The sequence below is a fragment of the Buteo buteo genome, chromosome Z (assembly GCF_964188355.1).
Source record: "Buteo buteo chromosome Z, bButBut1.hap1.1, whole genome shotgun sequence".
NCBI classification, from domain to species: domain Eukaryota; kingdom Metazoa; phylum Chordata; class Aves; order Accipitriformes; family Accipitridae; genus Buteo; species Buteo buteo.
The window spans coordinates 29,555,094-29,698,643 of NC_134204.1; the positions used below are offsets into that span (position 1 = coordinate 29,555,094).

At 43.9% G+C, this 143,550-nt stretch overlaps 2 protein-coding genes across 5 annotated transcripts in view; both read left to right on the forward strand.

Moving 5' to 3' along the window:
• Window positions 1-19,412: 19,412 nt before the first annotated feature.
• KANK1 (KN motif and ankyrin repeat domains 1) lies at window positions 19,413-115,886 on the forward strand. Of its 3 annotated transcripts, XM_075019651.1 has the most exons (12): window positions 19,413-19,442; window positions 64,124-64,240; window positions 87,854-90,508; window positions 100,401-100,619; window positions 101,452-101,560; window positions 102,750-102,962; window positions 104,979-105,066; window positions 107,814-108,033; window positions 110,749-110,891; window positions 111,435-111,635; window positions 114,157-114,255; window positions 114,903-115,886. In XM_075019651.1, the coding sequence occupies exons 2-12, from the start codon at window positions 64,204-64,206 to the stop codon at window positions 114,963-114,965; spliced, it is 4,047 nt and encodes a 1,348-aa protein (XP_074875752.1). In that variant the 5' UTR covers window positions 19,413-19,442; window positions 64,124-64,203; the 3' UTR covers window positions 114,966-115,886. The 3 variants fall into 3 exon arrangements, with proteins under 3 accessions (XP_074875752.1, XP_074875751.1, XP_074875753.1); XM_075019650.1 differs by lacking the exons at window positions 19,413-19,442; window positions 64,124-64,240 and adding an exon at window positions 86,554-86,901; XM_075019652.1 differs by lacking the exons at window positions 19,413-19,442; window positions 64,124-64,240; window positions 100,401-100,619 and adding an exon at window positions 86,554-86,901.
• A 17,354-nt stretch (window positions 115,887-133,240) lies between these two features.
• The window catches only part of DMRT1 (doublesex and mab-3 related transcription factor 1), a 62,044-nt gene continuing 51,734 nt past the window's right edge, over window positions 133,241-143,550 (forward strand). Inside the window, exons 1-2 of one of the 2 annotated variants that reach the window (XM_075019667.1) lie at window positions 133,241-133,525; window positions 136,394-136,582. In XM_075019667.1, the coding sequence (XP_074875768.1) occupies window positions 133,241-133,525; window positions 136,394-136,582 (474 nt within the window). The remainder of the gene's footprint in view (window positions 133,526-136,393; window positions 136,583-143,550) is intronic. The other variant, XM_075019666.1, reaches the window with a different exon arrangement.

Genomic DNA, 143,550 nt, shown 5'->3' on the forward strand with positions numbered 1-143,550 from the left:
TGTCTTTGCCCTGCCAAAATCCAGCGAGGTTTTCTTTGCCAAAACTGAGGTAAGCTCCAGATAAAACTTCACATGTGGTGAGTTACCTTTCCAATTCCTTTAAGAATTGTGTTCTCTTGCAATGAATTACTTGCATAAAAGCACTTGATAAACCATGTCTAGACTGCAAAGACCTGGATTTGACTGAATCTAATTAAAGCAAGGGTGGCTTGCAGGTTAGGACTTAACTGCAGTATATTATCCTAGCTTTTGCTAGAAAGAGATTGGCCTTAGCTGAGATGGTTTTGACTTGCATGCAGAGGTGAATTGAAGTCAGGTAGTTAAAATGGTACTTCCCCCCACCTGCTTAGCCTGCCACATGGTGAAAGTCATCTGCCCAGAGTGGGATGGCTGAACAGCTCGTGGAGGTGCAGGTTTCAGTGAAGTGTCCAGAGAAAAAATAAAATCCGTTTCCTCCTGGTTTTGGAGAATTAGGAGGATAATTTTGGAGAGTTATCAGGAAGCTTCTGACTGTAATGCTGAGATAGGAGGCTTCTTAAAATATCCCTGTTAGAAATACTGGTTTTGATGCTGGTGGTTAAACAAGCTCAATGCGCAGCTCTGACCGGTCCATGCCGTCCGACCACCTGACTAAGCTTGTGAGTTCATCAGCCCATCTGTGCCCATTGCCTCATCTTGACCACTTAAGCCAGGTTGATTACTGTCCGCCTATTGATTAAGAGGGATTAGGGGAGGCCTGGATGTCTAACACAACTGGTTTCTCCCAGCTCTGAACAAGTTGGAGTTGTGGCGTTGCCTCTGGGTCCCTCTTGGGAGCTGTTCAGGGTAGTTTTTTGTTGCAGTATGAAGAAGCACAATGTAACTCCTGGCTTCTGGTAGTTTTACCTCGTGGCCTTGAATGTTTGCCCAGACATGTCTGTGAAGCATCTCACATCTTGGCTGTTCTCATGCTTTTGCTATTCCTCTGTCTCGGCTCTCCAGACTCCTTTTATTTCCTGTAACTTTTCTATCTAGCGCATGCTTTGTTCACTGCCTGTCAAGTTGTGCCTGCTCCTCCTCTTTCACCCTGCCCCTGAATGCTCGCTCTGTTTATTCAAAGTCTCTAAGACAATACAGAAAAGGGGGGTAACGAGAAGAAAATGGAAGAAATAAGAGAGAAGTGAAAGAACCGTCCCTGACAGAATTCAGGCTCCTCTGTTCAATCTGACAAGTAAAACTTTTTCTTGAGAGGCTGTCCTTCCTTTCCCATTTTCAGCCTGTTGTCAGATTTCTGCTAGTTTTGAACTTTGTCTCAAGGGGCTATTGCAGGAGCAGAAGTGATGAGCCAGCCATGCAATTCCTTTTCTCCTCATTGCAAGTTGGGTGGGGTGGGGGGAAGACATAGCTGCCCCTCACTGTAACACAGCAGCAACTACCATGACTTTTCAGGCTGCTGCAGTCTTACAAGATGTTCTACTTTGGAAATGGAAAAAGACAACATACTGGGCTATTCTTGGTACCAAGCTCAAGCTTCAGCATTGCAAAGAAAATTTATGTGTATCTAATAAAAGATACACATACTACTTCATGACAGTTTGCAGAGAGGGAACATTTCCTGGCAAGGAACATTGGCCTGAATCTTGTCTTGTCCGTGCGTGTCTGAGAACTTGCATTTTTGCTGTCTTCTCAGAAACAGAGCAGAATCCAACCTGGGATAAATCACATGGGGGCCAGGGGTCACAGCAAGCAAATGCTTTGAGGTGCCACAGGTGCTTTTGTGAGTACTCTCTAGCCTCGGTTGTTTGCAGCTGGGTAGTGCAGGCTGTGGATGAGCCCTCTTGCTGCCTTCTGCTCTGGCCACAGCTGTGACCAGCTGGGTTGGTGGCACAAGGCATGCGCTTGCTCTGCCAGCTGCTCTCTTAAGCTCTTCCTGCTTTCTGCAGGAATCTGGTATTTTCTTAGCTGTGAACACTCTTCTAGCCTGATTTATGCACGGCTTTTTTGAACTGATCTTTTGATTTCCTTTCACAGTTAACCTGTTATTTGAGAACTGGTTGTTACAGGACTGCTTACATTCTGGGTGAAGAATAGACACAAATTGTGTTGTACGTTTCTGTATGAATTATGTTTTGTTACTGTGGAAAAAAGCTGTTGTGCCCCATGATTGGTTTATAATTCATCTCGGATGGCCTGAGAGGGACTGAAGTTGGGCAAGGTGAATGATGGTCAGTGCTGATATTGAAAGTGAAGATGGAGTTACAGGCAAAGGTGGCTCTTGGTTATCTTTCTTATCATGAAAAAGAGATAATATTCATCTTGCTAGACTGAGCTGCTGAGCTGCTCTGTGATCTAGGAAGTCTCCACTAACTCCATCCATTTCCTCAGTTGTTTCTTGAAAACTTCATTTTAAGTCATGGTTTAATTTCTGTCTGAAGGGAGGAGACCCTTACTTTCACCTTGCTGGCTATCTGGAGTGATAGAAATTGCATCAGAAGCTGGATGGGGTTTTTTGTAGATAAGTTTCTCTTCTGTGTGGCTCTGGCAATTCATCAGTCCTGTTCATGATAGAAGTTGCAGGTCATTGAGATATTTTAACTCCTGACCTAATACCATGTGACTGTTTCCTGCTCTTGCCCAGTTTGCTCAATTCTCTGTTTGGTCAGCAGCTGGGGAGCTGCTGGGAGCTTGGCTGGCGACGGGCTGGCCTTGGCTCCAGGTTGCACACAGAGCTGGCTTGTTGCTGGTATTAGCCTTGTCTGCCAACCGATGCGACTGGCAGGCTGAGCAGGAGGCTGCAAAGTTAAAATGCTGTCGGTGCTCTCAGCCCAGGGGCAGGGCTGGATGGCAAAGTCCGTCATGTCATGCTTATGGGGGGACAAGGGTGACGGGGGTGCACACCCTGCACTTGGGAAGGAAAGCAGGCTGAGCCTGTGCCGTGGGGGCTGCCTGCTGCGGAGCTGCACTGTCCTTGTACCTGTGTTTCCTTAGGTTTGCTGAAGTGTAATTGTAAACAGCCATTTCCTACTTTCTTCTTTGTACATCTTTCTTCGGTGTTCCTTTTAACCCTGATTTTTTCCTTCAGGTTGCCTGTTACTTATAACTCCTAATTCCAGTTTAATGACTTTTTTTGTGTCTGGGGATTGTACGTTATTTGCATCACAACAGAGCCGCGTGAGACACTTGGAGTAATGTCAGCTCTGGATCTGGCGGTAGGCAGTTCAAAGCGCCAGGCATGAGTTTTATCAAGTTGATACCTTTGTGCTGCTAAGTTCGAAGACACTGATCCAGTTTGAACTAGGCAGGTGGCAGGTCAAGCAGCACATCTGAGAATTGCCTGGCCAGCTAAACTTGTTTTAATGAGAAATAATAGTAGAGTAACAAGTCTGTCACAAGGAGAAGTTTCAGGAGTTCAGTTTTATGCCACCCGTAGTAAAAATAAGTTCATAAACATCAAGAGCATCTCAAGAGTTAGTCAGTGACTTCTTTTTGGCTTGTGTATTATGGCCTGTTCGTTCAAGGAGATTGTAAAATCAATTTCTGAAAGCCTGCTAATAAAACACATCAGTTAAAATGAGGATGGAGACTGGAAGAAACTACTTAGTTCTGTAGACTGTTTCTTTCAACACCTTGAATTAATAATGTTTTTTTAATTAAGGGTTCATCATACCAGAACTATGTAGCAAGTTATGCTTCTAATCCGCTTCCCCCCAAGCTGCATTTCTTTTTAATTGCCAAGTGCTATATTTGCTAGTAGAAACACAGGAAAATATGAATATATCTGTCCTGAGAGAATATTTGAGGGAGGATGTTGAAAGCAGTCTGCTAGCATGTGGGGGTTTTTTTTAGGTTGGAAGTAAGTGTGTGTATGCTTCATTTTAAACAGGACAAAAGGAGATGGCTATTAAACCTCAGCTCTGCCTTCACTTTTCCCAGCTGCTCTCTCAGATCTTTAAGCTCACTTCTTACTTCTCTCGCTCAGCTCAGGCCCAAAGGTTGCAAAGGGGTCATTGCATTTGGAGATCTGTCAGTGTCTAAGTATCCTTTGGAGAGCAAAGCAAAGAAAAACCATCTCCTGTCACCCCCTTATTTGTAGTGCATCCAACAAGTTCTGCTCTGGTGCTGTTGAAGTGTCCTGCAGCTCCTTTCCTGTTTGTGAGTTTTGATGGATCCCTGTTCTGTCAGCTTGCATCAGATAGGTAGCAAGAGAAGGAATCGCTTCTCCAGAAGGAACTTCTCACATGCTGTGAATGCAAATGGGCCATTTGCTCCCCTCCCACCACCTAAATCTTTCCTCTCTGGCTGTGTGGGATTTAGTGCCAGCTCACAACACGAGGGTGACAGCTGGTTGGTGTCCAAAGTCCTTTGTGTTGTTTCAACTTGAATCAGGAAATGATTTGTCAGAGGATCAAAGCACTCTTGGGTGAATTAACTTTTTTTGCCAAACTGCGGGTTTGATGCAGATGTAAATATTGTCTGATGTTTATAAGGACTACCAGTGCTCCTGATGTGGGAGTGATTTCTGGCTATCGCCCAAATCATATTGGAGTTGGCATGACTAGTTTCATAGAGCAGCCTGCATGGACTCTTAGAGATTGCATTTGGAAATAGGACCAGGTGTGCCAGTAGTTGCATGCAGATGGGCAGGAGAAGGTCTTTCAGCTTATCTCGTGATACAACTCTTACACCAGCAAACAAACTTCCAGTGTTGGCAGTGACTTGTCTCTTTGCTGCCTCTTCTGCCTCCACTTCTGAAAGACAGTTGCATGTCAGTTGGCATTGCCCTGGCCTTTGGAGGCTTTCTGAGGCTATGAAGATGTGACTTCACCCCTGCACTGCTCTCGGGGCTTGTGCCAACAGCAGGACTGAGAAGCACTCATTGCACAATGCAAATATGCGGTAGGGTAAGACCCCTGGGCAAGACTTTGCTGTGTACATAGCTTGTGTGTGTGTGTTTGTAAATACTTTATTGGAAATACCACACTGGAAGAAGAGTAAAAGAAGGGGTGAGGTCCTGTGCTTGGGATTCCCTCTTTCCCTGGGAGGCAGGTGGGGTGTTGATATAGGGCAGGTGTGTGCATGCCCGTGCGGACGGGCAGCGCTGGTGGAAGAAGTGTGAGCTGCAGGCACAGATGGAGGTCGTCTTTGGTTAAAGGCTGTGTGCTGAAAGCAAATAAGGCTGAATGAGGTTGCTGGTGCCTGGGGGGAAGGGCGGGGGGTGTGGGTCAGTGGGGAAGGCAGTAAGGTACGGTACGGGCTGGATAACATCACCTTTCAGCAGCTGTTACAGCAAAGCTTGCTGGGCGTGCTGCCTTTCGTCCATGCCAGGACATAGTTCTGCATGACTATTCAAGATGGCAGTCCCAGTATTTGTGAAGGACTGATGCCTTGCCTTCAATATGTAGGAAAAGGGTGATTTGTTTTCTTTAAAAAGTACATTTTATCTGGGTGAAATACACCCAAACCCGAAGTACCTTGCTTTCCCCTGGTCTCAGATTTGAAGCACTATGTTTGTCTGTGGCCCTAAAGTAACCCCTCCCCATACATGCGCACACACCCTTTCTGGGCAGGAGGGCTAGGTCCTGCTCTCCAGAAGTGAATAAATGATAACACTGCATGGTGGTCCAGCTATCTACCATCTGCTGGTATCTATCAGGTATCCACAGGCACCTGAGAAGGCAGAGCCTTCCCTTGACAGGACACCTCTCCTTGACTCGCAGCTTAGTCTCTTCGTGCATGGAAATCTGGGATGACAGCAAGACCACAGTCCTGCTCTGCTGCCTGCAGAGCCTTTGGGGATGCGGAAGCTTGTGCTGCAGGACTAAGTAGTTGCAAGCAGGTGGGGTTTGTGCTCTGGAGTGGGGGGAAGAAGACTGTTGATACAAGGTGAACTCTGGGCTATTGAGTTAGTATTTGTCTGGTACACCTGAGGGCAAAGTCGTAAGAAACAGATGGTGTCAGGATGCTTGACTGATAGGAGCAGAGATGGATTGAGGCACACAGAAAAGACTTGAAGTGAGCTGTTAATCAGTAACAAACTGAGTTATCCTGCAACAGCTTGCTATGCCAAGTAGAGATGTACACAGTATAAAAGGAAGGAATGTGCACAACTGTGTTTATTCCAAGTGGGGAAGGACTTGCCTTCACTTTTGCACTCAAAAAAAGGGCATTTTACTGCTCTTGAGAAGGAACAACAAGGTTAGTAGGAAATGTGTCCCTATGGATTTTCTTCTCTTCCAGTTCTTCAGATCTGATAGCATTGGTGTAAAATGCTCAGTAATCACCCAGAGGATAGCTGTGTAATTCCTGCTTAGCCAGTCTGGGTTCTGGCCACTGGCATTCCTGATCCAGCCTGTCTGCATCTGCAGGGTCCTCTGGCTGACCTCTTCCAGGTTACCTGTCCAAAGAAGGGCTTGAAGCCAGTCAGTTCATCAGAGAGGAGCTTGTACGTGGGAACTGATTAACCTACAATGGTGTATCCTACAGTCGAGAATTTCTGCTTTAAAAAGAAAAGAAAAAAACCAAAACAGTATTCTCATTGCTTGCCCAGAGCAAAATCTGGTATGTTTAAGAAAGTATCTGGTCCTTGACATTTCCATTTTTTAGCTGTTGGCTTGGAATTGCACACCTGCAATTGAACTGCAGGTGTCTTCAGATTCAAATGAAGTAAAACATTCTTGCTTCTCAGATTTCAATGAATTTTGTGTGCTGTGGTGAGGCCAGAAACTATAATCCTTTTTTTCAGGGGAAAATATGTGGCTGAGATTGCTGGGTGGATAGAAGGAAAAGCAGTTTCAGGATGAGGACACAGGAATGAAAAATTGATGTGAGAAAACACAGCTGACTAAGCTGCACATCTGCTGTGCATTCAACATGCACTCTGTGTGCCCAGGAGGTGATAACACAGTAAAAAAAATATATCCTTTCTCTTGCCTGTTTCTGTCTGGTTGGCCTGTTGCGCAGCAAGGCATTTCTACCCTGTTGCAATTTATTCAGAGAGTTTATATCAGGGAAACTTCTTCACCTAAGAGATGATGCAAGGACTCTTCCTCATGTAAAGTCATCTTTTTGAAAGCATCTGTGACTGTGGCATGCTGACCTGTCATCAAAATCGCTGTGCAACTTAAGTTGGTGCTCTGAAATTTAACCAGGCTTAAAATAATGAAGGCAAGAGTGATACTGCTTTTCTTTTGTCTTTTCTCCTTGCTGATAAGGAGAAATGTTACAAACTGATCTTGTGAGATGATTGTGTCTCTTTTAATGGCATTTTTCAGAACAAATCAAACCTCTTTCTTAAAATGCTGTCAAGTGCCTGTTCCTAGATAAGCAGGTACTTTGCAGCTAGAAGCTTTGCAGTGCCTGGGTGAGGACATTAATTAGCAGCCTTCTTCCTAGCTGGTGTTCTCTTTCACTCTTCTCAGATTGCAGAGGGTAAGAATGAAGAGGAAAAACTCATCTGATGGTCTCTTTTCATGGCTTGATGCTGGCCACCCTGATGCTATTTATGCCAAGCATGCTGAGTGGGGTTCAGTTTAAATTTTCACCGGTGGTTCTGGTGGAGCCCAGGGCCTTTGGCGAGCAGTTGCCATTGCTTCCTTGCCTGTCCAGGTTGCTCCCTTCTCCTGGAGCACTCCTTGTCCGTCACTCTGCTGAGAGATGCTGGGGGAGGAGGGCACGGCCATTTCAGTATGAAGGGCAAGAGCCAGCATTGTCACTGCAGGATGCAGGTTTGCTTGTGCTCATCAGGTTTCACCAAGAATTTACTGTGATGTGGCTCATGGGAAAAAAACCAACACCTTTCCCCCAAACCCTCTCTCACTCTGCCTAGCACTTCACTGTCGGAGCAAGAAGTTGCCTTTCTCTTGGCTTCATTTTGTTCATTAACCCTTGCTCTAAGAAAGCAGTCGCTTATTTGTTACTGTTTTGGTAGGGTATGGGTATTTGAGAATAAAACATGGAAGTAAATCTGTAAACTTTTTTCGAATTGCATAGCAAAAATGAAATTTCTGCAACTACCTTTACGAGAACAACTTTTCACTTATGGTTGTGTAGAAGCTGTTTTGTGGCAGCCTTAGAGTGTATATATAGATCCCCCCATTCCTCCCAAAACTTGTTGGTCCTATTGTTACAGATGGCTTTTGTTGATAGTACAGATATATTAACATTGTAGCACAATACATACAACCTGCTACTCTTGACCCCTGAGGTTTTTGTGGAAGGTCCCAACAGAGAGGCTGGAATTCCTGCGTTAATCACACTGAAGCAGAATATCCGTGCTGGTTTTCCCAAAAGATTAACAGAATGATACCACACTGCTTTGAAATGTGATCTCAGAGCATCTAGCTCATAGGGACAGTTTCTTTTGTGTTTAACATATGCACGGATTTTGTGAATTTTTAAACTATGTAATTATTACTCATTGGAATAAAATGTGAATGATAGTTTATTGCACTGGTTGTCTGCTACTGCTTTTGTCTCACCAGAAGCTTTCAGTGCTCTCCTGTGGAGTATCAGTGAAGAGGAGGACTTTGTTTGCCTGGTTTATGTGAAGGGAATGTTTTGAGGTAACTAAGCTGTACCTATTATGCAGTTGCTGAAATGTGCAGTAAGGTACAGGTTTGAAAAATAAATAAATACATAACAAATTGCCCAGTGGTTAGGCTTGATAGATGGAATTCTGCAGGCATCTTTGCAGTCTAAGCTGAAGGTGCTAATGTTGCTGTTTTAGGACTTCGGGGAAAGCATCCCAGGAACTGTGAGCCTTTCCCTCCTTAGAGCTTTGCTCACATAGCAAGTAGCTCTTTGGCTCCAATCCAGCTATGCTGTGAAATGTGGTATCAAAGTTATCTGCTGCACTGTGAGCAACTGATTTATTAATTATGGGCCCTGGCATGGTCAACACAGGTGGGACCTTTTGTAGATGCCCATGTTTCATACAGTGTTTGTGTTTTTCTCTATGCTCTCAGTCTGCCATGGTGTGAGAGTACTCCAGGATGACTTGGCATTGTCTTGGGTTCCAGATGCTCAGAGCATTTCCAAACTGGACTGCACCACCAGGGAAAAGATGAACATACCTGATTCTCACTGCTCTTTCCCCCCAGAGCAGTCTAGTCTCCAACCCTTCTGGAAAGAGTGTCTTACTATTAATGATACAAGGCACTTACTTTCTCTCAGAAGTTAAGCACTGATAAGGAGAATTGGGAAACTTGTTTAGGCACCTGAATTTCTCCTCCTCCCTGTTCCCCCAAACCCTCATGTATGTATAGACAAGCTGTAGATTACAACATTTTTTTGGATGGAAGCCCTCTATAATATTGGCTTCTTTCTGTCACTGCTGATAAAACAGTGTCATGAAGACAGTGTAATGAAGACAGTCTCTGCAGGGCAGAGGGAGAGGTGTTCATGTTTCTAGCGGGTACTCCAGATGTTTATGTAATGTGCCTAAGCTTGCAGTGGAATACAAAATATTTGTGAAAGGCCCCCAGGTCTATCCATGGATAAGCTATTTGTGTAGGTTTTCTGAACAAAGCAGGAGAAGGAGCTTAACTGACAAGCCCTAATTAGCTCTGTGCCTTAACAACTCTTTCCCAGGAGAATGACTTGGGGAAGGTTGTTATCAAACCACTTCTAAATTGGAATCTTAAAACTATAGTGTTGACTTTTCCCTTCTCTTGTGTTTACTGGAAAAGCAAATACTGAAAAAGACTTGGGAAATTCTTCCTCCTTCATAGTGGCAATTAAGTGATTCCAACCAGGATTTGATGCAAACTCAGATCTTTGCTTGGTAGCAGTTTCTGTGCTGAAATGCACATCAATTTTCCTCCCTTTTCACCACAAACGAGCTGTATGGATGGATTGCTTCTGCTGAAGGTCCTTGGTCTGATGGAGGTATGTGGTTGTGCTGAGGAGCAGGCAGGCATGGCACAGGTGTGTAAGAGAAGTGTCACTGTGCAGGAATGGGTGGATGATTAGTGACAGGATGCGGCTGGTGCCCTGGCAGACATCCTCAGAAGTGGTGCATGAACGGGTGCAGTGGGTGCGTGGGGTCAGAGGAGAACAAAGTGACACTACGTTGTCAGTGGTGGGGAAGAAAGCTGAAAACTCCTGCTGTAGCTCACTGTTGTCTTGGCTTTGAGCTGGCAGCACTGTTGTGTCTTTGTAACGTATCCACAGCTTAGGTCCAAAGTAAATTTCTCCTGCCCTGAAGAGTTTTGTTCTCTCGGGGCCTCATGAAAAATCTTCTTAATTAATGGTTTGCACATAATCTAAGCCTGGAGTGTCAGTGTGACTTTTCCATTCATATTGGTTCACGGATGAAAGAATGTGTGGCAAATACCCAGCGTAATTATGCATGTTTCTAATGTTTCAGCTTGTATAATACCGCCCACCTTCCCAGAGAGGTCAAGTTACTGTTTCAGGCATTGCAGTTCAATGATGTACGGTGTGCTAGAGAGAAACGGTGGACTAACAGCCCTGTAAGTTTAGTCTTTTTTTACTTTTTCATGAAATAGTGAAATCTGATCTGGTTTGTGTCACTGAGTAGGTTTAGGTGTTACAATCTAATGGACTATTTAAAATATATCTAAATGGGAGAGTGCTTGTCGCTTGAAGTGGTGATTTGTTTTTGAATGGCAGTACTTAATGTCGAGGAAGTATTGGGAGGGGTGTGGGGGGGTGTGTGTGTGTACGTGCGTGTGAAATCCCTCGGTCCGTATCTCTTTTTGGTGAGCAAACTGCTGCAACAGCCCAGATAGTCCCACACAAGTCAAAGTCTGGTAGGCAGGAGCCATGGCAGGACGACGATTAAGTTGGCGATTTTTCATCTGCAGTGACCCTGAGCACCCGCAAGCACGCTGAGCCTTCGCACTGACATGATAAAGCAGCATTGCAAAGCTTGTGCTGGCGTTTTCATCTGCTTTTCCACTCTGTCCTCTCCCTCCCCCCCTACCCTCCCTTCTGCTGGCTGTGCTTGCAAAGGAGAGCCTGCGACTTTTCAGACAGAATCGGTCGAGGTCACTTTGCTCTGTGACCTTCATGTTTTATGGACTGTGCGGGTAGAGGGGTTTTTTGCAATTTTATATTACTCTTTTGGCTGTTTGAGGGAAACGTTGAAAATCACACAGTTCACATGTGTGTTTTCCCCTAGTCGAGTTTGAGAGATTAGGTTGTTAGATTACAACCTTAATGTCCATGAGCTTGAGCCTGAAAATGTAGTGTTTAGTGTATATATATTCCACAACCCCCACCCCCCAGTATGGAGAGAGGGAGACAGAGTGCTATTATTGTAATGACAGTCTCCCTGCTTTTTGGCAGAACGAACAGGAGTATTGTTGTTTGTTTATGCCTTCTTTTGTGGAGTTTCTAGTCAGTGCCATTGCTGAATATACTAGCCATAGCCATGATAACAATTTCAACAGAGAAGAACACCCTGACCAGCACCACATGCCTCACACTTGTCCTCCCCTCGTTAGTCTTTCTTGCTTATTCTAGGACACCAGCTATTCTCCTGCTTTGTTTCTGAGGGACACAGACAAATGTCTTAGGGTGGTAGGGCTTGAAATGGAATTGGGGAAAGCAGTTCTCTTAAGACCTAGTGGTGGGACTCTGGAGAATAATCTGCCCTTTCCATTGGAGGCCATGTGCTTATTTGCTTAATTTTCCTTGTCACTGAATCCCTGGAAATGCTTGGTTTTGTCTACCACCCCTCATCCAAAATGAATCACCATGTCTAGAACATGGTGCTCTTGAAGGTGTGAGGACACACAGTGGTTGTTCTGGATTAGTTTGCTTCACAGGAGTTAAACTCAGAATGACTTTATTTTTAGCTTTTCTTGTTTAAATCATTGATTCAGACTATCTGATGAGACAACTGTCATATTTCTTTTTTTTCCTTTTGCACAAAGGAAACACCATTGCCATGACAGTGGCCCTCAGTGGTATGTGACTATGTTTACACTTTGGAGTATCCCTCTCTTTGTAGCCTGCTGTAGTGAGGAGCATACCACCCTGCTGCACTGTGCAGCTTGGGTCATCAATTCATTGCGTTTTCAAAGCTTTAGGCTGAAAATATGACAGAGGCTTATTCTCATTTTGGTTCAGTATTGGAAATTTCTCAGAGCTATTACGGGATTGTGTGGTGGGTGTGAGGGTCATTCCCAAACAATGCTGGGTTTTGGCGACTGGTCTACCATAGCCCGTCCAAAAATCCCATCCCTTAGGAATATAAGCTCTGGAATATTACCAGGGCGATGGTGGTAAGATCCATCTGAAAAGCCCAAGGGCAGCTAGGCAACATGCATATGGAAAGCCCGAGCTGCAAAGCCAAGTGACCTGGTCCAAGGTTTGCTTTGGTGCCAGAGGAGGATGTGAGCCCTGTTGTCTCTTTTCCTGCCAACTTGAAGTCTCAGGACATGGCCTGTCCCAAACTAAGGGGAGCTTCAACCTCCGGGCCTAGATATGGAGACGAATATGTGAGGGATATGGATTCCCTAAGGTGCAGGTTCTTGGCATGGTTCTAGAGCAGATCGACTACCTATTCCATTGTTGTTAGCTATAACTGTGATACACCCATGAAGATATGTAGTGATGCTTGACAGCTGGGGAATGTTTTCATTTTCTATGGGGATGGGGAAATAGCATAACAGAGCAGAATTTTTATGGCAGTTTGCTTTTTCACTTGAAATCTAGCAACTAAGAATTTTTTGGGTCTGCCAAGGTTACTGGTGTTTCTGAGCTGCTGTTTCTGGAGATAATGAGAATCAGCCACATATCTTTAACTTAATTTTGAAGGTTAAGATCACTTAGTGAAGTGTATTCTCCCTTTAAAAAGCTGGTAGGCCCCTTTCTTGCCCTTCTTCTGCTTGCCCAGCTCAGATGGGACCAGAGGAGTAAGCAGGTGGCTCTCATCAGGACCTGCCTGTGTCCCTGTGCCTGTGTCCCACAGGCAGCTGAGAGGCCATCTGACCTAGGAACCAGGCAAGCAAGATAGTGTTTTATGGTCCCTTACAGCTTCATTCTCCACTTTCCCAGTTCCTTTCCATTGCAAGACAAAAGAATGACCTTCACGCCCTTTCCTAATCTCTGCTCTCCTTAAGGAAGCAAACACAGATTTATCATGCATGTTGTTGCTTGTCAGAGGTGTTTCATGATATGGTAATGTGAACAAGCAAAGGATATAACTGGATAAGGGATGTAGTACAGGATATAACTAGCGTATTGGGGAAAGTTAAATGAAGATGATCTGTAGCTGAGGGTCTTCCCAGTTTTCCTTCTTTCTTGAACCACTTTTAGGTAACTTCACACCAGTGCTTCAGTTGTGACACCCCCTTCTCCCTCCATTCCTTGCCTAACATAAAATATCTCAACTAAAGATAAAGATCTCCTTGTAAAACCCATCCTGCTTTAGAGCCCTAGGAAATATATTATGTTTTTAAATCTGGGCTGAGTTTTGGTAGCTTAGTCTTGCAGACAGAGAACAAAGAATTAGATCTGTCTGCAGAAGGGACCATGTGGCAAAGGGAAAAAAATCCTCACAAACAAAACTTGGGTGTGCTAGTGACTTTACCGCCTCCTACTCTCTGGACATGAGTCCCCATATATAGGTGCTGAAGTCCCTGAGCAGTGATTTCCCTGCAGATGGGAGAAAAGAAACACTGCGAATGCTCTAGCACTGTCAGTAAAGCTTCATCTATGGCAGCAGCCTCAGTTGTTAGAGTGGATATTTGTACTGTTTCTTTTCAGAAGTTTGCCCATTTCTGGTTAAAGCTCAGATTGCTGTCTGCCAGCTGGAGATCTCCATTGCAGTGGTGGTTGTGTCACGGCACTGTTTGTCCTACCAAGCAAAGATCTCCATTCAGAAAGCCCATGGTGAACTCCACAGTTTTTATAGGGAAGGTACTGGAGGGAGGGAGTGTGACATGTATCTGGCCTCTGAGGAGGGTATAGTGAATGATGAGTCAATCTCACCTGACTTGACAGCTAAAGGTGTTAAGATTCAGCACATCTGTTTGTATGGCTTGCTGGGTTTTACTGTTTTGTCACAATCTTGACCAGTTTTTGTTGGTTGGAGACTGAAGTGTTTACATAGATTGCCACTTTTACTGCATGCAATTTGCACTCAGCCTTTGGGTCAAAAAAAAAAAAAAAAAAAGAATTTTTGAAGGAGACAGCCTTTTATTAGTCAGTCTCAAACTTACATGTGCACCAGATGGCTGTGAAAGTCTTACTGTTTTTGAAAGGGATTGGGCAGCAAATGTGTCTTTTATGACACCTTTCCATTTTTCATGAGCTGATGTGCTTTGAGTCTAAGTGTGAGAACTGCTACTTTAACACCTACTTACCAAATACAGTTTAATTTCTCATAAATTAATGCTTTTTACAGTGGTGTAGGATTTGTATTCATCTCAGCTGGACCTGGCAGACTTACTTGAGTACTTGTCCACTCTGAGAGCATGAAAGGCTCAAGGAGGGTTTTGATGCTGCTATTCAATGTGGTCTCCCTGTCTCAGTGCAGCAGACTTTATACTAGACTAACAGTTGTCCCTGTGCTTTTGCCACAAGAAACAGCTTACTTGTTGAAACCAGTCATCAGTTTCTGACTGCTGTAATGCAAACTCTGGACCAAGGTGAAGCTGCCCTTTCTCATGCTGTGGCCTCTGCCTGTGCAAATGGACTGAAATGTGAGAAGCCAGCCTTGCCTGCCAGGTTCTAGCTGAGCTGGTGTATCCCATTTACTAGCAATGCGAGTCCCCTTGCTACAGTAACTCATGCATAAATTTATGGAGCTGTGCTTTGCAGGAGATCTGGGTTTCTTGAGAGAGGCCATATGAACAGAATTGTATTGGAAATGCCTCATTTGTAGATGTGGACTAGAGGGGAGGAGGGAGAGAGGACGGGACAGGAGCTGTTCAGACTCTGAAATTGCCTGTTTTGCTTGGCAATAAAACACTTTTCCCTGACTTTGGCTTGTTTGTGCCATAGTGAATGACCCTTCTGCCTCTTTGCATCCTGTGTTGTTGAGCAGGCTACGAGGCTATGTTCTGCTGCAGGTTGTATTGTATGGCAGATGTTCCCCTTCCCTCTTGCTCTCTGGCAGCTCAAAACCCAGTTCCTATTGGGACAAGCACTTCAAGCTACTGCTGAGTATGTTATTCTTTATGGCATGTGTTTTAACAAGTCACAAGAAGTTCAGAGTCCATTTGCAGTACGTGAAGAGCTGGTCTCTGTACCAAGAGGTGGCATCAGGTACAGCAGATAAGGTGTTCTGGTTTTAGCCCAGGACTTACCACCAGAAGGTTGGAAGGAAAGTTGCTTTGGCAACAATTTAACTTTTTTAATGTGCTAACAACCACACCCTGATCTGCTATTTAGACCCTACTAACTCACAAACATTTACACTAGGTCTACAGGGTCTCTTGCTCTGTTTTGAGACCAGCTGAGAAATTAAAACATTGTGGGATGAATTGCTGCAGGTGATTGGCAGACAATCATCGTTATCATTACACATAGCTCCTCTGAGATGCTATCCTGCACCTTCTGCTGGGGCCGAGGAGGCTGGCTGTAGAGACACACTCTCCTCGTAGCAGCCTAGGATCCTTAGTAATACTGAGCGGTTATTTTACTGTTTGTTAAGAATTAGTGCAACGTACAGCTCGGTATTGTCTGCTGTAGGTCACAGGCTTAAATAAAAAAGAGCAGTATGACAACTTCTGAGAGGAAGCACCCCTCCATGGTGGGGGGTTCATTTTTGGTGTAAGACTTTTTTCATGTGAAAGAGACCGCTTGGGGGGTGGGGGGGTGTGATTGAATGGCAGGATACTTCAATACATCGGCATGGGGAGATTCCCCAGGAGCAGAGTAGTCATGTTACCGTGGCGCCCTGCCCAGATTAATTAGTGTCTCTGCAGGGTTAATTAGCATGGTGCTTTGTACCATGCAGACATAGCCTTAGTTATTTCCTTTAGCAATTATGGGAACTTATGGTAGTGAGGTGTACCAAGATTGAATGTTGCTTTTGACTACTTAAAGGCTTTCTGTCCAAAAAATCTAGAACGTATCCACTAGGAAATAGTGTCTTTACCACTGGAATTGTTACCTTCAAATTCAAATTTATTTAAAAATAATTTCTACTTCCCAGCAAGAATGTAACTACCTTTCTGATGCTATGCAATGCATCTTTAACTGACTTTGAAGTGTTTGACACATCTGAGGCATATCTCAATAAGTTATCCAGGCACGTCATTGCATTTGAGGGGCCTGGTGTTTTTTCAGACCAGCATAAATTCCTCTTTAGATAAGTGAATCTGTCTGCTGTCTGCTGGAGGGAGGTGCATGTGTTGGAGGAGTGTGTGGGAGGAGGTGTTGAACAATATTAAAATGGAAAAGGGGACAAGATGAAATATGTGTGTTACCTGCCTGTGGAGAACTTGTCAAGCTAGAGTATTCTGTGAAGTACATAGACTTTCTGTGAAAAATTGGTAAAACCATGTCTTTGGGAATTTAAGAAATACCTGTTGCATAGCAAGCTTTGTTTAAATGTAAAATGTTTTCAAGGTTAAAGCTGACTGTAAAAATGACAGCTTTATCAGCAAATGTGTTCCCTTTGTATATGTTACACCTCTGCTTAACTGTTTTACAATGTTTGTTTTCATTTCTGCTTTTCTTTGCTTCTGCTTAGAACTCTGTGCTAATCACTGAGTCGTTTTCTGCCTAAGAATGAATTTGGATTGCCATTTGCGAGGTAGTTTAGAAGAACAATTACTTTTTGATATGAGATACATAAATCCATTTTATACAGATTCAAATTTTGCTTACAGTACTACATACATTTTTTTTAAATCCCCATTGTATCAGAATGTTTTCTAATGTTTGGTGTTTTTGTCAATACCTGTTAGGTGTGGTTAATTCTCTCCTTAAGGGAAAAAGTGGGTGTGCAGCGTAATGTTTTTTGTTTTGGTTGGGCTTGGATGTGTAGGAGTCAGATGATTGTGTATGCATGTATGCTGTGATTTTTACCCCAAAGGGTAAAAAGCAAAACTTAAGCATTCTTTCCATCTGGTGTGGAAAATGATAAGGTATGTGATAAATCTTAGCTCCCGAAGGATTTCTGACTTTTGTTCAGTCCTCTTTCTCAGAGGAGCAACTCCTGCGAAGTTGTCACTAGTTCATCTTGGAGCTAAAGCCATGTCCTAGTCCTGGCCTTTGGTGTTGCAGTTACTGTGCTTTCAAACTGATCTGGATCACGTGTGGACATAAACACTCCCTTCAGCTGAATTGCACAGAGTACCTGGCATAAAGTTTATGCTAGCTGTGAGACAATGTGCAAAGGTGAAATCTGTTGGAGCAAAATTAACCTATGAGAAATACCTGAACGATCTTGACAACATGTCATGGGGACATGGCATGCTGGGTGTGGTAGCAGAAGTTTGAAAGTCAGTTTTCCTGTGTCCTTGAACAGTGGTCCAGGATGTGTAACTATTGACTGAACAACTTGAAGATAAAGGCTGAAGTCTTGAAATATTCAGAATTTTCATAGGAAACCGCTGTAACACTTTATACAGAAGTGGAGAGCAGGAGTTTATACAGAAGTACAATGATTGTGGTACTTCCTGTTATCTTTGAATATATAGCTCCAAGGATGTAATTTGCTTTCTATTATCTTAAGTTTCCTAATGCTTTACAATTTTTAATATTATATAACTGGAGATACTTGTAATCATCTTGGAATGCACTCCCATTGAAATGTAAGAAAAGCATTTTTGGGGTATCATGAATAGCTAACATGCAGTGTAAACAAGTTCATATTTTATATAAATAGCTGAAAGTATAACTAAATGTATTGGGGAAGTGTTAGACAGAGGAAGGAAGAAATTGACTCCCATTTCCTTGGGGTAACTTAAGAGCACTGAATACTATTTTAAAGCTCACATAAGCTTGGATTTTTTGGATTTCTGGTTTTGTAACAGATGTTACGTTTATGGTTTATGTTTCCAAAGTGTAAGGTCTCCCACTTAATCCCCCTTCCCCTTCTCCCACAGACAGACCCTTTAGTTCACTTTCAAATGCTACATGTTATTTTAGTTTACTAAGACAATTAACCCTTAAGAGGCTGTTTTAGGGATTTGTAAACAGTGTAGGATTAGATGGTATATATATGTAGGGACACTGGTCTGTGACATGCTTTCAGTGCCAGTTTATTAATTCATAATAAAAACTCTTTAATTCTTACCTGGTATGATTCCATTGTATTCCATTCAGTCCATAAGTCTGTAGTTTTACAAACTGGGACAACAATCACTGTGTTTTCATACCAAAGCTTTAGGGAAGTACTTAGTTAAAACATGGATGGTAGAAGTGGTTTTTTCCCTGAAAATAATCTTCAGAAGTCTCTTAAGTAATCATGCTAGAAACAGATAAATTGTTCTGCGGTCCCATCCCTGCATAGCTGTGAAATGTCCTAGCAATGTCGTTATTCAACATCAGCACAACCTCAGGGTGCAGCTGACTTGGACTGTACCTGTGAGTGGCTGTGAGGCAGGATGTCTTGGTGCAAGGAGCGATGTCTCTATATGTTTGTGCCTGTGTTTTGGGGAAGTTTGCTTGTTTGGGGGATTAAACATGCCAAGTGAGTTGGAACTGAAAAATAAGTGTCTAAACCTTGGTGACAGAACATCTTAGCTGAATTGCTGTGGTGGAAAAGGCCTGCCTTATGTGCTATAGTGGTGCAGGCATGAACTTAGCCACAGTTGGTACGCCTTTACTCGGTAAGGGTTAAGAGTATGTGTGAACACTTGCAAGATGAGAATTTTTAAAAAAGCCTGTTGACAGAGTTGAGACAAAGTCTGTAGATGTCTCTCCTTTTACTTACAGTCTATAAAATACTTCTATGGGTCTTTAATGTACACCAACATCCTGGCTTATGTAGTGCTACTACTTAGCTCTCATGGGCTTTTACTGCATTTCCCAGTTCAAACTAGTACCTGATTACCTTTGCTTAAACACTTACTGTTGTGTTTCAGTAACTGGTATGGCTAGTGTATCCTGATATGCCTGGAGCTTTGTTTCTGTGCACTCATACGGACTGTTGTTGGAACAAAGGCGATTTAAATTGGGAAGGCAGTGCAGGGTGACATACCTATTGCAAGGGGCATGCTTCCTTTCCAGGGTGCTGTAACCAAACTATTGCTTGTGCATTTCACGATGGAAGCAAAAAATGACTTAGCCTTTCATATTTCTGATTGGTAATTTCGTTATTGTTTAGCACTATGGCTTTACCAGGCATCAGCCGTTTTAAGCATGTGATATATTGCCCGACATGTAATTTCTCTTCTTGTAGGATGACTCTCAGGTTCCTGAATGTGCTGTCAAATGCTGAAGCATTGAACTAGCTGAAGCCTCTGCATTATTTCTGATGTTTAAAAAGGCCTAAAGGAAAGAGAGGACTGGCACATCTGTTACAATGTTTTAAGGTAAGAAGTGACTTCTTTTTTGCAGGCAGCAAAGGGAAGATGATAGACATGGTCCCACAGACTGTCCCAGCCCCACCTCTTGCTCTGTAATAAACCATACCAACATGAAGTCTCAGGCTGGACCTGACTGTCAGTATTTGATAGTTATGACTAAGTTCACTGACTTCAGTAAGGTAAAAACTGATGCAATGAAGAAAGGACTTGGTTTATTTTCCTAAATCACCAATTCTACACTCTTAAGTGCTTGTATACCTTTCCATTAGAATGCCTTAGTCCTTTATCGATGTATTAATAATGCTTTAGTAATAAAAATATTTAGTCTTCAGTCCCTATGGGATGTCAGGCTGAGACAAATTCTTCACCAGGAAAAAATATGGGCAAGAAGCTAACTGCAACTGTAGCTGGAAAAGTGACCATTCTGCTTTGACTAGAGCTGCTGCTGCCATAATTTTCATTAATTAATTACCCATATTTTGTACTCATCTTCTGGATTCATAGCTAGGTTGTCCACTGCACTGTAGTGCTGCTACTGCTGCTTTTTCTCAGCAGCACAGTAGACCAGCCACAGACTAGAGCAATGGAGAGTATATCTGTGCAATGCCCAGTGCACAGCATGGTCTTCTCTCACTAGAGAGTCATTTCAGTGACCAGGGACGGGGTCTAAGCACCCCAGCGGGACAGGGCTATATGAAAGTGTTGCTGTGCAAAGATACAAATCGGGTTAAGAGCAACACCAAAGGGAAGGCCTGAATTAAATCTGTAATAAAAGAAATCCAGATGGGTAATCCCAGTGTAAAGGCTCTCTTTGTTACTGACTCCTGGATTCCCTCCGGTTTGACAGCTGCTGTTTGAAGTGGCAGCTGACTCCTATTTTTATTTACTTTTGGTGACTGTCACCGCCCTCCTTGTTATGTGCACTGCAATGTACTGCAGGTTCAGATGAGAGATAAGACACACCTAAAACTAAGCTTGTCTCTTGAAGAGCAAAGACTCAGTCTCTTGGCCATTCTGACTGTTTAGGATAGCTCAGTGCAGATTAACTCTTGTCTTGTCCTGCTTTCACTGCTTTAATCAGAGTGAAACCAACCAGTGGAGGATAGCTTGTGTGGCTGTTGACTGTGGAGTAAATCTTGTGCTTACGGATGTGGCCTTGAATTGCTGACAGCTGTTGGGACAGGTAGAGGGCTACTGAATCTAGTGATCCCAAAGATGCAGGGGTACCAGCTGGTTTTCCCAAGCTGTGAAACTCAGTAAGTGTGGAAGAGCAGATCTCCTGTCTTCATTTCTCTCTGAACTTGCCATCTAGAAGGGGTGTGTGCATGTGTGTACGTGCATCCACCCAGATTCACTGACTCTCCCTTTGGCTCTCTTGCGCAAAAGTCGGTTCAGAGAGGGAGCAGAGGGTGCTGCAATGCACCTGTGGCAAGCTGCCGTGAGCGGGAAGCCTGCCTGCACTTCCACTGCAGACCTCATGCCAGCACGTTACAAATAAGCCCTGGGCTCTTGCTCATAGAGCAGTGCCTGTACCTCCTTGCAGGATGCTGTTCTGCACTTCAGCATGCCAGGGCTTTCGCTCTTCTGGAGCTCCCTCTTTTCACCAGGAAGAGCATCTATAGGCGAATTTTGCCTTTTCTGGTGGCAAAGATGTGCTTTGTACAAGAACTGGGGGAAAGCAGCTGCAACTGCTTCTGGTCCCCGAGGCAAGGCTGTAGCTGGCAGGGAGAAGTGCTTAGAAAAGGCTAAATAAGGAAACTTATTATCACTGTGACTAAGCTTGTCCCAGTTCCTGTGTGGCTGGGTGCCACAGCCATGTCCTGGCTGTAGAAGTGTGCACCCTTAGCCAAGCATGGGCTTCTAAGCGAGGAAAATGCGGATATATGCGTAGAGGGACTCTCAGGGTGCCCTTGCAGGTCCCCAGACCTGGCTGCCTGGTGCACTGTAGCAAGTGTCACTAAACTAGTGTAGTCACAGCCTGGATGTGGAGTGCACCGGTGGGGCGCACGGGTGGCTGTGCAAGGTGCAGGGTGGGAGGAGAGGAGAGGAGGCTGTGAGGAAACACGTGCAGACAGAGGGGAAGAGTGTGACTGCAGAAAGGCTGGAGAACCCAGAGCAGGCTTGTATCAGCTTTTGGGGAGCCAAAGTAGTGATGATTGTGGGCTGCCTGGTGGCTTCTCAGAAAGCACAGGACCACCATGTACAGTTGCTAAGAAATGGACAGTAAAGGCAGGTCCTGTGTCAGCTCTTGTCACAAGGCTGTGGCTACAGAGAGGAGCAGGATGAAGAGATGGGCTTCTTGGATGCTCTGAATTTAAGTACACCTCATGTTATATATGTACATATCTTCTTTGCGTATCCTTACACCAAGTGGCATAGCAAGCTATCCCACTGTACATGTGAGTAGTGCTGGGCTGTAACTCGGTGTTACAGAGGAAAGGAAAGTACAGGCATTAATGGCAATAGCCAGTGCGGTAGAGAGGTACTACAAATTAAACCTCAGCACAATGGGACTACTAATTTAGCAAGTATTTGGAAAAGTAAGCTCAATTTCTCTTCATAAAAAACAGTGTTTGAAGATCATGTGTGCCCATGACTGCATGTAACACAATAACACTTTGTTGTGCTCAAGGCATCCCATTTTGCATTTGTACAGATAACTGCTACTTTGAAATACTGATGTGACCACCTCAGTGCTTTTTGCCTGTGAGTTACAAAGCCAGCATCCCACTGGAGTGACACACTCCATGGAGAAAGCCCGAGAGCGTTTTGTGTGTCTCTGAACTTCACTGAATATGATCCCTGTGCAGATCATTAAAGCAATGCGCTTCTAATTGGATCACAGACTTTCACAATGTGAGATGAGCAATGGACTTATTAAAATTAATTTCCACTTCTAAAGCCAAGTTTGCTTCAGTGGGATTGTCTGGGGTTTCTCAAAGCTGTGTCCTGTGGCCTTGATTTAGCCAAGGGTTTTACTGCAATCTCATCAGACTTCAAAACAGCAATTTCACTTTTCATAGCAGAAACTCAACCTATTAAATGGAAAAAGAACCCCAACCAACCCTCTGAAGAAAACCTTGCACTTCTGACAGGTTAAAATACAAATACCCAGCAGTTGCCTTCCTTAGCTAAATCTTCAGCTTCATCTGGGGTAGTTTCTGCCTGTAGGACAAAGCAGACAGATTCTGCTTTCACAGGGGTGAAGTAGCTTCACCAAAGGGTGGAGGTTAGTTGCCCTGGCACAGCAATATAGTGAGAAGATTTAGTTACGTCTGGCTCTTTCTGAATTTTCTGGGCTCACTAGATAAGTTAAATTAGATTTTTACACACTGATTACTTGGCTTCAGAAGTCCATGAGATACTTGCATCTGCAAAGGGGATCTGATTTTTGAGAAAGCATGCTTATTGTAAGTGAAGTTAAACTTTGCTGTACAGTAGTGTACACCTTAACTAGAAAACTCAAAAGTGTCTGCAAATTCAAATACCACTGATCAGGGTTGGTTTTTTTTCTCTCCACACCTGCACAGTACATGCAGTCATGTTTTTTTTTTAATTTGGCCAGCTATTTCCACTTGACCAATTTACTACACATGTGGCTTAAGCCCTGTCTCTTGCATCCTTCCTGCTCTTATTTGTGGTTGTGCTTAAATGGGCCAGAAAGCCATCAAGCTGCCCAACCATGCTGTGCTACATCCTCCACCTTCCCACACTGCAAGAAAGTAGTTTTTCCAGGCAGGGATGTCATTGTGTCATGCCAATTACCAGAGAGACCTGGAAGGTCCCACCAGGAGTGGTGCGCTGGTTATAAAAAGGCTGTCACAAACCTCATACTTCTGCAATACTTTCTTAGAGGGAAGCTAGGCAGCACAATTGTAAAAGATACCACAGTAGAACAGTCTGCAACATGACCAAAACCTACCTCCTGGTGGTGCTGCCATCCAAGTTGTGGCTGGTTACACCTGAGTCCATGGTGGAGGACCCAGGTGGAGGACTCGGGTGGCACGTTGGCCACTGCCGGAGCAGAGCCTGGGTAAAACTGTTGGATTCACAGACCTGGCATCCGCATCCTTTTGCTGCTCATGGCCAGCTCATGTGCTCCAAGTTCTTTGCTGCTTTCTTGTGTTTCAGGCATTCAAGTGCTGGGACTGCTGTGGTAGGAAGAGGTGGGACTGACCGAAAGCAACCAGCTTGTGGCATACCATCTCTTAGTTAATATGGCCTGTGGAGGGACCCCACCTCTTGCTTATTTACTGGTGCCATAAATGTTGCTGAGGTGATTTCAGTATGATAACTAGTTCTTTATCTTGATGAAAGAGCCTTGTGTGTGCTTTTCTGATTTATGTGACTTGTGAAGGATTAAAAAATAAATCTATTAATCTTTGGAGCTACCTAAATGTAAACAAAACCTGTCAAAACCATCTTTGGGTTTTAGCTCTTTTGCTGTCAGAACCTGACTGGTTCAGCACTTCTCAGGATTTTCTAAGATTGACAAGCAGTTTCTAGTATAGAAAAGAAATTCTCTGGCTTCGTGTTTTAATCTTAATAAATTCAGGGGTTTGAGTTGTTGCATGTATTTATTTTTTTTCTTTTTTTGCTATTTCTGTACATGTAAGGCACAGGAGTGACTCATCTCTTCTGCTAAATGTACTTTTACTTTTTCAAAGGAGCTGCTTTGTCCACTAGGAACTGTGGCTCAGCATGCTAATAAAACTCACTTTATGCCTTTAAAATGTTTATTCAAAGTGGCCTGGCTGGCTTACAGTAGCTGTGTGGGTGGACTGTCCTTGAATTTTGTAGACTTAATTTAGTACTACACAATACCCAATGATGGAAAACAGCTATAAATTGTCTGTGCGCAGCCATGCATTATTGATAAAGCTCCACAATTTCTTTATTTGATGTTGTTAGTGCAACAGCTGGCTGATTTGTTAAGACTCGTTTCCCCCTATTGGCAGTAAAATATCTCTTCATTTTGAACTCTGAATTTCCTCCTGAATTTTGATTTGTGTGGGGGTGAAAGCTTGCTTTTTCTCCAGTGCTACTAAATCTAATGGAAATGTTTCCACAGAGTAGAAACAAGCTTTATTTCTGGGACAGCTAAGCAAACAGTGACTTTGAGTGTATAAACAGTAAGTTTGATGGTATGCAGAAGATGGGACTTTTTTGATTGTCACAAATATTTAGAAATGGAAAATGGAGCATAAAGTGTCCTAGTAGATTTAGAAAAAAAAATCCTTTAATATACAGGATTTGGCACATGCTGATAGAAAATGCTTTACAGTGAGTTAGGCATGCTTTGTAATTTCAGTGTTCCTTCAAAGTTTATGAAAAATCTCAACAGTCTTAAATTTGTCATGCTTTTTTTTTCCTGTTGACACTTATGATGAGTAGAGAGTCTACTGAATATAATTTGCATATAAAACTGTGCTGTAAACTAAACAGTTCTTTCCCTGTAGTTGAACAAAGGTACAATGAGCTGCTCAACACACTGGAAATTACTAAATAAATAAGTAAAAAATAAAACTTGCCAGCAAAACTATCAAACGTTTAGTCTTCCCAACAGATGTCCAACACTGAAACTTCTTTTTAAGCTATAATTTCTGGAATGGTAGCTTCCTACAGGTTGTTATTCTAATACAGCTGAGGGAATGTACAATTTGTGGCAAGCAAATATTGTATTTGAGTATGGAATTGTTTATTTCCCTTTTTTATGTGTGTGCATATATTTCCTTTGGTAGAAGCATTCCAAACCTCTACAGATTTTTGGTTGGTTTGGTTTTTTTTTTTCCTTTGTAAAAGTGTTAGGGTAATGAAAAGTATGAACATAGTTGATCTTCACATGCTATACTGATGTTTATAATAATTTCCTCTATTCCATGGAGAATTGCTGTGTATTAGTTCAACTTTCCATACAGTTACAGCCTTTTAAGGTAATAAATCATTAAGTAATGAAGTAATTAAACTGGCTGTGAAGTTTCAATCAGGACACAGGAAAAAAACTAATGGGGAAAGGACTAACATGATTGATAGAGGCTTGCTGGAGGCTTACATTGAGAATAACTCATTCTTCAAAACTTCTTTGTTGTGATGGAAATTGTGGGGTAAATCAAATACAGTGGCTATGAATGATTAAAATGTGAAAGTTATGAATTCTTACTCACTTTGTAAATCTCTAACTGCTTCACTGCTAATATAAAATGATTTATCTTAAGGGGGTCTTGGGGCTGTGAGTATTTAAATGAAACCTTCAATATCCTGAAGACTATTTTGATGTTCAAGATCATGAATTTTGTGGCTTGCTTGATGCATAGAAAGCTGTTGTGGAAGGGGAACGGGAGGTTTTCCATAGGTCATCTGATAGGTCTGCGATAACTCACTTGATTGATCAAAGTGGTGAATTTTCCAATAGTTTAAATGTTTATGCAATTCTGATGTAATACAGGCAACTAAAAATTCTGTGCTGGTTAATGAGGATACCTTTGCTTTGATCTTACAGAAGATACAAACAATTGGACATTGACATGCCTGTGACTGGTTTTGGGTCAAGTGTGCATCTGTTTGTGTTTTCATCCAGAAGGACAGACTTCAGCCATTTTACTACGATTCTGGCTTTGTTACAACTTTCTATTCAAATGATTTTGGACTATGAGAGAGTGTGTGTAATTTTTTTCTGAACCAAGTATACTTTGGTAGTGAAATACAATTTTGAAAATTCCTTGTTCCCGGTGTTTGTCTGAAAGAGCGTCTTTCACTGGCTGTGTTAGTGGCTACTGTAATGAGAAACTGCAAGATAAGGAGACATCACAAAGTACAGTGGGGATGAATTCTCCTTCTCTGCATCTGGGAAATCACTGCAGGCAGTGTGTAGATGAAATTACTCTGACCTCTTCATTTACCCCCCCTAGAAATCAATCAGTAGTCGTCTGACAAACACAAAAGAGCTTTAATGCAATTTCACATTTGTTAATTTCTTCATACTGACAAAATATGCCTTAGTCCAGAAAGGTCAAGTGACTTTCAGAAAGTTATCTAGATTAGAAATCTACTATACAAATGACCTGAGTGTTGCTTGCTACCATCCCAAATTTTTTACCCCTAGGAAAACAATTGTGGAGAAGGCCTTGAGAGTGGGATGGATGAGATGGTAAGAGATCAACTTCATGTGACTGATCTCTGCAGGCCATGCTCAAAATACAGGATCAGCTGCAGCAAAATCTTTTTGCTATTCCCCCTAAGTATGGCTATAAAAAATATGAGGAAAAGAAATGGAATAAAATTAGTGTTTGATTGTAATCCCATACAGCCGGTGCAGGTGTTGCAGGAATGGCATGGTGCAAAAGGACTTGTAAGTAGTTGATTTACCAAAAAAAAATAATAATTTTTCGTTTCCCCAAGGGAAAACACAGGCTTTTCCTAGCAGTCAGTATAAATGCAAAGTGGTAGGGGAGCAGTGAGGCAAGTGGGCTTGGCTTGTGAACAAAAGTTATCTGACAGCCTTCCATTACTTTTCATTTCCTTTCAACTGCATCAAAATACATAATGTTATTTTTTTTTTCTTCCAGTATAGGAATTAAGGTGTGTATGTGGGGGATACCCTTCGATTACTTTTGAAAGGTACTGCCTAAAATACTCTCTTTTTGAAGGCATGGGGCAGGAGGGTAAAATGTGTGTGGTCGCATCCGTCCCCACCCAGGTGTAACGCCAAGTGCTTTGTCTATTACAAGTTGCAACATGCCTTATTATAAGGGAAAAAACACTCCTGTTCTTCCCATTCTCCCTTCTTGGTACGAAAAGATGTATAAAATTTGCTTGGGTGGGACAAACTTCAGCAGCCTCTTCCAGGTTTGACCAGTGCTGCAAAACCTGTCTCGGTTATAATGCAGATGCCTTGTGCTCCAATTACCTCACTGCTGAGATCTGCAGCCCGTTGCCACACACCCAGGCAAAGCCTTGGGTGGGATTAGTTCTTATTGCTGAGCAAACGTTGTCCAGCCTGCCTGCAGTACCAGCACTGGTTCTGCTGGCTAGGCTGCAGGACATACTTATCCTGTGCAACACCCGTACATCGTCATGGACAAAATCTTTTTTTCTTCTCCTTTTTGTTGTTACATGATATTGCCCGCCACTAATTTGAAAGAGATGGGGACCATAATGAATTACATGCTGAGTTTAGCATATTAGTGTTGATAATAATGCCGTTACCTCCTCTGAGGGGTTCTGGAGTGACAGAAGCTGATTCTTAATGAGACCATTTAATGGATTCACTGGATACCCAGTCCAAACTAATTTTCAGCTGTAAAAGTAATGAATTTTCTGCAAAACTTGCTTTAAGTAGAGCTATGTCCTTGCCTAATGTCTGTAACCATGATAACTAATTACGTTTTGTCCTTCTAGAGGCCTCTATTGATTATCTGTCCACAGTGAAGTTGGTAAGGCCTTTCTTTTTTGCAGAGGGCAGAACACTTTTTAACCCTCTTCTCCCAACAACCATTTTGGCTGGCATCTCTCCTGCCTCTTCCATGAAATGTGGTGTGCCAAGGTGCGTTACCCATCTGCTATCTATAGCATGTGTAGTCCCAGGGCACTTTCCTGTTCTCTTCCTCCTCTTCCCCCTTTCCTCCTCCCTTCCATGCTGCTTTTAATGAGGGTGCTCAGGGGTGGCTGCACAGATTTTCCCAGTATGCATCAATGTAAACGTGGCTAAACTGTATGCAGTATAAACAAACATAGTTAGAAATGGCAGAAGAATTGCTGGGTAGGTAGAAACTGAGCTATGTTGTTTAGGAAAATGGTTGTGCCTCCAACTAATTACAAAATAATTGAATAAGCAGTTATGTGTTGCCTCACTGCAAGCTTTAAGCATCTGAAACATGACCTGTTTTTTAGTGCCGAAGTTTGCTTTGAAATGGAAAATGGAGTAAATAAGGTTTGGATCCAGCATAATCCTAAGCTGTTTTTCAAGGTTCCTCACCCTTCCTCTTTCTCATTTAATGCAGGATATTCTTGTGCACCTGGAATACTGTACTATAAAAATGCAGAATTTTGTTTATATTGTTTTTGTTTGTATTGTTTTACTTATTTTGTGCTAGACAAATTGTATTCCTGAAAGCTTTCTCTAGTGTGCCTATAGGAAAGGCAATGTGGGAAGGTGAGGTTAAAAAATACAGAATGGAGAACTTCATTTTAAGGGGGCATCATGAATGATAGGGTTTAATCTGTATGGAACCCAAGGAATCCCCCCCCCCCCCCCCCCCCCAAATAGTTTCGAGATAAGTACAACTTCTAAGGACTCGCCACCTTGAGATGGAGCCTGTGGTTTACTTTAGAGCGAAATCACAAGTGACTAGCAGGTTTTGTTCCAGTTTTCTCTTATTTCTTTGCCTTGGCCTCAAGTGTTCTGACATCTTTTGCTGCCTTGCTTCTTCCACACAGCAGCAGCTGATGAGGGACCACAGCTGCATCAGTAGAGATGCATCAGCAATGATAAGTTATCTTCCCTGAAAAGGAGGATGCAAGGGAAAGATGCACACTGTTGCTTCACAAAGATCAGTGTGAAGGTTCAGATGCTGACAATGTCGTGAATGTGCAAGACAGGTCTAGGCATTCAGGAGTTGTTACAGCTGAATGTAGCTGTCAGTCCTCGGGGTGTAAAAGGAAAATTTGTCATTGACTTTGAAAGGCTAATGCTGCTGTGCTTGAAATATTCCTCAAAAACCTCAAAGTTAATCTTCTGAGAAGTAAACAGGTAGTGTTGCCTGTTTGATTTTCTGAACCAATTTTTAAAATTCAGAATAACTTTAAAAGGGTCGGTGGAAAAAATCCATTTCCACAGTTGCTGATTCCCAAAGGGTAGAAGAGTTCCTGTGCCAAATTCAAAAGTGTGGCAAGACATCTCATTTTAAATCTGTCCTTAGCGAAGGATGGATTATTGCTTGTTCTGGCCAACTTAAAAATTGCAGAAAGAAGGAAAGTGTTTTCTGCCAGGTTACCCCTCATTTGTGACTAATGCTACCCAATCCCAAACTTGTTTCTCTGTCACATCACTTCAAGTTAACTGCTCTTTGTTTTGCTCCAAATTCAACAGTATAAAATTAAGTACCAACTTCCCTCTGCTTTAAAAGGAAAAAAAAAAAGGAAAAAAAAGATGTAGTTCAGCAGGATTCTTGACATTTTAAGAAGAAATAGAGAAGCCAGCAGACTGCCTTTCAAAGTCAGTAATTGATGGGATTTCTATTCAGGGAGGAGTTTGGCTTGTTTAGTGTAACTTTGCAGCAGAAATATGCATCTCATTATTTTATGTGTCTATATTTATTTAACTTTTGGCTGTGTGTTTTAAGGTACCTGTAAAATTCCTTTTAGTCATGGCTGAGATCAGACTAAGCAGGTAAGCATAGGTTTAAACACATAATCGTGTGGCTTGGCTGAGGTTGGTTAACTGGGTGTGTCTTTTAATTGAAAATGCATAGAAATAAGAATCAGTAATATATTTAAACCTGAAATCTTTTGGACAGCACAAGCAATTTTTCTTTGTTAAAAAGAAGGGGGGGTTACTGAGGCATTGTGCCCTTTGCTAGGTATCTGAAACAATTTATGATTTATCAGTGGTCACTGAGTAATTGTTTGAACTGTGTTAGAAATAGGTTTTCTTTTCAGACACCTAGGGAAAAAGTGCTCAGAAGTTTAAGGAATTTTGACGGCAGAGGAGTCTTACAAACACAGAACTTGGGGACATGCACAGGCAATGAACTGTGGTCTGAAGGATTTCAGAGAGGAAAAGGAGCTTTCTTCTGCTGGTTCACTCTGCAGCCTTGAGCATCTATTCTGTATCAGGTTTGCCCCCCAGAAGAAGAGTATCTGCTTAACTCTGGCAAGCCCAGCATTAGCTGTGGTGCTAACCTGCCTATACAGCACTGTTTGAACACGTAAAGTGATATAATATTAATTGTGAAAAGATTTGTGCATGGATGTGCTTTAGAGATGGGTAATTGTTTTTTAATTTTGAGATTGCTAATGTATTGAGCAACAAAAGCTCTAAAGCCCACATTTTGAAAGAAATATCGTAAGCATTATTTCAGCTGTAAAGAGCTTCAGAGGCTGACTTTCATGTTTCCTCTTGTGTAGGTGATTAAGGGTTGCCTAATATAGCACTACAAAGTCTTCTGTTCCTCAGTAGGGCACTTCTGAAAAGGCTCTCTGAGAGTGATGATACAAATAATTCATTTAAGTCAGGTAACTGCTGTTGTCAGGTTGTATCCAGAGAACTCTGCACTCTGAACCCTCATCTCCAAATGCATGTACCCTTCATATAGAAGTAATGAATATACAGGCAAGACCACATAAAAAGACAACGTGAGAGCCTGTAAAAAGAGAAGACAGGTGTGAAAGAATGATATGTAGGAGGTAACAGGACTTCAGGGAGGATAGCAAGCCACAATACTGTTCCACTGTGAAGACTTTTTTGATGCAGTGTAAGGCTCATGATGGTGTATGGATCATAGTGAAAAACCAGTCTTCTGGGAAGCTTGAGGATAGTTTTCTATTTTTGCTTACAGGACTTGAAATAGAAGATTGAATACACTGAAAATCTCAGCAGCAACTAGCTTGTAAAGAGACTGAGAAGAAAGAGATTAAGGATCTGAAAGTTAAAAATCTATGTAGCATTTTAATCCCAATAAACATGGAATAGGTCATAGTCCATTAATCTCCCATTCCAGTAATTTTCAGGGTATAAACAAAGTCAAAAGTAGTTCCCAGTGGTGCAGTATCATTCTGTGCCTAGGGATGACTTCCCCCCAACATTTCTGGTAAGGGTTCATTTAATGGGATTTTTCCCTGCCCCTTGCTCTGTGGAACAATTCACAAAGAGGGAGAGGCAGATTTATTTTTTACTGAGGAGGTATGCAGTTCACTATAAGTTTAAAAAAAAAAGGAAAAGTAAAGTATAGTGAAACAGAGATGACCTTACCTTTTGTATGAGTTACTAGCGGTGGGGAAGATACCTCCTCAGACAGGGAACGGCAGTCCTGACAGGGAGGAATTGAAAAAAAAGAAGTGTTTAAAATTATGAAAGTTATTTGGTTTTTCACTAGTTTGTAAATCCCAAATGTAAGTTATGAGAGTTTCTTTGTAGTAATGATGTGGTTAAAAATAGTTTATAGTAGGGAATGTGTTGATACTCAGTTAATCTGTACAGCCTACAGCTGGTTTTGGCTTTGTAAACCTCAGTAAATACAATGTTTGGACTAGATGAATGAATGACTTTGGAAAAGCAAAAAGCTTCATTGACAACGCGAGAACTTTGCAGTAGGTTTTATTTGTTGTTTACTGTAGATGGCTCCTACTTCCTCATGAGAGAATTTAGGCTTTAAAAAAAAAGAGGGGGGGGGGGAGTAAAAGATTTTCTATGTTCCGTAAATTTTTCTTGTTTTCTCTGTATATTCTATAGTCTCTGTCTTCCTTGTATTTTCTCCAGTGAGTGCTTTAGAAGACCTGATTCAATAATTGTATTTCATCATTAATATTGCAGCAGCATGGTATTTTGCCAGTGTGCCCTGTAGAGCAGTGGGAAGTGGTGGCTGTAAAGTGGATTAACAAACAAGTTAAAGGAGCTGTCGTTCACAGAGCTGTATTAGGACCCTATCTCTCTTAGTACACCGTATCATAAAACAGGTGCAGGAAGGCAGTAGATGCAGATTTTAAGCAATCACCTGGCATTAGCATTTAGTAAAATTTTTGCTACATTGGTTGTGTGTGGAGTTGTCCCCTCAACAGCTTCGTGCTGAGTGTTTACTGAGCGCCTTCAGCCATGCGTGCTGCAGAGGTGGGAGCACTGATCTCCGGGGTCAGCCTTGGTTGTGAGCCTTTCAGTGGGCAGGGGGGTGACTGACCTCGGGTGACAGTACCTTAGCAGATGGCCAGTGATTCATGATTCTTGCAAGGCTGTTTTGTGTTCTTGAACTTACTAATGAGGCCTAACAGTTGTATAAGTGACCCTACTGACAACCTCATAGTTACCAAGGTTATAAAACATACGCCTTTCTTTAGCACTGGATTTAAAAACTAGAATGGCCTTGCTTTCCCTGTAAACTTTTAGCATATGTTTAGAGCCGTGGTTTTGGACAGAGTAGGTATTCCTGTTACCAAGTGCAAGATTTCCATGCAGGAAATGCATGTTTGTATTGCGCTGTGATTTTGGAAGGAGCAGACCTGGGGTGGGGGGGAAGTCACAGGGAGGGGGGAATACTGGAAAAAACTCTTCTTTAGGGAAAACAGAGAAGGCGGGCGTGTGTGTGAGTTCTGCATACAGCAGGCTCTCCTTCAGCAGGTTGTCCTTCAGCCGGAGAAGTTTCTCAGTCTGGGTCAAGGCTGGACAGTTGTGCCCAAGGCACAAGAAGTGCACTGTTCAGAAAGCGAGCAATGCTAATTCAATGTGCTGCTCAGCAGAAAACTAACCTGACAAAAGAAAGATTTCAACTGTTGGTGAAATGAATCAATTGAGTAAGACTCAGAGGGAGAACCTGCATAAGGAATAGGACAGAACTGCATGACAATGGTAATTATTTTAATTGTTTTCTCTTTTGACATTCACTGTTTTGTTCTTCACACAGAGGAATTCAGGAAAATGATGCATTCTGGGTTTCAGTGTGCAAAAGTCAGTTTAATTCTTAGGCAATGGAGAGTGAAATGTAAAATTACTCATTTTAGGAGGCAGAAGTTGTTCATGCTTCAGTCCATAAACATTCTCTCTCTTGGAGAGAAGACCTTCAGGTGTGTCCAAGATCATGGGTACATTCTTCTGTTCATATTTTGTAACCAATAAAGGCTGTTTTCATCTGACTACTGTTAATCTTGGGCACCTGTGACCTTCTTTCCTCCTGTGTGATCAGGAAAAGTTAAAATGCCTGCAGAGGTTTTTTAGGCATTTGTCTGGCATACTAATAGCTATTAATATACCCTAAGTCTGACTGCTTTCCCTCCTTTCTTGGGAAGCAAGGGATTATTTGTTCTTGACTCTAACACTCTGTGCATATAAAAATGTGTGCATTTAGAAAGAAAATAGACTTTTTGCCAGCAAATAATCAGTATGTTTTTGTCACTTAATCTGTGTGAGTCTATTTTCCGAAATGGTAAATTGTTGTGGTATTCAGGAGACTTTGAGATCACAGTTCCCAAAGTCACAAACCCCGTGACAGCTCTACAGGAGCAGGGGGTTATCCTATGTCTACCGTATAAAGACGATGATTATTTTGAGGCTAGACTTGTGCTCAGGGCGGGTATAGCAGGCAGTGTCCATTAGGTGGCTCTCGGTTATGGTACATACATTCTTAACTACATGCAGGCTAACTTTAAAAGGCAGTAACGGTGTTTGTGTCCTGTCACTCAGTTAGAACTAATCAAGAGGCCATCAACTCAGCCTTTCTCAATAGCTGGCAGCTTTTGGTATCCTGAACAGCTCTGCAAATACTGCCTTATCTCTGCATGCTTCTGTTTTTTATAAACTGTTCTCTGTTGCAGGCTCTGCAAGTGAGATTATAAAATGACTGGAGATGGCAGTACTGTCTGTTACAAGGCACCTGAAAATGATTATGCTGTTTCATTTTGAAAAATGTCTTTTCATAAGAAGCTGAAAAGGTAACGAAAGCACTAATGGGGGTTATGACTCCTTCCTAAGTGGAGCAAGGCTGCTGCAAAATTCAAGCTGCTTTCTTGTTTGCTCTTTAAATTAAAATCTGGTACAGAAATGAGGAAGCCCCTGTTCAAAGCAGCAGGTGATATTCATGTCTTTGAATGTGCAGACATGCTGGAGCACCCATTGAGTGGACTGATCTGTCCCTTTCCATTCCTTGGGCAATTAGTCCTGGACAATAATGATTACAATTCAAATATGTGATAATTACCGCATGCACAGTTACATGCTTTGTCCACGATGGTTATGCTGATTTTTAGATGCTGTCCTCCATGCAAAGCAAACACCACTGAAACTGTCTGCCCCAGCGGTGTGGGTGCTGCCACAGGTGCTGCTCTGAAGATCTGTGGGACAGGGGAATTAGTTGAAGGCTGTGTGTGACAGTCCCCCACTCCCTGAGGCTGCAGCAATACGGCACAGCCACAGGCTTTATTTCTATGCCTCACTGATCCCTCCACAGATTGGTTATCTGTAGGAGCCCAGGGAGAAGCCTTGGAAGCATTGCCTTGCCTTGACCGTGCTTTGCAAGCAGGACAAACAAACCTTTTTGGGGGACAGTGGAGGGAGGAAGGACACAAGTTTCCTGTTGGCTCCTCGCTGTCATCTTGAGAGCAGGCACAAGAGCGGGTTGGAGATCTGGCCAGTGAGAATGGGCACCCTGTTTGTGCCTCTCTGATTTAATTTGGATTAAACCCTCCCCAGAGAGTGCAGCTCTGTGATCTCCCCGTGTGCCAGCACACCAGCCTATCTGCCTGCCTGTGTGTGGACCTGGGTTGGGGGACTAAATGGGAACAAATCCAGCACTACAGGGGAAAAAAAAACAAACCAACCGATGTTTTCTAGTTGTTCATCTGCCTGTTCAGCTGACAGCGAGGTACCCAGGGAGCAGCTGGATCTGGGCAGAGTGCTGGGGCTGGAAAGACCTCTCCTTTCGGCAGCTGGTGGTGAGGTTGCCTGAGGTGTGTTGCCAGACTCCTGGTTTAAGGACTGCTGCTGACTCGCTGCAAGGGGACTGACTCCTTGCTGTCTGCTCTGCTATCGTGCTTTGTCCAGGGAGCGGAGATGGTGGTTTTCCTCACAAGTCATGGGCCACACTTCTTGAAGGAGAAAGTCTCAAAGGAAACGGGAACTTTTTTCCTTTTCAGCTGTTTGTATCAAATGTCTTTCTAAAGGAAAGTAGGGCTGCTGGCTTGGGTTTCTGTAGGGGAGGAGATAAGCTTTAGAGAAACAGAGATACTGAGAATCACGTATCGGTGGCAAAGTAGAGACAAACTACAAGGAATAGTGTTATTTATTGTGGGGTTTGGTGCCTTACCAAGAAACAGTATGCGGATAAACTTAACTGATGCTTTTATTTCAGCAAACATACAAATTTTATACTGGATTTGGTATACATGATTCCCCATATGTCTTCTGTAACAGTACATACACATGCACGTTCTATGTAGCACTGCCAAAATGGTTTAATTTCTGAAAAGCCGCTTGTATACTCTGTCTTTATTTGATAGTCTACATAGGATATATGGAAGTACAATAAGAGTTTGCTTTGTTTGTTATGAGAATTTAGTGTTAATCCCTACAGTGTTATAGTTCATGCTTGAGAGCGTTTTCATAAATCTTTGTCACAAGCCTGTCACCAGATGCATATAATGTGTGAAGGAAACAGAAGACCTTAGTGATCACACAGTGATCATGGGAAAATTAGTCTAATGTCTGTCTAAACAGAAAAGGCAATTTGGCAGCTTTAATGTGCTTGGGTGAGTTGAAACTCATGGTTTCTTCTGTGTTTACTGCAGGCTCTGTCCTTAATAAAGTGAATTATTGTGGCAGTGCTGTTCTAGGTTTTAGATGACAACAGTGACAGGTATCAGAGAAATCTCCTTGTACTTTTTTTTTTTATTAGGCTTTGCATATATTTGTGTGTCCAAGTTTTAAGTAGTGAGAAGGTTAAAAGTTGCATCCAAGCACAGTCTGTGTGTGTGTGTATTGGCTTCTTGATGAATTCTGTAACTCTTTCTATTGTCTCCTGGTATTTATGCATAAAAGCACAGCTTGCTTCCAAAATAGTCACAAGTTTTGAAACTTGGCTGTAAGGTTTCAGAAGCAGGGTTCACTTCATGCTGAAAGCATTAAAGGCAGCGATATATGGTGGGATGGTTCCCACTATATATCCCAGGGCTTCTGAGCTGTCCCTATCTACACTGCCAAAAGTGTTCTTGCTAGGGGGAAGAGGGGAGCGGGTGGACCTTGGCATTCATTTATGGACTGTTGAGGCTTACTACTGAGCCTGGAACTCGAAGGAAGTCAGAGGTGTGCTGTGGTACTTCCCCTCAGCCCAGGAGTGCCCACGCGGGCTGGATCCCAGCCTGCTGCTGCAGCCATCCCTGGAGTTACACAAAGCCCTCTCTGGCACAGCCGCTCTGTAGCAGAGCTGGTGCCACCATGCCACTTCAATACCTCTCCTAATTCCTGATGCCTTCAGAGCTCTGGACAAAGGCATGCCTCAAACAAGCATGGTGGTCATTCACTGGTAGGCACTTTGAATGCTGTGTCATCCTTAAGTCCCCTTCTGTGCTTGCCTGCAGAGTAAGTCTGGAAACCCGATGTGAGGAAGTGTGGGGTTTTCTTATCACTGTGCAGTACTTTCTGTTAAGCGCTGTGTCTTTATGAATGTAGCAGTTCACGGTCCCTCTGTAGGCCACGCAGCCTCCTTTGCCTGCAGTGGGGCATAGCCCATGCCATTGTACTCAGCAGCATCCTCTCAATGCAGTGTTACCCCAGGGGTGCTCCACACCCCCTCCTTTCTGTCACCCTAGTGTTTCCCACAGCTCCCAGCAGTGACTCTTTTACAGGGTGGAGCATCCCCTGTCAGTGTTCCCAAAATGTGATGAACAAGCCTAGGGAAGAAGTACAGCCCCCAGGAAAGATACTCCATGTGAACCGATCTATTAGCTGTCGGATTCCCCACAGGACTGCCAGAGTTTTTACCTATGTGGAAATAGGATTGTTCTTAACTTAGTCTGTGTAGGATTTAAAAAAAAAAAGGTGTTAGTATTTTAGTATTGCACAGTGTTAATACTGTACAAATCATTCTTCATTGGCTTCAGTATCATATGCAAGAGAATTAGTCTAAAGGTTTAGATGTCACTCATTACTCAAAGTCTCCTGGTAGCCTCTCCATCTCCGAGCACAGAAACCACAAGGGCCAAGCTGGGTAAAAAGGCGAGTAGTTGGGTTTCATAAGCTTGTGCACTAAGTGCAGTTACTCCAACCCAGGTAAATACCTGGTAATATAAATACCAGATAAATGCCCATGGCATTTGTGGTAAAGACACAACTGATGTCAGGGTGAGCATCCCCCACTGTGCATCAGAGTCTGCTGCCTGATGCCCCTCTGCCTGCAGAATTGAACCATGGATGGAGAGCTGAGCAGCTACCTCTGGAGCTCCTATGGGAAATGAGCAGCCCTGCATCCCCAAAAGGCTTGTGACAAGTCTCCAGGGCTGTCCATGGCAACCTTCATTGGTCAGAGGGCTGCAGTTCCTCCTTAACCCAGCTGAATTTTGCGGTGGGGCCATGGGGGTTTCAGTGGATGGAAGGAGATGCAGTTTGGGACTCCTGCTTTGCTCCTGGTAAACCTGCATGAACAGTCTTTTAAGAAATAGCTAAAGTCTTTGCTTTTAAAATGTTGGAATATTCTGGGCAGAAAACAGCTCAAGAGGCTTGGCTTTCTTTTAGGGCAGTGCCCTTCTCTCAACAAAAGTCCTGGTGTGTGCAGTAGGTAGCTCAAGAGAGAAGGTGCTGCATGGGAATAATCATCAAGATATATGACTTAAAGTGAGGAAGAAAAGCCAAGAATGAACAAAGCAACCTTCAGAGGTTCCCAGGAGTGTCTGTAACAGTCATGAGGGTGAGCAGCTGCAGCAGTTTGGCAGCAAGTGCCTCTTGTTTTTCTCAAGAGCTAGGCTGCTTTAGGACTAAGCTATCAGGTAATATCTGTGTAAATCTGCATGAGTATGCCCTGAAGGATGTTCTTCCTCTCTCTGTTCAACAGGATGGCCTCCTTTGCAAACACTGTTTTTCATAACATGCTGTGTATATAAATAAATAATGCTAATTAGAAAGGTGAGCAGATTTTCTTCTCCATCTGAGAACATATTTTCAGCACAACATGCTGTAGGTGTGAAAAGGACATTTATTTCCTGGTCAGCGATAATCCCTAGATTTGCCAGGCTTCTCAAGAAATGTGTAGTTTATGTTAGGCATTCCTTAGCAAAATGCCCTATTTGTAGACAAACAACACCCCCACAAACAAGTTCTGTCTGTGGGCACTCTTGCACAACCTGACAGAGAACTAGTCAAATATTTCCATGCCTTTGAAATTTAGTTAGCAATTCTGGATAAGTTTTGGCATGTGTCTGTGGAGATAGGATACAGAGCTTGAGCCTCCTTTGAAATGTTGTTCCAAATCACTTGGAAATGCTAAGTGTTGATTTTAAAAAAAGAAAACCAGAAAGCCAGCTGTCTGGAAAGTTCTGAGAGAAGTGCAAGCTCACTACACTATCCTTAGGCTCTTTCTAGAGTTGCAGAGTTTAGCATGCATTTGTCCATAAAAAGATGAGGTTGAATACCTAAAAATAACATAATCACTTCAAACCACTTCTGTTAATGCTGCTACTAGTGGAAGAAACAATCTGAAGTGGTGCTTTCCTTCTGTCACTTTGTTCTGTTTTATTTATGCAGGTGTGGCTATATTGGATCAGGTCAAGGTCCACAGGGTTTAGTCTGTTCTCTGGCAGTGACCAGAGAAAAGTGCACAGGGAATATAACATGAGAACAGGGCAGGCACATAATGCATTCCCAGAATATACGACCAACCTCCAACCATTTGTGGTCCGGAGCTTTCTCAAGCCACAGGTAGTTTCTTTGTTTGTTTCAGTAGCCCCTACTGGATGAATGCATTGTATTTTTCTTCCATCCAGGGTTTTAAATACATGTAGACTTTTAGCACAGGCAACATCCTATGGCTAGGAGTTTCATGGCTTACTTATGTTGTGTGAATGCACCGTACTTTTACTGTCTTTTATCCTGCCTGACATTCCCTAGTTCTTGCAAACTTGGGAAATACTTGTTCCCTGTACATAGTTTTCAAGCCACATGTTTAATATGCCTTCTTATTAATGAAAACTTCCATTTTCTCTCAGATACACCAGTAAAAAACCCCAAATCCTAATTAAAAAAATTACTGAAATGTAAATTTTACAGAATACTGAAAATGGGGGGGGGGGGGTATTGTACAGAATTTCTCCCTCCTTGCCCAGTCTTGTGTTGATAGCTGAATACTGGGAAAAACACCTGGTTTTCCTTGCTGTTGCCAGAGGCTTGTTGTTAAACTGGTAAAATTATGATCATGGAAATTTTAAATGTATTTCTTTTGTCTTCCATTTTGAAGTCTTTTGAGTATTTCTAGCTGTGAACAAGGAGGAGGAGAGCAGGAATCAAGGAGATCCTGTTCTGTTTGTGCATACAGTAGCAATGATGAGGGGTTTTACATATTTAACAAAGACTTGCTTCTTTTTTCATAGCGTTTGGTAGTCATTGTTTTAGTGTGAGAGAAGAGGAAACATTACTCTCTGCCAGTGAAATTCCTCTCCTTCCTTGTGGCTCAGGTTTGGTCTCTTAATTGCCATGATATCATCAGTGTCACTACTCATCAGCTCTGCCTTCAGATGGTCAGACCTGAATTGCCGATGTGGTGAGCTGGCCGAGGAGCTGCCAAGTCCTCCTCCCTCCTGGACCAAAAGACTGTTTCCCTCCCCACCAGCCTTTATGGCTGATCAACTTTTCAGTAGGTCTTGTTGGCAGGGTAAACTCTCACTGAGGAGTCTGCTTGGAACCAAGTGACCAGGTGGCCACTGATGGGCTGTGGCTAGCCTGGACCCAGGTGCAGCAGAGTGGTGCTGCAGGTAAAGGTAATGCCTCCTAAATTCATGGTACAAGCTGACCACTGTGACTTTGAGAGGCTGTAATAGATGACCACCATTGCCCCTGGAGCTGGCACAACATGTAGTGACTGCTTTTAGGAGGCTACCACTGTCATCTTACCTACTGTGGTGTTTTCCAGACCGAGCCATCAGCATCCTCCCCCATTACTTTTTGCTAAGTTGGGAAAGGTGAGTCTTTTTTTTTTTTTTTTTTTTTTTTTTTTTTTTTTTTTAGGTAAAGGCTCAGCTGTAGGTAGTGGGTCTATTCAGTTTTAGACAAAGCTTTTTTGTTGCTGAATGACAGCAGAAGGGTAGACAGAAGTGACTGCTGCCTTGCCCACATGCTCCAAGGCTTGGTCTGCTGGTCACAAAGGTGACTGGATTTACCAGGCAGCTGTCTGTGCTGTGGACTAGTTTACTTTTCTCTGCAGTGCCATCCACTCCCCTGAAGCAAACGCCTTCCTATTACCAAGCAAAAAAGCTATGTCATTCCACCTGAAAGAAAGGTGCCAGTCTGGGGCATGTCCGCTGATTGCTGATCTCACCGACACTGCTAAACAGTCATAAGTGGCACAGAAAGCAACCACTTCCCATGGTGTGCAAATGTACGTGGGCTCCCTGGGATCCTTTCCAAGGATTTTTAGGGCACAACACAGAAAACCTCTATCTCCTTTAAACTGTGCCAGCAGTAAAGTATTTGTTCTTTTAAAAAGCTTTAGACTCCACACCTGTATGTTTTTTGTAAATTGGTGGACCTTGTTTCTTTATAACAAAACCAAAGAACTTTCCATTCTCTTCTGACATGCTGTTGAGAGAGTGAGCATCACTGGATCGCTGCTGTCAAGGTCTCCAGCCCCAAGGTGGAAAGGAAACTCAAGCACAAGACTGTCTCTAAGGAGACCTGTCTTTTCCTAGCAGAAAGACCACTCTGGTTCCTCTCACAGGGGTGCTGAGCAAAGTAACTGTGTGAGCATACTGCCTGAGAGCCATGGGTGGGCAGGCTTGTTTGGACACCTGATCTTCTGATATAATTTTTGGTGACTAATCCAGGGCATAATAAATAATAAAAATGACAGTGAGCAGGCTGCTGCTTGAAGGATTTTTTTTTTTTGTCACTGTTGCAGGCTTTTTTTCAGATGCCATACTGCAGGAGGGTGTTATACTTTGTGCACAAACATTCCTGCATTTCCTCTAGAAAAACTCAAAACGCTAAAACCTGGATGCGTTCAGGAGTCCTGCAGAGGCATCGCTCTACCCCAAGTGAACTGCAGACCTCATGGCATATTAACATCATGTAACTTGGGCAGTTAATCAAAGAGATGGGTTTCATTATTTTCCCTTTATGAGTTGGTGAAGGAAGCAGGCAGACTCCTGCAGTGGATAAGTTACAGCATTTACTGGAAGTTTTGACTCCTGCTCTTGGGAGGAACTGCATCTCCCCCACTTCTGGGCAGAGGCAGGCTTCCACACTTAAGTGCAAAATGCTAGTTAAAGACATGAAAATCCCTTGGTTAGGAAACAGCCTGTACTAAAAAGATGCTCTTTTTTGGGGTACTAGACAGTGACGCTTGAAACCACTAGACTCGATAGCTAGTTGGCAGTATGATTTCCTTACTCATCCTGCTGACCAGAAGGCGGCCAGGTAGCTGGTGTGGACCCCTCAGCCTCCTACGCTGACCCTGCTGGCTGGGCGTGGGGTGCCGAGTGACCAGCGCCTTGTCCCACCGCTCTGCCTTGTCCTTGGCAGGTAGCAGGGGCAGAACCTGGCTCAAGGTCCTACTCACTGCCTTGGCCACTCACTCCTGTCCCTCTGTCCCCTCGGCAGCGGTGACTCACCAGATGCTGCGGGAAGCAGTGTGGCCGAGCCTTGGCATTGAGTATTTCTGTGTAGCAGCTGTGTAACCCTCGTCCTGTGCGGTTTACTTCTGACAGCAACCACAGCCAGAGGTGCTTTGGCTTCAGATGCAGCGTAATGATTAGTGTAACGTGCAAATAGTAATTTTGTCGTAACATCTGCCACCCTCTTGGGGTGAGGCTGCGTGTTTTCCCCGTGGGCTGACACTTGCTGGATGCATTTCATTAGGTTCCCAGACACACCCTGGTTTCTGTATAATTGATGTGCTTATTAAAAAGGGAACAGAAAAACTTCTTCTGTTCCCAATAGCTGATTTAATAATAAACTCTCATCTCTGTCTGTGAAAAAGTCTTTCTTCCCGACCCTCATCTTACATCTTTGGGTATTGTGGTCTGCAGTTACAACAGTAGGAGATATCTGTGTTGGCCATTGAAAAGAAAGGAGAGGAGAGTTTTGCAATTCTTACCTCCATTTGCTGCTATGTATAGGAGAAACACTGACAACCTTCTTTCTTGAAACTAGCAGTTTCATCTTTCTTTTTTTAAAAAAGCAAGTCTTTGCACTAGATGGCAGTGTGGATAGTTCTATGGGAAACTTGTTTTATTTGCAAAAATCGTAAGTGGTAAACACTATTCAGCGTAAAAAGCACTCTTTTGTGATGACAAAAGCACCTTTCACTGCTTGTCTGCCACGCATCCATGTTGAGGAGGAATGCCTATTCCAAGTCTGAAAAGCTTTGGTAGGAGGTGCCCATTCTCAGAGTTGCAAATTATTGCATTTTTCTGCTTTTCATTTCCTCCTCTTACATGTCAGAAGAGCTCAAGTCCTGCAGGGCTGAGTGTTCATCTACTCTACTGACTTTTAAAGACCTGTTGCTGCTGTCCTGCATATATCACCCCTGAGGAGGATTCTACTGAAAGAATAGGGACAATTGCTAAATATTGAGAAGTATGCTAAAATTGTTGTCTATGACTATACATTCTTGGCCAAGGGTTAGCAGTGGATAAATAGGTGTATCAAGTGCAGATACCTTGAAGGAACTATCAAAATTAACCCATAGTTAAAAAAAATCTGGCATCCTTCTTTATATAAAAATATTAAGCATAATAGATAAATAACAAGATGCTTGTCCTGTGCTTTAGAGTCAACATGAGATTAAAATTGTGGTGGACACTGGCAATCTTTTATTGAAATTAAGTAGTGCTACTTTGCATTGAAAGAAGTTGAAGGGCAGACCTGAATTGAGACATGGTATCTGAAGTTCCTTTCTGAGCAGATGGTCATGAACCTGTTGGACAATGGAAAAAGTAAAGGTCCGTGTTGTGGTTCTGAGCCATGCATGCCAAAGCATGTCTGTCTGTGAGATGGTGGAGTTTGTGCTCCTACATTTTCTCCTTAGCAAGACCTGCTACCAGGAGAGAGAAAGGGTTCTCCTGGAAAGGAACCTAAGATGATTAATGACAAATCCGCTTGCATTTTTACTTTGAGTTAGGGAAGAAAGTTGCTATCAAGCATAAGAAATGGTTTCTAATTATGCACAAGAGGTAGCCTGAGTAGAAAAAGTACCATGCAGGCACCTCTGTGGAAAACTTATTTGTCTTAGATATTCAAAAGTGTATTTTTACTAGATATTTCGTCGTATGTCCTTTAGCTCTCATACATACCACAAATAAGAAATTTATTTGAGACTGATTGTCAGAAAGGTTTTAAGGTTAATTATGTTGGTAGGAGAGAGAATTATGAAAATTTTGTTTGGAAATAGGCAGCCAGTATCCAGATGCTCTTGTGCTGAAGTGACAGCATCTTTCCATGACTTGTGCTAGCTGCATGAGGTAAAAGTATAAAAGATAAAATTAAAAAAAGAGACAATCAACAGAAGGAATAAACCTTGGCTTGCAGACTATCAAACCTGACATCTATTAAGCAAAAGCTAATTAATACATGTAATGTTATGTGTGTCTATATAACAAAAGCTTTCAAATAAAAATGCACTTTGTTTTTGTAACAATACTGAGAATAAAGCAAGCAGATTTGGAAAAAATAAAACTATTTAATTGAAGTTCTTGACCTGGGCAAAATGCTTAACTAAACAAGCTTAATTTCCCTATTTGCAGGGTCCATATTGTTTGCTTGTCTTGTTCAGATGTCTGCTAGTTGACACATTGGATTATTCATAAATTTGAATACAAGTGAGAGTTTATCCACAAATGTAAGCTATTGGAATGAGTAGTTATTTCTCTATTGCCCATTGCTCTTTGCCTATGGTTGGTTGTTTTTTTTAGTTTCTTAATATTAAGTTTCTTAATCAGGCAGAAATTGCAGTGTGATACAGGTTGGATTAGATACTCAAATGCAGACAAAAATCACGTTTCTTTCAAGCAAAGAGAGCAAATTGAGTGATACTTACTTGCATTCTCTAAGTGATTGAAAAGGGCACTGCTGTGAAATGGTCTGGATTTCAGTGCATTGAACGAAAATTTACAAAATTCTGATGCTATGTCACGGCTCTGTCTTGGTGGGCTGTGATTTAGAGTAGAGCTGTGGGAGGCACGGCAGGCAAATTAGGAGCACAGACTTTACAAAGGAACTTCTTATGCAATTGCTCTGCTTTGACTGAGTAGCAAAGCTAGAGGAGGATGTAAAACAATTACTGCTTGAACGTGAAACTCTTATCTTGCTACTCCAGGGAATATTTGCGGTTGGAAAAAGGCCCTCTTGTTGTAAGCAGGAGATAACTGAAAACACAGACAAAGATTAGGCTCTCACTGAAGGTGCATGTCACATCTAAGCACAGCTTGTGATTGCAGCCTCAGCTAACATTTCTGGGAGTTCTGCAGGCTGCTGGGCAGAGAGTTGGTACCACTCCGTGGTGCTGCTGGTATCTGCCCGGTTTGTCACCCCCCTGCTTTAGCTCCCCCCTTAAATGTGTCTCTGCCACAATTCACAGCCTTGCTGAAAGTTGCCATCCTTCATGGTACTAATAAAATCGGGTTTCCAACAACTTACAAAACGTCTCTTTTTTCTAAACTGTTGAACTAATTGATGTTGTGGTTTTGTAAAAGGTGCATTCAGCTGTCATCATGAGAAAAGACTGTGTTATTTCTTTCAAATGGTTAGGATTTTGCTTAATTAAATATGGAATAAAACAATCTGTAACCGTACCATCTTGTTTTGAGATAGATAACGAGGTTAGAGCCACAATATAGTGTGGTCAGATTAGCGTACATTTATGTAAGTGTCCACCTGTCCTTCTGAAGTGAATAAGCAGTGACAGATTTAATAGAAAAAGTTAGGAAAAGTATTCTGGGTAAAGAAAATGCAGTTGGGTTTGTCCGCAAACTGCACAGCATGTCCCAGGTTTAAAAAAAAAAAATAAAATTAAGGAGAAGAGATGCCTCAGTTTTCACCTCATATTAACCTTCCATTTTCTTTGCCTGTCTTGTATTGGAAAAGGGTAACAAAGCTAGTACGTTTTACTTTTTCTCTTCCCCTTTTTTAAGTTAAAAAAAACCCCAAACAAACAAACACCCCCCTCCCAACCTTTCTACTCTGTTTCTTTTTCATGATCTTGTCCACGGGTACATTATTTGCACTGTAACCATTATAGGGGAATATTTCTGGAAGACTGTCTCCCTAGGGGTGTTTATTAAGATCATTGCTATTTGTTTCATACTGCGGTACTAAACCAACATACAGAAACCTCAACCCCTCCTCCCAGTTTAGAGTGACAAATGACCTTAAAGAGAGCTAGCAGTGCCAATGAAAGGGTTGTGGTCTACCAAAGATAAATGGAAATACACACATGCTATAATATAAAAGTTACAGAAAATTGGGTAATAACTGGTTTACATTATGCTGTAACCACTGGGCTGGGTGTGCTCAAAGTCAAGTATATTTCTGTGAGTAAGAGGGGAGGAATTTGTTGACAGGAATAATTGTTCAACACCAGTGCTTTGACCAGGGGCAAAAGGAAGCTTGATTTGTGCAGCTGTGTCTCACTGATATGATGTCTTCTGCAGAAGAGAAGCCTCTGTAGGAAAAGACCAGGTTATTCCAAAGAAAACTCTGCCCAGTACTCTCAGCACAGATTTTTAGGAAATTGTCTTGATTTGATACTGGTTGAATTAGTTTGAACTGAGAGGAGCATACAGTTTCCTGAAGGACTAGCCACGATTTGTGGTCCTTTTACCTATCTGTTGATTATTCACCATTTTGCAGTAAGAAAGATTGACGTTACCGCCAGTTTTTACACTGCCTTAGCCAGTTTTGCCTTCAATAGTTGCAATTGTGCTGAAAAACTTCTATTTTCCAGGCTGATCAGAGAATAGGTCTACATGTGCATGTGTGTGTATTTATATCCTCTTATTTTTCTAAGTACTGAGACTCAGACTACTCAGTGGAAAATGGTCACACCTTGCAAAATATCAGAGGCATCTGCAGCTGGATGGGTTGGTCATCACTTTGAATGCTTTGCCGAGAGGGGCTGACCAAGCTTAGGAAGTGAGTAGCAAAGTTAGGGTTTACAACTTCAACGACTTCTCCAGCTGAGAGAAATTTTGTCTGAAAGTTTTGGCCTCACTTAATGGAGTTCAATGAATCAGTGAATTTTGGGGCAGTTAAAGCATTTTCAGGGTGGGTTACACGCCAAGAAATGGACCCATATGAGGTCAGCCTCGCTGTTCACGTGGGAACTCTGATCTCAGTGTAGTGCTTTGAACCTGGGCTCGATTCTGCTGTGAATTTCCTGAAACAGCTGCTTATCAGATGGCATGGGTCGCTGCTCGCACATTCTTACCACTAATGCCTGGGAAAGTTGGGTGTTTGTGCATCCTGTACTTACCTGTTGTTAATATTCCGCACAACATTCTGTGAAGTAGGTGGAAATAATACCTTGGCACTTGCTGTTAGCTTTTAGTTTATCGGCTCCCGGTACCCTCTGGCTTAAGCTAAAAGAAATGGCTGGGCTGGAGGGCAGAACGGGGCAGCCCAGGCTTCGGTTCTGGGGCGTATGCAGAGTGAGCAGCACCGCGCACACTGCCTTCAGCGGGTCCCAGGGCTGCAGACTGGTCAGGGAACTAAATTACTCAATTACTAAATTAGCAGTGTCTCCTTGTGGTTTTTTTTTTGCTGCTGTTTTCACTCTCTGAACGGGCCCGCTGTGGGATCTTAGGATCTCGCAGGAGTGAAAGCAAGGCAGCGCAAACTAGTAGCGGTGCAGACCACCAGCAAGCTGCACAGGAGCGGCCAGCTGCGCAGGCTGGAAGTGGGAAGCTGGTCTTGGTGATGACCACTTGCAATGTCCCTTTACCATCTCCTGTGAAACTCCACCCCTAAAGCCAGGGGAGGCTTACAGATCTTGTAGGTATTTGGGTCAAAATTCAGAGACTTTTAGGAGTGTAAAGGTGTAGCATGCACACCTACCATGTTACTAGCCAAACTCTCCTAAGGTCACTTTCTATATACCATGCAACTGCTCTAGTGGATTCCTACTGGAATCAAACAGGGTTCTCAAAAGTCCTTTAAATCTGCTCCTTGTTAGCTGAGGAGTCTCCATATTCACATAGAAAATGTTCCTGGTGAAAATGGCATGACTCTTCGCTTGCAACACATCTCCCTATCCTGTCTCACTTTGAATTGCATTGGTTGGGAATATTAGGCAGTCTACTGCAGCACCTGTGACGTAGGAGCAGGAGCTACAGTCTTGCCAAGAGCCAGCGGTGTTTGCCTGATTACACTCATATAGAGACTCAGAAATTTTCTGAAGAATGTTTGTTAAAACTAGCACAAGTCTGCCACAAGTCAGCATGATACACTTTGATTTTGTAATATATATAAATAACCTTCATTTAATCAGCAGATCTGATAAGGTCAAGAATAGGACTGACTAGGACATAAAGACCGAAGACAATAAATCAATAAAATTAATAAATAATCTTGTCTAGGATTAGAGGTTGGTGTGAGAGAGCTGGCAGGAAATAATTAAAACACATTCACTGGGAGATTTGGTTATCTTTTATTCCTGTTATTTATTCCTCCTACTTCTAACTAATGCAAATTTCCACCCATGCTGTAACTATGAGCTGGTGCAAAATACAGCTGGCCCTGAGGGATATTGAAAAGTCCAATGTCTGTTTCCCCCATGCTCCCTTTAGTGGCTGCTCTGTAGAGGTATGCATTGCTATGCCCACTGATAGTTTTTGGCAAATCTGAGAATAAACTGTGTAGGTTCCACCTGATGGTGATCAGAAGCCACCTGCCTTGAGACCAGAAGCTGAAAAAAAAAATTTAATTCCTTCATATTGTCCTGCAAACAGCTTTGAAGTGTTGTGATTTGAATGTTAAAAGTGGGGTTTTTTTTGTCCATTAATCAGTGTTTGGACACTGAACAGGATGATACCGTAAGCTTTTTAATGAGGTCACTTTCTGGAAATAAGAACATTTGTTTTAAAAAAAAAAAAAAAGCTATGCTTTGTAGAAAATGTGATCACCATTGGGTGCATGGGACATAACTTGTTCTTCTGGAAACTACCTTGTTTTGTTCTGAAATACTCTGTTTTGGTATTATTCTGAAATCTTACTCTGAGATGCTATTTTTCATTGTGGTCAGGTTTTTCAACTACCATACAAACCGTACAACTACCACTCCATGATACCATGCAGAATTGTAAGTGCATTGTGGAGAGTGAGTCTGTCCCATTTTTGGAGAGAGGATGGCGTTCAGTAGCCCTGACTGGATTTTGTTGAGATGAGCTCTATTCAGTACTCAGCTGTGCAGCAGTTCATATTGGTAAGACCAGCGCTTCCCAATGCTGCAGAGGAAGGAGCTCAAGCATCTGTCATCCTCATAGTGAGTGATAACATGGATAAGCACAGTGGCTCATAGAACATGTTTTTTACAGTATTTTGCTCTGCAGGATGAATGGATCAAACTAATAATGTTTCTGAAGGAGCCTCCAAATATCTTTGTGCTGCTTGTTGTCTCCCTAATTTTATTTTGTCCTGCCTTCAGAAACAGGCAAACTGATTAACATACAATTTCTAATTAACTATAAAACACAGTCTGCAATATTTACTTTTACTGTAACTAAGGCTTGAAAGTTGTTCACAGGGAGAAATTAATTATGTATTGAGACAGTAGTTGTCTCTTTCCATCATGAGTCAACACTAACTTGCACTATTTATCAACACTTTTTAATAAGATGAAATTTATATTTACAGATAATATTCATACACATAGAGTAGCTGTGATTCCTAAAGATATTTTTTTGGAGTGTGTTATCTTCATTGTTCCTTTTGAGTGCTATATTATTATTGCAGTGATGTAAATATGTACTAATCTCACAGCTTCTGGGAGGGGCTGGCTGGTGTCTTCACAGTTCTAGAGAGTTTAGGAAGCAATTTCTGCTGTTCTGTCCCACCTTGCCTCAGCAACCCATGTGCTCCCAACAGCTGCATTCCTTCTGCCACTGTTCATTGCTGGAAGTCAATGAAACAAAGTGGAATTTCTTAAAGCTGCCTTTTTTTTTTTTTTTTTTAACCTTCAATGCTTTTGCTTTCCCAGCAAAGAGCTGCTGCCTCATCAGGTTTCGTCTTCCCACATACTTGCTAATTGGCACTTTTGGGAAGGTTTGTGTCTGTAGCTTTTTGGGCCATAGCAGCCGCATGCAAAATGCTTCAGGAGGGCAGGTGACAGAGTGGTGTTCATATGCACAGCTGTGTTTATTTCAATATGAGCTAAAACCTGCCCAACTTCAAAATACACTACTGTAAGTGAGCACCACCAGAACAACTGTAGGTCGCCATATATAGGGAGTCAGGGTTTATGTGCCTGTCCTGCAGCAAGGCCAGCTGCCTCAAGCTCTCAGCAGAGAGAGGTAAAGGCCATGAAGAGCTGTGCATTCGTGGGTATCACTGAGGCCATGGGGAGATGATGGTGGGAGCCACCTTGAAAATAGGATGCATCTTTCTAGCCCTTGTGTGAAAGGCCATCTCCTACTTGAGACAAAAATCCCATTAGTTATGGAACAAGAAATGTTGCTCTTAACACTGGTGCTAACAAATTTGTTTTGACTGCTTTTTATGCTACTCTTTTCCCTGCACCTGGGAGCAGACTAGATCACAGAGAGGGATATTCCTGTCTCTTGTGGCTCCGGGATTCCCTGCTGTAATTATCAGCAGTTCTCTGAGTACTCATTGAAAGTCCTCTGCTGCTTCTGCAAGTGCTGCATGAACTCCCTAAGGCAAGTGAAGTGCCAAATACCTCTGAAGATCTGCAGTCTACTTTTTGTAGTTGCAGTGTCCACTGCTAAGTTAACCATTCCTGTTGCTATCGCACTTATTCAAGAATGTATGTAGGTATCTGAGATGTAATACAAGGTAGTGGCTGGTGCCTTTGTTGTGATACTCTGCAGCATGTTAAGTCCCCACCTGTTTTTTTTAAAAAGCCACCCGCTACAAATCTCAGCAGTAATCACACCTACCTCGTTACTACTGTAAAGCAACTGTGTGATTTATGCGCCAAAACACAAATACTACAATTCTCTTCAAACTAGCTGAGGGCTGGGTTTTGTTGAACAAATAGAGAGATGCATACAAAGTTGTGAGGTTTTATGCTGCAGCTACGGGACTTCATTTAAGGATTAAGTTTGTAGTCACCCAGGTCTTTATTTGCTATCAGCCATGAGAGTAGTTCAAAATGAAGGATGTGGTGTTACTTGGCACGTCAATTTGCAAGATGCATGATGTCCAGTAAGGCTTGACCAACAGTTTAGATCTGTGTTTACTGTCTGCTTTCCTGATGTTGGTGGGAGTGGAGACAATGTAAACTGAAGAAGTTTCCATAGGAGTTTTGTTATTTAAGTGCCATTTTTCTTTCTCAAAATTGGCCCTTAAAGAGCATGCCTTCCTTGACAGTTGCTGATGAAAATTGTGCTTGTCTATGTGTCCTTAAAGTCTCATGTGCCTGAGCTATCATATGTTGAATTTTAGCTATACTTGGAAGGGAACTAAAGCTGGCTTTCACCCTTTATGAACTTTATTTTGATCTGTGACCTAGCTAGCCTTTTGTCATTCTTGGTAATGTCTTATCTTCATAGCAGTCAGCGTTCAGTGTGATGGCAGCAGGTAAGAAGCATACCAAAATCTGTGTCCTCAGATAACTGAGGATAACTTTCATCTTTTTTGTATTCTTTTTTCCAATTCTAAATGTGCTGTAAAATAATTAATATATAGCAAAAATAAACACTTGAAATGCAATATTCAGTTACATACATAAATAAAGTCTACTTCTTAAATCAGAGCATTAAAATAATAATTCACACACAGTGTTCAACATTTCAGTTCTTAAGGTTTCTCTTCCACAAACTTTGTCTTAGCATTGTTTGCCTGATTTTTCTTCTCTTTACATTTTTCTGGTGAAGCAGATATCCTTTTGCTGTGTTGGAAAAGTTGTTATCTTCTTTACAAGCTAGTATTTTGTACTGGTAATTCTGTACTGGTAGCAGTTATTGTACTCTGTACTTTTGTAGTAATTAAAAATCAGATCATGTTTTTCTCAACAGGGTGTTTCCCCAGCTTAAATGATTGCAGAGAGCTTCCACCTTGGTGGCAGCCTTCCTCCCTGAAAGTGGAACTGCTTTTTTGAGTAGCGAAGTGTAGAATATTTCTAAATACTGTGCATTCTAATTTCTTAGTCTTTTATTTACTGTATTGCTTAATGGAACAACATGGGATGTGCCCTCTGTGTAAGTGTGTATATAGAAGATATGTAGTGGCATTTAGAAATAGGGAATGCAAAATGAAATGTTTACTTAAAACTTTTGCCTAGCTTACACCTTTTCTGCTTTTGAAACTTCACTGCAGGCTAAAATCAGCTTGCTGCCTTTTTGTTCATTTTCTTGGCAATGTTTTGCTACTAGAGGTATATTGTCAGAAACAAAGGGCAAAACATGGATTAATAATTAGCAATAAATGTGTCAACAGAAGTTCAATAGTGACCTCTGTGCTTGCTCTTGCTATTGTATTGTGAGGAGAAAAAAAAAAGTCATTCCAGTACAGCGGAGAGGAGCAAAGGGTAAGAGTATTACCTCATAAGGTGATTACATAGCTTTAGAAAATTAAGAAATTAAAAGTAGTAGTAGGAAAGGTATTTGCAGAGGTCTTTAATCCTAACATGCTGTGCTGCCTTGTAACATTTTTGGCTGGCTGTTCTCTTCCCTCTCAGTAAAAATGTATAGCAGTGTATCAGTTCCCATGTCTTGCTTTTTGGCACTGGACCTGTTGCTCTGAGGAATGGGAGCAGGTGAAAATTAGGGCTGGTTTGCCCCGTGTAAGGTGCATCCAGCCTTGGAGACAGAAACAGTGAAAATAAGTAGTTCCTCCAAATAAGTAAGGTAGGGGGGGAAAGAGCTTCAGCATATCTAAGAACAAAGCCAGGGGGAAAACTTCTGCTGTTACATCCTTCTCCTATAAAAACATTTCTCAAGATTTAAAATCAGTAAAGTATTATCTGTATCGCTAAAAAAGGGTATTTTCAGGCTTTATAGGGAAATTACACCACCTGCAGAAGGGACCTTTAAGTTCTGCTCTGACCCAGAAAACCAGAACCTAAATCTTAAAAACTTTTCCTTTTTATGTTACTGGGACAGACCTTGTTCAAATTCAGCTGCTCTGTTCTTGATTGTGCGTGGAGTGAGGGAAAAGGGGGACAGGTATAAATAAGTTGTATATTTTCTGTTTTGCAGTTCTTCCAAGAAGACAGATGGGTCTGCTTTTAGCTCTGTATTGGTTTGTTCACTGTAGCTGGGTGTTTATCACAAATCCATGGATATCCGGAGCTGGGGAGAGCTCGAAGTACGACTTAGCATCCTGGAGAAGTGGGATGTGGATGGGAATAATCTCAACAAAGAAAGTTGTGGTTTGATTCGAGGAGGGCATTGATAATTGTGCAGCAGCTTATTTTGCTTTCCAGATAATGCAGGTGAATACGAAAGCCATTCTTTTGTTACTAGGAACATCTGATTTAGTTTTATACATGCCACATAGTTTCCTGCCTAGGAGTGGCCTTCTGTGAAGAAACACATGAATCACATTGAAGATGCATTGTTTCATTGACAGTCCTGCTGTGTTGCTCTTCAGAAGATTAACCTCTTATATTGCCTTTTTTCCCAGAATTTAGTTAGTGGTGAAAGATGCACTGCCATCTACTTACATCTCTGTGCTCATATGGTGACTGATAAAGATACTTTTTATTTTGCTATGTCTTTCCTAATGTGCTGCTATTCAACAATAAATCAACCACAAAGATTTTAAAGGTAACATATTTATAGATCTCCATAGAAAGGTAGAATTTTTGCAGTTTGTGCTGGACTTGATCCACTGTTTCAGGGTTATAGGAAGGTGACTTTCAGATCCATATGTCATTTGGGGAATTACAAATTTGATTCTAGCTTGTGTGCTGTAAGATATAGATGGCCGCTTGTTCGTAGAGCGTGCCTGCTCATGTCAGCACCGAGATGTAGTTTTGGCTGACAGACAATTTGAATGAAAGCCCGAGTTTATTGGGATGTGACTGACTGGTGCAAAAATGAGTGTCAGTGCTGCAAGCCGTGGTGCTGCACGTGGCAGTAGTACTACACACGTCCCAACAGCTGGACACCGCTTGCTTGGGAGCACCTCTGCTTCCCAGGGCCCTGTGGGAGAGCAGTGTGTGCCTCCTGCCAGCAACCAGATGCAGGGCTTTAGATTAGAATTTGTAGGTGAGAGACATAATTCACCGAGTTGTAGTGCCCGGCTCCCTAAGGTGGAAAGTTCTTGTGCAGTTAGCCGATCAGCGCACTTCCATGGGCACTGGCACTCTCAGAACTTGCCACTGTACAGCTGTTTGAAAAAGAAGGGGGGCATGAGCATGAGGAGATGCTTTCAATAATTAATACAAGCGTTGGCTCACCCTCTCACTAAGAAGGCGGAAGACAAGTTATGTGAGCTCTACGCTGACTTAAATTACTCTGATTAAATTACAAGGTCCCTGGGCATTAGGAACAGGTTGTTTTAATGTTGGTTTGACTAGCCAGCAGAGAGGAACACCCCCAGTGAGGGACAAGTGCATTGCCCCAACTTGTGGTCCCCTCCTTTGGGTGGGTAAGTTCTCTGCAGGTAGCCACATGCAGCAAGATGTTTTTGGCTGCATGCAAGGCAGAGGCAGTATGACACTTGCAGAAATCTGACAAGTCTTTCTCCATGAGCCATTGAGCAGGAAGAGTTTGGAGATACCCAGCTAGCCTGGCTCCACTGCGCTCTGCTGCAAGTGCTGCCAGACACTCTCCAGTTGGTTCATGCCAGCTCCAAGTCAAAATGTTAGTTGGGTTTGGTGACTCTTTGCATGCTCAGTAATGAGAGGCAATTTTGAGAGTGGTGGGGTGGCTGGCAGGTTTTTGCTGCTGTGAAATCCCACGTCCCTTCCGCCAGAGTGTGGAAGCTTGCAGTCCACAGGCTGTGGTGTGGAGATGGTGGCTTTGGAGGAGGGACCAGAGAAACCTGCTCACCCCTGGCATGAATGCAAAAAGCCTCAGAGAGATGGTATGTGGCCAGGGGAGGAGGCAAGAAAAATTGTGCACACATGCTGGCTGTTCCTGAGGGATGCTGAGTGATGGGGTGGGAGGGGAAGGCAGCCTGGAGGATGTCTCAAGTGTGTTCCCTGGCAAAGCTGAAGCTGTGTGTTTGTGGTCTCAGTGCAATGGAAAAGTTGCAGGGAGTGGGGTCCCCCTGCATTTCCAAAGGGCCACAGCAACTTAGAGAGAAGTGGGCTCATGTTAATATTGAGGTTGTAGATGCAGTCTAGCACTTAGTAGTGGTGAATGTTGGCAGTGTGGGCTCTAGAGTCACATGGAGAATAGGACTTTGAAGTCCTCTTTTGTAAACTGTGATAGAGGAAAAGTGAGAGGCCAGCCCTTGCAATGTTGTCTCCTTGCCCCTACGGTTTTCTGTTTTCACTGTGGAAAAAGCCTGTAATTTCTCTGTTCCTGTATGGTAAGGACTGGTTGATACTGAAGTCTACAGTACCCTTATTAATAGGGAAAAAAAGGAAAAGAGCTACCAGGATTTGGGTATTGTTTTGGGGAAGGAAGCAGCATTTAGGGCTACATGGGGACAAAGCTCATCTGCTGCTGGAGCTGTCTCACATAAAGATACACCTTCAGCTGGGACCACCATGGAATAGCTACATGGGCAAATGCTGCTAGACAAAAGTCTTTGAACTTACCAGCTGTCCCACAGCATCACGGTTGCAATGCACACCACCCTTTTGTCATAGGAGATTTATGGTTGCTCTGACTAGGTGTAGCATCTCAGACCTGAAATCAGAAGAACAGACAGACTGAGATTTGGCCGTCTACCTCTAAATATGTTTCATGCTTGTGCCACTGCATATGAAATGTCACCAAAAATTAAATACTTGGGCACTTCGTAGAAGAGTTAAACTTTACTGTTTACCTGAGTTTGTGCCTTAAAATCCTTGCAGCTTGTCTTAGATGCAAAGTCTAAATGAGATCATAGTGCATTTCATGAGCTGTTTATAAACAACCTTGATTTGTTTATTCATCTCAACCTTCAAGTTTATCTATCTTCATATTCAATTTAAATAAGTGAATTGATTTTAAAGTATTGGGATCTGCAGATATGTTTTTACAACTGTTGTCCAGCCTTTAATGTTTAAAGCCAAGAGAGTGAAAAGGATGCTGTGTTTCATCCTGCCCCACTAAGTGAACAGATGTGATGGGTAGTTTATATTCATGCTGTAGATAGGAAGGTGGAACTGCTTCTTGTGCCAGGCACAGCAGCACTGGGAGGCCACAGGTATACTGCATGGCATGCATGCATCATCCCCAATGTGCATTCATTCCTCTCCTAAGTTAACACCTCTTTTGGAAGCCCTTTCATTTGTTACTGATGCTGGATTTCAGTCTTTGTCACAGCAGGTGAAAATGCTGCTCACATGTTGTTACATTTGCCTCTTGAAGAATGATCAGACTGAACTACTTCAAGCCATGCAAGTCTCAGCCCTCGTGCTTCTCCACAAGAAAATGTGGATAGCCCAGTTGCATCCTTTGGGCTCCCAGTCACAGCAAGCACTACAACCCATAGCAATATCATACTGGCCTGAATTCATGTACTTTCATGTGACTCATTATTCACTGGCATATACCAAAGGGAGTGTCTTCTACATCACCCATTAGGAATTTCAGGTATATAAAAAAAAAAAGTTGTTTTTTTCTATCCTGGATTGTGTTTCTTTTTCTAGATGATTTTTTTTTTTCCTCTAATATAAACAGAAACTGGTTTCTGAATTACAAGACTGCAGCCTTCTGAAGGGTTGGGTTTTTTTTGCTTCTGTAATGTAATGTGATGACAATGATGTTGTCAGGAATGATTTCCAGAAGAGATGGGTGGTCTGAGAACGTTTGCAGCGATGGGGGGCCTTGCAGCACTGTGTGATGGGTGCCATTCAAACATATCTGTCTGTGTTCAGTCTCACAGCACGTGAGCAAAGATCACGCTCTTGCATGTTAGACATGGGCCACCAAGTCAGCAGACTGGACAAAGCAACAAGATTTTAGCCCAGTTCTATATAGACAGGGTATCCTCTTTATGAGGAATGACAAAAGCATACCACCTATGATGTACAGAATCCATACAAAGACTTCCTTTTACCAATGAATGCTGATCCTGATAGTGAGAAAATAGCGAGAGCTGCTAGTCCTGACTGACAGTCTGCTGGATCTCGGAAAACAGGTATGGTTACCTAAAGTCCATTAGGCTGACCTGATGTGCATTTGGATACTTGGGAGGGCTGTGTCCAACCTGGCCTACACTAGGGAAAGCTGCTTGTGCTGCAGGTAAGTTCTGTTTTCTATTAACTCTTCACTTACTTGACAAAAATTACTAAAACTGAGGTTTTCTTTCCTGTGTATTAGCTGGTTGTTAGAGCCAAGCTTGGTTATGCTAAGAAAAGTATTGAATGTACTTTACCCAATTTTGTATGATCATTCTTGCAGACAATTTTTTAGTAAGATGCTGTTCGTGATGTGGGTCTTCCACATGGTGAATACACATGAAAGGGTACGTACAAATAGGGCAAGTAAAATGATCTGCGGATGGAGTTGCCATATGAGCTGGGAGAGAAGACTGAGGTTTATCAAATCACAAAGAGTGTGGGTAAGCTGAATCTGCACTGATGTTCACCAAGCCCTGCAATGCAAGATTTGGTGGTACTCAGTAAAATTTGTAGGACGTCAGTTTAAAACAAGAAAGAAGTACACAGTGGGTAGTGACAGCCTGGGACTTCCTGCCCCAAGAGGCAGTAGAGGCAGGTGGCATCAGCAGGGTCAGAAAGGGGCTAGTCAAATTCACAGGTGACTTAATGTGGATATTAAAATGACACAGTAAGGATATACCTTTAGATATTCACAATCCAATCATTTTTGGTGCTGGGAGAGCACAGAAGCATGGTCTCATTATCCATCACGCACGTGTACTCTCCTTAAATAGTATCTCTTGTTGCCACCATTGAAAACAAGATAGTCTAGATGGACCATTTGTCTGGCTCCACAGGATGCTTGTTATGTTTGTGGCTGCTGGGTAGTATTTTGAAATCCTTCCCTTGTTGCTTGGTACCAGCAAATCAATGAGTGGCTTGTGCAGAACAGCTGATTTCTTTTCTGGATCCTCCAGACCCGCTTGGGATAACTCCATATGAAGGGAAACTAAAACCCAACAGCTGGTGGTAGAGCATTGCTGCCATCACTAACAAACATGACAAAGCAACACTGGGGGAAGACCAGAAAATTGCTGGGTTATTTAGGGTAGGTAGAAGGATCCAATGCCTTTGAAAGATTTTCATATATGTCCATTTTCCGAGGCATTTGCCGTACCAAAAGCTGCCCTGTAAAGCCCAGCTCCTGTGCAGTAGGTGGCTTGGGAGAGTGAAGTAGAAGCTTTGTAGAAGGTCAGCTCAGGAGATGAGGAGGAGACCATTTTCAAGTATGCAGAAGAAAACCCCTCAGATCCTATGTTACTGAAGTTTGTACACTTATTCTCTGCTTGCAGAAATAACAAGGGAGGCAGACAGCTTAATGCAAGTCTGCTGGGGGTGGGGTGGGGGGTGGGAGAAAGTTTAGGACGTGCCCATGAAAGTGACGGATGGTTAATTCCAACATAACTTCAGAATTAGAGCCTGGCATTGCAGTAGTTGGGAGTTCGTGGTTCAAAAGCAAGGCAGCTCAGAATCAGGTCTGATGTTTTTTTGTTTTGTGGCAGAAGGGAAGCACAAGCACGTGCCCTGGCTGGGAGCACTCTGACTGTTCTTTTCTTCAGCTTGCTGACTCAGGTCCCAGAGTTTCTGAGCCATCACTCTCTTCTTAACAGAGCTTAGCTCAGCTTTTGCCTGGAGCTCTGCTGCAAAGAGAGACCTTTTACAGGCCAATGCCATAAGTGGAGGGAGTGAGGAAGGCAGGCAGGTAAATTCCTGCTGACCATAGCCATATCTTGTTAATTAACTTGCCTGTTGAAAGGATTTACAAGGCTTCTTTTGCTCCCATCGTACTGCAGATCCTGCAGAAAAAAAACATACATAGTGAGAGGTGGCTTTTTTTGGTTGCCTGCTTAAATACAGTCCAAAATAAATTGCCTGTCAGATTGCATATAGTAAGAATCATCTCTGTTGATGGAGAAGGCTGAATCACAACAGCCTGCTGCCTGAGAGAGGCTGCAGGAAACACTGATCCTGGGGAATTTTTACTTTTGCATTTTAGGGTGGCCTAGGCAAACAGCCTGTGCTAGTGACTTATTTTGTTCAGTTAGTGAGACTTGAGCAGCAACTGAACTTGAATAGTTTTGTTTGTGATTTGGATGCAACATGAAAAAGATGTTCACTCTAGAAAGTATGTGAATGGGTGAATTGTTACATGATTAAATAATTAAGTGAAATTTAAAATTGTTCACAGTTTTCCCTTATCTCAAAGTTGACTGCTTTGTGTCTGACCTGAAAAAAATCCTCATATGCCTACATTCTTACTTGGTTTTTAATTATAAAAAACAAAACCAAAAATTATTTCTCCCTTACAAACTGCCTCTCAGTTTATTGGCCACCTGTTTTGATAAACATATGGATAAGAAGAACACAACCACAGTAGGGGTAAGATTGAAAAGAAAATATCGGTGAGATACACAGTCATTCTCCCAGGGTAGGTACCAACCACAGAGCAACTCCCCACATACTTTCCCTTTTGCTGTTGCTGGCTTCAGCCCTTGCTTCATTTAAATTGCACCTGGCATATTTGGTTGAGGACTCAAAGTAGGTTGCAGACATTCCTGTTTCCTGTAGAGCTGCACAACTTTGGAAAGTGCTTGCCCCTCCAGCTGAGCAGGAGGAGGGATTTCCAGTGCCAATTTCTTCTTGCAGCTGGAGAAATTACCATCCGTGTCTTTAGATGGGTTTTGCATGTATCTTGCCTCTTGTTTGCAAATGTTATCAGTATCTTGCAGAATGAAACTGGGCAAGTTCTACTGCTGGGACGACCCACAAGTGAGAGGGAAGTGTCAGGCAGAAGTCTTGTTGCAGTGATGTATAACAGGAATGGAGCAGTACCAGTTCTTCCTCGAGTGTTGCACCTCATGGGTTGACTTGCTCTGTCAAGCCCCTCTATCCCAGGCCTACTTAATCACTGCTTTGCACTTGCTGGACAGGATTGCAGAGCTCGTTTCCCTTCTGGGACCATCCTCTGACTGCATCCATTTGAACAATTGGGAGCCAGTACCTTTGAATCCTCCACAGCTCTGCCCCACAATGCTCCCACTTTTAGTCCAGAACTTAACAGCATCTTAGTGTCTCAGCTGCACTCACCCTGTGAGTGGTTCAAGATGTCTGCAGATCTGGACCTTGTGTTGAGTGGTTGACGTGACCATTTACTCTTAACAGTCTGTGCGTGGCATGAGAAAAAGAAAAGTTAGACGCATATCTACTTAGCCTAAAGCCCCTTCCCCCCACAAAGACCTGTGTGTTCATCACCATTTCCCACATGTGAATGCAGACCCTGGACAGGAAAACTTTCATCATCGCTTTTCTGGGTTAAGAGCTGAGTTATATTTCTCTTCTAATTGCTGTTGCCAACATGCCATTCTTCAACCACTTTTAGATAAAACCTCAACTGTTTTCTGTCTTAAGCGTCTCTTGCAAACATCAGACTAAAGTGGGAGCCTGGATTTTCTGCAAGGTCTGGTCTGCGCCTCTTGAGTCTACAGCTTTGCTGTGTGGATGCCAGAACTGATGTATATATTTCTCAGATATTTCTGGTGCAGAAGTGCTAGCATAGGTGTAGGTGTCCCGACAAGATGCAGCACAAAGGAGGAGCAAGGTTCTTGTCCCCTGTGATTAGGACAGGATTAGGACATAGGCTTTATGTTCTGCTTAAAGAATCACCATTCTGGAAAAACCTGTAAAAGCTGGGGTGTCGTGATAGTTTGTAGAAACTGAGGATCATGTGTGTTTAAGGTTTCTGCTTTTGAACCTCAGGGCAGAAGAGAGTTTGAATATCTAATTCAAAACACTTTAAACAACTGCTTCATTGAGCAATAACACTTCATATAGCTAGTCTCTGCTTGTTTTGCATTTGCCCTAGGGTCTGTAAATCACAGTATTCACAGGCAGGCATGGGGTGAGCATGTAAAAACACATGGGCAGAAAGTTGAAGAGTTGGGAATGGAATATATAAGCTCCTCTACTAATTTTCTTTTGTAAGATGCCTGTACTGGAGAACAAGCTTTGCTGTAGAGCAGGCTAAGTTTTCCTTCTCTGTGTATTCTAGCTGGCCTCCAGTGTCGTCCTGCGCCTTGCCCACATGAGAGACTTCTGTCAAAGTGCAGCTATTGGGATGTGTGTTGCTGGGGAATCCCATGCGATACGTTTCTAAAAATGGTCCGTGTACGTGTTGGTGCAATTTCAGAAATTCAGTTTCTGATGTATTGTTGTGGCTCAAAGCAGTATGAATTCCCTTCCTCCATGAGTCTGCTAAGCTAGATCAGATTTCTTCCATACTTTAAGAGCTGTTTAATAGGCAGGTTGTCAGCTGCAGTTAAATTTCATCTAAAAAAAAGGAAAGGAACCCATTCTTCCACTTAATCTTAGGTAGTGAATTATTAGACCCTACGTTTTTGTCTTTTTTTTTTCTTTTCTCCTATCTGTTGGACTGAATTTGCTTCCTAAATTATTTTATTAATCCTCATTTAAGCTCAGAAGCATCACTGTTTTAAGTAAAGGTGAGTTTGTTCCTTAATGGAGGTACTTAAGCCTGCACAGCTTTGAAACCAATAGAAGCGTACCCAGAAGGGAGTTTGTACCAGGTCAATTACATCTTTTTAAGCCACAACAAAATGTAGACCTGAGGCCCTGTTTTGGCTTTGCATTTGCTTCTCGCTATTAGGAAGCTCTCCTCATGTGTGCTCATGATGGTGACCCGTGTTTTTGAAACTGATAGGATGAAGCTTAACAGATTTTACATGTAAACCCATGACGAGTTTGCAGGCACGCCACAGCATGGGTTTCAAGTTGGGGCTTACTTTTGTGGTTGACCCGCTCTCACTTGGGACTGCATTGCACCTAAAAGAAAGCGGTGGTTCTCCCAGAGGGCCCTCTCCCACCCATCCCCGTCCCCGGGGGCATCCTCTCAGGTCTCCCCTTGTACAAGCACTAGTGGCGGTGCAGCTGGTGGCATGGGCCAAGCAAGCTCAGGGAGCTAGCTAACATCCAGCCCTGCAGAAGCGCTGAGACAGGACCCTGGAGGACTTTGGCCAGGGGGATGCAAATCTTGTGTCAGGTTTCCTGAGCAGCCTCCCTTGAGCTTTCTTTGCTTCTAGTGGGATAGGGAGCTGCAGACTGGCAGAACGTGAGTAGCCTGATAAAGCAAGGCCTACGTTAGACAGCGTGTGTATTTTACCGTGCTTTGTTGGTCAGGTTTACAGTGGTGCGAGACTTCTGCTGCAGCAGTGTGCAGTAAACATATACAGTGAAAGCAAGGAAGCACACCTGTTACAGTGCTGGTGAGAAGCACAGGACTGTGCTGAACAAATTAGAATTAATTCAGCCCTGTTTACCCTTGGGTGCGCTGCTGGTAGCGTCTGATGTCCCACTAAGTGCAGCCTGCCCTGAGACAGTGGCTGTCCTGAGAAACTTAACATAGAGACAGATGGTAATTTTTCAGTAAGTATTTGTTATGACTCAGAAAAAATTGCACTTCTTGAACTTAAAGCATGACTTTATATCCTGATGGCAATGACAGAGATGGGAGTGATGCTTTAAAATTTCTCCCTTTGAGAGGAAGTAGGTAATATTTTCCTAAAGGCTCACAGATTTCAAACTTCAGTTCTGGCTGCAAACTCAGCCAGCAGCATGCTTTTCTATTTTTTTTTTTTTTTTTTTTTGCCATGCTTCATTGTATCAGAAATCTGGTAATTACTGTTATGTCTGTAATCTTGTGATGGGCCTCTCTGTGTCATGGTCTGTGTTGGATGCCTGCTTTTTCTTGTTGTTTGTAGCCTTTTGCTTTTAGTCTGTATAACAGCTTCATATCCTGCCCTCCGTTCAGCAAGAGATCATAAATTTAAGTGTATATGACAGAGCTTGGGGAGGAGTTGTTGCAATGGAGATCTTTCTGCACTCTTGGAAAACTGATGTCAGGATTATACTAAAAATAAAGTGATTGTGCTTATGTTCCTTGAAGGGGGAAACTAAGCTATATTATTAGCCTGTGTGATGGAGCTCTGTCAGTTTTAAGAGACAGCCAGCTTCTCTATCAGTCGGTATACTTTTGACTCAGATTCGCATGGTTCTTGCACTAGTTCATTTCTGGATTTTCTTTTCCTTTGCTAATCTGCTTAGCTTTAAATACTTCCACACATGTACTGTCAGAGCCAAATCAAATATAATTGGAAAAATGTGACTGGTTTGTTGAGGAGCTGTCAGCCTAAGTCAGACTGGGGTCGGCGAAGCAGCGTATTCTTCGTGCACCTAAGCTCCACCTATCTGAGTCAACAAAACGAAATGCTGTTTGGATGGTAGAAAACTTGAAGCAGAGCCAAGAGGATGCATCTCTGCAGCCCCGGAGGAGTCGAATCTGTTGCTCTGAGGATGAGGGCTGTGCTCAGGCTGCCCCCACGGTGGGCAGGGAAGGAGGAGCAGGAGCCCCGTTGCGGAGCCAGCAAGGCTGGCTTTGCAGAGCCAGCCAGCAGCCAGCTACCCACAAAACTGCTGCTGGTTTTGCCTCTGCCTCTCACTTGGCTTCTGGTCAGCAGCCACCCGCCCAGGGCGACAGCACCCTTTTTCTGCACCCGCAGCCTGAGCTTCAGGCAAGCACTGCTTCTCCCTTGAATCTGCCACATATGGGCTGAAAGAAAACCTCACACCCAGAAAACCTGTCACCGCTGGGACCTGCGGGGGACAGGTCTTGCAGTCAGCTGTGCGCCGTCCCAGCCAGGGTCCGTGCCCGCTGCAGTCCCCCCACGCCGCAGTCTTCCACGCAGCAGCCGTCGGCCGCCGGGTCTGTCGGGTGTGGGGATGCACGTGCTGGCTTTGGCCGTGTCTGCAGTGGGGTCCTTCTGCCCTCGCCTGCTTTGAGGGACAGCTGAGCTCAGACATCGTGGCTGGTCCCCTGCGCACAGGTACAGCTCTTCTGTAGGTGCTCTTCACCTAGAAATCCTCTAACCCTGCCTGTGTTAACCATTGGGCAGTCTAAAACTTCACATGCATGCCAGCAAATGCGAGGAAGCTGCTGTGGTTACAAGGGAGGCTAGGGACAAACTGCAAAAAAGCTGAGGGCAGGCAAAAAAAAACAAGGCCAATTGCAAATTCAGCTGGTTACATCCTCACTGAGGACAGATCCGGAGCAGTGGTCCTCCTTGGAGGTTGTCGGAGAGCCACAATTCAACTTCAGCCACCAGGACGGCTGTGAGTTTTATGATAGCTAGGACGCTGATGAAGAGGGATATTAACTTACTGCTCTGGTGAAGTTTGCAGTGAAGATGCGACTTTAAACACTTAGAAATGCCTACTGCTTAATGCACCTAACTTCTTAAAAGTGTACATTTTTAACTGCCTTTCTCTTGTCTGTTCCAGGTTGCATGTCTGGTTGGACTTGATGCATGGCATTTGCATGACACCTAACAGCCTAGCTCTGGATGTGTCACTGAGCAAACATGGCCTACTCAGCAAATACTAACGGCAGTGCTGCAGGTAACTAATCGGGAACGCTTTTCCCCCTTTGGATTATTAATTTTTAAAAAAAACCTTATTTCTTAAATTGTAAAAGTAGCACAAAAGGGAAGTAGCTGCAGTTAAACTAAATACTGAAAACTAATTTCCTGGTAGATCAGAGCCTGTCTGTTCCCCCACTATCATCCCCGATAACCTTTTACATATTTGAAGTGTGGAAGGTTGTTTGCAAAGATGTAAGGGCTGGCATTCAGTCGTTCAGCATGCAGCACTCTCTGCTTTGAAGGACCTACACTGGCTTACACCAGACACTGGGAGGCCTAGGGCTTTGCTGCAAAAAGTCATGTGGTTATTATCCTGTGTCTGTAATTAACTTGCGACATTAACCAGCTCTTAAACGTCAAATCCCCAGCCCTTCCTGGTCACCCTTGCTGGTCAGGCTGATTTTTGTTTCTTGCTTCTCAGCAAAACATAAAAGCATTTCTCAAGCAACATCAAGAGGAGGCGTTCAGTTCATTTCACTTTTTCGTTATTTTAAGCAGCTCCTGAGCTCCTGTCTATTTTGGTCAGGTGATACTCTTTGAAACAGATCGCTTGGCATGTTCAAAGGTTGCTGAGGAGGACTGATGGGTCAGGAGGGGGCAGAGATTGCAGAACGATTGGTAACAGCACAGCAGCAGTGTTCCTTCTCTGGTTGTGTCAATATTTTCCCGTTCTCCTGATCACTGCACAAACATAGCTTCAGCCCACTAAAAGCTGAGGCTGCTATAGTGGGATTATATGGAAAATTTCAAGTGCGTGGTAGGAGCTTATGTGTGCTCTTTTGAGACCACCTAATGTAGGTATGATGGGAAATGGATTTATCAATGAAGGCTGGGGTGGCTGGGAGCACTTTGAATATCCTGGGAAGGAACATTAAGTATCTTTTTTGTTGTCCATGTAAACAGAAATTTCAGCTTTTTTTTTTTCTGCCCTAAGGCTCATGCACTCATGTTCAAATGCTACTTGCCAGATCATGACAAACACATACAGAGAATTGGGTTATCTGGTGGATTTTAGCACCAACCTCCTTTGAAAGTATGTTCTGGTATGGAAACATCCTAAATTACTCACTGTGCTCCCTGTAGAATTGTTCTAATTAGTGCAAGGGATTAAAGCATTTTGTATGCAGGAAATTAGAAATATGGAGTGTCATTATCTGCAATTTATGCAAAACAAGAAGTCTTTTTTAAAGGTTAGTGGAAGTTACATGAAGACATTGGAGTGACTATTATCTGTTGGTGATTTAAGGTTAAATCTACCAATGTTGTTAAATCCTCAGACTGCTGAAAAAGGATATTTTGTCCCCCCTCCCTTATTCAGTTAGAAGTATATTCTCCAAGAAAGAAACTATATCCTTTTGTAACCTTTTGTAATTCTTTTGAGAAGGCAGACTTCAAAACCTCTGCTGTGTGACTGAACTGTAGCTGTTTACTGCCTAAACCCCCCCCAAAACTTGACTTTTTTTAGTAGTACGCTTTTAACTTAAGTCATGCAGAACAATTCCCTCTGCTTACAAGGAAAGAAAAATTGTGCATGGAGTGTTACTGATAGGTTTACTAATCCCCCCCCCCCCCCCCCCCCGCAGTAGAATTGTGTATTGAAAAAGTTGGTAGGCTCATGTGTAAGTCTAAAACAAGCTAAATGCTTGTACTGGGGAACTGTTAATGCAAGATGAAGTTTTAGTTTCAGGATTGTTATGCAAACAAGTCTTCTTGCAGGGTAGAAGCTGTTTGTTCCCTTATTCGTAGAAAGACGCTATAATGAATTGCAAGTATTTAATTCAAAACTAAATTGGACAACATTTTGCAGAGGCTGTCAGGACTTGTTGGCTTTGCAAACCCTTGAGGCTGGCGTTCTGACACGCAGCTATGTATGCCCGTGTCTCCAAATCCTCAGCAGTTCATAATGGACAGAGTATTGGGCTGCAAATACCTGTGATTTGTTATCCTGCCCTGCTGCCTGGGAGAGAATGCCTTTGGATGAGCAGGAACTGATTTGGGCGTTGGAGGTATTGAAGCAAGTTTCTTAATTGCACGGAGCTCTAAGAGTGGAAAGACAAACTTCAGGGGTGGTGTTTCTGCACCCTCTGAATCAATCAGCAACAGGAAAAAGAACTAGAAAGACTTGTTATGGACTACTAAGCTGCGTTTATGTTACTTGAATATTTTGGCAAGTTTGACCACACGTTCAGCTGCATTCAAGTACAAGGTGACTAAGGAGCAGTGGTTTGCTTTGGTTAACTCGAGAATGTGAGTACTTGCACTGTTAAATGATTATGCCTATGTGCCATTTCGGTAAATTTTTTCAGTATACAAGCCTATATGGACTACTGCTACAGATAAAATCTGTAGAGGAACGCTTGAATTTGGAACTTGTTTCCAGGAAAGGATCAAGCTGTTTTGCATTTGTATAGAGATATTTTTTTTTAGGATGTTTATGGGAAGTACATTTGCTGTAAATATTTTCAGTGAATGTGTACGCGAGATAAGCTCCAAAGCAAGTGATGACTTTATCATGAAAGCACCTATGATAAATTTCTGTGCCTCTTGCATATCTTGGTAAAGATATGAACTTTAAATGTGGCGAATAAATAACAGAGACTGTGATTTAGACCTCGGTACTGTTTGTCAATAGTTTTGTTTGCTGCTGACTTAAAGTTTTATTGCTCTGTTCCCAGTTTCATTGCACAGAGGTCTTGTAGTGAACTGTATTTCTGTGAGCTTCAAGCTTATTTGTTCATCTTCATACATTTTGGAAGTTGGTTTGAGGCTTGGTACCGATTTTGGATTAGGGTCTGTCAAAGTTGTGTCATCTGCTCAGAAAATAGCTGAAGTCTCTGTAACACTAGTGATAGATAATCGGTGCTTGCAGAAAAAATTGTTGTATTTTATCAGTTGGGTGCTGGGTAATCACAACTGTTTGCAGTTTCAAGTCTGTCTGCCCTGGTGGCATGCGAGCATACTGCTCAGTCTGGTAAACTCAGCAGGGTTAAGTCCAAAGCATGTTGTGCACTCATCAAGGGACCTGCAGCAGGAGCTGGGAAGTACCCTGCACCTGTAGAGAGCTATTGTGAAGCTGGAGTTGATTTGGTGCATGACACAAATTAATTTCTCTTTGCACAGTACAAGAAAAAAAAAAAAAAGAGGTGGTTGTTTCTTGAAATAGTATTATTGTCTCCATTAACCGCTGGGTGAAACTTCCAGTAATTGTTAGCTTCTGTGCTTGCTAGGACTGATGCATAAATCATCTATTTAATGAGGCTCTGCAAACATTTCTGTAGTGGTATCAGTAGAAAGGTCCTCCAGTCAGCTACAAAAATCACAGTGCACACCAGCCTAAAACTTAGCGAGCAGTTTGGAAATCCTTCTGGCTGGATTTTCATTCTGTTCACCAATACCTAATTTGCTGAAACTTTCTTTTGAAAACACATGGTCTGAAAGGCAGTGAATGGTGTGAAATTCCAGTCCAGTTCTACTTATTCTGATGTAGAAAACAAGGAAGCAGCAAAAGAAATATAAGAGACCAATTCAAAAATATAAAGGATTAAAAACTGTATTTGTATCTGTTTTATTTGATTTCCCTAAGCACCTCATGCTCTGTATCCAGAGACCACAGAATTGCCAGTCATCTCTTTTAACAGGGACATAAAAAAGTGTTCTAAGGAAAGAAAAGCTTTTCCAGGTTTCCTGAGTGAGACGGGCTGCAGGGGTCAGTATAGCAAGGCTGTTGCACAAACCCTTTCTTTACTTTGCTGTAAAGCAAAGGTGTATTGTTTTCTGTACACGGTATCTGAGATTTCCCTGATCCTTTCTCCTTCTCCCTTCTGTCTGCACCTTCCCCCTCACTCTTGTTTAAGGGTTTGTGTTTTCATGCCTTCCCATCCCACTTTTAACATGCTTCTACTTCCAGGAGCACTACATCTTATACGGATTCATTTGAACTATTTCCCTGTGTGTTTAACTCCACTATATGCTTTACCTCCTCCTTCGGATTCCTACACAGTTCTTAAAGCAGTGGCATTGTAGCAACTTACCATTGTTTTTACTGTTGGTCTTTTTGCACCTGTAAAGCAAGGAACTGCTGCTGTAATAGCCAATGTGCAGTCATCAAGTGTCTTTGCTCCCAGTTTACTCCTTTCACTTTCAGCCTCCTGGGACTGGGAGATGTCACCCCCAGCAGACCTGGGCATCCACCTCAGCTCTGGAGAGCACGCCAGGGGCTGTGGGACCGCAGGTGGTTTGATGGCAGATACAAACCATGTTGGAGCTGTGGTTCTCCTGCTGCTGCCTGGTGTCCCTCTGGTTATTTTATATATGCACAGTCACTCTGCAGCACCCCATGGGCCTCTGGTTAGATTTTCTTTGTATCTGAGCAGTTTTTTTGACTGCTAAGTGAAGTTATAACTATGCAGTAGTTAGTTGGAGAATGAGGCCATTACAAGAGGCTGTTGCCTGAATTAATGTTGAGATATTAACGTCAGCGTGACTCAAAGAGCAAATGTTTAATAAATGTGTTTTCCATCTGCTGGTATATAAATGCTTAAGCAACTGTTGTAAAGTATTATGAAAACCCCCGTTGACTTATTAACCCTTTTTATTGAAGCCAATAAATAGAACACACGTTTGCTTAGAGCAAATGTTTTTATCATACATGTCCTCTGCATTGATATGTAACAACTCTTAACAAACATTTGTAGACACACTTTCCTTTCAGTTACTGGATTATTTGAGTTAGAGTCTCTCCTATGATTTGTTTTTCCTGATGCATATAATCTTAAGCAATATGCATGGAGTTTTGCATGATTTCCAGCCTAATGATCTGAAGCGTAGTCTGAGAAGAAAGTGCTGTGCACAAGAACACTACCACTATTACTAATTTTAGCAGAATATCCACCAGTTTTCATTACAGACCCTCAGTCAATAAATGGGAACTTACAGACGTGAAGAAGTTAGCAATTGGAAGTGTTTGATTGCTAGGTAGCAGTCAGTCCGACAGAGCCTTTACTCCCGAGTATTGCGGGTGCCAGCCACAAGACCCCAGCTGACAGCCGCTCTCCACTGCTTTCCGGCAGGGTAGGTGTCACCGAGGTATCATCGCACTGCTACTGACACCCCAGACTCTGAGCTTAGCAGCCTTAAATGCGCTGCATTTGCTTAGCATAGCAGATGCAAATGACCAGGGTTCAGGTGAGCCCGTATTTTTATCAAATCAGCCATGCAAGCAAGGGTAATTTGGTTGAGTCAGGTCTGTGTGATGAGAGACTGTTTAGGCCTGGACTTGCTCCCCTGCCATGCTCCCTGCTCCCCTGCCATGCTCCCTGCTCCAAGCCTGCATCCAGTAACCATGAGTTAATGGGGACAGGTGTATGCTGAAGGTGTGCTTTGGCAGCTGGTGGGAGACTGTCGCCATCGGCAGAGCCTGCTGAATTGCCATGTAGTTCTTGTGCTTTCTGGATGGGCAGACGGCATGCAGGGCTGTCACTGGGATCCTGCTCCTGCCTCACCCATGAGTGATCTAGTGAGTCACTCTGGTGGTGCCCAGTATTTAAAAACAAGCTAGGGTGGGACCCTGAAATCTGTGGGGTGAAGGGGGAGTGAACCTCCTCCAGTCATTTCACATCAGCTCTCTCATAAGCCGTATAAGGATTTCCATCAGTATGCTGTAGTACACTCACTGATGCCAGATCTGCCTTAAGGACAGGTGGCTGGAGATGGAGCACACGATCTCACAGCCAATGCCAACTTTCTACTTGAATTAATGCTTTTTTTCTGCAGCAATTGCTAGTTGATACCTGCAATCCAAGGGTGCGTTTGCCGCTGCAACAGAAAGCTTGGAAAGACACTGACTTGCATTTGCCCAACCTAGAGGCCTTTATCAGACTACAGAGGATCAGGGATCATGCATCTTCTACACAGGATTTGTTGCCTGAAAAAGCCCTCAGGCCTAATATTGGAATCTGCTGGAGAGAGAAGGGACAGTAAGAAGTTAGAAAGGATGCAGCAAATACAGTGTCATTAGGAGCTCAGGACATAGCAGTCTGGCCCAGATAGCCCAGTCCTTAGAAATGGAAATTGGATGTGGTGGGAAGCAGATGGCCCAAGACACAAAGCCATATAAGATGCATGATTTGTCCTTTGTCCATTTGTCCTCTGCAGAAGGACAAAGCACCCCTGAGAAATGGAACAGATTTAATTGGTCTTTCTTTTGTTCAGAGATTACTGCAGTTGTGTCTTGTTAAGGATTATCTTCTGCAGCTGCCCAGAAGCTTCTTATATCTCACCTAGACAGAGGACTGTGTTCATTCCTCTCTGACACAGTCTTGCTCATGGAGTAATGCATGCTTTCCTTGCGTGAGCTGTTGAGATGCACATGCATGAGCAGCACCTGGACCTTCTCATGTGGCCTGCTGCTGCTCCCTGTGGAAATACATGCCCTCTACACCCTCGGAGGCAGCTAAGAGTGCTTGTATTTTAAAGCCGATAATGCTCTAGGGACTAAACAGGCATGCCTTGCTGTTTACCATACCCTGCAACCTCACTGAGCTGGTGGTGATTAACAGTGATAAAAGCCCTAGGGTCTTGTGATGGAAGTCACTGGTTTGCGCTGATCTGGTGGCAGTGGGGCGAGAGGTGCCCATGTGGAGGAGCAGCCTGCAGGGCTGGGTGAGGGGCAAGCACCAGTTGTGGGGCAGGCACGTGTCACAGGAAAACCACCAAGAATGAACGTTTTCCAGACCTGAACAATTATTCTCTCTTCATCTTCTTCCTTCCCCCACTCTCAAGATAAACAACTCGGCAAATCTTCCTGTGGCCATTTAACCCAAAAGGGTGTATTTTTCCCTAAAACTGTTCTATAGTATTCCTCATTCCCTTTCCAGATTCTTCTGCAGAAAGCAGTTTATGAATAATGTGTATGAATCTCCTCCCTGTGGGAAGGGAGGGGATTTTGTTGCTTTTAAAAGGATATGGCCCCTCAGGGAAATGGCTTGGATGGAAATAGCCTGACTACAGCTGGTTGTCTTCTGTTCATGAACACTGAGTGCCTGCATTTAGACATGTTCCTTGCAGAAGGGTTACTGCTGGAGCAGAAGTCCTTGGGAAGCTTCTTGTAATGGCCATCTCTTTCCTTCCCCCCACTTTTGTGCCATTTGTAAGGCTTTGGATTAGAGATGACAGAAGGGCAGCCCTTCCTGTATCATGTTTTCACAGCAGTTTTAGGGGCTGAGGGAGCGTTCGGGCTGCCCACGCTGGCATTGCTGCTGTATCTCCATTTCCTTCCTCTGGAAACACGACTCCCCTTGGTGGCAGAGTACAGATTCCTGCCAGGATGTCCCCGTGTGACCAGCTCTGAGCTTTGGGACAGAAGCATGCTTGTGGCCATCCTCCTCTTTCTTTCTCCCATTCCCTCCTCTGATTTCATCCAGAAATTGCACTTACTATATTGGCTGAAAGCGATGGTTGACCTCCGCTGTGGGATGCAGCTTGCAGCTTGCAGTGTCTGGGGGGGTTAGCAGATCAACTGGGTCCAAATAGGGCTCTCCCCCTCCCCCATCTCTCTAGCTCTTTAAAACTCTTCGTAGCATATACTCAGCCTGCATTAGGTATAGTCTCCTGAGATTTTTCTTCACTTGACTCTTCACACAGACTTTTGACAAAACTAAGTGCTCAGACACTCAGAGAGGTAGGTGAGTGTGAGATCCCATCATATTCTTTCATGCTTTCAGTCCATCCTTCCCCATTTACAAAGCCTTCTTCCCTGTAGAAGCAGGTAATGTGACCCTTACCCCCTCTCACAGCCCATCTCTTTTTCTTGCTTGACTCTCCTCCCTAGTTACCTCACACTGTAATGACTGTTTTATGTAATTGTCTTCTCTTTTTATGAGTATACTCCTGTATGTGTTTTCTTCATAACGATATGTTGCTTTCCTTCAAGACACAGGACCTGTCTCTGATATTTCTGTATTGCCCTTCAGTATTTGTTTGAAAGTAGGAGAGGGAGGGATGGAGGAAGGGGGTGGAAACTGTTTTTAATAGCTGGGTTTGAAGGCTTGGTCAGATTAGAGTGAGGATCAAATTAACTGGTAATTGGGAACAGATTGTTCTCCCTATGTAAACCAGACATCACTGGTCTGGAGTAGTCTGTTATGGCTAAGGGGCATGTTTGTTGATGTACGCCTAGCCCCTTCTCTACTCTCTCTTCACACAACTAACTCCTCTGCCTGGAGCACTGTTGTATGGGTTGCAGAAGTTCTAATAATAAAAAGAAAACACTTGTGCAACTTAGCTGCTATTACTGGAATTTCAGGTCTAATCCTAGCAAATAGGTCAAGTTTTAACACTTCATGTACACTGCTTGGTAAATCTGAAATGTGCACCTTTCAAAAAAAAAAAAAAGTACAGTGCAAGAAAATACAATAAAATGCATCGTTGTGGTTGAAAAAGTGGACTGGAATTTGCATATGATAGAATTACAAAGACAAGATCAGAGCAGTCATGTTTTAAGGGATTACAAGGATCAACAGTGTTTTTTCACTTCAAGAAGTCAATGGCTAAGCCCTTTCTCCCCCTCTCCCCTCCCTCCAGAAGAAGCTGTGACTTTAAAATTTTAGATATGTTTTTCCATATCTTCAGTTAAAAGGTTAAAGAAAAAAAAGTGTATTTTAGAATGGTTCTCTTCTGCTCCTGTCCTCATGTTTTTCTATGTGGAGACAGATGGCTGTCACATTGCTTTTAAGCTTGCCAGTACTTGAATGTGCTCACAGGGCTGTGCATCCACTGCATCACCCTTTAGACTTTCATCATTCTCCCTTGACATCATTAGTTATGGTCCTGTTCCCTTCCTCCGCTCTTAGACAGCATGTCTGCCATCCAGGATGCTCATCCTTTCCCTTTTGTTCCCTGATATTCCTCCCGGCCCCTTTCTCCAGTGTTTGGTCTCGCCCTAGCTCTCCCTGAGGACATGCAGGGACCTCTCCGTGGGTGCAGTCCCTGGGGGGCGCAGGGACTGTACCTTGCCCCTGATACCCAACCCTCCTCAGCCTGCTGCTCTGCCTTTAATGCTCAGCAGCTTCCTCGCAACCCATCTTCAGTGCTGTGGAAAATGCACTGTTGACGATTCTGGGAAAATTACTTCCCTCTCCCTTTGCAGAGAAAAGTTGTAAGGCTACAGTGCAACTCTACAAGCATGTGTGTGGCTCAGCCAAACCATCTCAGCCCATAACCCTGTAGGACAAGAGACCAGGTACAGGCAAGACCACAGCAGCGTGAGAAACATCTCTGTGCAAAACTGACTGTAGCATCTCCTCCTCCACTCCAGCTTTACTGTCCTTCTCTGATGCTGTGTAACGTACTATACACATTGTTTATCAGTTACATGGCACATTAATAGTGGACGTGTGCAAAGTCTTGCCCCTGGGTCCCATTAGTTATGCATGGCACTTGTTTTTTTCCCCGGTTTGCGTAGCACTTTCCCTCGCCTCAGCCTTTTGCATAATCAGTATGTTATTGTGGGTAGAAGTGCAGTATTTCTGGGTTAGTAATTGTTACTAGAAATCCATGGTGTTTGATTGCAGAGTTTTGATCCAAGTGGAAAAGAGATGCCTAAAACTGTAGCCTCTATGGTCTCCCTGGTAAAGCTGTGAGTTCCATCCTGCACCCCTTGCCTCTGCTCAGCTGGGAAAGTGGAAGGATGATGACTGAAGGACACGGGATGCCTTCCACGCTGGCAGGATCCACCGTTTGACCCAAATGACTCAGCTTTTTTCAAATGCACGAGGAGACTGTCGCTAGGCTGATACCTCCATTGAGTTCCCAACAGGCAGAAGTTCACTTCGCATCCTTTTCTGTGGCATAAGAAGCCCGTACATGTATTTCCAGATTTGAGACTGTATATCTTTCTTTTACAGCCATGGATTTTTCCTTTCTCTTGTGTTTGGGTTCAGTGTCATTCACTTTTCATCTCTGCAAAATGTGAGAGCAAAGCTAACCCATAAAGCCCTGCTGGGAGCTGCAAGCTGAGTTGCTAGCTCACACAGTTCTAACACCCAAATAGAAACAAGCAAGTATGCCTGACCGTCCATACAAAAAAGAAGAAGAAGAAAAAAAAATTGTTCACCAAATTTGAAGGCTTGAATGGTCTACTTGCTCCCACAACAAGACTTCCTACCATAAGCTTTTCCAAGCAGTTATGTTGGGAGAACAGTAGAGATCATGACTTGCCTCATGACATACAAAATACCAAGCAGTTGAAGTTCATTCTCTGGGAAGCTAAACCAGGTGGACACTTAACAGTGATATGGGGCACATTTTTCAGTTGCATGCTCTCTGTGGGTAGATACCAACTAGTGAGGGATCTAACTGTAGCGTGCAAAGTCTCTCATATGGAGGTTTTGAGTGTTATGTAGTCATTGGGTCAGGTTAATCATCCATAACTATCTCCAGGCTCTTGACCAGTAGATCTCCTTACAGTACTAACACATCAGCTGCTGTCTTGACATTTTGACTAGTTACTGAATACCTCCCAGCTACACCTTTGAAAACACACATTTGACACTGTAACTTAAAACCCATCCCAGACCACCCCTGTCTCAGGAGGTATCTGGGTCACAGGTTTCTGGAAGCCAAGAGGGGAAATGTTGGTGTATGTTTGCTTTCTTCTCACACCCTTCCAGAGGCATTTGCTAGGGAGGAGAAGGTGGGTAGAGATCAGTCTCTGGTCTGACCCGAATGGTTAGCAGGTTTTAAATGATTCTGTGGAAACTGGCTGCCAGATTCTGAAAGGCTATAAAGAAAAAAAACAAACCCACAGCAATGCCACCCCTCTCTCTCCCAAAACAAAATCCACCAAAATAAAAGAAGGAAGAACCCCATATCCAACCTTCACCAAAATGCAACAGCTGTGTTTTTGGGTAGGAACCTGACAGTAGTGTGTTGGGCCAAGCTCTGTGCTCCCCTGGACTGGATCATTGCAGCTGGGCAGAGTATTTCATTCTTTCCAGGCAGAGCCACTCCAGTACGGAGGAAATGGTCTGTTGGAGGCATGGGTTTTAAAGAGCTGCGTTTCATCCATCGCCTTTCACAGATCTATTGTGCCTTCTCTGCCTTTTGTTTTCAAAAGGGGCGTGAAAAAAACTGCTCTTTAGATAAGAATTTACCAGCTGGATGGCTGCCCATACACCAAATCTTACATTCACTTTGCTGCAGACCAAGTCAGGTTTTTTGGTCACGGGGGAGCTGTGCTCTGACCTCAGTTTTGTTTCTACTGTAAACAGTAGCTGAATGAGTTTATTTGGCACCATAATGGTCTCAAAAGCCAAGAGAATAAATACACGTGTGCTCTTTGCCTTTAGGTTTTACTGGTGACAACCCAGACATGTGCCTCCATATTTGACTTGCTGGACAAGGGACAAAGTGCTGATACACATTATGGGTTATTCCTCGCACTCATGGCAGGTCTTTTTCAGCCCACTGAGTTGACCGAGCTTTGACAAGAGTCCACTGAAGGTGCGTGACTTGATGCAGAGCTTGTTCAGATGTCAAGCCCTTGAAACCACAGAGTAATGATAAACAGATGGAACATGTGGAGAGAGCTGCTAAAATTTGTTCTTCTCTAAACAGGATATCATGCTGTCTTTTTTTAGAAAAATGAAATCATATAAAGTTAGAGATTTTTTTTTTCGTCTGAGCAGACTCCTAACTTTCGAGAAGGATGTTTTGGTCATACCTTCTATTCTCATACTTTATCCCAGATGTCACATTTTTTTTCACAGCAGAAAACTAGATGGGTATTTTCATGTTCTCCCCTGCCCAGTGTGAAGAACCTGCTGATGGAGCTAGAGATGCCCACCAGTAACACCCAGTGCTGCTGTGCACTGCTTGTCCTCACCTGGCTGGTCACTCGCTTTGCAGGTTGAAAGACGGGGCCTGAAGGGCAGCGAGAGCAAAGCGTGCTGCAGGCTCCGGGCAGTTAAAAGGGCTGGATTTTTGCTTTTGTTTCCCAGAACAGAAAGCATGGGTCGGGTTTCAGCTGCCCTAGAGTTTTTCTGTCTTTTAAGAGAAACTTCAAAGCATGGTTAGAAACTGTTCCCAAAGTGTTTTTTATGGAGAGCTGCTTTTCTTTGTGGATGGGGTGATTAGAGTGGACACCAAACCAAACCAAACCAAGTTCACATAAAATTCAGTACCTTCATGGTCCATAGATCTAACAAGTTGGCTACATCTAGAGACCTTCTTCAGACTTTTTTTGCAAGCTCATGCTTTATAGTGTATGCATCAATGACTTGTAATTGAAGGAAATAAATGTACAATTACCTAGAGGGCAGGACCTAGTTTATAGTCCAAAAGCTGATGCCTGTAACTATTAAGTATTACTTTGCTTCATATTAAATACCACTGCAGCCACTAGACATGTTCAGGAAACACTTTTATTAGAAGTCTGTGCCATTTTAGCTGAAGGTGCTGTGGAGGACTTGGACCTCTCTCCTGCCATTTCAGCACAAGATCCCACTTTTGCTTGAAGCACAATTCTTCCAATCTGCAGTGATCTTGGAAATTACTTTAACAATTTATGTCTCTTTTTTTTTTTTCTTTTTAACTGTTCTTGGGAATCTGAATGAAAGGCATGGTAATTAAACTTCTCCTTTAGTCCTGTGAAGTCTTAGGACCGTTATCCTTGTTAAATTAGTCTGTCCCCTTGCCCGTTTACTTCTGGAGTCCTTGTTTGGCTATACTACAGCAGCTGTTGCTGTAAGCAGAGGTGAAGAGAGATGGAGCTGAGGCCTTTGAGGGTCTCTTTATGATGCTAAGAAGTGACCCTTTTTGCATCTGGAATGCCAGTTATCTTTAATTGAGTTAATACTTGCTGTTAAGTGGAAACAAGAAAATTGAATATGGAAAAATCAAATATATATGCATCATTTTGAAAGTGCTTGTACGAGCATGAAGGGTATCTTGTATATTTTGGCTGTGTTTCATAAAAGAAGAAAACTGTTTGTGTCTGTAACTTTATACTAAAAGTTTTATTTTTATCCCTCAAATTATAACCTGCATTTGAGAAGCGTAAACAAAATGAGATTGAATGTAACACAGGCAGAATTGCAAGCAGTGGTGGTTACAACAGAGGTAATTGTTCTGCCCAAATTATATCAATGAACCTTTCTGTGCTCTCAGTCCATACGTGGGAGTGAGAAACAAGAGGGGTGGGGGTGAAGGGCTTGGGGAGGAAGGCAGAGCGGGTGGAAGAGAAGTGACCTGAACTTTTAATTCCCTCTTGAGAATTAAATCTGTCTTCACTGGAGGCAAAAAAAAATTATCTTTTTAGTGTGTCATTTGGGATGGTTCCTTTTGTCCTGCTGTCCATTTAATGCATTTTAACCCTTGGGGAGCCGGAGGCATCGTGCAGCATGTGAAGTGCCATGAAGGAAACCACTGGCGCTGCGCTGGGCTGGCTGCCGGGCTGGGACTGTCTCAGGAAATTCCAAATGAGTATAAATAAATGCTCTGTAGCAACCTCTGGGCTCCCTGCCTGCTGATGTGTCAGGAATACGCACTCCCTTTAAGGCAAAGGAAAGTGTGCTTCAGACTTAATTTCCTGAAAAACTAAACTCCGCAACGTCCGAGGGTTTGCTTCTGGGTGGATCGGTGAGTGAGACCCTCGAATGGGCTGGGGGGAGAGGTGAGATGCGAGCGGCTGGCTCTGCTAGTGCTGCGTGCCAGCTGAGAAAAGGGATGGGGGGCACCCCGGGGTAGCACAGCTGAAACCAGCCCTCGACGATGTTATAGGGTATTAAGTTGGGAATTTTTTATTGTTTTTTTTAATAGTGCCCAGTTAGCTGGGTTGTCTAGCAAGCGCTGCTGTCTGAAGGGAGTTTGCACTTGCGTTTTCATGCACCTCTGGTAGCCTCTTTGTTTTTGTTTTTACATACAGAGTAGTTTGTTTCCTTCAACAAATGCAGGTTTTCTGCTGGGAGATTGGTGTTGTGAATGCTCAAGTGAGGGGAGTGCTGCAACTATTTACTGTAAGGCATCATTTCAACAGCAGAAAGGTAACTGTTACCCTTAAAATGGCTAATTTTGAAAATTGTTTGTAGACTTTCAATTATAAGCCACTGTTTTTAGCTATTTAGAATGTGCATAAAGAATTAATTCTAATAATGACCTTTTCCATATTTTCTCTGATGACCACTTTTTTGACTTTTTGGAGAAAATCAGTTCATGGGTCTGAACTATCTTAAGTACAGATAAAAAGCTTTCAGTGTTTTTGGAAAATGCAAATCACTTATGCTTTTGAAGTTTGGAAGGCAACACACGTCTTATCTCACAGAAGGAATCAGTACTAGATTAATATAAAAAAGGGTAGGAGGGAACAATTCCCGGTATTTGAAATACCATACTGATTATGCAGCATAAACCATATTCCTTATGGAGGTAAGCATGTGACAAAATAATGTCCTTCCAGGACTCATAAATACAAATATTTGTGGAACCATTCTTGCAGAAGACAATTCTTCCATTTTTTCCACTCTGTGCACAGCTGTAAGACCAAACTGAAACTGTAAATCAGTTTTAATATTCCATGGCAGGTTTATACCCCAGGAGTCCAGGTTCTTTCCTGATGGTTACTCCTGTTACAATAGCCCTATGTATCTGTTCTCCACTTCTCACCTCTTCAGAGATTTATAGGCACAGAAGGGTAATGACATTATAAATCTAAATATTTTGGTTTTGTGATTCAGTTGTTCTTGGCTAGAAAACAAACACAGCCTTCTTTGCTTGGGCTTCAGCAGGTAACACTGATGAACAGTTGTGTTAAATGACATTTTCAGGGGAACACCTGGCTTGCATCCATGATTCCTTTGGCCCCCTTGGGGAGCGGGGAGATGATGTGGATGAGTGAGGAAGGAAGAGAAATATTTGGGGGTTTGCTCCTCTTCTGCTTTGCCAGTCCTCTATCTGGGTTTTGTGAAGCCCATCCTACCATGTGGACACAAGTCTTGTTCTTTGTAATTATTTTTTCCTTTGTCGTTTTTCTTGTGACAATGAAGTGGTGTAAAGCAACGGGGTGATGTACTGTTGGAAGAATGGGACAGGTATGCCACGTTTTCAAGGGTTGGCAAGGGAAGTGGGGGAGCTTTGGGGTTTCTCCTGTGCAGCAGAGGACAGCAAGGTGCCTTACCAACACTGGGACTCAGCCTTGCATTCATCAGCATTGCTGACTGAAATAGCCCAGATCTAGTGGGATGTGTTTTCGGAAAGGAGGGCGATGGTGGTCTGAAACTGAGCTGCTCTCCTACTGTGTTCGGTAGGTCACATCATATGGCTTTCTCCCAGTCTGCGAGGAGCTTGTGATGGGTATCTACTGTTTGCCGTAACTTACATTATTTTGCCAGGCCTGAGTTAGTCTAGATTTGGAAAGTACCTTTGAACTGAATGCTCTTCATTTGTCACAAACGTGCCTGGAGCCAGTAAGTGTGCACATAGTAGAAAGTGAATGAAATAAATGCTTCAGGGAATGATGAAGGGCGGTTCTCAAGTAGACAAATACTGCAAGGTGAAAAAAATGCACATGGCGCTTGGAAAGAATAAATTCATACTGGTTTGGACTTACCTTGTTGGCATCTGGTTTTCAAACATAAGTAAACAGGACTGAGATGCGCCCCATTTCAAGCCCCAAAGTCAAGGATGACTGTTGACACCTCGTTGCTCTTCCCAGTGATACCTGAGAGAGCAGGAGACTAACTTTACTATGAGGAAATAAGCATCTTTCAGAGGAGAGCATTTTCTGTGGCTGAGCTAACTAAGCCCCTGCCACCGGTTCAGTGGTTTGCTTTCAATGTAAGGCAAGCTCTTCCTTCCTCCGTTGCATTTCTTGACACAGCACATTGGCTAAAGTCGCATTGGTGGAAGATGATTTGGGAAATGCATTGGTGCAATGCAACTAAGGCTGCAGCTTCCTTTTGACTTGCTTGATGGTAGACCTGCTGGTCACGCTCAGAGCCACAGCGGACCCACAGGCTGACTTGTGACAGCAGTTTGCCCACGCGGCCACTGTTTTTAGAGTAGTTTCTACCCACAGGTAGCAGTACTGCTGACAACAGCAGCAGCCCCCGCCATGGTTTCTGCTCTGCTCTTCCTTGCTGCTGGTGGCATAGTTAGCAGAATAAGCTAGTGACTACATGGCTTCCCACCCATGCCCTGCTTCCTGCCAGCCGTAGTTTGATTTCCTGTGGGGGACCTGTGAGTCAGAAACTGGGGTGGAGGCAAAACAGACTAGCCTCATAGCTTTGCGTTTCCGTGGTTAGCGGCCTTGAGGTGGTGCACATACAAGATGTCCCACCACAGAACTGCCAGATCTAGTGCTATTCCCACAAAGTGAGAGCAGTTGAAAAGGAGATTTATTATTGGCCTCAAATAAGGGAGTTGTCAAGAATATAAAGAAGATTCGTGAATTTTGATCAGGGGGCATATTACAGTCACTCTCAAGACAGTTGGTTGTACTTTTTTATTCCCCCCTTCCCCCCCCCGAATAGATTTCTTGTAAGCAAGATTAATCCTTGATTCTGGGTTAATTAATTTGCACAACTTTCTTATAGTCTGTATTTTATGTTTTAAAGGAACTTCTGTTTGAGCAGCAAGCTTGCAGTTCAGAGATTCTAGAAGTAAAAGTTTTAGACATTAAAAAGACTAGAGAGGGTTAGGAGGTGTGTTTTTTGAAAGGTGGTTTTTACTTTCAGCTCACAGAAATAATTTTCAGTTGTGGTTATATGAAGTTCAGATATAAACTCTGTAGGTAACTATTTTTTACCATGTGAAAAAACCTTTAATGATGTAAAAAAAGGTAATGTGACCTTGAAAGACCCCTCCTAACACCAAAAAGGCTTTTACATATATAAATATATGCCTTTGGGTAGCAGGCTGGTGAGCATTCTGAGCACTTTCTATGCGATAACAAAGTGCTCTGGTTTTCGTAGCTATGAACGATAATCAGCATGTAGTTAGCAAACATGTAGCAAAGGGACAAAAATAAGAAAAGCCAGAGTCTCTTCTACAAGGTTAAGAAATGGTTCTATGGTTTAGCAATTGACCCTTGAGGAAGAGGTGACAGTGGGACATCCAGACTAATGCATCCCTCTGATCACCAGTACCAAGGTGGGAGTTGGCTCACTGTTTTTGCTATAATGCTAAGCAACTAAGATTTTTCAGGTTCAGAGGAACATAACTGTTTGAGAGACTGTTTTCACTGTGGGTTGATAAAGTCAATGGAAAAGCCCAGTTAAGTCCACAGAAAGACTTTTGATGCTTTTACTGGCATTTGCATTGTGGCTGTGATTGTTTTGAGTTTTTCTTCTATTGTTGTAATGGTCCTACTTCTTCTGGAAAGAGCATGGGATTAAGACAGCAGATCCATTCTTAAAATGCCTTCTTTTACCAATGTTGTGTGGTAAATGTGGCATTGTAGCCCAGTGTCCTAGGGTTTTGCGTTCACAGTGCAACCAAAACACAGCAGCAGTCTGAACCATCTTTCTTCAACATTGCTGCTGCTTGTGTTCATTGACTTAAGGCGGTGTCCTTAATTTACTTTTGTGAGGCTTACCACTACAAATACCTGAGCTGGAGCTTCTACATCTTGAAATAAAAACCTGTTTATTACGTAGTGTTGTAGCTTCAGCCCTTCTCTGTTATTATTATTAGGGAAGCCGCTATCCCCCATTTTTTGATTACAATCCCCAACCCAGAGCACTGAGTGTTTAGATGTCAGATTTAAAAGTCAGCTCCCCAGTTGGGCTATTGACACATAAATTTTAAAAAGTAATCTAAAAACCTTATAAAAATATTTTACCGTTTTTCTGCTCCTTATTTTTCTTTGAGATTAAATTTGTAGCAAACATTTTACACTGGAGATTTATTACTTCAGTAAAATGTGCAGTAAATGTAATTCCTGTGTAACAGGAGAATCCTCTGCATCTGTAACTGTGGGGTTGGTAGCGGGGTCTGTCATCCTGCTCTGGCTGGGGCGTTTTGGTTTGGACTGTAGTACCCCATACCTGACAGCCTCAGGTGCAGCAGGAGTTAAATCCCGTTTGCTCCAGGCATAGCTGTGGCTGAGTAATAGCAAAACAGATTATCATTCTTACAAGGTGGTATTTATTGGTTGTTTTTCCATAGCAGAAAAAGAGACGAAGGTGTAATCATCAGCCACGTCTACACTATAGTGTAGCGTGCTGGGCAATCGTGCCATGGCTTGTACAAGCTAAGCTGAGCTGGGTCATCGCGGCACTCCAGCCTGGCACTGCTGCAGGGGTGGCTGAGGCCAGCACCAGAACATCATCATGGGCAGCTGCGTGGCCTGACTGCCCTGTGCTGCAGTGGCTCTCTTCCTTTTGGGAGAAGAGCAGCCAAATGACGCAGTCTGCGCTCCACACCTGCGGTGTGCTTCATGCTACCGCTGCGTGCTTTAACTGCAAAGGGAAAAATAAAACACTCAATGCTCCTGCTGTGTCTGGCAAAGTACAGAAACAACTTTCTGTAAGTGTTCCCCTCTCAGTTCTTGGAATAAAATAAAAATCTGACAGGTTGTTTGGGTTTTGGGCTTTTTCCCCCGCACCTTTGAAAATACTGGAGAGCTAGGCTGAATTGTTGGAGATCTAGTAATTTCATGGCATCTTCTGTATATTGCTAGCCAAAAGCAGGCTGATTAAATGAGTGTGCTGCAAAGCTAAGGTCTATTTTCCAAGTGTCTTTTTTGGTTTTTTTTGTTAACTTACATTCAAATCCCAAGACCTGAAAAGAAGAATGAAAGAAAAATTGTTAATTATTCCATTCTGCTTTTTCTTTTTAAACACGAGCTCAGCCTCCTGTGTTCTGGTTCTTTTCAGAAGGTGAGGCTGACTTTCATTTATATATGCCAAAGAACAGATAGAGAAAAGAACAAAAGTAGTATCAGGGGTGCGAGGAGAAGGGAAAAAGCAACAATTTCTTCTCTCTTGCAGTAAAGAATCAAAAAGTCAGAACTGTTTTTTTTATCCCCTCTTTTCCCGCCTCAGGTAACCTTTCAAACTGAAGTTGAGCATATAAAAATACTGATTTGACTCTGTTTATGCCAGCTGTTGCCTCTGTATTTTTCCTCTGCAGCATTCTTCATGAATTGTCTTATGCCATAATTCTGGAAGGAGACTCTGTTATTCATAACATTATTTCAATGGAAAAGACTTCTTTAATAGCAGTCAGATCCAAGATAAAAATGCCTCAGAGCAGATATCATAACCAGATGGTAAGAAAAGGCTTTAGATGTGATGTCTGTATTTTTCAAGGCACCTTAGACTTTTAGCTTCAGAAGTACATCTTCAGTTGCCTCTCTTTGCTCTTCCTGGACCCTCCAAGGCAGCCCTATGGTAAAGTTTTCCAAGTCTGCAGAACCAAAACTGTATGTCTGCCCACATTTTCACTGCTTTTCTCTCCCTTAGAAGTCTTGAAGCACATCAACTAAATGTTCTATTTTTTTTCCAGTTCTCCTGGTCTGGGAGCAGACATGATTAGGGTGGACTTGGGTAGGGCTGACTCAATATTTTAATATACTGATGTTCTTGTGTAGTGCATTGGATAGGATATAATTTAATAGAAGTTGGCAAGACTGGAATGTTTGGACAGAGCCAGTCCCAGCAGTGCAGGAGGCGAGAATTGAAGAGTGCATTTTTTAAATGCTGCTTGGGTCCTGCCCGTGGTTGTCCTGCAGCAGGGAAAGGGAAATGAAGTCTTTGCATACTTCTGGAGAAATGCATTAATAACGACAGTACCACAATGAGGCCTCTGTGCTTCACAGAGTGTTTTACTTCACAGGTACTGGCCTAAAAGCATGATGTGTTTGTGTCTCATTGCATTTAAAAACATTCCAGAGGAAAACAGGAGTGTCTGCAGCATTTTCACAGACAAAAGTGTATGTGTTTGTGCATCTGCACATACTGTTTCAGTGTAACACAGTGATGTGATTAATATTTGCCTCAGCTACTATATAGACTGGGGAATAGTTCTTCTAATTTTATCTGTGCCTATGATCAGCTGGCCAAGGATGAGACAACACACCTAACAAGAGCGTTTGTACTGCCTGGTATTTGCTGCACTACTTCTGTGTGTCTTGGGGTGACTGGGGTAGGAATCTTTTGCTCACTTGAGGTCTCTGGGCATGAAGACTCCTCTATCTGGCTGAAGGGCAAATAGATACAGCTTCCTCTGAGGTACCTGCTTGTGGAGCATGTCGTACTCACCCACCAAAGCTAGAACTATGGGCATCCATGGTTCATCCAGGACCTAAGGGGCTGAAAGGAAGAAGGGCTACACTCTTACCAGGTGTTTATTCATTTTCTTCTTATTTTTTTTTCTTTTTGAACCAACAAAATCATTTTTATTGCTTGAAAACAGCTATGCATTTTGCTTTGTTCCATGCTTAACAGGCAGACCCATGTTGGCCCTTTCTCTGAGGCAGCAAAATGCACAAAGGCTTGGTGCAGCTCCTGCACGCTGCATCAGTGTTGTGTTGTTAGTGATAGATGCATGCCTGATTGTCATTTGTTTTAACATATCAAGAAACATCTCCAGAGATCAACTCATAATACTGGGATTGTATTGTTGGAGTGCTCACTGTGTTATTTTAAGGAGAAGAAATAGGCAGTCAGCTCCACACAGTCTCATGCTTGTGGAGCAGCAGATATGAGCTGTGGCCTGGTAGTGCTGCCAGCTTAGGCTGAGGACCAAAGGGATTTCATTGTGAAGACACTGAGCTGCCTGTAGGTGTTGTGGAGCAGTTTAGCGAGAGATTCAGTGTCAGTGTGATTATTTTTTTATTATTATTTATTTTTTATAGGTTTCTCTTGAGCAATCTTAATACCATTCCATGAAGAAGAAAAAATGTATCTGAGATTCCAGTTTGGCTCTCATAACTTAACATGAGATTTGCATGTCTTTTTAGAGGTTTTATGAATATTTTTCCAAAGACTCATTAATTCTTAAGTCCTGGGACTTCCAAAGAGTCTGGTCCTCCCTCCCCATCCAACACTTAGACATTGTGCCCAAGGACAGCTTAGAGGAGCTGCCTGACTTCACTGGTGTAGTGATGGGAGAATCGGAGATGTTGCTGGGTAGGAAGACAAGGACCAAGACAAGCAGAGGAAAGGAACTGGGAAAAACGGGAGAACAGGTAAAATTGATGGAGCTTGAATTTACATGGGCTGGGTGAAGTGACTAGAACCAAGCCTGGGATGAGGGGCGAGAGTTTAACCAGATTTTGGGTTAGAATTGGTGGAGCAAGCAAATGGATGTACGTAGAGAAAATGGGTGACAACTCCGAAGTGTGGGAAGAAGACAGAAAGAGACCAGAAGACTAACGGGGATGACGGCCAGTGTGAGAGTGGGGACAAACCCAGGGTGTGGGTGGGAAGGAAGGGTAACCATCCTAGGGTGAGGAGCTATGGGGTGTGGAAAGGAGAGCTGTCTGTCTGCGGGAAAGGGAGACAGGGTGAGAATCTGGGAACAGAGCACTGAAACTGGGGAGGAAGAGGAGTAATTTGGAGAGTATGCTCTGTCTCATTCTCTCCCTGTCAGTGGGAGTCCTGGAGACTTTCTCCCAGCCTGACATTGAGACAGTCCTGCTGGAAGGAACTGTGTGTGCTTATGTGCTTAAATTGTGCGTGTATGCATGTATTTTTGCTTCCACTCTGGTATTTAGACGGCTATTTTGGGTGCATCTATAAGTAAATACCACAGCATACTGAGACTCTGGTCTTTCAGCAGAAACATGCGGTCGGGGGGGTTGTTTGTGTCTGCTGACCAGTCTGTCCACACTGCAGGACCGAGATACCAAGGCGCTCAGGTCAGCCCCACTTCTGTGGCTCTCACTCGTGCCTGCCTGCATCTCTGCCTCCGTCTCTGCCCTACTCCTTTCCCGTGCCGGGGAAGGCAGGTTTTCCCTCAGCAGCAGCTACTGCTCGGGGTGCCCTGTGGTAGCCAAAAGCGTAAAGGATCGCCATGAAAGCAGTTACCCTGGCTGTAGACAAAGCTTTTTTTTAAGCATGCCAAGGAAACTGGAAAAACAGGAGCTCTCCCCCCCCCCCCCCCTTCTCCCAAACCTTTTCAGTACAACATTAAGTCACTTCCTGTAGTTGCAGTAAGTCGAGAATTTTTTTATTTTTTTTTTTTTTCCCCCACCGCTCCCCCCCTCCCCGCCCCGGCTTATATTCCTTTAAGAGGACGCGGCTTCCAAACCTCGCCTTTTAAAAACGAAACGGAGCGAGCAAAAATTCTCTTCCAGCCACGGTAGCCGCCTGCTGCGCTGGGCGGGCCCGGCGGGCCCGGCGGCGGGGGTCGGCCGGCGGGCGGGGGGAGCGGGCAGGGCCCCGGCCCCGTCCCCGTCCCCGGCCCGTCCCCGGCCCCGTCCCGTCCCGTCCCGTCCCGTCCCGGGCGGAGGGCGGGCGCTGCGGAGCTGGGCGGCGGGGCCGGTGTTCGCGGGTGCGGGCGGCTCTTCCTGCCTTATGGGGTGAAGAAGGAGAAAGCCGGGAGGGAGGCAGGGCTTCGGCGTGTGACACATGAAGCTGCGGCAGCCATACGTGGCTGGAAAATTTGCAGTGTGGGGGCAGAGGCATGTGGCTAATTCAGGTAACCAGAAAGCTGGCTTTTATTATTCCTCCAGCTCGTAACTCGCAACAGTTGGTTTTCCCTTTTCTCCCCCCCCCCCCCCCCGCCCAAGTGGGACGGGAGGAGCAGGTTGTATAGCAGCGCTGCATATAAATACTCAGCCCAAGGAAGCCCAGCGGATCTGGTGAAGTTTTATTTAGATTGCTTTGGGGACAGGCGAGTCCTGTGTCTGGAGGGCACACAGGCTTTCCTCACGTGCGAGGCGACAGTCTCCCTCAGCAGTGGGATTTGGGACCCTGCTAGGAGGGGGTCGCGCTGCCCGTCTGGGTGCTGGGGTATTTGTGCAGTTTAAAATGAAAGAGGCAGAGGCGCTGATGGAAGCGATGTGAGCTGAGGTGAGAGCAAACTGGTATTGCTGCTCTTGCGGCAGCAGTTCCCGAAGCCATAAAACGGGAGCAGATCTGCGTAAAGTCTAATGGCATCGGTTGCATAAGGAGTGGGGTCGGAGTTCCCCTCTCCTGCTCAAAGGCACCCTCTAGAGAAGTTGGTCTCCGGATGATTCATGCGGTATGTTGTAACCGTGTGGTCTTTACGTGACAGCATAGCATGTGTGAAAGCCTGGTGTGACGCGGGAAGACTGGAGGGATTCGGGGAAGGACAGCTTTGAGCTACTAGCTGTGCCACTTCTGTGCCCCTTTGTTAACAGACGCTATCTCTGTGTATGCATGTGTACACATTTATGTGGGTATGCACTTCTCAGCGTTTGAAAACCTACTGATTAACTTTTTAAAAGTTAATCGGGATTTAGTGTTAAGGGTCAGTCAGCGGAAAGCTGGTCTGCTCGCTGAGCTGCTGCAGCAGTTTCTGCCTCCAGTGTGCTGTGAGCACCCGTCTTTCTGCGCTTGTGTTTCAGCGCGTAGTTTACTGAGGCATAGTTTCTTTTCCAATGCTGATTTTGTTTCTTCTTTTCCAGAAAAAGAAGAAGTTACTATAAATGGAGAAGATGAAAAAGAACGGAAAGACCCCTATTTTGTGGAAACACCTTACGGCTACCAGCTGGACTTGGATTTTCTGAAGTATGTGGATGATATACAAAAGGGCAATACCATTAAGAAACTAAACATCCGAAAGAAGAGGAAAGCCGTACCAGCCTCGGCGGGTACCAAGAACTCTGGTGGCCAGTGTGGTGGCTGGACCTCCACGGAGTCTCTCTCTTCGTCGAACAGTGATGAGAACAAGCAGTCTTGTTTGGCAGCAAGGAATCAAGTGACTTCATCCATTGCTGTGAGACCCTCAGTTACCTTTGAAGCATCTCCTTCTTACTTAACCGTCCCTGAGAGTAAGCAGCTTCCTCCTCCCTCCCCCCAGCCTCCTCGGCACAACCTCCATATAACAAAAACCCTCATGGAAACACGGAGGCGACTCGAGCAGGAGAGGATGATGCAGGTCACGCCTGGAGAAGTCCGCAGGCCCCGGCTTTCCAGCTTTGGAGGCATGGGCTCCACGAGCTCCCTCCCCTCTTTTGTGGGATCCAGCGGGTACAGTCACATGTCTCAGCAGCTGCAGAACGGGTATCAGGGGAACGGGGACTACGGCGCCTGCTTCAGCTCCTCCTTGGGCAGCTCCATCCGTCACAGCCCCATGAGCTCGGGTATATCCACGCCAGTCACCAACGTGAGCCCAGTGCATCTGCAGCACATCAGGGAGCAAATGGCAGTTGCCCTCAAGCGTCTCAAGGAGCTTGAGGAGCAAGTCAAGACCATTCCTGTGCTGCAGGTCAAAATTTCAGTCTTGCAGGAAGAGAAGAGGCACATGATGGCCGAACTCAAAAACCAGAGGAAAGCGACTCAAAATGACACATACGGTTTCAGAAAGCGATCCTATAGTGCGGGAAATGCAGAGCAGTGGGAACACATGTCTCAGGTGAGAAGAGGTGGAGAACTGTACATAGATTGTGAAGAAGAGGTAGAGAGTGTGGAGCAGAGCTCTCAGAGGATAGAGGAGTTCAGGCAGCTGACTGCTGAGATGCAAGCCCTGGAGAAAAAAATCCAGGATAGCAACTATGAAAGTCCAGCAAACCTTCGGGTGAACAGAGAAAGCCTGACAAAAGAAGCCCGATCTGTTGCTGTAGGTGCTGATGAGAACATGAACGATATGGTTATATACAACAGATCTGTGAGGCAACACAAAGAAGTAGCTGTGGGGACAGAGAAAGAAATGAGAGAGTCTGGGGTCGGGGTGACGGAAGCCATGCTTGGCTTGTCTACAGAGGTCGAGAAAGAGATAGAGCTTCAGCAGCAGACCATTGAAGCCCTTAAGGAGAAGATTTACAGACTAGAGGTTCAGTTAAAGGAAACGACCCATGACAGGGAAATGACCAAATTAAAACAGGAGCTGCAGGCAGCTGGGTCTAGGAAAAAACTGGATAAAGCTGTGATGGCTCAGCCCCGTGTCATCAGCAGGATGGTGGAGGCCGTCGTACAAACGAGAGACCAAATGGTGGGAGACCACGTGGACATCGCCGATTCGTCAGTGGGAAACCACCTGCAGACAAGCAGCATCGGCACCTCCTGCAGACCTGCCGTGCGGAGCGTGGCTGCGGGCCCCGAGCTATTGATGAGCCGGTGGCTGGTGAGGGAGAGGGCAGAGGTGCGAGACCAGGGCACAGGGAGGTCCGTTGAGCTGCGCAATAAGGCGGTGGGCGCAGAGACAAGCGTCTGTGAGACGGGCATCAACACGGAGGAGCCAGCAGGCGTGCCGAGCCCCCGCCAGACGGCGTGGGCAGGCGGAGCGGTGAGGTCTGTGGGCTGCGGGGATTGCTCGGTGGATGTGATGGTTTGCACCCCCAAGGAGTGTGTGTCCCGTGAAACGGCCACAGAGGCTGTGCCCAGGGCAGAGGCGACAGTGATGGCCGTGCCCTCTACAGCTAGCCGGCAAACCAACACTGCTCTGGAGATGGTGAGCCAGTGCACCGGCACAGAGATGGCCTCCCTGGCGGACTGCGGGACGAACACCGCTCTGCGCAGCTGCGATAAACAGACCAACACGGAGAGTGTGGAGACGCGGAGCGTGGCAGTGGGAGATGGCCGGGTGAAGGACATACACGCATCTGCTAAAATGCGTTCGGTTGGAGTGGGCACCTTGCTCTCCAGCCACCCTGGCTTTGAAAAGCCCTCTGCAGTAAAAACCAAAGACTGTGGTGTTGGGCAGATAAACGTTCATGAGAACTACCTGGTTGGTCTTAAAATGAGGAGCATTGCCTGTGGACCCCCTCCGTTGCTAGTTGTGCCGGCTGGTACCAGGAGCATCGGTGTTGGTGGAGAGTCTGTGTGTGAGCCGGTGAGTGGTCTGTTGGAAAGCCCTCTGCCTCCACCTGAGCTGAGGACGGGCTTGGATCACTACATTGAGCGCGTGCAGAAGCTGCTGCAGGAACAGCAGATGCTGCTTGCTGAAAATTACAGTGAATTGGCAGAAGCCTTTGGGGAGCCCCACTCCCAGATTGGATCTCTCAATTCACAGCTCATCAGCACCCTCACCTCCATCAACTCCGTCATGAAATACGCCAGCACAGAGGAGCTGCGGAGCCTGGACCTTCAGAAGCAGTGCATGGAGAGAAGCACCACGTCAGGTAAGCCCAGCATCCAGGTGCACGTTCGGTCCGATCCTTGCCAGAGCCACAGGTCAGTCCCCGGTTAGGCTCTTGCTTAGTCTGGACGCAAGTGTGTAATCCTCCCCGATGAAACGCAGAACATAATGTTGTTGCTAGACGTGCCCATTGGGTGTTGTCTCCAGCCCACCGCTTCTAACTGAAGAACCAGAGGTGGTTTTCTCTTTCCCAGTCCAGCAGACTCTGAAGGGCCTGACGACGATGGCTCTGACCATGCAAGAGAGGTATACTGCCGTACAAGGTGTTGGCACTGTTTTATAACTTTAATAGTATTCGAGGTTAATGCCTGTGGGTTTGGAATTTTGTCCTTCCTTTAAACTTGGCATGCAGTTTTTAAAAACTACAGTGTCAGATTTGACAGAGGTGAAAGTCACATTCAGCGTGTGTATCAAACTGACTTGTTTCCACTGACGTTTCCCTGGGTTTTGTAGTGTTTCTTCCATTGCCTTGGTTCCCTGTGCCTCTCAGCCAGAGAGCTGTGGGGTGCTTTCCCCCAGGGGAATCAGCAGGGCTGATTGCTTTTTAGTAGGCAACTCCAGAACGCTTCACAGAAACCACATCTTGCATCTTCTCTGTTCCAGTAACTGTTTGTCCTAATCCCTAATTACAACCTCCTGTTTGAAAGGCATAAGCTGTAATTACTGCTGGAGGTTTTGGTGACACTCAGGAAAGGCAAGAATTGAGATTTAAATACTCCTTGCATTTTATTTATTAACTTTAAAATCTATACAATTAATTTGAGGGATTTCTTTATTCCCTGGGGTAAAGTTGCTTACTTTTTTGTTATTATTTTTTGATGTCTGGTAGTCTATTTTAAAACTTAGACTTTTTTTCTAATACCTTGTTGGTGACTCCAACGACATTACTATTAAGTTTATAAATGTTGGCTTACTGGAAACCAATATGTAATGCCTAGCAGTGATTGTTTGATACTGTCTTCTTGGTCCTGCCATATAGTGACTGAAATGAGAGGTTAAGGAAATGGGAAAAACTTGTGCAAATTCATCTGTAAAGTGGGTGCTGAGTTGGAATAAAAATCCTGAGCAAATACCATTTAATGTCAGCATAGCATTATTGGCTAATGCACTGCTATATAAAGCTCTTGCCGCTTATCTACTGTCTTAAAATTTACCTATTTTGGTTAAAAGGCAGCTTGGTAAATCTGATTCTTTTCAATGTTCATGTGCTAAATGGAACCATCCATTAAATGAGCTGAAGTAAAAATTTTAGCTTCCAGTAGTAAAGCAATAAGCAACATTTATGTAGCGGTAAAGAAAATGTATGATATCCTGTCTACATACATGCAATATGATACTATATATGCAATATTACTCTATTTTTGGTATGCACTTTATATTTTGGGCTTCTTACAAGTTATGATACTATAATAATAAGAGTATCTAGTAGACACCAGAAATGTCCTTAAAAACAGTGAACCAGAATTTTTACTAGCTGTAAATCCCCAATTCCTTTCCCTGCTTTTACTACACAGTATCAAATGTGTAGTCTAGAGACTTGAAAATATTTAGACACAGGTGGAGCAATGGATCATATTTTACTAAAGATGTTCTTACTCGGATTCAGATTTCACATTCTTGATAAAATTATTCTGGAATAATTTTACTTTAACTTGTAATGCCATTATCTTTAGCTGTGGATGCTGAGTGTAAAATCACTTTATTTTTAGTCTTTGGTGAGAGCTACATGTCAAGACTGCATGCATAAATCAAGGTCTGGGCTATAACAGTTTAGACCCACGGAGAATTGGAGTGGGAAGGAGGCCATAAGCCTGAAAGGTTTCCCTTTTTCTTTCTATTAATTTTGAAAATATTGTCTTTACTACATTAATCTGCTGGTCCTGCTGCCTGTTCCTGTGGTTTTACAGCTCATGTGTTAGTTACTTTTTTCTGTAGAAGGATTTTTGCCTAATGAAGCACTAACTTAAATAATTCTGTAAGCCCTGGAAGTGATAAAGCTTTTTTTTTTTTTTTCCATGCATCAGTATCTCATGATAGCTTGTGAGCTCTTAGTAAGTTTTTCCTGACATTTAGGTCTCTCGGATGTAGCTTCTCAGGTGTCGTGTGTGAACTCAACCAGCACCCCTTTCATGAGGCCTGGCATCTCTAAAGCTTGTATAAATACAAAAATCTTTCAGAGCACTGAGTCCTTAGTCTGGTTTGGTTAGAATGAGCGATCGGGTTTAAGTTACTGGAAGAAGCATGACCTTGCAAGCCTCAATTTCTTAGAAAAACAAGCTGAAAATAGATGCAGAAGTGTCTGGCTTCAGATTAGCAGTAGTACTGTCATCTTTAATATTTTATTCAAAGAGCATCCTTAGGAAGCGCCTCTTAGAGGCTAGGTCCTTTTAGGGCAGAAGCACCTGTGCTGGCTTTGAGGTGTGTGATTTGGGTACCAGTTTGCCATGTTAAAGGGTTAGTGGTCCGTACTGCTTCTGATTCCTGAGGTGGCAGCACATCAGTCAAATTCTCAGCTTTACGGGTCGTTGTCGCTGCTAGTGCCGGGAGACAGGCTGTGCTGCAGGGGAGTCTGCCGTCTCCTGTGTCGGGCGCTGGAGCCACCGGCGTGATTGCTGGAGCCTGCCCAGCGGGACGTGGGCTGGCTCTGCAGCTGGCATCCTTAGGCGCAAGCCAAGCGGACCTCTGAGGTGATCTCTGAACCGCGTCCATTAGCAATTAATATATTGCTTGTTGCAAAATAAACACCTTCACTTCCGTAACTAAGCAACTCCTATTTACATATGCACTATCTCTCAGAAGCCCTAGTGACGTCAGGGAAATCAGACCCGCTGGCCAGACAAGCCAATTTCCACTCCCCGAAGTCCTGTTAGCCAGCATTGGCACCCTGTCTGTGTGTCCAGCTGGATCATATGGATGTGGGTGTCCAACCTAGACGCCAACTGATCCTTATTCTTAGACCAGACAGCACGTTCAGGTTCTCTGTTTATTGTCACAGAATTTCTGAGAAGTTTCAGTAAGTTAGATTTGAGTGCGCCTGTGACGTGTTTTCCAAAATATCAGCCAGGGGCCTAATGTCGCTTGTACGGGTTTTAATAAGACAGACGTTTCATAAGTCTTGTAGATGGATGTCTTTCTCAGGCAAGACATTTGCAAGGGTGGTGGTGTTTAAAAACAACTGCTCTGCTGTTGCCCTGAAAAATTACCTGAGCATATTTGACCTGAAAATGCATGGTTATTCTGCCTCAGTGATCTCTGGAGTACCAGTTTTACAGTCACTTTTTTGAGCAATCCTGACTGAGCACCCCAGTGGAAGCATTATATTAATCATGGCGAGGAAGGAGGCAACCTCTTGATTTAAGACTTGAGGGAGTGAAAGGAAGGAGGAAGCAAGTGGTGGAGGAAAGTCTTGGGGGTTAGGAAAATGTGATGTGCCATCTGGTGGAAGGATCTTTCAAAGTTTTCAACTCTAGCTTTCACCCAGAGCTGGGGAGGCAGGCTGAGGGACGATGGAAGGGCAGAAGGAATGATGGTGGTGCGAGAAGCCCCTGGTTGTCCAAAGCTGGTGGGTAGGACTAATGAGGTATTGTGGCCATGGCTGTCTCTCTGTGTCATCATTTGTAATGCAAAACCAGCAAGGAATTGGAAAAAGCTGTTTTCTCTTTACAGCTCTTCTTTTTGACAAAGTTTGTAGCCTTTTCCTTCAAAGAGTGTGTAGTTTGGTGGCTTAGTAGCCTCTCTCCTGGAAGCATGGACCACACCGGTGCAGCTGGAGACTTGAGGCTTGCCTGAGGTTCAGGAGCCGATGCTGTTCGAGGTGCAGGCATGTTGGTGGACTCTGCAAAGCTGTGGGCTGCTACAACTCTCCCTGGTTGTCTATGTCTAGGCAAGTGAAATGAAGCCCTCTGCTTCAGCTCTGCCACAGATGCGTGCCTTAATCACCATCTTAAGCTTCTGTACAGATGTGCTTGTTTGTGTAACAAAGGTGATCCATCCATCTCTCTGCCGGGGAGGGGGTGACTGACATACGTGAAGTATTTTTCATATTCCCTGAAGGGTAGTGCATGATGCAAAACCGTCATGCAGATGGTCCCATCTGTGTGCCAGATGACTACTGTTTATTCACATGTGTCTGGCCAGCATCTCAAAGAATACAGTGCCGCCTCTGCATTTTTCATATGGCAGGTGGTATCTATTGACCTGCTAGTTGTGACAACATATAAAGCTTAAATGCCTCTGTTGTTCGAAAATGGTGGGGACCTCTACATTAGGAGCTGAGGCATTAAGTGGGGTTTTTTCCTGTTTAAGTACCCATCCAATTATATCAGAAGAGAAGCAGAGACCTGGCCAGTAATTGTCCTATAAAGACATTATTCAAGTGAAATTCCATAAACCTCTTTAAAGAAGTTTGACGTACCTTCCCTGGTCATGTGTTAACGCAAGCTTACTACTATTATCATTGTTATCATTAGAGTATTCTCTGTTTTCATTCTGTGGCAGCACTACATGGAGTGTTTGAATCTGAAAGCTGCTCTATCTCCTCATTTCTGCTTCAGTTAATAAAGAGTATAATTTGCCATGAGATAAGTAAGTTTTTTTCTTTCAAATATATTGCTGCTTAGAGAGTGGCAAGCTCCAGCCTGCTAGCTTGGCTCTTAGAGGGACTGTGGTAAAACTCCAGTTCCCTCCCTGCACTGTGGCACCGGGATGTGATGTCAGGCACTGAGATTTGTTCAAAGTTCAACTCCCATCGTAACAGCCACATTTTATGAATATTTAATGACAGGAGATTCCCATTTTTCCAAGGAAGTGTTGTTGTATTTCAGCAACAATAAAGCAGCAGCTGAGAAGATGAACTTCTCATAAATGAGAAAGAAGAAAAAGTTCTGAGATGACCTTCCTGCTGTGCCCAGTGTCATGAGATGCTTTGGTCCACCACTCATCAGGGCAATTAGGATGGCTTTCACCGAGCTTCACATGCAGTTGTCTTGGAAAAGAGAGCATTTCATAAATAAGATTATTAGCTGCTTCACAGATGTGTTATTTTTTGTGTTCAGTCTTGTTCAATTCAAGGAATTGGTTTTGACTTCCAGTTTCAACAAGCTGCCTTCACAAGCTAGTTTGGGGTTGGAAAGCAGCTTCTCAACACAAAGAAGATGGTTAAAGTGAGAGTGAAAATGAAATTTAGATTGTTCTTGCAATCCTGTTAAAGGAGCCATGCTGTTAGAAGGAGCATTTTCTCCGGAGCCAATGGTAGTTGCAACATTTACCTACTCCTGGGCCCCAAGTGAATCTGGCTTCTGTGGGTTTATCCTATAAAAAGTTCATGTGTGGCAATTTTTTTGTCCTGAAATTTGAAGTTCACTGACTTTTAACCTGGAATGGCTCAGAAGTACCTTTTAAAATGAAACTACACTTAGTCTTCTGAAGGTAACACATTTATCAGGTGGATGGGTTAATATCAATAGTTGTCATTAAACATGTTACGTTTAACATGTTTGATCATCACTGCTTTTTTATTTACCTTAGTAGAATGAGGTTTTTTTCTTCAGTTGTTCTGATGCATAGACCAAATGGAGAGTAGATTAAAAATTATTTGTATGAAAAAAAATAACTCTTTAAGTATAAAGCAACTTAATAAGATTTAAAACCACTGGAGAAGACACTGTGTTCTTCAGTTACAGTAATTTCAGAGGGAGCTTATTGCTACTGTGAAGAAATCATGCAGTGTGAAGGAGAAGTATTTCCTTGCTGTATATGGTCCAGACAACATTTATGCACTGTCTTTAATAAGGAGTGTATAAGTTGTATCATTGGCTGTTATAAACATATTGTGCAAATAAATGCTCGTACTGATCAACAGGTTAAAAATAAAATCTCTGTGCAGCTACCACATAGGCAGCAAGCTTGTGCCCTTTTTTTAGCTAGAAGCCTGTGATGTTCCAGCCAGAGAGCTGGGTTCTCATCCTGATAGTATTTAATTCCCCTGGCCTTGTTTGCACTTCTCTTGATTTCCAGTATTGTCAAGCTAAATCGTTTTTATAGTACTACTTAGGTTTGTTTCCATCAGACTAAACAGAATTCTTCAAAAGCAGGTAAAGGCCAGACTTCTGGTACCACAAGTTCAGCACAAATTCAGGGGAAAAAAAAACTGTTTAAAACTCACCCAGTGAGTTCCCTGAACCAGCTAACTACATGACTATTCATGCTCTCGTAAGTGGGAGGGGAGCTCTGCAGTTAGGAAGGGAAATAGCATCTTAATAACAATAAATGGATTTTATAGGTGCCAGAAATGGCAGGGGTAATCTGCTGCTGATGCATAGTAGTTTTGCTGTTACCCTGGTTTAAATTGGTGAGATTTTCAAAAGAAGTGATTTAGGAGAAGAGGTTCTCTCTAAAAATTAGAAACAGGTGCCCTCATTCCCTCAAACCATTGGGGCTAAACCCCTGAAGATGCTTCAGTCACTTGTTTCCCTCTGAAATTGATGAGAATATCTTTCTGCATAAGGATTTACAAACAGTTGAAGTCTGTTAAGTTTTTCATTTTGTCTTTCTATTCTTTGGCTTCTAAATTACACGTGAACTTTTCCAAGATCCCCTACTATATTGCAAAACACATTTAGAAATTCCTGGCACCTCCATGCTGTGGTTAGCATGCTCTATCAATACTTGGAAACTTAGGCCAGGTTTGCATTATTTGCCCACACCAGTAAACTAACAAAACCCATCGGGGCGAGTCTGCCCGAGCGGCTCTGCCCGGAGGCAGTGGCTGGCTAAGTGTTGAACCTGTTGGCTGATTTACTGTCAGTGTTGGGCACCGCGACCCGGTGTGACTGAGAAGGGTTGTCTGCAGGCATACTTGAGATCTGCCTGAAGTGAGATGAAGAGTCTATTTTAAGGTCCGTGTGGACTGGTGGTGATGTTCAGCCAGCGTTTCATTTCCACACTTGAAATGTGGTCCCTGTCACCTCCGGCCCTGACAGGGACCCTGCAGCCGTGTTGGAGGAAGAGGGAGCTTGGCTCATTCAGCTTTCTGGTTTGGGCAGTGGCTGATTAATTTGCTAAATCATCGACTGTAGTCTTGGGTAGCACACCTGCTTCCTTCATCCATTTTTCCGAGTGGTTTGCACTGCTTTGCTGCTCTCCAGCCATCTTTACATGGGCTGTCTTGTGAAGGGGAAGGCCTGAGAGCTGATGTTAAATGCCAATTGACAGCTTGCGGCATTAATGCTGTGCTGGCCCCAAAGCTGTCTTTCCTTGAACCTTGGCTACCGTAGACGCAGTGAGTGTAGGTATCTAACAGCTGTGTGGGGAGAGTGAGTGTACTGGCCGGTTCGTCTAATGCACGCTTACTTGTTGTGTGCTTGTCCTCAAGCCACCATGTCATCCTCTTTTGTCAGGTGCTGGGGGCCGAGCAGGACACCCTTCCTCCTTCGTTTGAGGGCATGGACAGCATGCCCCAGATCCTACGCTCTGTGTGGTGCTTCTTGGCCATGGAGGGATGAACCAGGAGGGGGAACTTACTGAGATCGAGTTGCATGGGAGGCAAGTTTAGGCAGGAGAGAGGCTGTGAGGCAGGGGAGAAGAGTCTGCTACTGTCCTCCTCCTTTCTCTGTCCGACCCTGCTGCAGCTCCCTCCCCGGCCGTGTCCCAGGGCAGAAGGGAGACGGACACCTGAGGAAGTTCAGGCTCTGGCTTTGGCGGGCTGGACGTTGCTGAGGGGGGACGGCAGGGTGCACCAAGGTGCCGTCGGTTCGTGTCAGGCAGGACCCCCGCTCTGCCTTCCCAGAGCCCTGCCGCCTGCCCTCGGCTCTGGCGCGCGTAAGCCCACCCGTGTCCCTAGGACACGGGGCAGTTGTCACAGCTGCCTTTGGAGAAGGACTGTGACGCCTGGCAGGGGACGGAGAGACCTCAGCTTACAGTAGACCTGGGGAGCTTCGGAGCCCTTCCGTATCTGCTGCTTCAGAGCAGGTTTCCTCCGCTCCCTCCCCGTGTCCTCGGTGGCCAGGCTGGAGCAGAAGGGGTGACCTGGTAAAACCAGCCGCAACAGCCACCGCCAGCTGCAGTTGGAAGCGGTTACTCTCTTCAGTGCTCTTTAATCGTAGCTGTCACCACTCCAAGCGAGCGGAGGAGGGAGGCGGTTTCCTTGTTTTCAGCTAAGGGAGTTCAAAAATCATTGTTTTTGGCTTGGCGCTCCATCGCCTTGGCAGCCCTCTTCTTCTCGGCTGGCAGATGAGGGATGGCGCTTGCTGTCGGGAAGAGACCCGACTGAAGTCGGTCACCGCTGTGAAGCAAGACGAGGTGGGGGCGCGAGGGCAGGACTGCCTTCTTGATTTTCATGGGCCCCCGTTTCGTCCTGAGCGTGCAGGCACGTCTCTGGAGGGGCTGCTCCTGCACGGCAGGCACTGGGGTGGCTGCTACCTTCACCTCCCACTTCCCTGAGAGGGCAGAAGCGTTTTGGCTCTACCCGTAGGGACATGTCCGTCGATACCATGCCGTGTGCTTTTCCTGGCAGGCGGCTTCCCCCTGTAGCTTGGAGAAGCTATAAGCAATGGTGGAAGTGTGCAGTCGGTCTCATGGCTGGAGAAGGTGCCTTGGAAATGCACGTGGGGTGAGACTTGGTTGGGAACTCGGAGACCTGGGTGAGAACAGGAGCAAAGAAGAGGAACTGCTGGGAAGTGACAGTGTTTGGAAAAATCAGCTTCATTATGTCCTGTTACAGGAAAAAAAAAAAAGTATTGAGGTGAAGCAAGAAGGGGGAAGGGCAGACTAGCAAGAGCAGTAAAGATGTTAGCTGTATTTCTAAAAGTGAATATTTGGAATTTACATTACTACAATAGGTTAGCATCCTGTGCAGCGCCACTCATCTATTTGAATGAGGAGACTATCACTTAATTCATGATAAATAACAAGGAAAAATCTATGGAGGCACAAGTGTTTAAAGCAAGCTTTGAAAGGGAGAAGTGATAGTGTTTAAAGTAAGTTAAACATTATATTTTTTTTCCGAGAAGTGCTAGCAAGATCACTTAAGGAAAAATATGTGTGTGTAAAAACCCAGCGTGTTCCACAAACAAAACCATTTGTACAGCTTTGTAGAGCAGTTGTAACAGCACAGCTGGAGGAACTCCAGGGGAATCTGTAAAAGTCTGTGCGTAATTAGTGCTGCCTTTTAAACACACAAAGGGAAAAAATGAGTGGATGCCAGCAAATCAGCCAAAAAATAATGTATAACCCCAACACTTGGAATTTGATTTAAATACAACTACTAGCTCAATATGATCCTATAAAAAAAAAAAAAAAGAAAGAAAGAAATGCGGTGGTTGGGAGTTTATTGCAGTTGTCTCAGTAGAGTATATAACTTTCACAATTTGTGGAATGCTGGCAAAAAGGAAAGTTTCCTGAAGAGTTCTGCTTTCATGGAAAATGCCATTTCTAAAAAAAAAGTAAGATAAAAAGGGCACTGCTCTTGCAGAAGGAACCTGCAGAGCCTATAAATGCGCTCCTCAGGCATGTCAGTGAGGCGCAGCTCAGCCAGTCTGCCCTGGGCCAGGGTAGCAGGAGCTGCGGTGACTGCACAAACCGAAAGAGAAGGAAAAGGAAGGACCATTCCTTTCATCTGTTTTAAAGCCAATATCTTTATAGTTTTTCCTTGTATTGTATGTTTTCATGGAAAGAAAAACTCACAGCTATTTTTTTTGTATTTTCCAAAAGCGATCACACCCTTTTCCTATTGGATCCTCAGAAAAGAGTATTGTAAAGCACAAGTGTTGTGCCTTTGTTTTTTTTTTCCAGTTTGTTTTTTTTCCCCTGTTGATCACAGTGTTGATGGAAATGTCTTCATCTGACTCCTCTGTGATGCCTACTGTCTTCTCTGGCAGGTGCTACTTTGGAGTACATCCCTCATGGCCAACTTGCAAACGCCCACTTAACTTCAAATTTGCGAACGCTGAAATTGGAGCAGGACGTTGTACCTGCTCAGGAGGAGAGGAAGACTCCCCTTGTGGAAGCTGTTCGGGGAAGGAAGTCCTTTTCTTCTCAGGACAAAACTCTCACTCCAATTAACCTGACAGATGACCAGCTTGCCTCTGGCCTCTATGGTAATAACTGGCTCACATTCAGCTTTCATCGTGCTGATGGAGTTTGAATATGAAATACAGTTAAAGGAGGTTTTCAGGGTTCTCAAAATTGCGAAAGTGGGAAAAGATATGGGAAAGTCATGGTGTGAGACCCTGTGTCTGCAGATAGTAGTTAATTTTTAAGTGGCAGATGGTAGTGCATCAGTGAAATGCTCTTTAGTGTCTTCATAAGAAAAAATTACTGAGAGAGAAAGGGTTAAAGAATTTTTTTTTTTTTTAACTTAAGTTTGTATGAATGTTTTACCTGTCTTATGCTTAGAGGTTGGTTTAAAAGTTGTTTCAGTGAATACTAAAATCTAAAAGACCAGCCTTGATTGGACCTCCCCACCCTGTTGAATAGGTTATTGTTAAATGTGCTGTCTGTACTAATGCCTTAGTTCTGGCAATGAGCTGCTGTCATCTGACACCAAGAATTAAGATCTTAACAGAGCAGAGTAACCCATTTCAATGTTAGAAGTCTTTCACAAATAGTGAAGAAAAGAAACCAACCACATGTCTTTTCTTAATGATTTCTAAAGCACCATGAAGATTAGCAGCATGTTGGAAGATGGGAAAGTTAGGCTAAACAAGTTTTCTGCTTCCAAACTTGTTTTTGGAAGTGTTCTTCTATATTTCCAATGTGCATCCCACACCATGACTGTCTGTATAAAAGATGAGAAAGCCCAGCTTCAGTTGGTAAATTAAACAGAAAGCTGTTGTGTTTGTTTGTTTTGAAAAATTGTCTAAAGCTGCTGCAGTCAAAGCCAGCTATAGATTTGTACTGATAGGTGTGCTTTGTCTCCCTTTTCAACAGTATGTACTAATAGTGAGAACACACTAAAATCTATCATGAAGAAAAGGGATGGGAAGAAGGATATGAGCAACACCAAGAAGAACCTGCAGTTTGTCGGCATTAATGGCGGGTAAGAGACCTGTCTCGAAAAATCTGTCATTGTGGCACTTTCACAGTGGGAAGGAAAGGAGGAACCCAGGAGCGTATGCATAGCTTTGGCCTGTCCTTCAGGCTGAGGTGCATCTGCTGAGTTTAAGGGTTGGAGGGAAGAACGAAACAGCTGAGCTTATCTTAATCCTCTGTGAACCTTTTGTGCTTGCAAGTCACACGTGGCATCAGTCTCAAGTACCTGCAGATTAGATCGCTGGCAAATTTAACACAGGAAAATGCAACAAACTGAAAAAGCCATGGAAACGTTTCTCAGGCAATATTTTAGTAAGGAAAGCTTTAATATGTCTTTGGCAGCTGACAAGCACAGCATTGTGCTGTTGAACCATACAGCAAGAGATGGCATTGCCTAAGAGTTAACTTTCCTGGCTTTGCACTAGATAAATAACAAACTTTTCTACACAAATACAGAAAACAGTATGGAAAATAATCTTTTAAAATATTACCCTTGCAGAATGTTGCAAACAACTTTAAAACGGTTTCACCAAATTGTTTTTATATAGCTTTTCTAGCCCTTTCCTCAGATTAGTTTTTCTTTAGTACAAATGCCTTGTGCAGTATATGGCCTAAATATGGCAATTACTTCATTTCATCGATATTGACTAAAAGTGTTATTTCTTACAGTGGGGGAATGTTACCACTCATAAATCACTGTTGTACAGTAGAAGAATAGGCTTAGTACGTTAATTCATCAGCTGCTGAGGCTGGTGGAATAAGACAGTTCGTTAGAATCAGCATTAAAATTGTCCAAATCACTTATATTTCACCTAAAATACCAAAATGTTTTCGACTGTCAGAAGAAAAAATGTTAAAATCATGGCTGTTTTCTTTTGATAGCTTTGTTAGCTTCCCTGCTTATATCTGCCTAGTAAGGCAACAACACAATTTACTCTGAACGAATTTCATTTTGTGGGTAAGGCAAGGTCTAAAAAGAGTGTTAAGACTTCTGTTTAAAAAGGGTTGTTCTTCCATTACACACTGTGCCCGTAATAATTACAGTGTCCGTTGGCAGTGACACTGAGTGCAGTGAGTAGAAAACAGGAGGACTAAGCCTTTGCAAGACATTTTTCAACTTGCACCAGCGCAAGCACTGACCGCTGCTGAATGGCACTGAGCAAGCACCCCTGCCCTTGCCTGTTCTCCCCCCCCAGGTACGAGACAACATCCAGCGATGACTCCAGCTCCGAGGAGAGCTCCTCCTCAGATTCGGAGGAGGAGTGCGAGGGCCACGAGTACCCCCACGGCCGGCACACAGAGGAGGGGCAGCCTGCACCCCGTGCTGCTCCGGAGGTCTGCGCCACGGGGGCAGAGAAGGACAGCACCCCTCCAGAGTGCGAGGCCGAGGAGGTGGAAATCAGAGAGAGGTAGGCTGCTCGCCCTCTCCCAAATGCCTCCGAGGGGATTACTGCCGCCTCGTTGCGTGGGGCAAGCCACAGGCCGTGCCCGTGCTGGTGGAAAAAGCGCTAGCCCCACAGCTGCTCGGCTGCTGCCTGCTTCCCTCCTCCTCGAGGGGGTAATCAGGGGCGATTTCGTCACAAAACAACCATGTTTGAGCGGGGAGAAGGTGTCAGAGGGTGTTCTTTCCAGCAGCTGACCCCAGCAACCTTAAATGGTCCATTTATAGCGAGACCCAGGTGGCTTCCCCCAGGCAGAGACTCTCCCAGGTTACAAACGGCACTCATTTAGGAGCAGGCAGTGCCTTGTTAACAGCCTGGTGTGTAAAACAGTAAGTAAGCAAGCAAATGAGTCTTGAACCACGCACACCAGTCAGCAGCCTGCTGGGAGCACATCATGCACTTGCACCTTCCACAGCATCTCAGCCGTGGCGGGTACTGCTCAGTAAGACGATGAGGTACAGCAGTGAGGAGGCTGTCCAACCCTGAGATCATATACTTCATATGAGATCGTATACTACAATATACTTCAAAGCCACCGTCATGCACTCGTTCAGCATTTCATGTCTAAGTTAACTTTTCAAATAGCTGGTAATGAGCTGTGTAAGGTAGCATTTGACAGGCGAGGTTTTGGAGGGGGGGGGGTTGGCACATGGAAGGCAGTAGTGTGGTAAGGTTTTACTGATTCTTGATTAGTGAATGGATAGAAGGAAGTATAAACATAGACAGTGAAGGGATATTTTATAGATACTGGGTTTGCCAGATGTTTACAAGTGTGCTAGATTGGAAAATTATGTAAGTGGAATAATAACAGTAAAAGAGGTAAGACAAAATTAGTATGCCGTGTTTCATGGAGGTAGAGCCTAGCACCAAACATATCTGTAAGTATCAACTGCTAAATAAAAGAGCTGCAGAAATTCATAATTAAACAGCTATTCAGAGGCCTTGGAGCTGTGAGTTTTTGAAGTGCCCTGAGCTTTATTTATACAGTACTGTAAGATGGCCTGTTATTTTACAAGTGGCATAAAAAGATGGGCAATTTCTCAAAGGACCTCTCTAATTTATATTTACCCTCGCAAAGGGTGATTGTGAAGAGGAGCAGCAGGACAGCTTAGATAGCCATGTGTACTTGAGGAGCGTGTTGTTTGCAAGCTGGCTGCCCTGGCAATGCCCTTTGAGGGGAAGAGGCAGGGCGCATGGCCACGTGGGACCGAGCATGGTCCATGCCATGGTAGAGCATTTCATTGCTCTGGAAGCACCAGCAGCTGGCTCATAACCCTGGCAGGCTAAAATGCCTGCCTTACACACATGAGTGTGTTAGCCTCTCTGCTTTTTGGGAGAATTTTCCTGGAAAATTGCCATTATCTTCTGTGGCAGGTTGTAGGCAGAGATGGTTGGCCACAGCCTGGTGTGCCATGTGGCATGGGCATGAGCCTTCTTATTTTCAGCTGTTCCCTGAGTTTTGAAATTTGTGATGGAAAGGGGGCAGAAGTGAAAACATGAAGGGGGACCGGAGAAAGACAGTAAATTTCCGGAGTGGATGGGATAAGAAAGGCTGGTTCCAGTGAATGGGAGCTGGCAGGAAGGCACCGCCTGTGCCCTTTCCCACTGGTTAATTCTGTTTCCGTCAAAACTATCGGCATTTCCTCTTGTTAAGCAAGTAATCAAAGCATAGAGTATGAAATACATGCTCTGCAGTCATACAGCAGTAGGGGAGAATTTCCACGAGAAGGGTTGCCAAGTCTAAAGCACAGAAGTGATGCGTCACCTGCTCTCTGTTCCCGCTGCTTCTCCCGCATACATCTCTGCTCGCCATGGAGGGAGTCCCTGCAGAGAAGAGCTGCCAGAGCAGCTTCTGAATTGCAGCAGCTGATGGCTTGCTTGGAAACATTCATTCCCACACGACTTTCAAAAAGGTAAATGTTCCTACACTGAAATATCAAGAGAAAAATTGAAACATGCCATGTATTCTGCTGTCTCCCTCAGATACGAACTAAGTGAAAAGATGCTTTCTGCCTGTCACCTGCTGAGAAACAACATTGATGACCCCAAGGCATTGACCAACAAAGATGTGGTAAGCAGTGCAGGGCAAAATTCTCTCCGAGCTGCAACGGAAAAACTTCAGGGAGGGATAATTTCTAGTTTTGCCGGACCAGCACCACAGTGGCTAGGCAGAAGAGGATTTCGTCTTTCCTGGAAGAGTCACAAAGTGCTTTTTCTGTCAGGAGACTTTTGTCCAGGGAATGTACTTGTTCTTTGTGTCCTGGGGTTTTGTCATCCGAAGGCACACACATAAAAATAGTAACATGAAAGTGCAGTTTCAACACATCCATGCGTTTCCGTGTTATTTTTCTAAGTTGCTTTAGCACTGCTGTGGCCAGCTCTCAGGCCTCATATTAAGAGACTGCATGAGGTGAGGAGCTTGTTTCTTCCCATGACAAAAGCTTAGAGTCTGTTCTGAAACTGCAGGTGGAGGATTCATTGTTAGTATAGTACTCAGTCTCAAGAAATAAGGTTGTATTTGTTTCACATAGGAATTGCCTATATGCCTCACCTAGGAATTGCCTATGCTACTTTGTGAGGGCAATCTGAAAGCAAAGTGATACAAAACTGAATTTTACATTTGTTACAGTTGTGCAGTGATGTAAAAGGCAACAGTCCAGTGCCAGTCTCCTCTACCGTAGACCATCTGCAGCTTCTTAAAGACAATAATGTTGTCTTTAAGACACAGACAATAATATTGTCTGTGTCCAGTTCTGACATTCATGGTCCAGGAATGTTCTGAAAAGTTGTTTAATACAGTTGTGGCAGGTAGATTTCAGTCCTGGATCAGTCCTTCAGGAGTAGTTTAGTCATTCAAACAACAAATGCTTCAGGCCCAGTCGGAGTTGACAGTGCCAAAAATGGCGTAACCAGGTGATAATCTCTGCCTTAGAAGTGTAATTTGAATTTACGTGTTTCTTTCTTGTGCTTAAAGTGTTTGCCAGCACAAGTGGTGCTTTGTAGCTGGAAACTGCAGACCAATCAGCTCTTGTTCTCTGTCTGTCTGCTGATAAAGAAGTCTTGTCCAAAAAGGGTAAACTTCAGCACAGCTAGGGATCTGTATAAATTGTCCCAACCTCTTCCAACATAGTCAGCTCTTGTAGCTGCTGTTTACATGAGAAAGAGCTGCAGACTGCTCCTTTTGGGATGTGATGGATTACTTGAATAAAAAAAAAAGTGTACCATTTACTTCATAATGCGTGTGATACTGTGACAGTAAAAATAATTTCTTAGTGGTACTTTGCACTCAGTAGTGCCTAAAATAAAAAAAAAATATTTATATTATGTCACTTTGTGACCACTTTTGTGTTTCAGCTCTGTGTGTTCACAATACATGTGGTCTCTTAATTCAAATTGTTGGACCTTGTAAGTTTTTATTCTAGTAGTACTGATGTAGAATACTTGGTATGTATGTATATGTAGTACAGATATATATGTAGTACTGATGTGTGTAGAATATTCTCCCTTTACCAGACACGGACCCCCGCTAGAGCTATTAGTACCGGTCCTCTGTGTTTTCCCTAGAGGCTAGAGAAGCATGCTGAATGACTTCTATGCAAAATTGTCCTTGAACTTACTGGGCACCTTGCAGGTGGGGGTTTATGAGAAGAAGGACATGGCCATCCTTCCAGGTTAGAGAAATTGTCTCAGAGAGTCAGAGCTGGCGGTGACTGCAGGAGCCTTCTTGGCTCACAGCTAGATCTGTTCCACCTACATTGTTCCCAACAGATAATTACCTGGCCTGAGAGGCTCCTACCCCTCCACTCTCAGTCCCTATGGGAACCAATGGGAAAGAGCATCCTGAATGTCGGGCCTGCATCTTCTCACTGTAGCTAAAATCCCTTACTCCTACAGGCATCCGTCCTGCAGGTGAAGAACAGGTTCATTCTTTTCTCACTGCAGCAGCCTTTTGCACTGTGAAAATGTTACAGGGTTCCTTTCTCTAGCCGTGCTTTCAGCAGAGCCTCTCCAGTCCTTCCTGTCTGTCCTATAGGTCAGATTTCCTTGGCTACTAATGCTCGCAGCTCACCTTTGAAACTGTTTTGACCGAATCTTTCATGTCATTCAGTGATCAGACCAGACAAGGTAGTCTAGCTGTTGCTTTCACAGTGCTAGGCGGAGAGAAGGGACTGCATCACATGCCATGCAAGCTATAAATCTGTTTATTCACCCCAAAACAGTATTTGCCTTTTTCATTACAGTGTGATGTTGTTGACTCAGGTTCAGCTTGTCATATTCTGTAATGTTCAGCTCTTCTCCTGCAGAACTGCAGTCCAGCCAGTCCTCCTATACTTTGTGCGTTTGCTAATTCATGCCTTGGGATTGGGCCTAGTTGTCTTAGCATGCTGTTGTTTTACGTCCCCATGAAGTGTGCATTCCCACTGCTCTTAGCCTTGGTTCATCAGTGATTATAAACATCATTAAGTATTTAATGGAAATGGTTACTCCAAGTCTTTTTTCTGTTCACCACTCTTTGATACCCATTAGTTCTGGGAGTAATCTCATCCTAAAATTCTGTACCCTCAGAGGTGAACCATACCTGAAAATTACTTGAAATGAGAGGAGGTATCCAATCAGAGAGGAGGTGGACAATTGGTGTTTTAAAGAGGTGTCTAGTCAGAGGGGAAATTTCAGTCCGTACATCTTGTTTGTGAGCTGAATACTTTCTTCCCACATTTGACTAAAAAAGGCTTGACCTCCTGCATCACTGACTTGTGGGATGGAAAATCCTTTAAATAGATTGCCCATATGTAAATTTTTCTGTCTTGGTTTTGGCAGAGGTTTTGTTTAAATACCATCCAGCATGAGTGGTTTCGTGTCTCAAGTCAGAAGTCAGCTGTCCCTGAAATGGTTGGAGACTACATAACTGCTTTTGAAGAGATTTCTCCTGCTGTCCTCAGACATATCATCAATATGGCAGATGGAAATGGAAACACGGCTCTGCATTACAGCGTCTCACATTCTAACTTTGAAATTGTAAAGCTTCTTCTGGATGCAAGTAGGTTGACTTGTTTGCATATTTTTTTTTAATTATTTTGGGTTTTGCAATCCTCATGGGTGAAATTCTTCATGAGCCAGAGGTCGATTTTGGGCTCCCTCCAGCTGCTGTTTTAACTGTTAACAGTTACGTGCTGGCTCACTTGGGTGGCCTAGAATCCTTCGTTCTAGTGCTAGCTGTGGAGGTGATTTGTAACTTCTTGATGAAGTTAAAAATACACTCAAGTAAACTATATACAGAGTTGACCAGTGTTTGGGAGGGATAGGTAGATCCCTGACTCTTGGACTGTAGTCCAAGTTCAGCAGCACCAGCCTCCACCAGTTTTCTCTGGAAGCAGCGCAGCTGCTGCTCAGCCAAAGGTCGGGTGCTGCTAGAGGAAGATGCACTGAGGTGTAAACATCCATGTTGAACACCCAAACTAGTCCGGCTTTGTCTTACTACAGCAGTACAGAAGCTTTTTCTGGCCACCACCTTGATATGTCTATGCTGCTCTTCTGAGAAACTAGAGCAACATGGCATTCTGCCATATAGGAGCATTTTCCTGATCCATGAGCAATGTGATGATGCTTCATTTAGTTGCTTTTGTTGTTGCTTCCTTCTCTCGATCCCCTTGCAACACACATGCAGAGAGGGTAGTGGCAGAGAGGAGACTCCAGAGCATCCGCTCCCCGTATGTGCTAAGCCAGAAGGCAGCCAGCAGAAGGTGACACATGTTGGAGCTGATCCCAGGCAGAATGTGATTTGTTTAAGCCTAGTTTTGCTCCCTGACTGAAGTTTCTTTCTCTAAGCAGGTTATAAAACCTGTCACAGTTGGTTGTGAAGTTTAATTAGGCCAACGACATGGCTAGAGTGTAAGTCTAGCAATATTTATAAATCCAGAAGGGTAGCATCAGATAAACAAGGACATTAATGATACAAATCTCAGCTTTGATAACCCAGCACATCTGTCACACATGCAGACACTTCCTCGGCAGGAAAGCAAGCGCTTTGAAATCTCTGGTCCTGTTTGAAGGCAGCCTATTGGGAAGAGTGAGTCACGGCAGGGGAATGCAGGGAATGTCAGGAGCACAGTGAAATGCAGCAGGCTGGCTCTGCAGCACCACGGTGGGAGGAAGCTGCCCCTCCACTTCCCTGGGTATCTCAGGGTAGCATGAGCACGCTCATCTGTTGCTGGAAGTCAGGTCTCCTGTAGTTTACAGCAGCTGCTGTATTGCTATGGACACAGCAGGTTTTGACTGTAAAATCCAACACTGTGACTAGTGTCAGGTGTGCGGGAGCACATTGCACATGCCAGCACTTGGAAAATATTTATGAACAGGCAAATTCCTTCAGGTTTTGACAGTCTTCCTCTGGACTGTGTCTAAATGGTCACTGTAGTCAACTTTGCAGTGTGGCTATATCACAGGCAGATTCTTGGTCCAAGAACTCTGTGTCTGTGTTTGGTGGGAAGAACAGATGAGACAAGACACTCCTCTGTATCACCATGCAGTGTTACCAAGAGGACAAAGAGGAAGACAGCTCCCCGCTCGTTAGCCATACAGAAAAGGAGCTGAAATGTGACCTCAGAAAACACACCTCTGCTGAAGTAGTCTAGTCAGGGTAGGAGAGTATCACTTCCAATAATTATTCATTACCTGTGAAGTAATGCATGTAGCAGAGTGTCATGTTCTGTGACTTCAGTGGCCTCCCAGAAGTGACTTCTGAAAGTAAGGTTGGGCTACTGGTTATAAGGTAGCACAGGTGATGTTACCAAACATGAAAAATGTGCATTTTCTTACATCTGCACTTGTATTGCTTCTGCAATGTTCTTTTCACTTAAAAAAAAAAAAAAAAAAAAAGCCTTTGGCAATGAATCTGAAGAATTTCCTGAAACAGTTTTGCTTGTTAAAGATATCTGTCATGCAATTTAACCCCAAGCCTAGAGATACTGTTATGTAAGTCTGAGTCCTTGCTTTCCAATACAATGAGCGCACTAAAAGTGCTGCTGCCTGTAAACTAAGAAGCCCTCCTGGATTTCTGCAGAATTTTAGGAACAGAGACAGACTGGAGGTTAGATGTGAACAAAAAGAAGAACTCTTTTCAGTTGCTGGCACTAGTCAGAGGACTTGACTGTATTTGTTCCCAGAGTACTTTTGTTCACAATCAAATACTCTGTAGAGCTCGAAACAGTCTTTAATTGAAAGTTTTCTTCTGCAGCTCCAAAACATGTCCAAGTACACTTGCAGGTCTTTAAAATAACACCAATTACAGGAAAATGTTTGTGCTGAGGAGAAGCAGCTTTCCCACTGACCATGTTGCTGGGCCATTTTTGTTTTGCAGTGTGGATCCCTGCAGGAGAGGAGCTTAAAGACTCTCCTCATGGTATTCCTGGGGTTCAGACCCATGACCCTGACGGTCATGTCAAATTTCACACACTTGTTTTTACAAAAGAAAAAAAATGCACAAAGAAAGCCCTGAATGATGACATATAAAATGGCTTTGTGCTCTCTCTTGTGTTGCATGTATAGTAGGAGAGAATCCTTTTCTTTCTTAGGCTCAAGAGCACCCCTGTTTATTTTTTTCTTCTCCACTTCCCCTTGAATTGCTTCCATTATGAGAGCAGTTGCTGCCTTTTCTTTTTATAGGCTGCTCTACTAACAGTTTATTCAGTTCATTAGCACAATTGCTGCTTTTTGGGTTCCTGCTTTCCAAAGAAATTATCTCATCCCTTTGCAGATGTCTGTAACGTAAATCATCAGAACAAGGCTGGCTATACCCCCATCATGCTTGCTGCACTTGCAGCTGTGGAAGCGGAGAAGGACATGAGGATAGTGGAGGAACTGTTCAGCTGTGGGGACGTGAATGCTAAAGCCAGCCAGGTCAGTCAAACGGTTCATGAGACACCGTTCTCACTCTCGCGTCTTTTTATCTTTCCTTCCACACTCCCATCCCCACTCCATTGGTTCAGCTTTTGCACTTCTTCACTTCCACCCTCTGCAGTCCTTGATGTTTGTGTGTATGTTTTTGATTGCTGTATACAAAACGGAGCTGTGGAAGAACAGTTGAGCCTGAGGTCTGGATCTCTTCTAAAAATGAAGATTGAATATTATATGAAAGAACCATTACTGAATTTTGGGAGGCGTTTGCAAATTCTGCACCATTTAGCTCCTTCCAAGGAACTCCAGGTGTCTGGAAATAGATCCGATATCTTCCATTAATTTAATAAATAGCTATGTGAATGTGGGATGTGTTATGCATAAAAGGTATTTAAATAATGGCAAGCAGAGCCTTGAGAGTGCTGTATAAAATAACAATCTCCTTTTTTTCTCCCAGAAGCAGCACAGTGCCAAGAAAATAAGTGTGCATGCTTTGTCACTGATTGTCTGTGTAGTTACTTGGGTTTTCCTCTTCTTTCCACGCAGGCTGGTCAGACTGCACTGATGCTAGCTGTGAGTCATGGGCGGATAGACATGGTTAAAGCTTTACTGGCCTGTGGTGCAGATGTCAATATCCAGGATGACGAGGGCTCTACAGCTCTGATGTGTGCTAGTGAACACGGACATGTAGAGATTGTCAAACTTCTGCTGGCTCAGCCTGGGTGTAATGGCACCCTGGAGGACAATGTGAGTTGCCTTTCCATACAATGCTTCATCAGATAGCTTCTCCGCTCTGGAATGTTTTCCTAATTCAGTTTTTTTGATGCAGTGGAGAGCTGCTGAAATCTGTTTGCATGAATCTCTGACTCACAGTGCCAAAGTACCAAATGCATGAATCCTCTGCTTAGTGGTAGCAAGTGCTGTGATTATTTGGCGAGTATCTTTACTTTTCTAACAGACCTACCAGTAGCAATTTTTATGGTTAGCTGTAGGTATGCAGTGGCCAGAACAGAAAAAAAACATTTGCTAGCTCATGGTAAAACATCTTCCTTCTCACATTCCTTCCCCCTTTCCCAGGAGTCTTCCAGTTTTCAGTTAGGACCTTATCTGCTGACTTAATGGCCTTGAGCGTCGCTTTTCTGTGTCCGTGGCAAACATCAACCCTACAGTTCTCTTCACAGGATTTTCACACAGTATCTGCACCATGACTTTTGAGAGTACAGGTTTGGTCTCAGTCATGAAGCTACATTGTCCTGACTATAAACAGATGCAGGCTGTGACTTCAGTGCCAAGTGAGACACCTGTGTATTTCTTGTTTGCAAGAATCATTGCAGCCTACGCTGTCAGCAGACAATTTGATCTATAGACTTCTTAAGCTTGAAACCAGCTTAATATCTTCTCTGGTTTCTTGCCAGTACTGTGTTCTTGTTAACACCACCGCTTCTTGGGTGCGTCTCCATCCTTCCTATTGCTTTCACCCACTGAGCACGGAAGTTGAGCCTGGGTTTGGGAGTTGGGAGGGCAGTGGGTGGTTATTTTTTGAAGCTGTTGCAGAGAGCTGGAGACATCATTTCTGTTCATTCACTCCCCTGCTGCAGGAGCTGGCTCGGTTGACTGATGGTGCCAGCGGTGTGTAACAGCTGGCCTGAGGGGAAAATGGAAGAAGGCCTCAGTGTAACAAACACTTTTGGGGGCAATCTAGGTTACTGCAGCCTGGATGCTGTTACTACTATTAATCACCAAGTCAATAATTAAACCCTTCATGGGGACATGACACTTAACTATTCCTGTAGGCAGTTTGATACTGTTTTCCAAGCACAGCTTCTCTGCTGCTTATTCATTTTATAACAGGTTTGTCCATGCTGTGAGATTATGAGATTTTTAGCATTCCCCTAGCTATACTGAATGTGACACTGATGCTTTCCCAGTCAGCATGATCAGTAGTAAGCTGGGCTTCATCCTACTGATGTGTGCCACTCTGACAGTGATTCAACATCTCTCTTAAAGAACTTGTCTTTTCCTGGTGTTGACGGTGGAGTATTTGTTGTGCATTTGTAGTGCATTATATTGCACTGTAGTGGACAGCTCTTCTAGCTCTCTGTCTGCTCAGGACAGTTATATTTATGTGTAATTGCATCCCTGTAGTCTTATATGATGACTTTCCACTTGGATGCTGTCCCTTGTGCCCCATGCTGGAAAGTTTCCTTAAACTGGTGCCAACCTCTCTAATACCAGTGCTATGGCAGTGGCTGAAAAACGTGCTCCATTCAGAGGGCCAAAGTAAGAGGGGATCCTTGTGAGAGGACATTTCAGATACTGGCATTATTGTGGAAACTTCTGTGCACAAGAGCCAAAAGCCAGGCAGTGAACCAGCAAGCCACTGTTGAGATTTGTGCTGAGGTTGTAGCTGCCTGCCTTGTAATTTAAACACCATCGGAGAGCAGGGGGTTGTAGCTGTGTGGTGCACCAATTTCAGGAAAGGAAGGAAACAAGGAAGGCATTGTTGGGGATGTGGCAGCTTCGTACAGGTGTGCCCCTCTGACAGCTCAGAGGTTCACTTGACAGGTTGTCTGACATCTACTTCTTCCTGGACCAAACATCGTCTAAAGGGAAAAGACCATGTCAATAAATTACCCTTTCAGCAAAAGCACTCTTTGCTTCTAGCAGCCTCAGCAACTATGGTTTCTGAAAGCAATAATATCTTCTGAGAAACTGAGGTGACAGTATTTGACCAGGAAAGTCTATTTGTTTGTAGTTAGACTTCCATCAAGGAGCATTTGGAATTATGAATGCAACTGCTCTTAGTGTTAATGGGAGCTATAACACAACAATTATCATTGTAACACAGCAATTATCATGATAACTTGATTAGCATTTATCCCTCCCTTATCTTTTTTCTGACTCCTCACTGACATTGTAGTTTCTCTCAGGCAGCCCAATCTTCTGAAATCACTGGTCTTACACAGCACTACATGTAACGTTATTGTGATAATGGCGTGCTCATTCTTCCTCAGCAATAATAGAGGCTCCTTGTTGAGAGAAATTATGAGGCCTCTGACAATTGGACTGCCTCATAAAACAGCAGTGCAAGGCTTATTGTCACTTAATTATAATAAAAGAAATTAAACAAGACTCTAAATTAATGCAACTGTCTGTCTGAACAGTAGTGCCTCCATACCTTCCCTTCTCTGTGGGCTGATGGGGCTTTTAAGAGATCTGTTAATGCAGACAAGCACTAATTCTCTTGTTTCTTCCTTTATTCTCTCAGGATGGCAGCACGGCACTTTCAATAGCCCTGGAAGCTGGACATAAGGACATAGCGGTTCTCCTTTATGCCCATGTCAACTTTTCCAAAACCCAGTCACCGGTTAGTACACAACCTCCTTACAGTTTATGTTTTAACTTGCTGCCTCTGACCATAATAGTAAAACATTAAAAAAAAAAAATAACTCCCCAGCAGCTGTACAGCAGTACAACACATGAAATTCTGAGTTTATTCACAGGATAGTTTTTATGCTGGTAAGTGTAATACACATTTTTAAATACAGGTTGACTGCAGAAGGCTGAACCCTGACTGCAGGATACCTCCACCTTCTCCTCCCTTTTATCTGGGGGTACAGATAGCTCACTAGCAGGGTTCACTGACTGTAGCTATTGTGCAGAGGTGCTGTTGCATCATCATAATGCTAATTATTGACCTGGTCACCAAAATACAGCTGTTTCTGGAGTTACAGCTGTCCTAGGTGTTCTGGCAACTACCTACCTGCTCTCCAAGCCCCAACTCACTCCTGATAAACTGCTGCTAAACCTTTCACTGTCTAAACAACATGCACTCTCAGTCAGTAGGCTGTATGATAGCTAGCACTGTTCTTCCTAAAACGAAGGAAAAAAAAAAAAAGATTAATCTGTGTACTTAAAGGCAAGGGATTGAACAGAGTGCTTGTGAGTGCTGTGTTCTCACTCAGCTGGCTGGAATAGTTTCACTTTGATTAATTGTTCCTCCTTCTCTTCTAGGGCACTCCTAGGCTTAGCAGAAGAACATCTCCTGGTCCTACCCACAGAGCCACGTTTGAGTAGTGCATGAATATCTGTAAAAATCTCTATGCCATCTTTAAGCTGCTAAATGTTACTGTTTTACTGAGACAGATACTGAATGTAATTGTCTTGTGCCTGAACTCACCAGCAAAGTGAAAGCAGAGATCTAGTGCTAGAGATAGAAAACTGTAAACTTGAAGCAAGCATATAGTTAAGTAGTGCTCAGCTGAGAACCTTAGCCAGAACTGTTCTTTTGCTCACCTACTCGTCTTTCCATACACTGGCATAAATCCTGTTTTTCTTTGCTATTATCCTTTCTTATGTTATGTGCAGCCTAAGACTTCTAAAGCTATCCATGCAGGGGTGTCCTGGTGGCTTGGTTTTAATCATTCTAAAACATATTTACTGTGCCTAGACTTTATCACAGTAACCTTTTCATAAATTTCATTCCAACATGATTTTGATGTTTTAATTACTTTGAAATTCAGAAGTTGCAGTTGCTTATATAGTCAGCTCCGTGGATCTTGAGCTGGTGGGTGAGTGGGTAGGTATTGGGGATAGACCCTCTTGTCAGGTCTGAAGTTCACTAAATAAGTTGTTGCTAATTGGGGATAATGTATAACTTTTTATATGAAAGATACTAGTATCTATAAAATTAACTCACACAGTATTTTCAACATTTTATATTCCTTAATAATTAAAAACTACATGAAGAATTACATGTCCTGTTACCATATTTTTATTAACTGTGTCAGTCTATAAGCTCCATACATGTTTATTGGAGAGTAAAATTAGAGGTACCAGCTGAATATTCCCCTTGAGTGGAATTGAGTGTAGTTCTCGGTGCATATTTATGGAATGCTATTACCTTGTCACATTCACTTTAGTCATGTGTATTGAAATGTTTGAAGTGCCTTAGACTCTTGCCATATTTTCAGAATAAAATTTCATTATGCTGTTTTACTCCTCTCCTGGTTTACATGTGATTTGTCATCATCCAGAAATACTGCAAATTACAACTGCAGCAGCAAAATGGGTAGATTGGTAAGTCAGGGCAGGGAGGACTGGATAGTTCAAGCCTTGGGGGCTGCTGATGCGAACAGCTTCAGTGCCCAAACTAGCTTTTCCCTGCTGACTGGTGGAGTAAAAAGCTTTGCCCAAGATGATATGCCTTCGCTGGTCTTGCATGTGCTGTGAAGGTTGGACCCTTTGCTGTTTGGGAGAGAAGTGGCCTCTCTCTCGGCCATGGGAAGCATCATGGGGAGGCACCGGAGGATGGTGTTCAAGCGATTTGCTTGAACTGCGAAGTAGTTACCAACTGAAATAAAAGCCCTTGAGCTTTATCTTCCAAACAATCCTGGCAGCCTAGTGAAGGGCATGCTTTTTAGATGGCGTTGGAGCAAGTCCTAAGCTAGTGCCTCTGTATCCTTGTCAGTTCAGACCTACCTGATGAGACAGAAAAACACACCTCAGTGCCTTCCTTCAAGGGACCTAAATACTTCTGTTCTTCTGCGTCCTTCCTCCTTCCCTCCGTAAATCATTATCAAACAGCTCTTCATACATAGTTCCTTTGAAATAGGGACCCGCTGAAGCCATCCTCAACCCACTCAGCCTACGTGGACTCGGCGGCTGGGGCTGCATGAAATTTCTGTGAGCTCTGTCAGAGCTGGTTTGGTCCAGCTTTGCAGGTGCTGTGGTGATACCAGTGCCAGGCTGGTACGCCAGTGCTTGGGATTGTGCCCTTGGCAAAGGGCAGGTGAAGTCTCTCTGCTGGGGGGGGGACATGCCTTAACATAGCAGTCCCAAACAAGCCCCCACAGACACCTTGAGGTCAGTCAGTTTTTACTGTTACACCTCTCTGTTTGGCCAACTTCTCACTCTTCACTTAGCATCTAATTTTGTGTGGATGCTGTCTCACCTGAGTCCTGCCTGCTATTTAAAGAGGTATGTCACCAACTTGCAAATTACTGTGAAAATAAGGTCTTCCCTCTGACACCAGACTGATGGCAAACAGCAGCAGGAGCTGTAAAAAATTAAACAGAAAAAAATACCCTCACTTTGCCATCCATGCTCAGTCAGAGAGGGTGGGTGCAGGCTGTCTTGTGTAGCAGGGAGCTGAGCTATGCCCCACACATGCATCCAACGGATGACCTGAGACTTGGTCACACGCAGTGCATGACACCAGCGCAGGCTTCCCAAAAAATTCCTCATTCACTTAGGAGCCGGGTGGGTTTCTTGTTCAGCAGAATTAGTGCAAGTTGGATCTCCCTGCCTTCGGCATGGCAAGAGTGGCTTTTGCTTCATTTTCAGACCTGTTGATCTGCCACCTCTAGCCACAGTTTGAACACCTGTCTGGAAATCAAAGTCAAGATAATCTGTTCTTGTCTTTATGAGTTTAAAACACACACAGTGGTGGAGTTAAACAAATCAAGCTGATGAAGTGGAGAAATAGGATGACTGCTTTAATCTTTCTCCAGAACTTGTTCTAATTGTACAGAAAATCCAGTTCACGTATTTCTACATGCTTGCCTGTATCTAATGGATTAAATTCTTGTCTAGTGGAGAGACGTATTGCCAGGACAGAGTTTGGACCAGGGACAGGTTTCTACTTTCAGTTTTATCACTTTACCACAGTTTTTATTTAGCAGTGGTTTGACCAAAAACAGTCTAGTTGTGCTTTCTTAAGGAGGTTAGTAATCATACTTTTAACTCTGGCTTATATCTTATGACAGTGGTTTTAAGTAGTCCTGCAAGGAGCAGGGACTTGTATGTGATGATCCTTATGGGTCCCATCCAACTTGAGATATTCTATGATTCTATGACAGCAGTTTTAAAGCCTGTAGGTTATGCTCCAAAATCTGACTTTGTTAAAGAGTATATGCTGAGCTGTCTGATAACATCCTCTTCAGTAGTGCCACTGTATTGCTGTAGGAGATATTTTAATTAGTGATATGTCCAATAGAGCTTTGTCCCCAAAATAGTTTTTTAAACAATGATCATTGTTGCTGCACTACTGCCTTGCTACTGTGCTTCATTTGCACATGTGTATTTGTACATACCATAGCCTGAGGCTAAAAAAAAATTTGAAACACCTGTGAATTTAGCTTTGCAGAGCAGATGGCCATGACTTGTTTTCTGGGTTGGCACAGTTCCCTCTGTCTCCCTCCACAAATCAATGGGAGTCCTGGGCACACAACTATCATAGAAGGGTTTAAAAAAACTGGTCCAGTGGTTTAGGCATCTAATCACACAGGGAGAGTCACCAATTGTACCTTAATTTTATATTTTTTTTTAACCTGGAAATAAGCATAGGAAGAGGAACGTAGAATAACCATTCCTTCCTTTTTTCTCCCCTCCTCCGAGAATTGGTGTATTAGAAACAAACACATTAGGGGTTAAAATTTTCTAAGTGATTGCATTGCTTTCTAATGGCCTTGACTATCAAGTCTGGGGCGGAATCTGACCCTCCCAACAACATGCTTGAGTCAGGTTATGCAACTCAAGAGTTCCTGGATTTATTTAGGTGCCATTTTCCTGGTAAGCAAAAGGGTTGACCCAGAATTGGCCTCCTAGAGCTTTAGAAAATGTTAGATGAAGGTGTGGACTCTGCATTTCTATGCAATGTTGAGTTTCTTCCCAAAAGCTCATTGTCTTCGGTTAAAATGCCTTGTAAAGCAAAGTGCCTCCAGTTCTAGCTGTACAGTGAAGTAAGCCATTGTGGTATGCCAGGTAAGGAAGATTACCAAAAGCAACCAAAACTTTGGATGTGTTTGTGGATATGGGTGAAAAGGACAGAATAAACTGACTATTTTACCAAAGTCAGTGAATGTCATTTCTGGCCTAAAATCCTATTAGGGGAGACTTGATGGATTGAGCAGTTAAAAAAAAAAAAAAAAAAAAAAAGAAAGGAAGAAAAGAAAGAAGAAAGAATAATTTCTTTCCATAGCATTTTGTTCTCTTGGATGGCCCTCCTGTCTCCAAGAGGTTGACACCTGAGGCAGTTCACACTGTGGAAGTCAGGCCCTTCCCCAGGAAATAGTTAAGAGGTTCCCAAAAGCATTTGTATCCACCTATGCCCTCTGCAAGCCAAGTTTAATTCTGCCTGCTAATGCTGGATAGCATTTATCACAGGTGCTAGGATTAAGGGGTTTACCATGCATACCAGCTCTGAACTGAGCTCCCCCTACACACTCTCCCCGGCATTTGTTTTTCAGTTCAGATGAGATGATGACTGACCCTCAGTATATCCAAGCATGATATTGTCATCACCTTTGAACTCCAACTGTCAGTGAATATATAAAAGCTCTGGCAGTTTTTCAAGACTGTAAAACACGTCACTGTCTTTTTCCAGTTATACTGTCATACATTAAGTGAAGCTGCCACTTACAATCACTCTGAGAGACAAGAGGCGAGGGTTACTGGTAACAAGTTTTAAAATGGTGGAAATTAGCCAACACAATTTTAATCTAAATGCAATGACTGAAGAAGGCATTTTTGCAAGAGGTACTTTCAGAGGTTTTCTCTTCTTCATACAGCTGGGATAACTCTATTCTAGAAATAGTTTTTATGTCTGTTTCTCCTGGTGTCTCATACTTTTGGCTGAGAAGTCTGGCTGCTCTGGGTCCCGTTCAGCCGTGGTGTGAATAGTGCAAGCCTTGGCATCAATCCCTGACGCACAGGACTGGCTCTGTTTGCTGGGATGGAAGCGGCCCAAAGGCTACAGACATCCTCCTGCCTTTGAAAAGCAGCAGCAGAGCTGGCCGAAACAGCACTCACGCTCTTACTTCAGCTGCGAGCAGCCCTCTTCAGTGGGCTCTGTGTCTGCATGCAGGTCTGTAAACTTCATCCCTTCCTGCTCCTGTGCCTGCATCCAGGTCCATCAGCTGAAAGCTTAATTACAAGCATTTCCTTGCTAAAAAGAGACACTTCCAGACATTCAGTTCACATAGGGATGCTTGGGCCTGCCTCTGAGAGCCTGACGTGGGACAACGGACAGAGGTAGAAGGTCAGGGAGTGATGCTGGAAAACATGCAAGGAGCATTTTGCATTAAACACTCTTAGAAATGACCACAATGAGATTAGAGGAAAGTGGTACCTAGATTAAGGTTTGTTTCATATTTCAGTTGGGAACTGCGAAAGCATTAGCCTTCACTACTCACAGCCTAATGCAATGCCTAAGGAAGTCAATTAAAAAAATGCCTGCTCATTTCACTTCACTTTGGCTGTTGTGTCCCTGTGCACACATACGCTAAAGAGAAGTGCATGGTTAGAGCTGAGCTTCTTGGTTGCTGTCTTTTTCCATTAGTTGCTCCACTTTCTATTTGGTTGGTGTGACATCATCCAACATATCAGTACCTCATCTCTTCTCAGCAAGTATCACTGGGCAGCAAAGTGCTGGTAAGGAGCTACAGAACTCCGTGCTACCTGCAGGAATATTTGGAAACCTGACTATAAGATACTATGCAGGAAATACTATAAGTTTGGGGTTTTTTCCCAAAGACAATTGTAACAACTTCCTGCCAGGTTTTTAGGCAATGGGAACAAAGGACATGAGTAGTACTGCCTTATGACTATATACATACATTGGTCAATATATCAGACAGTTCTTTATTATCAGTGATTAATGAATTCAGTGCCTCAAAAGCTCAGTTCTAAGTGTTCTGTTTCCTTAATGGTATGGACTTTCAGCTTTCCTGTTAAAAGAAAAAGATAAGCATGTTTCCACACACTCACCCCATGCATGGTCTCTGAAGAGAAGTTGGGAATAGGAAGATCATCAGGGAAAACAGGAGCCTTCAGGCAGTTGGTACCTGCTGGGAGCACTTGGGCTGGGCCTTTAAAGGGGGTGGTAGAGTGCACGGGAGACAAGCTTGATGGACCTTTTTTTTCCCTCTATCATTCTACCACCTGTGCTTTGTTCCTTTGCCCTGTGCCACCAGCTGAGTGGTAGTCTTTCCCCTTGGCCAGTTCTCACTGGGAACCACATGTGTGCGTTTTCTGTTTGGTTAGCCAACACAGCCAGCACCAGCAAAGATAAATTGCCTTTTAAATAATTCTTGCTATACAAAACTGACCTTCAAAGATCTCTACAGTAGAGACCTGTAAATAAGGGCATCATTATACTCTTAAGCAGAGTATTATTAAATACATTCAGCCATGAATAGCAGACGTCAGTCTCCATGTCCTCTAAACACCACTACAGCCATTTCCAGGGTTATTACTTAGATAATATAAGGGGTAACATATTTTCAAAGCAGTGAATGTGCTTTTGTATGATCTGTGTGTGCTGATCTGAATGGAAGTAGCAAAGAGGTATTTCTAGGAGATATACTCGTAATTTTTTTCTTCAGCTTTCCACTTAATGGGTTTAGCCACTGTTGCAGAAACAGCCTTTGCTGCATTCTCCTTAAGAGCTTTGGCTACCCACAGAGTTGAAAGGGTAGCTCATGCTCCCCCAGTAATACTGTCCTTCCTCACACAGCCACTTTAACTTCACTGAGATGAAGACAAGCCATTTCTTTTGCATGCCATGGTGAAGAGGTAGATTAATAAAGATCCTTCTCTACTTCCTGGCCATGGTATCACACCTTTCTTTGAGGCATGAAAATCCACCTGGTGCCTCTGGCACTCATCCTGTGGTGTCGCTGCCTTCTCTGGGGCATTTTCTGGGGCCAGAAGAGCAACTTTTCTCCAGTGCCAGTGGTGAGTGAGGCAAAGCCAGCCAGTTACAACCCTTTGGTACTGGGGACACTGGGGAGGTGTGAGCAGGCAGGGGCTGGCCCAGGAAATGGCTTCCCTCCTCCCCATGCACTCATTCTTGCAAATTTATCATGAGAATTTTCCAGTGCAACCACATATACCTGCTCAGAGGTCCCTTACTGTGGTGGTTTAATCTGCATCACTAGCTTAGCAGGACGAGCAAGAAGCATGTTAATGCCTTCTGCAGTGAATGCTGATTTGGGAGGAGTGTGAGCAGAACAGCTGTAGAAAGAGATTGAGAGATTAGAAACACAGGATGATAATAAAATGAGATTTGGTTTAGGAAAATCAGACTGAAACAACTAAGGAAAAAGAATGTAAGTTTGTGGGAGTGAGAGAAAGCTAGAAATCTGTAATGCTGAAAGAAAACCTGCCAGAGAGTGAATTAAACCAGAGTTGGCGGTGCAATGAGAGCAAAATTAGACCGGAGTTGTCAGTGTGATGAGAGCAAAAAATGGTCCATGCATTTTTTTTATCCAATTCAGATGGAGCAGAGAGGCACCTGACCCTGGAAGATGTAATGCAACTTGACACCATTTACGGTCAGTGTGTCCCAAGGGAAACTGCTCCAAAGGCTGCCACCATCAACCCGACAAACAGCTGTTAACAAAGAAGTTGAAAAGGATGAAGTTTAAAAGGATGCTTTTGTTTTGCTGAGACAAATCCTGTAAATAAGGAATCTAAAACATCCCACAGTATGGGACTGCTGAAATAATAAGCTGTACAGATGATTGCAAAGGGGCAGTAAAGCAGAGAGATACAGCTGAAGGTGAGAAAGTTCTGCAAAAAATGGGGTTTAGTTCTTGGGAAGCCTGGGTGAGTTTTTAAATGAATATGAGCTTGTCACCATCTCTGTCTATTGTGTTACAAGATAATTGTCCATTCTGGCCTTCATACAACAACTTGTATTTGGTCAGATTTGGATCAAGAACTGGAGGCAAAGGAGACACACGCAGATATATGAAAATTGGTAAGTATGTGTGTCATTTTCTGAAAACATGCTACAGACAAGACTGTAAATCCCTCCTTTAAGCTGTGTAAACAAAATGATCTGGTGACTTCCCGTCATGTCCTGCTGATCTGCTGGAAAGCCCAGCTGCACCCCAGCAGGATGCTGGCTGTCCTCCTCTGCTGCCCTGGCCTCCCCAGTGACTTCTCTGCAGAGCAGGGAGGCTGCTACAGAACAGGATAAATACAACGCTGCTGCAAGCAGGCAGAGGAAAATAATCAGACTCTGACAGAGCAGTTAGCTACCGGGTTTTGTTGGGTTTTGGTTTGGGTTTTTTTGCCCCCCCCCCCCGCCTTTTTTTACAGTATTCTGGTATTGTTTCAATCATTTTCTTCCTCTTTTAATAACTCCCTTTCAAATGCTGACATGTCAGGGCCTGCATGTATGAGCCAACATATGCAAGTCTTGGTCTTAGATAATTATTTCTCTAACTAACTTAACATTGAATTAGTAGCCCACTGCTTTCTGCCCAAGTTTTGTGCTCACAAGGAGACCCAGCAATATTCTCCTGAGATCTGGGGTCAGGAGATGGAAAAATCCTATAGCCTGTGCCCTAGCATTGCCTTTGGAATAAGTGACAAGCATTGCAAAACAACTGCTAATAGAAATGTAAGCTCCATAGACAGAGAAAGGAACCTTGCCATGTAACCCTCTGCTAAACCACAAAATCCCTACAGCTCTTCTACCAAGTCAGCATGGAAGACGTTCAGGAGCCTGACATGACCTTCTAGGAAATCTCTAGGAGTGGCATTTTTTGGCTTGTGAGGGACTGGTCTACCCAAGAGCAAGAGAGATTAGGATGGCTACCCAGGCTCTGAGACCTACCTCTGCTCCAGAAATTAAAATTTCCCTCAAATTACAGGATGATTTTCTTGAGGATGTTAACAAAATCACCTGCTGTGCAACCCGGCGCAGGAGACATGTTTCTGGTGCCCACATGTGCCTTTTCCAGCTAAAGTGTGATAAACACACAAACACATCACTCCCCACCCTTGACCAGCAGCCAAATCAACAGGGACGCTTGCCCTAACTTATAGCAGCTGAGGATCAAGGCCAAAACTCTCCTCCAACTACAGAAAGGTCTGTGTTTTATTCTCTTCAAGCCTGCAAGAAAAACGTTCTTCAAAGGCGGGTACAAAACTGGAAAATAGGCTATCATCTACCATGGGCCTGCCCAGGGGTCCCTATGGTCTGCTGCTGGCATGCATTATCACTGAGGGGCACCAAAACGAGCTGCGTTGGACATGCTGCTCCAACACAGACATACCTGAGCTGAGGAACTAGCTAACCTGAAGACTTTCGCCTGAAATGTAACACAGACTGCCTGAAAGCACCTGAAATAGCTGATTGCCTTTCACAGGCAGCAACCTGATCTTCTTCTGTGGCTGAGCCTCTTTGAGTGTGTCGATCTCAATGTTAAACAAAAACACAGCATAAGGATGCCTGAGTTGCCATCCTGACCTGCCACGTGTCTTCTTGAGATGCTGGTAGGGCAAAGGTGGAGAGGAGGGAAGGCTGCATGTGGAAAGTTAGCCTTGGCTTTAAACGAAGCTTTGGGGAAAGCACGAGTCCAGAATTGCAAGGAAAACTTGCAACTTTTCTATCCCTGCCTACTATACTTCTCTCCAGCATTGCCGATTGTGAGTAAACTAATGAGTCCGTCATCATAATGAGGTTGTCTTTCCCACTGTTTTGACTACATCAAAACAGAACTAAGTGTGTGAAAGTCACTCCTCCTGTCCCCTGCCAGAAGGAGGGTTGTATTAACCAGCATTCTCTGGCCAGGGCACTCCTAATTCCAGTGCCGGAACCAACACTCTCTCCCTCTACCACCATGAACTTCCCTGTTCCACTTACAAACTGTGATTAACTGCACTCTCACGTGACTTGGTCTGGGACATGAGTTACCTTGTCTGTCTTTCATGAGTGGTCAAGTGGTGGCCCTTAGAACTTAATATTGATAATAGCAATGATTTTAGAGACTTTCTTTGCATAGGAAGAAAAGGTAAGTGCAAGATATTCCTTGTAACAATATTGCCCTGCTCTATAACAGCTCCTATTTTAACAAAGGGGATGTCATGATGGGACCAGGTGAGGTGGGTTTTTTTCTTTTTTTTTTTCTTTTTTAAAAAAGGGTATGGGTATGTGTAATTTTCATTTTATTTCTAAAGTTTGCTTTGAAAAAACAATAGGAGAGATGTCAATGGAGCACATAAGAATAAATAGCTGCTGGAAGTTGGTTAAGGCATGTGTTCTTCACCCAGTGGACCAGAACATCACCTGGCTGATGGGCTATCATGTAAAGTGAGCATCCAGGCAGGTATTTAAAGTATGTATAATTCAGCTGATAGAACATAGCGAGTCCTACAGAAATGAATTATGGGCTATTGTGTCAGTAGATACTTGGCCAATTTTAGAAGTGCACCGTCCTTACCTTCAGGTGCCCAATGAACAATCTTCTAAGATGTCATTATTGTGACTTCACAGAAGCTGCCTTCCAGTAGTGAAAGGCCATGTCCACGCCTTAGTTTCTTAAAAACAAGTAAGAAAAAATAATAGCTTAAACAACCATGCAGCAAAGCTACTCTTTGTTCTTAACCTTACTGTGTGTTACCTGTTACAATTTCAAACTCTGAAGGTATTTAAAAAATTTCACTCAGGCAATGTGAATATTTGCATGCACTTAGCGGGGGTGGCTGAGCCGGACTCAGAACACCCTTATTCTGGCATCTGCAAGAGACACTGTTTGCATAGGGATGATAAAAAATTAAGATGTATGACTAATCAGTTTCCATACAATGTTCCCATCACCTCACAAAGCATCTCCATATCTAGATGATGCTAGCCTAATTAAAATGAATAGCCTGACAGTTGAAATAATTTGTAACAATGTGTCATCTTCCTTAGCACCTTGTAGCCAATAGAATTAGAGAAAATCACATTACCTCTAATTAGCCAATGTGCATGTAATATGTACAGAGATCATCAACCCGACACTGCTGATTGACATGCAAGTGAGAGAAAAAAACTGTTACCTAAGGACGCCAGCTAAGTAAGTGCTCTGATTATCTGTGTCTTGATAGCACTAAGCAAAGCCTTACCTGAGAGGTGTAGGTCCCCTGGGACCCAGATCTGCCGGGTCCTTCCTCTGAACTGGATTCCTGGCATGGAGGAGGGATGAGGCCAGCGGCCCTTGAGGATGGGGAGACTCAATACACTGTCTGCAGCATTTTGGGACCACCTCTGAACTGCTCAATTGCTCTGGGGGCTCCAGGGCAGTGAGGGGAAATGGGAGAGGCTGCGGGGGAAGAGAGTCAGGCTGACAGGGAAGAAGAAACCTTTCACAGCCTGGGAGATGCAAAAGGTCAGTGGCTCGCATCAAGCAATTTCACAGCATGGCTGATTAAGTAACAGTCATTTGAATTTGATTAAAATATTTGCAAGAGCTGAGCTGTGGCTGGAGACAATTCTGACACCTCTACCCCCTTTGTCCTGCTACTCCTCAGTGGATTTGAAAGACTTCACGGGGAAAGGGGGAAGAGGGAAGAAATTGGGGGAAGAGCAACACAACACTTTGCTCTTAGACATGTGCTACACTGACTGATTTTAATAGGAAAACCCACAGAATGAAATGTGCTCCCCTGAGAGCAGAATATTATGTGAAAAAGACACTTTCAGTTTATTTAGGATCAAAGAAGAAAGAAGAAAATAAATTCAGAAGGAGCTGCTGTAACAATGCTTTTGCTTCTATCAAGCATCGGAATTAGGAGCAACAAATAATAATGTACAAATAATTAAATAAATTAGACAACCAAGAAATCAACACAGCAAGAACTGCCCCTTCTGTCACCTCAGCCGAAACCATCCCTCACAATCATAGAGCTCCAGCAGTTTTAAGTTACTGAAGATCAAGAATGTGAAATAATAAAAACTTGCACAATTTAAAAGAAAGCATATTTAATAAAGCAAAGGCTTTATAATTTGAAGTGATCTATTTGTTCCTTTAAATACCGATTGGCTTGCTCAATGAAGTGGAAATTTAACTGTATGCATTAAAAGATTAAAGACCGTAAATAAAAAAGTAGCAATTAATTGTGTTGCCTGTTTTTAAGAGGTTGGAGCCTAGTTTTTCACACTCCGGCAGTCTATCAAACTCGGCTCCATTACAGATGTCTTAGAGCTGAATTGATGATGATATTCAAAACTAAGGGCATTCTCTTCAGTAGTCCTATAGTGATGAAGGAGCTTGAACGTGTAGATGGCTTATGTGATTCTATCATTCTTACAGTGTGAATTACAAATGTTAGAAATGTCAGCTTAATGAGTCATGCAAGAGTCTTCAATGTTCTAAGTCACTGGATACAATTAATTTTTAAATGTGCCTAAAATGAACAATGAAGACGGAGAAGAAGCAATCCAGTGGTTTCTCCATACTCACTTTTTTACTTCTATTTTGTAAGTCAGACCTAATAATGCTTCCAAATAGCTACCCAAGTCAATTATTAACAATGATTGAAATTGCTGAGGAGCTGACAGCGTGTTCTGTTCAGCCTTTACATCTGCAATGAAATGATTCTGACTTGTGTGAACAAATAGGGAAACAGAGAACGTAGGTTTTAGTGAAAAAAAAGGTAATTTTTTTCTTTTCTCTATGCCTGTTACTAAGTAAAACTAGTTACAGCAGTGGCATGACAAACAAACATATGCATTTTTAAAATATCTCCATTCTATTTGCTTCATTGTACTTGAAAACTGCTCTGGTTTTGTACTGTACTTGGCACGATGTAACAGAGTGAATTTTATTTCCAGTGAATTGTGTTTTTATCAAGCATTGTGGGCCAACGTCATTGGCTGGGCTCACAACTATGAAGGGCAAGAGCCATCCATTTTTACAGACAGGCTTTTCTTGATTTTTACATAAATAGTTTTCACCACAACCCAGACATTTGGACTACTAAACCCTAGAGTCTGACTAGTGTGCATCTTGCTAACAAACATGCATTTGCTCAGGTAAGAATCTCTGGTGGCTTTTCTCAGCTGTAGCTCATCTCAAGTTACTGATGAGGAGGCTCCCTTTCCACATGTCAGGACAAGATCAGCAAGAGGAGTGTGAATGAAACTCCCACCTCAATGGCCATTGTTACCTGCTGTGGCAGGCCTGTTCCCTAATTTGGGATACAGCTGCTGCTGTTCCCTGCCCCCTGCCAACATCCCTTCTTGCAGTCCCCTGAATGGGTGTCACACCTTATCTTCCCAGTGGGTCTGGATTTGCACCAAGAGAAGAGAACGTGGACCGATAGTGCTGAAGATCATACACATTCTGACCCACCTTGCCAACAACCAGTGGTCTTTGCAAGCGGAGCTGGGCACGGCGGCTTTTCAGACAGATGCAGAAAGACGTCCCTGAACTCACTGGTGAGAGGCTGTGGACCCCTCCCCAGGGACTCTCCTAACTCTCACTGAGGAAAAGCAGCCAACAGCTGAGTGGTGGCTGCGCCTGAAACTGCTTGAATTGTTTGCTCAGTGAACAAGAGCCCCTGAGACCAACACAGCAAAGGGAAAAGGAGTTTGAGGAGAAGAGGACCAAGCAGCACGCTGGGGCTCCTTACACCTAAAGGCCCCATGCCCTAGAAACATTTTTTGGACCAAGGAAGAATGAAGCACTTGAAATCTTATGCCTGAATGAAAGATTCAGCTTGATTGAACGGACTTTTAGCAAAACCATCAGTTGCTTATCAGATTTCATTGACCTTGAGTAATGATGCTAGTGCCAACACTCTATTATAGTATCACAGAGAAGTGTCTGAGACGGCAGCTGTAGGGATGATTTTAAACTCTTGTAAACACAAAGTGTGAAAACATGATTACAGAAAGAGACCACCACCACCCCTCAAGCTGTATGCTGCCAGAAACTGTCGAGAAAATTCTCTGCCTGGAATACAAAACTTTGCCTGTGGGGTGGTGTTTTAAGAGCCAGGGAACAAACCTTCAGCTTTCCTGTAAGTCAAAGGAGGTTTAAAATAAGGCATGAATGAATGAAAAAGAACTGCACAAGTATGCAAGTGAAACTGCAAAAATTACACGGCTTATTTATGCCACCTACTGGATTTTTCCTGAAGTATCTTTTCAGTGGGTTTAGTTGTCACGATCATGTCTGCCACTCTAGGAAATACGCTTGCATGGGAGGCTTCTCGCACAAGCAGACCAGCGGATATCAAGCCAGTGACTCACACGACTAAATGACATGTGTGGACTAACATAGCTCCAGAACTGGAGATGGGGGTAGCTGTGCACCTGTTTCTTCTGAAAACTCGATGGCTGCAGGGCAGCCAAGACACCCAAAACTGCAGGCAAGCACCGGAGTCCGGCACGGAGGAGTTTCCCAGCCCCTGTCAGTGCCTCACAGGAACATGCTGGCACCGTTTCCCTCCCTTGCTTGCCTCCCTCTCGCTGTTCTTGATATTTTGTTCTAAATGTCCAGAGTGTTTATGGACACATTGATGTTTTCAAACAATGCGGACCAGCAGTGTGAATGCTTTATCTTCCACCCCTCACCACTCCTGCAGCTGAGGCTCTGTTGGGAATCCACAACAAGCCCTGGTGATAACGGACTGTAAAATGACCTTGGGGAGTCAGCAAGATCTGCTGTGAACAGAGGGGGCAAAACCTCTCTGGCTTGGCTCACTGACAGCAAAAAAATATTAAACAGAATCAGATCTAGCAGATCTCTAAAACAAACTTACTAAATGCATTCAACCCTGCTGACTTCTGTGAAACTAAAGGTCTTTGCTTTCCAGGCAATGGTGTCAGAATCCAGTCCTCCAATGCGTGACCTCGCTACTGAGACGCTCAGTCATGCCAAGTGTAGTGGTGGGGACATGGCTTGTTCATATCTGTCCCTCAAAATGAATATCTTGTTAGCAAATAAAACATTTTTGCAAGGTTCAAGGGATCAGCCAAAGGCACGCATTGGCAAAGGACAGATCATCACTAACAGATGACATTTTGTATTTTAAAGACTTGTGCAAAAATGTTAACGCTAACGTATAACTATCAGCTACCTAGAAAAAGAGCAAAAATGTAATTTGATTATTCTTTTTTTTTTCCCACCAGAAACATTAATTACAGTTATTTCCAAAGGTGTCAGCTGACTGCAGTAATGTTTAGTCACTGGCATCATCGCTGGATTCCAATCAGAGACGCCCAGACTTAGATTAAACTAATAACTACGATTTCCTGAAGACTTGCAGTGAGATTGCTCTGATTCGTGTTAGAACTGCTGGCAGTTTATAACCACCTCGTATTCCTTCATGACTCCAACTGATGTCAAATCCAGTAATGTGCTGTCATCCTCACCGAACACCCATAAAAAAAAAATTGAGACAAACATTACACACTAAAACAGTACTCAAAGTATGACTTGAGCTAGCAAAATCAAAGCGATTCATCGTTAAAGGATTGATCCTGTACTTCTATTCATCAGGCACCTAGGTATTTTGGTGGTATTCATCCAGGACACAAATTACTAGATAGGTACTAACAACATTAATATTTTGTTTATCACCAATAGGTTCTGTAACATTATGGATAATGTGGATCTGTGCAGTTAGCCCGAAAACCAGGAGTAGAAAATACTAGTTATGTGAAAGACAGCTGAATGAATGTTCTTCTTGGAACTGTTGCATTTTTTGCATCTTGTGATTCATCTCTGAGCTTGGCTGTCCCACTTAGTTCCTAGTGAAAAGTCACATATAAGCAGCTGGTGACTGCTATTATTTCTCCTTTGTCTATGCACTATGCTTCTCTCTCTTTCCTCTTTTTTCACTCTTTCCAGTTGTTCTCCTCCTCCTCCTCCTGTCATTTCTGATATGCTTTTTCTTATCATACCTTTTCATACCTCAGTTTGATGTTTTTTATTTTATTTTGCCTTTTGTTGTGGTTTAACCCCACCTGGCAACTAAACACCACACAGCTGCTCACTCACTCCCCCCATGGTGGGATGGGGGAGACAATCAGCAGGGTAAAAGTACGAAAACTCATGGGTTGAGATAAAGACAATTTAATAGATAAAGCAAAAGCTGTGCATGCACACAAGCAAAGAAAAACAAGGAATTCATGCACTGCTTGCCATCAACAGGCAGGTGTTCAGCCATCTTCAGGAAAGCAGGGCTCCATCACCCGTAGTGGTTTCTTGGGAAGACAAATGCCATCACTCCCAACATCTGCCCCCCCCCCCCCCTTCCTTCTTCTTCCAGCCCAGCTGTATACGCTGAACATGACGTCATATGGTATGGAATATCCCTGTGGTCAGTTTGCGTCAGATGTGCCAGCTGTGTCCCCTCCCAACTTCTTGTGCACTTGCTTGCTGGCAGAGCATGGGAAACTCAAAAATCCTTGACTTATGATAAGCACTGCTTAGCAACAACTAAAAAAATCAGTGTGCTATAAACATTTTTCTCATACTAAATCCAAAACACAACTCTGCACCAGCTACTAGGAAGAAAACTGACTCTATCCCAGCTGAAACCAGGACACCTTTCCTGTTCTTTTGATTCAGCCTCCTTTCATCTCTTTCTTAATTTGCACTTTCAGTTGACTTCAAGACAATTTGCACGCGAGCATCTGAAAAAATCTTTGCCCATGTGCTCAACCACACAGAGAACTTCACAAACTGGAGTGTCGCTTTCAAGACTCGCTCCTAGACAACAACTTCGGAGCCTGATCAATGCCCCTATGAGTTGAGAAGATCTCAACTGGTTTCATGCAGGGAGGAATTTCATGTTTCGATACAGGAAGCTAAGCAGGCCTGTCTGCATTGTTCACTTCCTTAAATATTAGCGATATGCACCGTTAGGTGTATAGGCAAATCATATTTTTTTTCCACTAAACATTGTATTCATCTTCTCCTCTTTTGCAGGAAAATGTGCAGTTACTGACATCAGAAATGTCAACGCCAGCAAAGCGATGCAAGGGAAAAGTTTCAATTTCTGCGAGTTGAATGATGGTCATACGCCCGCTCCAAGCCCACCCAGCTTCTGCTAGTGCCTCACTTGAGGACCATCTGACTGCTCAAGACTGGGACTTAACAGGAGCGTTTCAACAAGGTCTCTCTGGAGGAGGGAAAGCACCGTAAAGGTCTCCAGTGTTGTACCATGAAGTAAAAAGTTCTTTAAATGTAATTTGTTGAATGCTAATGCAAAGCATCAAGCAGCAAGGATCAGGGGCTTTCTTCAGGCTGGCATAGGCACTCATTGTTTCCAGCAGGGAGGCTCAGTCTGAGAAGAATTAGCTGGGAGATAGCTGATCTCGAAGGGGGAGAAGCTTTCCTTGGCTTCTTCTAGCAGAAATAAATTTCTACCTACTGTAACTTATTACCATCCGATATGCTGAGTCATGAAGCTGGGGTTATAGAAATCTTTATGCAATCTTTATAAATCAGCCTCACATAATCTCAGGCGCTTTCTGCTTCATCTCTGTTGAGTCACTCATTTGACAGTTGTCATTCATCTTAGATTGAGATGTAATTTAATAGTTTCATTTCAGCATGAAGATAGCGTCATCTGAAGTTGAGCCCAGAAAGATTTAAAGGTGTAACAGAGGAAATATTAATACTGTAAATAATATCTGTAGAGCTGCCTGGGTCTATAAATCACCTAGTGCCGAGTTGGAAGGGGAGCCTATGTAAAAAAGAAAAGAAAAAGCATCTTCCCCTGTCTTCCTCGGCAGAGAACAGCCGCTCCAGCCACCCAGGCCTGCTCCAGGGGTGCTGGTTGCGACGCTGTCTGTCGCCGCAGCCTCGCTGCCTGTGTTCGTGGGGATCACCTGCCCACACGGGTACATACGGACGGAGGTGTGTTTATACCACTTAGGGGTACGGGCGTAAGGGAACCTGCCAGCCGGAGACATAGTCCAGCAAGGCGCCAGAAGCCTCACGAAGGAGAGCAGCCCCCCCGGTGTTGTACTGGGGGGTCACGCCTCTCCCCGGGCCAGGCCACGTTGCCCGCCTAACCAAGCCCGGCCTGCGCAACCCAGGGGAACACGGGCCTTAAAAACGGCCTTTCCGGATCCCGGCTTGCTCCCTCAGACCGCCGTGGACGCGGCCCGGCCCGGCCCCGGCAGGGAGGGAGGGCAGGGAGGCCGCGGGGCGGCCGCGGAGCCGCCTCCGACCGGGGGCCGGGGGCGCGTCGTCGTGCGGGCCCTGCGGACGGCGCGGCTCAGCCCGGCCCCGCCGGCCCCGCCAGCGCGAAGCCGGGGCTTTGGGGCCGTCGCGGCCCAGCACCCGCCGCCCCGACGGCCGCCCCGGGCGGGAGGGAGGGCGGCTCGCTCCTGCACCCCCGGCGCCTGCCCCGTGGCGGGGAGAGGGCTTCGCGGCCGGCCGCACCGGCCGGGAGGGGCCGCGGCGGGAGGAGCGACGCGGGGCTGACCGCCGCCCGCCAAAACGCGCCGCCGGCGTGGGGGGACGGGACGGGACGGGACGGGACGGACGGGACGGGGCGGGGCAGAGCCGCGCCGACCCGACCCCTCGCTCGGCTGGCCCTAGCCCGCCGCGATGCCCAGTGAGTCCCCGGCCTTCAGCAAGCCCCCGGACGCCGCGGGGCCGCGGGGCAAGACGAACGGCTTCGGGAAGACGGCGGGCCGCATGGCGAGCGCCCCAGCAGAGGGGGTCGCCGCCGCGGCGGAGAAGAAGCCGCCGCGTCTGCCCAAGTGTGCCCGCTGCCGCAACCACGGCTACTCCTCGCCGCTGAAGGGGCACAAGCGGTTCTGCATGTGGCGGGACTGCCAGTGCAAGAAGTGCAGCCTGATCGCCGAGCGACAGCGGGTGATGGCAGCGCAGGTGAGCCCCGGGGGCGGCCCGCCGCCGACCCCCGCCGCCGCCTCGGCGGGTTCTGCCCGCCCGGAGCGGGGTGGAGTGGGCTGGGCTGGGCTGGGCTGGGCTGGCCGTCCCGCCGGCGTACTGCCGGCGGCGGGGTCGTTCCTCCGCGCCCCGCAGGGGTTTGGTGCCCGCCGGAGCCCGGCGGTCGGGGCCGCGGCGCGGTGCGGTGCGATGAGACAGCGCGGCCGCGGGGGGAGCCCGGCCCCGGGCTGGAGTTAACACCGCCGTCCGCCTAAGTTAACGAGGCTTTTCGCCGCCTCTCTCTTACGTTAGGTGGGGGGTTGGTTCCTCTGGCAAAAAAACAGGAGGTGCCCCGAAGGCGCGCAGGATTTTAAGTCACGCTGCGCTGGCGGCAGGGGCCGGCGGCAGGGGCCGGCGTTGGGCTGCCCCCCCCGAGCACGCCTGCACGCATCTCCGCCCGAAAATGGGCAGAGCCGCAAGCTGCCGGCCGCCCTGCAGTGCGCGGAGCGGTTTTAACGCCGCCGGGGAGGAGGGCTGCTAGTTAACCTCGAACGGCCGGCTTTCGGCTCGTTTTTTAACCAGGCAGTGGGTAGTCTACCCAGATAATTGGTTAGCGAGAATGTTTTCCACTGGCGGTTTCAGGTCCGGTGTATCTGCTTTTCCTGATGCTAGGTGGCTTTAGTTGAGTGCGTTTCTGAAGTGGCTGGTTTTCTGACAGCGTTGTTTCTGATTTTGCATAGAGCGGCTCTGTAAATAGCAGCGTAGCTCGGTCATCGTAAATCCAAACGAAGACTCGGTGGTGCTCGCTAAGAAACCAAACTGCATCCAGTTCTGCGTACGAATAACTTCGTCCGTTGGGTAGTCCCGCTGAAGTCACAACTCTTTGGCGATGTAAATGGCCGTTGTGTTAGTCCTTGTGATCCTTATCTCGAAAACTTCATTAAGAGGAGTTTTGGGAGCGTAATGGCTACTCGGTGCTTGAGCTCCGTGAGGGGGGTTGCACGTACTCGTTCGTGCAAATAGTCCCCTGCAGACAAATTAGTTGGAAGGCGTTAGGACTACTGGTGCAGGTATAGGCGGTGGCATCAGACCCACCGACCCAGTTTGCAATTAATGTGCGCGCAGAGCTTTGTAATCCCGCATAAAACGAGCGTCCCACTGACAGATTTTAAAAACCTTAGTAGCCCTGGATTAAATCCTTCCCCACTTTTTTACTCCCCCCCTTCCCCCACTGCAACTATTCAGTGCAGGTATCCTAAGTGTCCCCTGAAACCACGGGGAGCTTTCGTTCATTTAGATAATTTCTCTTTGTCTGCAGCGTGGCAGTCCAGAAGTTGTTGTTATGCCCACGTTAATGTGCTTTCTCTGCCTGGTGAGAACCACGGAATAATAAACTTGGATCCCTTTGCTACCTGCCTCGGGGGAGGGAACATGAAATGGGGTATTCCCCACACAAGTGTCCCCTTCTGCACAGACTGTTTTTCCGGCTGCCCAGCAGCTTCTGTCAGCCTCCTGGTAGCAGATTCTGGTCGTGGTCCTCCTGGGGGTTTTCTCTTCCCTGCGTAGTACTTGAAAGTGGCTTTGAAAGCCTCCCTAACTAAACCTTATCTGTGTAGGAGTTACACGTTGAAAGTCTGTCTTTCCCCCTTACAATATCTTTCTGCAGTAAGCCTCTTGGCACTGGTGGAATTTTACAGTTCAAGGTTACTGGCTTGTGAAGTCAAAGTTACCCGTGGTAGTTGCAAGTCTACCCCTCCTGTTTGGTATGTGTTTCTTGCAAGAGATATTAATTTCTCTAATGGTATTATGTATCTGCATTAGAAGAATGTTGCTGTTGGACGTGGAAATGGAGGGAAGATCCTGTCCAAGTTACTCAGGAGAATTTCCAGCAAGAAAAGCCCATGATCCCAGTCTGTAGGTTCAAGGTTCAAATACAGATGCAAATCAGTCACCTGGCAAGTTGCAGGATATGTAGCTGTAAGGCCCCCAGTGTCATATATACTGCCTGGACATGTATCACGACTTGGCATGGGTGGACAGCTGTGCAAAATTGATCTGCCAGTTCACATGAGGCAGGAGGGGTCCTCTGTATCTTCAGTAAGCAACAAATATGGTTTGTTTGCACCCATGTCCAGACTGTGTAGTGCCTGTGGACTTGGCCAGTGCTGGCTAGGCTTTGGAATGTCATCAGTGTTGGGAAAGAAGTGGGGAGCTCCTGCTGCTCCAGGCCTGGCCAGCTACCTGCAATGTCTGTGACACTGCCTGAGATGCTCGCAGGGTAGTTCCCTGCATTTGCCGTGCTTCTTCCATGATGGCTGTCTGTGTACAGTGTACTGAAATTCCTTTGAAGGGCTAGATTTCCAGCAAAGAGCCAGTGAGGGAGCCCAGCAGCCTTGGACAGAGGAGCAGAGTGCAGGTATAAGTCCTTTTGAAGAGCTGCTTTATATTGATGAAGAGGCACAGCAGGGCCCTGCAAGTAGGTTAACTTCTTATCCCCGGCAGCTGTGTATCAACAGAGAAGAGGGTAGTGACTACACTTTTCACAGTAAGCTTTGCCCAAGAGCAACTGTCTTGGGTGAGTGTGGTCAGTTTTAATACATCTTCATGTGGCCTCATTGGAGGAAGATGTATATGGCACCAGCATTTCATAGGTTTGTTCAGGTATGTTTGGACACAAAAAGGGGTTGGTTTTAAATAGCTTTATAACCTCCTTTATATCCTCCTCTACCCACTGGCTGGATTGTGACATCAACACCATAGAGAGTACAAAGAGGAAAAAACAGCCTTGAGTTTGAGTCTTTTGTTGTTGCCATTATAAATTGTGCTCAAGCCAGAGAGCATGCCGTACATCTGTCTTCTTGTTCCTAGGTTGCGCTGAGAAGACAGCAAGCTCAGGAAGAGGAGCTGGGAATCAGCCACCCGGTGCCCTTGCCCAGTTCCCCCGATACGTTCGTTAAGAGGAACAGTGGTGGCAGCTCTTGTCTCTTGTTGGAAAGCGGCAGCCCTGTGCACTCGGTGAATACAGCCATGATGGCAGCTGGCACAACATCAGGTAAAGTGCTGGGAGAGCGATGCTCACTGCTGGGGGCGAGGGCTGACGTTGCTTACGACTGCCTGCTGTTGCACCTCTTCCCCTGCCTGCAGTGGCGGGGTTGTGGAGGGTCCCCTCTCCAGGAACGGCGTTGCACTGTTGATGTGGTTAGCAAAAGGGAAGAACCCAAGGTCAGTCTTTCATATTTTAGTTGATTATTTCTACTTGAAAATCAAAAATTAATTTGGTATAGACTGGTGCTGTAATTGAATTCAGTAGGGTGTATACCTGCAAGTACAGATTTGTGAGGAGGTTTTCTCCTTTCTCCCAATATATGTGCTCCTGCCACAGTCCTGGCAACTGCGTGTTGGCTGCCGGGGTATCTTCTTCAAAACCGGGGAGTTTTCAGCATTGTATAGGAGCCAAGTATGTAGGTAATATCATTGACCCCAGCAGCAGAGAGCTGCCTGCTTTACATGTTTTGATGTGGTGGTACATCTGTTGTGTGTGGCCGCGTGTAATAACTACAAAAGACTGATGCAGTCCTTCCACCCTGCTGCACCTTACTGTATTGCATTAAGCCCTTGTAAACAACAAAAACCCCCACCAAACCAAAATAAAAAAAATCAAAACAGTATTTTTCTGCAGATTCAGTATAACCATGGCTAAGCACAACCGAGACTTAAAGGCACAGAAGTGAAGACTCTAGGCAAAGTGCTTTTTTCCTATGCAGAGCTTATGCCTGACAGATACAGCAATTAAATAAGTATAAAAATGAAACTAATGTAACTGACTTCTGTATAGACAGAAAAAAGAAAAGAGCAAACAAACATAGAGGAAAGGAAAGGGAAATTTCCTTCATTTTTAATCATCTGTGCTGATGTCAATAATACAGATGAATATAATTCCAGCTTAAAAAGATGCTTCTAAAGTGGACAATGCCTTGCATTAACTTATAAAAGGACAGCGCATATGTGTATCTGTCAGACAACATCACTGTTTTGTGGGCCATTTAAAAGACTTGTTGGATGGATTTGTTGCATCCATTGCAGACAAGCAGTTTCAGACCGATGTGGAGGAATTTCTTTGGGAAGCTTTTAGAAGAACTGGTTGATAAAACAATAAATAGCTTTTTATTATTTTTTTTGTTTTCATTATTGCAGTCATGTTAGTGTCACCTTTGAATCGATGCAATTACTCCTTTCATATTTGGATTACTGCATGCTTTGTCTATAGACATGGAAAAAGCTGGCTGAAGATTAAAGTAGTATATTCAGTAATGTATAGAGATTGTGTGTAACTCAGGAGAACAAGAAAATCCTTGCTTGTACAGAGAGGCCAAAAAATGAAATTGTCTTACTGGCAACAAAATTTGCATAAGCTTTACTCTTAATGTTTTTAAAATGTCAGTGGAGGTATTTAATTTATTAACCCCACTTTAATAATCTCTTATTAATTGAATTAAATTGTGGTCTTCAGTGAAAAACATTCATTAAACAAGCTTAAGGCAATTCACGTCCTTGAATGAAGACTTTCATGAAAACATGAAAGTGCTTAATTTTAAAGTAATTTATTTGAAATTTTTTGGTGAAAAAAATTGTAAATGCTTTGCAGTCATCTTTCTTACAGTGGATTTTTCTTTGTGAGCATTTCAAATACATTGTTTCTCAAGCATTTTGCTAAATAACTGTGGGTGGGTGACAACATTTAAAATACATAGATTAATCTCCAGAGAGAAGATGTGATTCCAGCCAAGAATCAAGGCAGGGTCAGGTTTGTTCACCAGAAATGGAAGGATCTGGGGATGAATATGAAATTGGGTTCATAACTTTGTTTTTAGGCTTCTAGGTAGCAACAGAAATTCATGCTTAGCTCAAAAGCAACTGCACTGCATGAAGTTCTGTCCCAAATAATTTTGATAGGTTCATCTGTTGAAAGCAGTGTAAAGTACTCCTGGGTATGGATTTAACAGCACCGGTGACTGCGTGCTGGCTCTGAAGCTGCAGAAGGTGCTCTGCGTTCAGCCAGACCTGTAGGGTGGCTTCATCAGATGTCAGAGTACAGGCTTCACCCTGAAAAGTCTGATTTTTCAGTGAGGAACACTGCTTAAATATTATGATGCTTTCTTTTTTTAGCATATAAAGATAATTTGTTAGATAAGGAACTGCCAGGTGTGATGTGACATTAAGTTCTTGGTTTAGGTATCAGGTTGTTTCAGGAGCAGCTGCTCAAAGGATTCTTGCGTTGGTGTTTTACCATTTTACTGGTACCCTCAACTGCAAGCAAATGAGAGACCCTGTTGGAGCAAGTGTCACAGTGTCTCAGTTTGGTAGGCTGAAATGCTGATTTTGCAAGAATTTACAGTAATCATTAAGGCAGGCAGAGAGAGTGAAACCCTTTGTGGCAGGGGAAGTCAGCAGCTCCCTGCAAGCCCCAGGGGAACCAGTGGATCCTGGAAGTGCAGCGTGCCCTGTCCGACACACGTTAGACTAGGCAAGAGGTGGTTTTGACAGTGGTAATTCTCTTCCTCCTGGAATTTTTTGGCTTCACAAGAGCAATTCTTGTTTTGGACTCCCATCACACAGAGCGTTGTTTGCCAGCAGAGGAATAATGTGTTAAGGAGTCACACAAAGTGCCAGAGAGAGAGTCTTTCCTCGCTGTATCTATTTTATCAGCAGATCAGAAATACTGTGACACCTGGAGAGGCCAGAAACAATTTTTCAGATCCCTTCATGACATGCTGTTTTTGAAAAGGGGAGAAATGAATTATCATGGTCACAGCATAGGGGTTTGTGCATTTACAATCTCAGGCTTGGAAACCGTGTTTACTTTGGATGGACCGTATCTTCCCCAATCAAAAGCAAACTGGGAATTTGCAGGTTAGTTGGAACTGAGCAGGCTGTGGTCACAGGGCATTAGCAGAGCCTCTTGCGAACAGGTTTTGTAGTTTCTGTGCATTTTCCCTCAAAAAGTTGTAGGTTGCTGAGAGCAAAGGCCATTTAATTGTACAGAGCAGCAAAAAGTCGTGATCCCAGGACATCTGAGGTAATGGTCCTTCCTTCTGTAGGGTGAGTACATCTTGTTAGATTAACTAGCGTGCAAAACTCAGGAAAAGACTATGGTGAGGCATTTAAAATGTGCCTTTCAGACACACTCAGTTTATAAAACCTGGGTTCTTCCCTGTTCCATGTCAGTTTGGTGCCTCGGCCATTTTAATATGTACAAGTCACCGTGGGGTGGGGAAGTGTGATCATGAAACACCTTTGAGAGAGTTGCTCACACAGAAGGAAGGAGACAGTGCATTTCACCTTTCCTCCCATTTTATTTGGTCTTTGTCACAGACTAAGGGTAATGTTTGGCATTTGGTGAATGGGGTGGGGCGGCTGCAACATATATCACCTGATGACTGGAAAGTGCTGGAAAGCATCCCCTCTTTCTGCTGCTCTGTGCTCATGTTGGCCCAATTTAGAAGCATCCAATATAGATGGGATTACTGTATGATGGTAAATGTCAGCTCCTGCTCCTGTGCTCTGCAGTGGTTGATTTCCCATTGGCTTTGCAATGACTATTAATAATGACATTGTTCAGGTGTCTTCGTAGTGTCACTGGTTGACAAGTTAAACATCATTGTCAGCAATTGTGAGTAATAAGCTTGCACTTGTTATTTCCCTTTGCTACATTTATTATGCGTGACGGAAACAAAATAGTGTTCTTTTTACATTTCTCTAAGTGGGTGCTGCCTTAACTTTGGAACTCTTTGAGGATCAGATGGATTTTTATCTGCTCATAAATACACACTGTTGTGGGGTCAGCAGTAATACTATGGCTAATGAATGGTATTGAGATCCCTGTGAACTTGCAGTGCCCTAGATGCCTCCGAAAACTGTACCTTGCCTTCTTTACTCTTCCTGGTGTTATCTTTTGCATTGACCTTTTCTACGACACTGTATTGTGATTTCAAAAATTGATGCTGTGAACTTGCAGATGTTGTTCTGCATAGGTAATGAGGTAAAAACCCAAGTTATTGTAATTGGAAAATACCATGGACTGGTTTTAAAAAAAGTGAGAAATTTTCTTTTTGAAAGAAAAGTCCATTTAAGTCTTCACAGTGTCATATGCTGTCATAATTTCAATTTTGTCAAAAAAGTCTTATTTTAGTCAACTGATGAGCAACATGAGGAAGCTGCCATGGACATTTCACCATGAGAGTGCTTAAGCACTGGAACAGGTTGTCCAGAGGGGTTGGGGAGCCTCCATCCTTGGGGAGATTCAAAATTTAGCTGGATAGTGCCTGAGCGACATGATCTAATTGGGAAGCTGGCCCTGCTTTGAGCAGAGTTTGGGCCAGCTGGCCTCCAGAGGTCCTTTCCAAACTAAACTATTCTGTGAATCTATGAAATACCCTCTTTTTTGTATTGACATTAAGTCAACATATTGAAATTTGAAATTCAGCCAGCCTCAACACTGATAACATTTGCAAGCCTGGGAGAGAAATTGTGACTCTTTTGACCTAAACGCATTCGATGACTAAATCCAAGATAGATTTCAGCAGAAAACTAGCATCATGGGGGTTGTCAGGTGGCGGAGAGGATGGCTAGTTCAGGTGGCAGCAGCCTCAGCAGGGCTGAGCGGTAAGGAGAAGGAGGCATTAGCTGCTTTGCCTGCCGGTGCCACGGCTACCTTGATGGCTACATGTCCTCAGAGATCTTGGTGGGTCTGCAGTGGTTACTGGTCCATCATCCTGCTCTTTCCTTTTGGCTTTGTCTCCTTGTTACTTTCTAACGATGATTTTCTCCTGCTGCACCCACTACTACTTCGTCACCAGTTTTAGTTGCTGGCTGCTTCCTGGTCCTGCCAACTCTCCTTCAATACTGAGAGCCAAGCAGCCCCATCCACTGCTTCCTGGTGCTTTTCCCCAGCTTCTCCCACAGCCAGCAAATCTCTGTTCAAAAGAAAAGAGTGTAGTTGAACATGATGTGTCTTTACTGGATTGTAACAGCTGGCAAAGAAGTAAGTTTTGCATCCTTCACCTGTGAATAACTTTCCATCCATAATCATCTGTTTTTTCTCCAGTTGGTTACAGTTAAGATGAGAGAAAAAGAATCTCATTTGCATGTGTCTCTTGTAAGAGTTTGTGAACTGTGTTATCTCTCTTGCTTTGGCGTTATTTCCACAGCATGAGTTTGTCTTGGGAAGCAGTTGCTGGGGATGGTCTGTCTGTATGGTGTCTTTTGCAGTTGCTAAATCTCTTTCAAGCTGGACTAGGCAAATATTCAAGGAGTGTTTCGCTTTGAACAATCTTTCCTTTGTTTAGGATAAAACCTTCCCCTAACAGGCTTTTTTAATTTCTGACTACAACTAGGTAATAAACGAAGCACTCTGCAGTAATTTTTTTTTTTTTCTGCTTTGTAATTTTCAGTTCCTACTGAAATCATGTGTGTTTTGCTCGGAGTTGTTTAAAAAGGCATTGCTTGTGAAGCAAGGGGGGCGTTTCTGCCTGTCTCTGCTGCTTTGGTTTAGCCGTACTTGGAAAAGCTGCAAAGGAGTTTTGAGCATCTCATTATACAAGGACATAGATAAATCTGAAAGGGTAGAGGGAAGGGTGACAAAAATGATGTATGACTTGTAGAAAAGGAGACTAAGGGTGGATATAACAGTCTATAAATATTTGAGAGGTAATAATATGGAGGAGGGGGAGGGATTATTTACAGTGCTTGAGACAGCATAACAAGGAGCAACGGCTTGAAACTAAAAAAGACAAAATTAAATTAGACAGTAGACACTTTTTCTCCTAACTAGAAGTGCAATTAGCAACGGAGTGACCTGCATAAGGACAAGGGGGTAAGTGAAGCATAATCAGGAGAGGTGTTTAAGAGTGTGTTAGATTATGATCTCAAGTGATTAATACAGGGGTAAACTCTGATCAATGTGCAGGTTAGACTAGATGACGGAAATCTCCTGCAGCTTTGTCATCTCCTATATGATTCATTGCCTCTGGCTATTGTTTGACTGTGTTAAATAAATCATAATGTTACAGGGTTCTGCATCCCTGATTAGATGTTTCCAGTTAATTCTCCAGTGCTGGAGCTTGCAAAGCTTGCCCTTTCCCTGCTCCTCCTTTCAAGCAATATTCGTTCGTGGTCTTTGCATCTTCATGTGCGTGTGTGTGTAGGTGCCTGTGTTTTAACTCAGCTAATGTCTGAAGTGCCATACGTGTTTATTCATTGAGGAACAGACTCTGTCAAAAGTGTGGCATTTCTGTTGTGTTGGTGAAACAGATAGAACTAGCTGTGATTTTCAGGGTTAAGTAGCTAAAGAAAAAGTTTTATTTTTCCTTTCAGGCTTTCAATGCTGTCTGAAGCTTCAGTGGAAGTGTAAAAATAAATAGTAGTGTAAAACGATTTGGAAAACCTCAGAGAAGATTGCTTTTCTTTTTCTGTGCAAGTGGTACTGTGGGGCTTGCCCAGGGCTGTCTTCACCAGAGGCAGGGGCTGGGCAGAGCTTTCTGCAGTGTGTTGGGGAAGCAGAGGTGCCGGGGGACCAGCCGTGACCTACCCAGACCCAGTTACTTCAGGAGAGAAGGGCTGCTCAGCCCCAGGGCTTCTGTGACTGCCTTTTGACCAGAGGGCTGGAGGGGAAAACCCACAGGCAGCTCAACAGGTATTTCCATCCTTCTTTCACGTTTCAGAAGAGCTTTTTTCCCCTAAAGAATTGAGATTTTTTTGTATGTGTGCATTTTCCAAAATCTTTCACTGTAGGGCTTTCTGTGTTTGCAGCATCTTTCTGTCTGCCTTTTCTCACACCAGGAGAGGTTTCCAGGCATAAAGCTACAGGTTAGAGTGAGGTCCGTGACGAGCAGCATTTGCTGTGTGCTGAACAGGCTTTACCGTGTACTGAACAGGCTTTACCGTGTACACTGTCCTTGCACCCGGGTGCTTGGGGTTTCTCTTCCCACTGAAGGCCAGTGGGGCTGGTGGGCAGCCCCTATTGTTCT

What these genes read in the sequence shown, in the direction of transcription:
- KANK1 (XM_075019650.1), top strand. Translation starts at nt 86,832, where the DNA reads ATGAAGCTGCGGCAGCCATACGTGGCTGGAAAATTTGCAGTGTGGGGG. An exon ending in TTTGTCGGCATTAATGGCGG is followed by an intron (nt 101,561 to 102,749) that starts GTAAGAGACCTG and finishes CTCCCCCCCCAG; the next exon opens with GTACGAGACAACATCCAGCG. An exon ending in TTTCCAAAACCCAGTCACCG is followed by an intron (nt 114,256 to 114,902) that starts GTTAGTACACAA and finishes CTTCTCTTCTAG; the next exon opens with GGCACTCCTAGGCTTAGCAG.